The sequence below is a fragment of the Schistocerca piceifrons genome, chromosome 2 (assembly GCF_021461385.2).
Source record: "Schistocerca piceifrons isolate TAMUIC-IGC-003096 chromosome 2, iqSchPice1.1, whole genome shotgun sequence".
In the NCBI taxonomy this organism is placed as follows: Eukaryota; Metazoa; Arthropoda; class Insecta; order Orthoptera; family Acrididae; genus Schistocerca; species Schistocerca piceifrons.
The window spans coordinates 948,372,208-948,516,386 of record NC_060139.1 but is presented as its reverse complement, the minus strand read 5'-3'; positions in this window follow the sequence as shown (position 1 = coordinate 948,516,386).

Sequence of the window (144,179 nt, the reverse complement as noted above, 5' to 3'; positions counted from 1 at the left end):
CGGACTGTACTTTGTTTACCAGCGTCACTTCCCCCGACTCCTCTTGCAGCCACGAATGGTTCACGGAAAGAACAATACTTCCATGTGAATTCTAATCTCTCTAATTTTGCCTTCATAACCTTTTCGTGAGATATGTACTGGAGGAAGTAAGATATAGATTGACTCTTCGAGGAATCTGAGCTCTAGGACATTTAATAGTGAACGATTACTTGATGCATAACGCCAATCTAGCACCGTGTGGCACTGGACTTCGATGAGCATCTCCTTGATGCTTTCGCGGTTGCCAAAGGAAGCGGTGAGGAAACGCACAACTTCTCTTTGGATCTTCTCGTTTTTCTCTCTGACCCCCGCCTGGCAAGGATCCCATATTGACGACCAACACTGACGTACCAGTGGGCCAGGATTTTTATGAGCTACCCTATCGTGGGTGGACTACAATTCCTGAAGATTGTTCTAATGAATCTCATTCTGACGTCTGCCTTCTCTGCGATTACTTTTTGTGTGATCATTTCACTTTAAATCGCTCCGCACACATACTTAAAGTTATTCAATGGATGGACTGTTCGGCACTCATGTAATAATAGAATAGCGGGTCTTTCCCCCGATAGAACTAGCACTAAAGCAGTTTCAGACAACTTCTTGGTCGGTCCATTATTTCTTCTTCTCATCTGTTGCTCTATAAGTCGTTATCCGACATTTTTCAAAAGCCGATAGTAATTTTACAACCCATATATACTGCGCAACAAAATTAATGGTTGACTTTTTTCATAATCCAGTAATTGACTACCTTTCCGACGCGTAAGTTTGAAATTTGTCACAAATGTGCATAAAACCTTCCTCTGTAACAGTGCAAAATCGTGTCGCCCTGCTACTTCGTCCTCGGGCTGTACGACGCTTCAAACAGCAAGGCGTCCAAATATGCGAAAAAAAGGCCTCAACTCCGATGTTCATGTGACGTGCATCCGATTGATGGCACCTTGGTTGAGCTGGGGGGGGGGGGGGGAGGGGGGGTCTTAGAGGGAGCCTTTGCCGTTTTAGTCACACATGTTTCAATGTCGCATCCCACGGTGATCACGCCACAGGAGGAAACGGAATAGGAGTGGTGAAAAAACTATTTCGCATCGCATTCAGATTTCGTCGAATGGTTTTGAACTGACCCTGGTGGTTCCAGCCTGTACACGAGAGCAGAAATTGCGGATGTGCAGCACTCCAAAAGGGTGCGATCACGTTTAGTGCAGATGCAGGCCGACAATGGCCTTAGAGAAGGGTTGAATCTTACGAGCGTGTGAACCGTATATAAGGTTGTCAACAACGTCTTCCTATTGCCCATCACACTGCGAACTGTCGTTTTCGACCGCGAAATGTGGTTTCATTGACCTCCTTCATGCGTCACTGGTGATTCCTTTTCCTGCCGATTTTTACCAGGGGTTTGTACGAAATGCTGTTCTCAGCCACTCATAAGAAAACTGCATGATTTCAACGCTGTGGGTCCCGGTTCTGACTTCCGTCGTAGAGACGTCAAGAGAAGGGGTGACGAGTGTATAGGAGAGGTTGTGACAACCTTCCCATCGTGTGAGACTCCACGGTGGCGTTGGGCAGAATTTTGGTGCCAATGTGATGCCATTAACCTACCTTATACGCCACATGATCTTTTGAGTTGCGGCCTTTTTTTTCGCATGTATCGATAACTTGCTGTTTGAAGCATTGTCGAGCCAAAAGTAGAGATGGACAAAGCCGTTCATCATTGGGAACTAGTTCACTGGTGATCGCTCTTTTTTGGGAACAGTCCATTTTTACTCGTTCACCGTTCATTGTGCTTGGTATATGGTTCTTATGAAAAATTGAAAATTAGTAGCATAGGTGACTGATGATGAAAGGCACTTCCCACCTTGGAGTAATGAGTTTTTATTCATAACAGAATTCTCACGCACTTGTAAAAAAAATGTGCGAATGTGTGTGAAATCTTATGGGACTTAACTGCTAAGGTCATCAGTCCCTAAGCTTACACACTACTTAACCTAAATTATACTAAGGACAAACACACACACATCCATGCCCGAGGGAGGACTCGAACCTCCGCCGGGTCCAGCGGCACAGTCCATGACTGCAGCGTCTTAGACCGCACAGCTAATCCCACGCGGCACACACTTGTAATTTTCGTGATTCTGCAAAACACGTCGTTTAGCCAACTGTAGCGTTATGTGGCTGATAGCAGTGAAATAATATAAGGTGGCGCACGAAAAACCGGCCCCGAGTACAGACTGCTCGCCAATTACGCACGATTTGTCGACCGCTACGCCGGCTGGAGTGACCGAACGGTTCTAGGCGCTTCAGTCTGGAACCGCACGACAGCTACGGTCGCAGGTTCGAATCCTGCCTTGGGCATGGATGTGTGTGATGTCCTTAGGTTAGTTGGGTTTAAGTAGTTCTAAGTTCTAGGGGACTGATGACCTCAGATGTTAAGTTCCATAGTGCTCACAGCCACTTTTTCTTGGCCGCTACGAGCAGATTAGATAAACATGTAATAATAAGGCCGTGAAGAAATAACAAATAAACAAATGAAAACAACTTCGAAACAATAGATGACAATTGGTAAGCGACAATGAGCAGTCTAGTACTCGAGGACGATTTTTCGTGCACCACCCTGTACCACTGAAATAATATTGTAGATGTTATCATATTCTCTTTACAATATGTGACACCATACACTCGATTACGAAGCGCGGGCTTTTATTCGGTTGTAAGTCGGTCTGCCTTCCATAACAATGAACGTGCTGTTTCACCTTGGATAAAAAAAGACGGAAAATGGCCACTCATGTGTGCCGTGCTGACGTCCGCTGCAAGTTTCATAACAAAAAATCTTGCATTTTTACAAGTATTTCTTTAGGTGTTTATCGAAATAGTGAAGTAAGCTATTACGCCATTTTGTTACCTGAAATGAAAATTACATACCACGTAATTTTTATGTAGTTTACGTAATTATAAAATACGTTATAATTACCGGTCGTGGACGCTGAATAGAACACGAAAAGAACCAGAAGTTCAGAGTTCAAAAAAGGTTTGAAACAGATCTAGAATGGGCGTGCGAAGCGAGCGAAACGAACAACAATTCGATACTGAACTAAATAGTAGCAGTCGGCAGTGGAACTGAGACGAGTGGCCACGCGAAGAAGGACGAGTCCGGCCGATCGAGACCGAGACCGAGACAGAGGGGAACGGGACCGAGGCTGGAACGAGACCGGCCGACGTGCCGTTCGGGAACGAGACCGACCGTTTCCCGTGCCTGGGAACTATAAGTAGAAGACCGCGACCAAAGTAAGACCGTTCCTTAGAATTCGTTCTTTGCTCGTTCCGTTCATCTTGGTGAACCGTTCCTTTGGACCCGTTAGTTCGCGAACTGCCCATCTCTAGCCAGAATGTGATGTCGCAGGGTGCCACGCTTTCTCATCATTGAAGAGGATTGTCTAGGCACCTGTCGGCCAAATTTAAACTTATGCGTCGCAGTGGGAGACAGTCAGTGGGTTTCGAAAAAGGGATCCTTTAATTGTATTGCACAGTGTATATTTCAGAAGCGGTATAGCGCTTACGTGGCACCGAATATTGTTGTGGAAGATAAAATCCCGCAGCTGGAATCATACGAGGTGTGGCTAGAAAAAAACCGGACTAGTACTGGCGAAACAATAAAACGAATGCAATAAGGCTGAAAGTCGCGTGGCCTGTCACGTGACTCTCGCTCCGCCTACTGCTCGAGTTTCATCTGCCTCCTGCACTCAGTCTGCCCGTGGCGTCTGTTTTAAGTAGTTGACGTTTTGTCTGTGCGTCGGAAAATGTTGAGTGTACAGAAAGAACAGCGTGTTAACATCAAATTTTGTTTCAAACTAGGAAAATCTGCAAGTGAAACGTTTGTAATGTTACAACAAGTGTACGGCGATGATTGTTTATCGCGAACACAAGTGTTTGAGTGGTTTAAACGATTTAAAGATGGCCGCGAAGACACCAGTGATGACACTCGCACTGGCAGACCATTGTCAGCAAAAACTTATGCAAACATTGAAAAAATCGGTAAACTTGTTCGACAAGATCGCCGTTTAACAATCAGAGCAGTGTCTGAGTTAACATGAGTTGACAAGGAAAGTGTTAGGCAGATTCTTCATGAAAGTTTCAACATGAACAAAGTGTGTTCAAAAATGGTTCCAAAGTGTCTCACAATTGAACAGAAGGAACGCCGAAGAATGATTTGTTCTGACATCCTGGAAAACATTGAAAGTGATCCCACCTTCTTACAAAATGTTATTACTTGCGATGAATCGTGGTTTTTTACTTACGATCCCGAAACTAAACGCCAATCGATGCATTGGAAAACTCCTGGTTCTCCACGACAAAAAAAGCACGAATGTCAAAATCGAAATTCAAGGCAATGATGATTGTTTTTTTTTTTTTTTGACATCAAAGGGATTGTGCACATTGATTGGGTACCACAGGGACAAACAGTGAATCAGCATTACTACATTAGCGTCCTGGCTACCCTACGTGAGCGAGTACGGAGAAAACGGAACGATTTGTGGAGAAAAAAGTCATGGATCCTTCACCAAGACAATGCCCCAGCTCACAGTGCGTTGTCAGTGAAGACGTTTTTGGCAAAACACAACATTCCCATCTTAGATCATCCACCCTACTCACCTGATTTGGCCCCCTGTGACTTTTTTCTTTTCCCTACAGTCAAGTCAGCTTTGAAAGGAACTAGATTTGAGACTGTTGAAGCAGTAAAAGAAAAAGCGACGGAAGTAATGTATGGACTTACCGAAAATGATCTGCAGCATTGCTATGAACAGTGGAAAATTCGTATGGAGCGGTGTAGAGACCGAGGAGGAGAGTACATTGAAGGAGATAACATGAAATTGTAAATAATTGTAAATAAATGTTTTTTCCAGCATCAGTCCGGTTTTTTTCTAGCCGCACCTCGTATGGTGTGTTTACTAGACCGACCATAAGTGATATTCGGAAATCGGTTTAGGAAATCCAGAATAGGCAATCCCACGTAAACGTGATGCCAGTCGCCGCAAACGAATTACAGCTGTAAGCGAGAGGAATATTTTCTCCGTCGTTCTGCCCGCCAACACGCTCAGTTGTGACGTCAGCAGGTACATGCAGGGGTGGGCCGCGAGCAGTCAGTGAAGGGCAGAGAGGGTACGGCGGCACGCAAGTCGTGTCTCCCCTGGTGCAGCACGCGACGGGTTGGGATCACTGCGGGGTGCTCTCTGAAAGGGGACAGTCAGCACGCAATGCGATGGGCGGCACGTTGGTTAAGACACTGCTTCCACATTCGGAAAGGTGTAGTATTCACATTCCGGCCCCGGCTGATTGCTCCGTCCGAGTGTACTAACTTGAGCTTTTCCTTTCGAGAAGTAGTGTATGGAACCGAACGCTATATAAACTGCGAGAGTAGATCTGAACTGTCTGCTCTTGGTGGTTCGCTGAGCACTAGAAGAGAGTTTTGCTGACCACAGATCCTCTAATGTTGTCACCCAGAAAGAATTCCTAACGAATTCCCTTGAAAGTTCCAGGCTTTCCGAGCGCAGCAGGTTAAATAATGCATCCATTATGATCGGTGCAGCTTTCTATTAAGTTATTTGTGCAACAGTTAATATTTAAATTTATCTATATTACCTTAACAAAAACAGTAACAATGCAAGATCAAGAACGAGCCGGCCAGTGTGGCCGAGTGTTTTTAGGCGCTTTAGCCTGGAACCGCGCAACCGCTACGGTCGCAGGTTCGAACCCTGCCTCGGGCATGGATGTGTGTTAGGTTAGTCAGGTTTAAGTAGTTCTAAGTTCTAGGGGACTGATGACCTCAGATGTTAAGACCCATAGTGCTAAGAGCCATTTTTTTAAGCAAGAACGATGCTTCCGTGTCAAAAATGTTTTGAGCGGGGATGTAGACTTTCGATCCTGCTGCTGACTTTGTACATTTAACAAGGAACAATCCAAATGAAAGGAACATTCAAGTGTGGGTTTAAAATTGAGGGTGAAATGATATAAATGATAAGATTCGTTGATGAATACCAAAGTAACATGTAGCGGACGATGCAACTAAGCGAAGAAGGTATTCCTGACCAAAAGAAGCCTGATATTATCAATAATCGGTCTTAATCTTATACCGCTAGGATTCGCTTGCGGACTCGTCCCGCCTGGCACTGTCCCATTCCAACTCTTTTGCTGGAGGGAACACTAGCTTCCAGACGTCGCGGACTTGCGGTCTCTAAAAAAATGGTTAGATCTCTTAAACAATCGAAATTTTTTTTTTAAAATTGTAGTGCAACTTGACCGGTAACGGGATATATCCTAAGACTTCAAGGAATCTTCAGTTTCGTATTGGAGGTAAATTGGGGCGGGGATACGGGGAGGCGGAATATTTTGGGGTTGTAGACCATATTTTGAATACAGCAAGCTGGTTCATATGGCTGAATGCATGTAGGTTGCAGTAGTTTTGCAAAAATGAAGAGAACTACACAGGATAGACCAGCCTGGAGAGCTGCACCAGACAAATCTTCAGACACAAGACCACCACCATAGCAACAACAGCAGGATAAATATGAATCTACAGAAACACAATAAAAATATTACATATAATATATACATACAAGCACATAAATATTATTATTATGTAAATTCACTGCTCAAAATAATTGAAAGGTACCTCTTTTTTAAACGCCACGATTTTATTGCAACGCAGAAGTTTGCAATTTGGCTCAAAATGGCCTGGAACGTTCATCTGCCACCGTGGTGCTTGTGATTTCAGCATCTGCGGCTCTTCAAACTGCAGTCTGTCGACACATGGCGAAGAAAAGGCCAGAACTCAGACGTTCGTGCGAGATGGGTTAATGATGTCACATTGGGAGCGAATATCAGCCACCATAGACGTGACACGCGATGGGAATGACCTCTCCCTCCCCTTTGTCCCCCCCCCCCCCCAAATCTCACCCAAAGCTCGGAACGTCATGTGAGGTGTAAGGTGCGTTGATGATAATCCAATGGCACCAAATTTCGGCACAATTCCGCACACCACCTCCGTGCTCGTGTCATATATTGGGAAAGTCATCACACCCTCCTTACCCACATCTCATCCGTTTTCTTGAGGCCACTGCAATGAAGGTCAGAATCGCGAACCCAAGCGTTGGTTCAAATGGCTCTGAGCACTATGGGACTTAACATCTGTGGTCATCAGTCCCCCAGAACTTAGAACTACTTAAACCTAACTAACCTAAGGACATCACATACATCCATGCCCGAGGCAGGATTCGAGCCTGCGACCGTAGCGGTCGCGCGGTTCCAGACTGTAGCGCCTAGAACCGCTCGGCCACTACGGCCGGCCCCCAGCGTTGGAATCAGGCGATTCTGTTATGGGTGGCAGAGGAAAATGTTTGACACACCGGCGCTCAGAATCGACAAGAAATGGCCTCAGGAGGTGGCATAAAGTCTGTCATGAAACCACTCCTCTTGTGGCGCTCATTTCCGCAGTCGAAAACGATAATTTACGCTGCGATGTGCAACAGAACGACGTTTCCTAACATCAATCGACACTGCCGATACCCAACGATCGATTCACGCCTTCTCCAAGGACACGATGGGCGGTAGCCCCATTGAACTTGATGTGACGCCTTCGGAGATCAAAACCTTCTGGCGAAACATGAACATGATCCGCAGCAGCAAAAGGTCTTAATGTTTTTCAGCTCTTCAGACTCACATCCTCGTGTGGTGTACTCATAAGGTGTGGGGTATCTTAGTTAAGTAGTTTAAAATCGGTTTGTACACCGCCAACCCTCGGGTGATCTCTGGGAACCTGCGAGCAAACAACCCTTTCGACACCCTTAGCTAAGTGGCGCCTGCTTATGGGTATGCTGAAGCTTAGGGATATCGATGGGGTTGCCTGCCTGCAAGCGCCTATAATCGGTTACGTTTTCTCTCTATACAGGTACATTTATAAAGTGCTCAACAAAGTTTCCCGGTTTATATCGACGGTGTTGTCGAACTGCGGGTTCTTAGAGGGACCCTTTTCCGTTTTATTAATGCAAGTGTCAATGTCGCACCCTGTACGATCACGGCACATGGGGGTGTGAAACAGGAGGGCTAAAAAGCATAGACAGGCTTTGCTTCTCCAGACCTCGTTCAGATTTCGTCGAATGGTTTTGAATGGTCCCTTGTCGTCCCACCCTCTGTACCGGAGGAAACTTTACAGTTGCGCTATAGTCCGAAGTAATCACATCACGTTCAGCGGGGCTACACCCCCACAGTGTCCTTAGAGAAGCGTTGAACTGTCCGGAGGATGTCAGCAGTGTCAGATATTGTCAAGAACGTCTTTCAGTTGTTGCTCATCTCACTGCAAATGTTCGTTTTCAACCACTAATTTCGTGTAAATGATGCCCGACGGGAAAGGATGGTTTCATTGACGTCCTTTATTGCCTTCTTGTCGATTCTGAGCGACGGTGTGTCTGAAACGTTTTCCTCAGTATCCGATAGGAGAATCGCGTCATTTCAGCGCTGGGGTTTGTGGTTCTGACCTCCATCGTAGAGGCGTCAAATGAAGGGAGGAGATGTGGGTAAGGGGGAGGAGGGGATGACGACTTTTTCACCAAGTGACACATCCACGGTGGCGTTAGGCAGAAATTTGGAGCCAGTTTAAAATCATTAACGCACCTTACACCTCCCATGAATTACCGAGATCTAGCCTTTCATTTCGCATGTTTCTACATCTTGCTGCCTGAAGCGACGCGCCACACATTTGCACCATCGCAGAAGGTTCCGGGCATCTTTGACCCAAATTTCAAACTTCTTCGTCCCAGTGGAACAGAACGACGTGGTTCAAAAAAATGGCTCTGAGCACTATGGGACTTAACACCTGAGGTCATTAGTCCCCTAGAACTTAGAACTACTTAAACCTAACTAACCTAAGGACATCACACCCATCCATGCCCGAGGCAGGATTCGAACCTGCGATCGTAGTGGTCGAGCGGTTCCAGACTGTAGCGCCTAGAACCGCTCGGCCACCCCGGCCAGCAGAACGACGGGGTTTCAAAAAAGTAATTCTTTAATTCTTTTGCGGAGTGTATATCATATGACAGAACAAAAATTACCCTTTGTCATTCACTTGGTAGTGATTTGCAAAGTGCACACATGGTTTGTGGATAACGGGACACACATGGATTGTGCATGACGGGACCTCACCGCACCAGTATGGGGACGCTAGTCTGTTGTACGTACCTGTGCTCACTCGCGGCGCATTCGACTCGGCTTTCCTTTCGCGAGCTGCGCTGCTGACGTCACAGCGCCCCAGGCCTTGCACTGTGCTTTCCGGAAGACCCAGCAGCCGGCGCTAATGAAGATGGAGAGCGGGGAGATAGCAGCGCCACGTGCTGTTTAATCTGCAGGTGTCGTCTCATCGGAACAAACTACAGGGGAGGAGCCCCCTTTTCAGTGTCAATTTGCTACCCTGTCTGAAAAGAAAACGGCAAGCGCACCTTTACTATTCACACACATTGCTGGAAGCCATTCGTTGCAACTCGTCTGACGAATCATTTACTAGTAACCGTCGAAACTAAGCTATGTTGTTCATTATAATTTGAGATGGTGTTGTGTGGGAAGTTGGGAAGGGGAGGAGGAGGGGGAGAGCGGTGAGTTTCGCGTGATGGAATGACTCCGTAGTACTTCAGTCTTCATTCCGAACACTCTTTTGATGCTGCTCTTTACGCAATTAAATCCTGTCAAGTCTCTGCCTAATTACTGCTACGTAAATTCATTGAAATATGATTTCTTTAGTCATGAATTAGTCTCTTCATAACCAAATGAAATATTCTTAAAATTTCAACAGAAATTCTGCATCAGTTGCTTTATTCTAACGTGTTCCTGCACTTGCTGTCCGATGTTCAGTTCTTTCTGAAAACTGTTGTAATATATAACATCTTGTGGAGGTTATATATTTATACAGGGTGTTACAAAAAGGTAAGGCCAAACTTTCAGGAAACATTCCTCACACACAAAGAAAGAAAATATGTTATGTGGACATGTGTCCGGAAACGCTTACTTAGCATGTTAGAGCTCTTTTTATGACTTCTCTTCAAATCACATTAATCATGGAATGGAAATACACAGCAACAGAACATTTGCACTGAAATGAGGATTGACACATTGTTGGATGAACCATTCGCAGAAGTGTACCCGTAGAGGTCAATCAGCTGCTGATAGTGCCTGCACACGCTGTACATGGTACGGAAACAACTGGTTCTCCCTGAGCACTCTCCATACAGTGACGTGATCAACGTTACCTTGTACAGCAGCAACTTCTCTGACGCTGACATTAGGGTTATCGTCAACTGCACGAAGAATTGCCTCGTCCATTGCAGGTGTCCTCGTCGTTCTAGGTCTTCCCCAGTCGCGAGTCATAGGCTGGAATGTTCCGAGCTCCCTAACACGCCCATCAATTGCTTCGAACGTCTTCCTGTCGGGACACCTTCGTTCTGGAGATCTGTCTCGACACAAACGTACCGCGCCACGGCTATAGCCCCGTGCTAATCCATACATCAAATGGGCATCTGCCAACTCCGCATTTGTAAACATTGCACTGACTGCAAAACCACGTTCGTGATGAACACTAACCTGTTGATGCTACGTACTGATGTGCTTTATGCTAGTACTGTAGAGCAAGAAGTCGCATGTCAACACAAGCACCGAAGTCAACATTACCTTCCTTCAATTGGGCCAACTGGCGGTGAATCGAGGAAGTACAGTACATACTGACGAAACTAAAATGAGCTCTAACATGGAAATTAAGCGTTTCCGGACACATGACCACATAACATCTTTTCTTTATTTGTGTGTGAGGAATGTTTCCTGAAAGTTTGGCCGTACCTTTTTGTAACACCCTGTATGTACAAAGGAGTGATAGTTACGCATTCAATTTTTTATGTCAGTTTACGTGTAGAGCTAAAGATACATGTCACATTGTTAAGGCTTTAAATGTTGTGCACTTATTATATGCTGAAAATAAAGCTTAGGATACTAATTTAGAAATAAGCTTGTTATACAGTTCTTGATATACCTCTCGTGGCGCTATTACACTCCTGGAAATGGAAAAAAGAACACATTGACACCGGTGTGTCAGACCCACCATACTTGCTCCGGACACTGCGAGAGGGCTGTACAAGCAATGATCACACGCACGGCACAGCGGACACACCAGGAACCGCGGTGTTGGCCGTCGAATGGCGCTGGCTGCGCAGCATTTGTGCACCGCCGCCGTCAGTGTCAGCCAGTTTGCCGTGGCATACGGAGCTCCATCGCAGTCTTTAACACTGGTAGCATGCCGCGACAGCGTGGACGTGAACCGTATGTGCAGTTGACGGACTTTGAGCGAGGGCGTATAGTGGGCATGCGGGAGGCCGGGTGGACGTACCGCCGAATTGCTCAACACGTGGGGCGTGAGGTCTCCACAGTACATCGATGTTGTCGCCAGTGGTCGGCGGAAGGTGCACGTGCCCGTCGACCTGGGACCGGACCGCAGCGACGCACGGATGCACGCCAAGACCGTAGGATCCCACGCAGTGCCGTAGGGGACCGCACCGCCACTTCCCAGCAAATTAGGGACACTGTTGCTCCTGGGGTATCGGCGAGGACCATTCGCAACCGTCTCCATGAAGCTGGGCTACGGTCCCGCACACCGTTAGGCCGTCTTCCGCTCACGCCCCAACATCGTGCAGCCCGCCTCCAGTGGTGTCGCGACAGGCGTGAATGGAGGGACGAATGGAGACGTGTTGTCTTCAGCGATGAGAGTCGCTTCTGCCTTGGTGCCAATGATGGTCGTATGCATGTTTGGCGCCGTGCAGGTGAGCGCCACAATCAGGACTGCATACGACCGAGGCACACAGGGCCAACACCCGGCATCATGGTGTGGGGAGCGATCTCCTACACTGGCCGTACACCGCTGGTGATCGTCGAGGGGACACTGAATAGTGCCCGGTACATCCAAACCGTCATCGAACCCATCGTTCTACCATTCCTAGACCGGCAAGGGAACTTGCTGTTCCAACAGGACAATGCACGTCCGCATGTATCCCGTGCCACCCAACGTGCTCTAGAAGGTGTAAGTCAACTACCCTGGCCAGCAAGATCTCCGGATCTGTCCCCCATTGAGCATGTTTGGGACTGGATGAAGCGTCGTCTCACGCGGTCTGTACGTCCAGCACGAACGCTGGTCCAACTGAGGCGCCAGGTGGAAATGGCATGGCAAGCCGTTCCACAGGACTACATCCAGCATCTCTACGATCGTCTCCATGGGAGAATAGCAGCCTGCATTGCTGCGAAAGGTGGATATACACTGTACTAGTGCCGACATTGTGCATGCTCTGTTGCCTGTGTCTGTGTGCCTGTGGTTCTGTCATTGTGATCATGTGATGTATCTGACCCCAGGAATGTGTCAATAAAGTTTCCCCTTCCTGGGACAATGAATTCACGGTGTTCTTATTTCAATTTCCAGGAGTGTAGTTATTTATCTTGGTACCTTCATATCTACCATATATTCTACAGCCACCAGAAAACACAATGTTTTCTATGGCTCTGAGCACTATGGGACTTAACATCTGAGGTCATCAGTCCCCTAGAACTTAGAACTACTTAAAACTAACTAACCTAAGGACATCACACACATCCATGCCCGAGGCAGGATTCGAACCTGCGACCGTAGCGGTCGCGCGGTTCCAGACTGAAGCGCCTTTAACCGCGTGGCCACACTGGCCGGCAATGTTTTCTATTTTTCCGTTTTTCGTCTCTTTCTGAATGTAGTTCATAATAACATATGTTGTTATTTAGCTTCTTTTACTATTACCTTTTTAAGCCATTACTCATTATACCAGAAAACACTAGGTATCTGTCGTCATTTCACGTGTTGTTACTGCTCTACGATATACCTGGCGATCTACCATGTTTATTATGAAACTTTCCATTCCTTTAGTGCAGTTGTGTAGGGTTCAGTCTGGCACCAGAACTCCATCAGAGATCAGACATGAGATAATTTGAGTTAAATGTAACACACGATGTTCGGCTCGCGCGTGAAGAGGTAAGTGGTTGACAGCTGAACGTGCATTTCGAGAAACAGATCGTCCGATTTACGATTGATATATTACTACCTTTCCTGGCCAGATTCACCTTTGGATCTCCACCAACAGCTTACCGCCACAGAAATGTGCACGTGAAAGCTCAGAGTTGTGCCGCTGCGAATAATGTGGCGAGTGTCGGATGTTCCTTTCTGTGATAATAATCGTAAGTATGACAATGGAATCCGTTTGTATGTAGAGCGTTAATCTCTCAGAGCTTCCAGCACCAAGAAGTTTTCAGCTTCCTCCCCTTTCTCGAACATATCCTTGCCAGTCTTCGGAAAAACCTTTTTGTTTGCATAGAAAGTTGCAGAATTTCTTTCGAGCATCTTTTCAACCGAGAGAAACGGGCTCCCGCTATATTTTTCTTTCTCGAAGTAGACACGTAACTCGCAAAACACTTCTCTCGGCTGACCTCGCATGGAGGTCCCCTGTCCGAGAGAGCTAAGTCGAGCTTTTACATTCGTAAATTTTGAAGAACGTGTTTCGTGACATTGTTCAGCTTCACACAACAGAAATCAAAGAAAAGTAACCACAAATCAAAAAGTTACTCCAATCAGAAGCAGTCACACATGAGCACAAGCTGCCTGAATTTTAACCCTTTTTTTTTTTTTTTTTTAATTGGTTGGCAATTGATAGCAAGCGGGCTTCGCTGCTCCCGGGCCAGATACAGGAATCGGAACTACATCATTGGCAACATCAGCTCTCACAGTGTCACTTATCAAGTACTAAACTATTCCAGAGGCGAAAATTACGGACAGATTTTTGATTTGCTTACAGACACTATAAAAATCCATACCATACCTAAGTTTCAGCTTTTTATGTAATGGGTAGAATGTCTACAGTATACTCATAATGAGCTATATACTGAAAAAACTGCACAAAACTCCGGTTACAAAATCTTGTACACGACTAACGCAATGCGATACGAAACTTTAGAAAGATCCGTTGCCCGAGTGAGTTATATTGGTAACAGAAGAAATAAAACAACATTCATTGCGTTTCGTAGTTTTCAAAATACACTCCTCGAAATGGAAAAAAGAACACATTGACACCGGTGTGTCAGACCCACCATACTTGCTCCGGACACTGCGAGAGGGCTGTACAAGCAATGATCACACGCACGGCACAGCGGACACACCAGGAACCGCGGTGTTGGCCGTCGAATGGCGCTAGCTGCGCAGCATTTGTGCACCGCCGCCGTCAGTGTCAGCCAGTTTGCCGTGGCATACGGAGCTCCATCGCAGTCTTTAACATTGGTAGCATGCCGCGATAGCGTGGACGTGAACCGTATGTGCAGTTGACGGACTTTGAGAGAGGGCGTATAGTGGGCATGCGGGAGGCCGGGTGGACGTACCGCCGAATTGCTCAACACGTGGGGCGTGAGGTCTCCACAGTACATCGATGTTGTCGCCAGTGGTCGGCGGAAGGTGCACGTGCCCGTCGACCTGGGACCGGACCGCAGCGACGCACGGATGCACGCCAAGACCGTAGGATCCTACGCAGTGCCGTAGGGGACCGCACCGCCACTTCCCAGCAAATTAGGGACACTGTTGCTCCTGGGGTATCGGTGAAGACCATTCGCAACCGTCTCCATGAAGCTGGGCTACGGTCCCGCACACCGTTAGGCCGTCTTCCGCTCACGCCCCAACATCGTGCAGCCCGCCTCCAGTGGTGTCGCGACAGGCGTGAATGGAGGGACGAATGGAGACGTGTCGTCTTCAGCGATGAGAGTCGCTTCTGCCTTGGTGCCAATGATGGTCGTATGCGTGTTTGGCGCCGTGCAGGTGAGCGCCACAATCAGGACTGCATACGACCGAGGCACACAGGGCCAACACCCGGCATCATGGTGTGGGGAGCGATCTCCTACACTGGCCGTACACCACTGGTGATCGTCGAGGGGACACTGAATAGTGCACGGTACATCCAAACCGTCATCGAACCCATCGTTCTACCATTCCTAGACCGGCAAGGGAACTTGCTGTTCCAACAGGACAATGCACGTCCGCATGTATCCCGTGCCACCCAACCTGCTGTAGAAGGTGTAAGTCAACTACCCTGGCCAGCAAGATCTCCGGATCTGTCCCCCATTGAGCATGTTTGGGACTGGATGAAGCGTCGTCTCACGCGGTCTGCACGTCCAGCACGAACGCTGGTCCAACTGAGGCGCCAGGTGGAAATGGCATGGCAAGCCGTTCCACAGGACTACATCCAGCATCTCTACGATCGTCTCCATGGGAGAATAGCAGCCTGCATTGCTGCGAAAGGTGGATATACACTGTACTAGTGCCGACATTGTGCATGCTCTGTTGCCTGTGTCTATGTGCCTGTGGTTCTGTCAGTGTGATCATGTGATGTATCTGACCCCAGGAATGTGTCAATAAAGTTTCCCCTTCCTGGGACAATGAATTCACGGTGTTCTTATTTCAATTTCCAGGAGTGTATGAAATAATAAGTTTGGAACTGGGAGAAAAATTTCCCCCGCAGCGAATTAATTAACCTGATTCTATCTCTCATTAAAACTGACAAGGAGACCACACAGCAATCCGAATTTTGTAATTTTTTTTTTATATTTATGGTTAGAAATCCTATTATCAATCACCCTAAGCATTCGATGCAACTTTCAAAAAATTCTCAATCAGATCGACTTCGAAGTTTTTGTCGGTGTGTCGCGTGGCTTTTTGGTAGAATGCTTGTCTCCCATATGGTCGGCCTGGCTTCGATTCCTGGGCTATGTCTATTTTTAAACTAAGTTGCATGTTTACGAGCATTTTTGTCAAACGTAAAATGCAAAAATGTGGAAGAAGGTGGTAGCGCTCACACCTGATAATTATTAGATCACTGGTTCGAGTTCCGTTTCTGTCAATACTTTTCTGTTGAGTGGGAATACTTACGTCGTTCGGTTATAATATTTCTCATACGTGCTAATTAACACACACCCAGTTACTATTTTCATGAATAACGCATATCGTCTTATTTCTAATTACACTTTGAAAGAAAGCTCCAGTTTTTATGGCAAATATGAACTCTTAATTACAAATCTTCTTAAAAAATATTGTTAATAAAGATTGGTTAAATTTAAAAAATTATTAGAAATTAAATTTTTTTCATTTTTGTATTTCACACTTCATGGAAATGTTCGTCGGAGATGCACCTTTGTTTAGAAAATATCCGTTGGCAGGGATTCGAACCAGTGCCAAGCATGTGGCAGGCGAGCGTTGTATTACGTAGCCACACTATCCGACTGAAAACTGAGCTTACTTTGCGGTGTTAAAAATACTCTGCAAACCTCATATTCGATCTTTGATACGAGCCGAAGATTCACAAAGTACTTCGTCTGACTATCGTTTTCTAATCTTGTGAGCGTGTGGGTGCTGTCATTCTGCACAACGGATTAATCTGAGATGTACTCTTTACCCTGTGGCTCCTGCAAGATGCAATTTCCACCCCCACACTACTACAGAAGTCAGACATACGCTGCTAACGTTCTAAAGAGAAATGCCTGAAAAACTTTCAGCAATAAATATCTTCTGGAGTCGTCCACTGTAAGGAAATGACACAAAAATCCACAAAAATTTTACGTAACTAGTGGGATACTTGGGTATTGGAGTAGTGCTAGTTAGTGTAAGAAAAACATGAAACTAACGAAAACTATTATTTATTTTGCAAAAATTCTGAGAAATCACAATGGCACTTTTAGTTATGAACTGAACAAGTTATTTCCAGGTTCTTTTCGGAATGTGAAGTTACCTCTTAAGGATAGGATTCGCTAATGAAATTTCTATACAAAGTTTAATATTGTTATTGACTTGGCAGAACGGCTGAGAGCCGCATCTACTCAACTTGAATAATTATCCGTTAGAATGTTGCTAGGTACGTTCGAGGCTGTCGCTTGTAAAATGCAGTGAAGTGTACTGTTGTGGAGGAAATATGGGGCTCGCAACAGTTGTAGCGCACAATACCGTAAGCTGCGATGACTGCTGCCTGCGCCGCTCGCTGCTGACAAATAAGATAACTCTCGTTCTATCTGGATTGACCTTTGCCAATCAAACTCTCCCTACGCCTTCATGAAGTCAAGGACACCTATTCGCCCCTAGTCTAACTATTGGCGTGGTACACAGGTCAGACACTAAGTTCACCGTGATGCCACTCAAAAATTCGCTCGCAGGCGTTTAACTATAACTCTGTCCGTTCACACCGCACAATAAGTGTGGGGGCCAACACAGTGAACAACGCTTAATCGCGAGGACTCTATAGAGTCGCACTCCGATTCGCTCTCGACAGAGGTGCTCTCCCAGTGAAGTACTGAGAAGAGACTTGTTCCTCACTCTTTGAGTACACGTACGACCACACACGCTCTCGTTTCGTGTTCTCGTTCCAAGAGCAACAACGGAACGGCCCTTCTCCACGCCAGACGTGAAGGGGTATATCTTTCGGTCTCTTCCATTACTCCTTCATCACAAGGCGCCAGGAATATCGTCTGCCAATCAGCATTGCTCTTCTAAAACGAGAGAATGACGTTTCGTTTAAGATGACCAATCCGGAAATCTGTAGCATCAGCATTTGGCGTGTCCCTGTGAAAACCTCTGAAACTGCATGCCATGTTTGTAAAAAATGCGTAGGCTGGGCACTCCCACACAATGTAGCGGAATTTGCTTTTAAGCCAAACACGAGGTCATTCTCCTCTTTCACTCGGGCAAACGCTGTCCGCTCCACGGGTGGTTGCCGTCCGACGTAGATAGGCTGAATCGTCCTCTGAAGGGATCGGCCTCCCGGCGTGCAGTCCACCTCTCCCGAACTAAAAGCTCTTATGGCCTTCGTGTCTTGAATGTGTGTGTGTATGAGAGCCTCGAGTAGCTCAACCCTGGTGCGCACTTGTTATTTGTGTATCGTTTACATGAATTCGTACAACATTGACTTTATCTTATCGAGTTTTGGTTCGAATGAAGCGTCTTGATGTGCGGAATATGATTGTGAGTACGAAATATGTAAGCAATGAAGGTCAGGAGACCACGATGTCTTACAATCTTACTAAAAAATTTATAAAAATGCGCTCTGAAATAACTGAATGATATCTTGCTCTTGAGAGTGTATTCAGCATCATAGTTAAATCAGAACTATACTTCATCAAATATTAATAAAGGAGTCTCATAGATATAGCGCACTGGCTCTTATGGTAGCAGTCGGTCAGGTTATCCTCCTACTAAACTGATGCAATTTCTCACGGAATTGATACTTAACCTACCATCTGTTGCATCCGGCTCACGCATCAGCTGTTGCAGTCCCAACCAAACTATGGAATATATCTTGGGATGTGCCCTTATGTCTCCAGAGCTGGTAATGTCACACTGGTCACAGAAGTATTTGACGGGTTTGCCACGAGATCTCGATGCGACTTTTCAGTGCTCCCCCCACACTAGCAAATGATTTAGCAATATGCTACAGTTTGTACTGAACCGGATTTCATGGCTACAGATCGCAGCATGTCATTCTCAGTGGAGAGAAGTCTTCCGAAGTAAGAGTGATTTCAGGTGTGCCGCAGTGGAGTGTCGTAGGTCCGTTGCTTCAGATGGTTCAAATGGCTCTGAGCACTATGGGACTTAACTTCTAAAGTCATCAGTTCCCTAGATCTTAGAACTAATTAAATCTAACTAACCTAAGGGCATCACACACACACACCCATGCCCGAGGCAGGATTCGAACCTGTGACCGTAGCGGTCGCGCGGTTCCAGACTGTAGCGCCTAGAATCGCTCGGCCACCACGGCCGGCGGACCATTGCTATTCACAATATATATATATATATAATGACCTTGTGGATAACATCGGAAGTTCACTGAGGCTTGTTGCGGATGATGGTGTTGTATATCGAGAGGTTGTAACAATGGAAAATTGTACTGAAATGCAAGAGGATCTGCACCGAATTGACGCATGGCGCAGGGAATGGCAATTGAATCTCAATGTAGACAAGTGTAATGTGCTGCGAATACACAGAAAGAAAGATCCTTTATAATTTAGTTACAATATAGCAGGTGAGCAACTGGATGCAGTTAATTCCATAAATTATCTGGGAGTACGCATTAGGAGTGATTTAAAATGGAATGACCATATAAAATTAATCATCGGTAAAGCAGATGCCAGACTGAGAGTCACTGGAAGAATCCTAAGGAAATGCAGTCCGAAAACAAAGGAAGGAGGTTGCAGTACACTTGTTCACCCACTGCTTGAATACTGCTCAGCAGTGTGGGATCCGTACCAGATAGGGTTGATAGAAGAGATAGAGAAGATCCAACGGAGAGCAGCGCGCTTCGTTACAGGATCATTTAGTAATCGCGAAAGCGTTACGGAGATGATAGATAGACTCCAGTGGAAGACTCTGCAAAAGAGACGCTCAGTAGCTTGGTACGAGCTTTTGTTGAAGTTTCGAGAACATACCTTCACCGAGGAGTCAAGCTGCATATTGCTCCCTCTTACGTATATCTCGCGAAGAGACCATGAGGATAAAATCAGAGAGATTAGAGCCCACACAGAGGCATACCGACAACCTTTCTTTCCACGAACAACACGAGACTGGAATAGAAGGGAGAATCGATAGAGGTACTCAAGGTACCCTCCGCCACACACCGTCAGGTGGCTTGCGGATTATGGACGTAGATGTAGATGTAGAATCCCGGCCAGTCATGCACCGCACATGAAATAAGATGACAGTATTCCAAGAGATATGCGTTTAATGCGTTGAACATTTTGATGGAAATTTCTTACAAGGCCAAAAAGTCGTAATACACAAAATAAAAGTGGAATTAATAGAAAAAAAAACAGCCAAAATCTGTGGACGCTATTGCATCTTAAACATCTGAAATGCGTGTTGAGGTGAATTCTACTCAGTAATGCCCGTAACAAAGAGATAGTGCATGAAAGATAGTATAAAAGTGAGGCATGCCTTCGTACTGACGTCCCATGAGAGCGTGCCTTTATGAGAGGCGTTCGGTAAGTAATGCACAATTATTTTTCTGAAGTCAGGTTGGTCTTCTTCAGGATTACAATACACCACATTATTCCTAATCCTTTTGGTTACAAATCCTATTTTTCAACATTATCTTTGTTCAACGTGATAGCCTTACGCCATTATACTGGGTGAGCTTGTGTGCCCGTATGGTACCGCTCTACTGATCGACTACAGAGTCAGTGTCTTGCTGCATCAGTTATCTCCCCAATGTCAACGTACTGCTTCCCGCAAATTGCATCTTTCATTGGGCGAATGTCCGCTCCTGGTAGCTAAGTGGTCAGCGCGACGGAATGTCATACCTAACAGCCCGGGTTCGATTCCTGGCTGGGTCGGAGATTTTCTCCGCTGAGGGACTGGGTGTTGTGTTGTCCGTATCATCATCATTTCATCGCCATCGACACACAAGTCGCCGAAGTGGCGTCAACTCGAAAATCTTGTACCAGGCAAACGGTCTACCGGACGGAAGGCCCTAGCCACACGGCGTTTCCATTAGGCGAATCATATGTAAGTCGGAAGCTGGCAGATGCGAGCATCTGGGTGTATGTGGAAGAAGAGTCGAATTAAGTTTTGTGAGCTGCAGTCAGTTGCGCAGACTTGTGTGAGGTCTTGCATCGTCGTGGGAAGGAGAAGTTCGTTTTCATTTATGTAGCTACGAACACGCCGAAGTCGTTTCTTCAGTTTACTGGGGATAGCACGATACACTTTGGAGTTGATCGTTGCACCATGAGGGAAGACATCGAACAGAATAAAAACTTCACAGTCCCAGAAGACCGTCGCCATGACGTTACTGGCTGAGGAAGCAGCTCTGAACTTTTTCTTCGGATTAATGGTGGTGTGGCGTCACTCCTTGGACTGCCGTTTTGTTTCCGGTTCGAAGGAATGAACACGTGTTTCATTGCCTGTGACGACGTTAGACAAACAACTATCACGGTCCTCTGTTGCTCTTTATGGCCCCTGTTAAGTGGCCAGGAGCACAACTGGAACACACCTTTGTGAACCCCAAATGATGGATAAGTATGTCAGCAGTACAGACGACCAGATGAACAAAGAGAAAGTCGAATGAGAGTGTCCGCACGTTCCAACACTGCATGATTGACGGCTGTGTGCGGCCGACCGGCACGCAGGAGATCGGACAAGTTTGTGCGACCTTATTGCGAATGATGACAGGTAACTTGCCCAATGACTCGCCGTGCTTTTGTTCACTGCCAGTTGTCCACAGATATTCTGCAAGCGCCTATGAATATCTACCAAGCTCTGGTTGTCCGTCGAAAGAAACTCAGTGTCAGCGCTGTATTTGGAACACACCTCCGTTAAAGACGTCATTTTGAAGGCTACGTATGGCTCCGCCACCCACCGAAATTTCATAAAAATATAGGCGCTGAAACGGGAATTGTCCACGATCTACCACAACAAGTTTCGCATTATATGAAGACAGTAACTGTTATCGGAAGAACAGATATCACTAATGACCGTGCAGCTTCTCTAGAATCGAGTCCCGGTAGGGGTACACATTTTCTGCTGTCCCCATCGAGGTATATCAACAACACCTGTCGGCAGCTGAGGGTTTCAATTAATTATCAAGTTTCACATTTTTTCAACAGAAACTGGCCGAGACTGAACGCCCCTCATTGGTGTGAGGATAAAGGCTGGCAACATCAGGTGGTTGCTGTTGCTGCAAGTCCCGTGATATTGGCCGAACGCTTTCCTTGCCTCCTGCGTGAGATTCACCTCTCGTCTTTCTTGAAGACTGTCAATTCCATAGCAGTCTGCGATATAATACAGTTTCGACTGGTCATCATTACTGAATGAGATTTTCACTCTGCAGCCCAGTCCTGGGAGCTCTTCTGTTCATGATCTATATAAATGACCTGGGTGACAATCTGAGCAGTTCTCTTAGGTTGTTCGCAGCTGATGCTGTAATTTACTGTCTAGTAAGGTCATCCGAAGACCAGTATGAGTTGCAAAGCGATTTAGAAAAGATTGCTGTATGGTGTGGCAGGTGGCAGTTGACGCTAAATAACGAAAAGTGTGAGGTGATCCACATGAGTTCCAAAAGAAATCCGTTGGAATTCGATTACTCGATAAATGGTACAATTCTCAAGGCTGTCAATTCAACTAAGTACCTGAGTGTTAAAATTACGAACAACTTCAGTTGGAAAGACCACATAGATAATATTGTGGGGAAGGCGAGCCAAAGGCTGCGTTTCATTGGCAGGACACTTAGAAGACGCAACAAGTCCACTAAAGAGACAGCTTACACTACACTCGTTCGTCCTCTGTTAGAATATTGCTGCGCGGTGTGGGATCCTTACCAGGTGGATTGACGAAGGACATCGAAAGGGTGCGAAAAGGGCAGCTCGTTTTGTATTATCACGTAATAGGGGAGAGAGTGTGGCAGATATGATACGCGAGTTGGGATGGAAGTCATTAAAGCAAAGATGTTTTTCGTCGCGGCGAGATCTATTTACGAAATTCCAGTCACCAACTTTCTCTTCCGAATGAGAAAATATTTTGTTGAGCCCAACCTACATAGGTAGGAATGATTATCAAAATAAAATAAGAGAAGTCAGAGCTCGAGCAAAAAGGTTTAGGTGTTCGTTTTTCCCGCGCGCTGTTCGGGAGTGGAATGGTAGAGAGATAGTATGATTGTGGTTCGATGAACCCTCTGCCAAGCACTTAAATGTGAATTGCAGAGTAATCATGTAGATGTAGATGTAGGCATGACTTAGCCACAGCCTGGGGAATGTTTCCAGAATGAGTTTTACACTCTGCAGCGGAGTGTGCGCTGATGTGAAATTTCCTGGCAGATTAAAACTGTGTGCCGGACCGAGACTCGAACTCGGGACCTTCACCTTCCGACGAGTGTGACTCATGCTTGGGTAGCTCAGATGTTAGAGCACTTGCCCGCGAAAGGCAAAGGTCCCGAATTCGAGTCTCGGTCCGGCACACAGTTTTAATCTGCCAGGAAGTTTCGGTCATCATTACTACTACGTAATCCGTGCACCGCAACAAGAAATCTGGTGCGGGTGTCCCAGCGGGCCAGCAGAGCTAAACAGCAGAGGCGGGCGCACGGCGTCGGAGCGGTTCCACCGTTGGCGGCGGCGCCGGTCGATAGCGGTGACGTCACGCGGTGACCGGAGATTGCAGACTGCGACCTGCTCCGCTCGCTCCGGCCAATTTAACGCGGTCGCCGCGATAGCTCGCCCCCGCCACCGCGCATAATACATACCCGGTGTTATCAGGGGGCGGAAAGTAGCGTCGGAGACCTCGTTCCGCGCCCCGTAATCTCCAGCGCGTTCGGAACACTTCCGCGTATCTCTGGTTGCAACAGATACGAGTGTTCATTTTTTTTCCGCTGGCACCACAGTTCACGATAGAGGACGTGTATCGCTCTTCCTTTTAGCTCCGATCGCTCAAACACTAGACTGTTCTGACTGCGCTCCCGAATTCATCGGAAACAAGACATCGGTTGCGAAATTAGCCGGCCATCTCTATGTGCGAGGGTAATCCCAAAAGTAAGGTCTCCTAATTTTTTAAGTACATAGAACTGTTTATTTCTGCAATGGTTTACATCAGTTTACAGCTTGAACATTTAGCTATTTTTCGACATAATCACCATTTCTGTCGATGCATTTTTGTAGACGCTGTGGCTCTGGGCACTGTGGGACTTAACTGCTGAGGTCATCAGTCCCCTAGGACTTAGAACTACTTAAACCTAACTGACCTAAGGACATCACACACATCCACGCCCGAGGTAGGATTCGAACCTGCGACCGTAGCGGTCGCGCAGTTCCAGACTGTAGCGCCTAGAACCGCTCGGCCACCTCGGCCGGCTGTAGACGCTGTGGCAGTTTTTGTATGCCCATGTCATACCAGCTCGCCACCATGCTGCTCAGAAAGTTATGAACCTCTTCCTTCACCTCGTCGTCAAAGCTGAATCGCTGGGACCACATTTAACGCTGACAGGTACTGTGAGACTCTGAAAAAACTCAAACGGGCAATTCAAAACAGGAGAAGAGGAATGTTAAGCAAGGGCGTACACAATCTCCATGACAATGCTCGCCCACACATCTCTCGGTAAACCGTTGCTCTCCTGCAACAGTTTCAGTGGAACATAATCACCCACCCACCCTATAGTCCTGACTTGGCGCCTAGTGACTATCACCTGTTCTCCAGGTTACATCTGGCCGGAAAGCGATTCATCTCCGACGACGAGGTGAAAGAAGAGGTTCATAACTTTCTGAACAGCATGGCGGCAAGCTGGTATGACATGAGCATACAATAACTGCCACAGAGTCTACAAAAATGTATCTACAGGAATGGTGATTATGTCAAAAAATAACTAAATGTTCAGGCTGTAAACTGATGTAAACCATTGTAGAAATATACAGATGTACTTATAAACAATAGGAGACCTTACTTTGGGATTACCCTCGCAGGTTTTCAGTGATCGCTTGTGTCGCAGTTTGGAATGGTTCCTTTGAAAGTACGCGGCATTTTCACAATCGGAATTGTGGTCCGTCTCTAATGAACTTGTCGTCGACGAGACGTTTGTGACTTGTCGTTGTTCTTCACGTATTATATTTTTTCCCAATTCGAAGTTGGTTCAACACCACAAAACAATTCGGAAACTCAGTGAAACATCTGTGTTCTCTGTTGAGTAACAAATTTCTTCACTGGCTGACAATATTAATTTCAATTCGTTTACAAATGCGGCTTTCTACAGCTTATGATGGAAACGGTAATAAATGCGCAGAGCAGAGATGGCGTCTGTGAGAAACTTCAACTCTATGTATCGTCTATATCAATTACTAGATAACGAAGCAATGCTTCGCAATTGTTAAATTTGTGTAGAAATTTAATAAACGTCGTAATCACTTCCCCCTCCACCCTTTCTGCCCATCTCTCCCACGTTCCTCTCTTTGACCTCATACGCCTCCCTCCCCCCCCCCCCCTCTGTCCATGTACTACCTATCCCCCTCTCTCTGTACATGTCTTCCTCCCCACTCTTTGTGTCTACTTCTTCCCCTTTCTGACCTTGAGCGAGGTGGTGTTATTGGGAACTAAATCTTGATTGGAAGTTGAACTTTATTAAAAGGTATGGGTAAATAGGTTGGGATCATTGGTATACGGGATATGAGAGATCCCTCCAGCCGCTGGGTCTGTGAGGATTGTAGCTATAATGACAGTATTTCACATAGTTTTAATATGCGAGTGGGTGGGATTACAAAGTTTCGACATCATGTTTCAACGTTCTGGTAAAATTTCGGAACAAGTGTGTATCCAGCATCATTTCACTGGTTACATTTTGTAAAGAATTCCGCTTACTTAAAACAGATCGCATCCGCACAGCCCGATACATCTGTACTTTCTAACGTGATTCCTCGTGTGTCAGCTAAAGCAGTAAAGCCGCACTCATTCCACCAGCTCGCATTGGTTCCTTTTGTGTCAGCGTTGTGGGTTCTTTTGAAAACTGGTGGCCCGGAAATGGTTTGCCGCAAAAGTTGCTGGTAATAGTGGCCGATAAAGATAAAGTACACATGTTTTTGCAATTCATGTGGCAGCAATGTTGCCGGACAACGCTGACGGAATATTTTGGCAGGAGTATGGCCCATAAAACGTCACTTCACGATGCCACCTCTCTGTGTTCAGCTGCCCCGCCTGCGAATCGCCTATTAGAGCTACATCATTCACTTAGTAGCAGAGATATTTCTGCTCATGGACCATCATATTCGGCAAATAGGCATATGCTCTCGTTTGATCCCTCCGTAATACGGGTACCCGGTTGTGAAATACGTGCGCCGTCGAACCTCGAATGCTGCCTGGCCACTGGAATAGATCCAGCAAATTCGCGTCCTCTTTCCGCGTGGGCGAGGGCGAATCAGACGCGGAGTAAACCGACTGAAGTCGTACGTCACCGCCAGCAACGGGCAGCGATCCAGATAACTCGGGTTCGGTCCACCGCAAGAGGGGGGTGGTGGGTGGGGCTATCAACTTGGATGCGGCGCTCCAGAGGGATTTATTGCTGCGACAGACCTATAAGGGTCGCAACGTGTGTAGATCAGGGGACTGAGCGGAGACTCACTCACTGTGTGACAGCCTTTGAACGCGCAACATTTCCTCCATGTGGGTCACTTGTGACGGGGGTAGGAGGGGGGAGAGCGTCAGTCTTCTGACAGGTTTGATGTGCTTCGCTACGACTTACTCTCCTGTACCACTCTCTTCATCACTCTACAGTTTTCGCCCTTCACGGCTCCATCTAGCACCGTGGAAGGTATTCGTTGATGTTTTAACCATGCTCTATTATCCTGTTACTTCCGGAGGTTGTTACACTCCAGAGTCAACCCAGAATGCGCAAATGACGGCAGGTTTAAGTTAACAGAGATTTGTACGTCTGTAAAAAGACTTATACGCGGAGAATGTCCGCAGCTCGTGGTCGTGCGGTAGCGTTCTCGCTTCCCGCGCCCGGGTTCCCGGGTTCGATTCCCGGCGGGGTCAGGGATTATCTCTGCCTCGTGATGACTGGGTGTTGTGTTATGTCCTTAGGTTTAAGTAGTTCTAAGTTCTAGGGGACTGATGACCATAGATGTTAAGTCCCATAGTGCTCAGAGCCATTTGAACCATTTTTTTGAACGCGGAGAATGCAACTACTACCACCGTCATATCTCGGCAAAACATCTGGTCAAGCACCCGAGAAATTCTGGTCCTACGTAAAATCGCAACGCGAGTCTAAGGGTTCTACCCAGTCACTCGTTAACTAGTCAAGTGTGGCGATGGAAGATCGCAGAAAGAAAATCGAAGTTTTAAATTTCGCGTTTAATAAATCGTTCATGCGGGAGAATCGTACAAATTTACAGTCGCTTGACCATCGCACAGGCTACCGTATGGGGGACATAGTAATAGGCATCCCTGGTGTAGTGAAACAAGTGAAAGAGTTGGAAACAAAGAAAAAGATAGGTTCAGATGGAATTCCAATTAGGTTTCACAGCATTCCTGAACATATTCTTCGTTCGAATATTATAAATTTCCTTGAGACGGAGAAGCCTATGTCTACGAATCAACACAATTTTTATAGAACATCGCTCGTGCAAAGCTCTCTGCTTGCCCTCTTTTCACACGATGTACTGCGAACTATAAATGAAGCGAAACAGGCAAATTCACGTTTCAAGATTTCCGAAAAGGATTTGACACGGTACCCAACTGCAAACTGTTAATAAAGGGAGCATATTAAATAGGTTCTCAGATATTTGAGTGGCTCGAAGACTTATTAAGTGTTGTCCTCGAGGGCGAGTGTTCATTAGACATTAAGAAATAGTTAGGAGGGCGCCAGGCAAGTGCAATACGACGATACGACCGCTGTTATTTTCTGTACACTCATAAATGATCAGGCGGACAGGGTGAGCAGCAATCTACGGCTGTTTGCTGATGTTGCTGTGGTTTACGGGAAGATGTCCTCGTTGAGTGACTGTGGGACGATACAGGGTAACTTAGACAAACATTCTAATTGCTGTGATGATTAACACCTGACTCTAAATATCGAAAAATGTTATTTAATGCGGCTGAGCAGGAGAAACAAACCTATAATGTTTGAATACATCATTAGCAGTGTGCTGCTTGCCAATGTCACATCGATTAAATACCTAGTCATAACGTTGCAAAACGATGTGAAATATAATAAACATGTAACAGGTATAGTACGGAAGGCGAATGGTCGACTTCGATCTATTTGGAGAATTTTAGGGAAATGTGGTTCGTCTGCAAAAGAGACTAGCTTATAGAACCCTAGTGCTACCTGTTCTTAAATGCTGCTCGAGTGTTTTGGATTCTTACCGGGTCGGATGAAAGAAAGACAATGAAGCAATGCAGAGGGGGGCTGCTAGGTTCATTATAGATATGTTCTAACAACACGTAAGTGTTACGGAGATGCTTATGGAACTCAAATGGGAATGCCTCGAGGGAAGGCGACTTTCTTTTCAAGGAATATCACTGATAATACACTACTAGCCATTAAAACTGCTACACCAAGAAGAAATGCAGATGATAAACGGGTATTCATTGGACAAATATATTATACTAGAACTGACATGTGATTACATTTTCACGCAATTTGGGTGCATACATCCTGAGAAAAACAGTACCCAAAACAACCACCTCTGGCCGTAAAAACGGCCTTGATACGCCTGGGCATTGAGTCAAACAGAGACTGGATGGCGTGTACAGGTACAGTTGCCCATGCAGCTTCAACACAATACCGCAGTTAATCAAGAGTAGTGACTGGAGTATTATGACGGACCTGTTGCTCGGCCACCTTTCACCAGACGTTTTCAGTTGGTGAGGGATCTGGAGAATGTGCTGGCCAGGGTAGCAGTCGACCATTTTCTGTATCCAGAAAGGCCCGTACAGCGCCTGCGACATGCGGTCGTGCATTATCCTGCTGAAATAGGTTTCGCAGGGATCGAATGAAGGGTAGAGCCACGGGTCGTAACATACCTGAAATGTAACGTCCACTTTTCAAAGTGCCGTTAATGCGAACAAGAGGTGACCGAGACGTGTAACCAATGGCCTCCCATACCATCACGCCTTGTGATACGCCAGTATGGCGATGACGAATGCACGCTTCCAACGTGCGTTCACCGCCATGTCGCCAAACACGGATGCGACCATCATGATGCTGTACACAGAACCTGGATTCATCCGAGCAAACGACGTTTTACCATTCGTGCACCCTGGTTCGTCGTTGAGTACACCACCGCAGGCGCTCCTGTCTGTGATGCAGCGTCAAGGGTAACCGCAGCCATGGTCTCCGAGCTGTAAACGTCGTCGAACTGTTCGTGCAGATGGTTGTTGTCTTGCAAACGTCCCCATCTGTTGACTCAGGGATCGACACGTGGCTGCACGATCCGTTACAGCCATGCGGATAAGATGCCTGTCATCTCGACTGCTAGTGATACGAGGCTGTTGGGATCCAGCACGGCGATCCGTATTACCCTCCTGAACCCACCGATTCCATATTCTGCTATCAGTCATTGGATCTCGACCAACGCGAGCAGCAATGTCGAGATACGATATACCGCAATCGCGATAGGCTACAATCCGACCTTTATCAAAGTCGGAAACGTGTTGGTACGCATTTCTCCTCCTTACACGAGGCATCGCGCCAACGTTTCACCAGGCAACGCCGGTCAACTGCTGTTCGTGTATGAGAAATCGGTTGGAAACTTTCCTCATATCAGCACGTTGTAGCTGTCGCGACCGGCGCCAACCTTGTGTGAATGCTCTGAAAAGCTAATCATTTGCACATCACAGCATCTTCTTCCTGTCGTTTAAATTTCGCGTCTGTAGCACGTCATCTTCGTGGTGTAGCAATATTAATGTCCAGTAATGTATTTGGAGAATTTTAGGGAAGTGTGGTTCGTCTGTAAAAGAGATCAGCGTATAGAACAGTAGTGCTACCTGTTCTTAAGTACTGCTCGAGTGTTTTGGATCCAGGTCGTATTAAAGAAATACAATGAAGCAATTCAGAGGCGAGCTGCTAGGTTTGTTATCTGTAGGTTCTGACAGCACGTAAGTGTTACGGCGATGCTTAGGGAACTGAAATGGGAATGTCTCGAAGGAAGGCGACGTTCTTTTCAAGGATCATCACTGATAATACTTTGAGAACCGACATTCGAAGCTGACTGCAGAATTATCCGATTGCTTCCGACCTACAATGCGCATAAGGATTACGAAGATACGATACGAAAAAACAGGGCTCGTACGGATAGACAGTCGTTTTCCTCTCGACCTTTTTGCGGGTGGAACAGGAAAGGAAATCCCTATTACTGGTACAGGGTTCCCCCCCCCCCTCCCCACGGCCACGCACTCTACGCTTGAGGTTGTTGATGTGAACGTAGACAGTGTTTTGTACGTATTGCTACCCTCACCCATTTCAATGAGGAACCTCTTCATTTCTAACTTTATCGGTAACTTAATTGTCAGCCTCCTAGTGCACAACCACATCTAAGGCGCTTCGATTCTCTTCTTTTTGGTCTTCCCACAGTCCATGTTCCAGTTGCATACAATGGTGTGTTCTAGACGTTGTTGTTGTTGTTGTGGTCTTCAGTCCAGAGATTGATTTGATGCAGCTCTCCATGCTACTCTATCCTGTGCAAGCTTCTTCATCTCCCAGTACCTACTGCAACCTAAATCCTTCTGAATCTCTTTAGTGTATTCATCTCTTAGTCTCCCTTTACGATTTTTACCCTCAACACTGCCCTCCAATACTAAATTGCTTGTCCCTTGATGCCTCAGAATATTCCAGACGTACAAAACTATAAATTTCTTCCTCATGTTAAACTGTATGTATCGTGCTAGCAGGCTTTCTTCTAGCGAGGAATGACCTCTTTACCTGTGTTAGTCTGCTAGTTATATCCTTCTTACTTTGCCCGTCAAACGTTTATTTGCTTCCAAGATAGCAGAACTCCTTCATTTTGTCTGGTATTAGTTCCCCTGTTTTATGTTAATTTTGTTGCTGATCTCATTTCTGTTACTCTTCGCTACTTCCGTCTTTCTTCAATTTACTCTCATACGTTGTTCTACACCCGCTAGACTGTCCACTACATTCCACAGGTCCTGTAATTATTCCTCACTTTCACGAAGTATATCAGTGTTGTCAACGAATCCTATCGTTGCTCTTTAAGTGTGAATTTTAATCCCACTCCTGAAACATTCTTTTACTTCCGACAAGGACTTCTTCGGTACAGAAGTTAAAACAGTAGGGTAGAAAAAACGCATCCCTTCTTTAAGTCCTTTTTAATGCAAGCACTTCTCTCTTGGTTTCCCGTTCTGTATGTTCCCTCTGGGTTCTTCTGCGTATTGTTCTGTCTTTACCAGTCTTTCCCAACAGTTCATACTCATTTCGCCGAAAATTTCAGACATATTACACTATTTTAGCATGCTCGACAGATGCTATGAAGGTGTCACGAATTTTCTTACGTCATGTCTCCACTATCAAGCACAATGTCAGTAGTGTCTGTCTTGTGCTTTTCGTTTGCTAAAGCGAAACTGTTCGTTATATAACAGTTCCTCAATTTCTTCAATTTTCGCCTGAAACGTTATGTTTATTATTCTTATACAGTAATCATGGTGACAGGTAATTTGTCACCCAAAAGCTGCCTTGAGCTCTCATGTTGAGTCAGTGCTTCGGTGGGATGAAGGTCTGTTGTCATTTAAAATAACAACCTTGGCTCGCGGTTGCAGCAGGTGGTGGACCTTGTCCGTGTTGCTAGCGAATTTTTCTTCCCTCCAAGGAGTTTTTTCATCGCCTTTCCCCGACTCTCTGGACGTCATTGAACTCTTCATTAATTTTGTTCATCCTTTTTCAGCACCACTTCTCAAACGCTTCCGTTACTTTGTTGTCCGTCTTTTTTTTACCATCAATGATTCACTTTCATACTGTACTGCCCATTCTAAGAAATCTGTTTTTCAGTAATTTTGGTACTTCTCTTGGCGGGGATTGCCCTCTTTACCTGCACTTGTCTGCATCTCATATCCTTCCCATTCGTTACTTTCTTTTCCATTTTTCTATTTATTAGCGTTGTCAGAGACTCAGATGCATGATCTGTTAAGCCAGGGTTTCCCAACCTTTTCAGCAGGTGGACCCCTTCTTCAGTCGAAAATCCATGGCCGACCCCTAGTCAGTCAAGAGCACAGTAACTTTAAATTTCAGAGCGAAACCCATGGGAACTGAAAGCTTCTTAATGCAAGTTCCATGTTCCCAATTATCCCCCCCCCCCCTTTGGTTTAGAGATGAATGAAAACAACATGAAGGTAAAAAATCGACTTATGAAATAGGTAGTGCACTGACGAAGCACGTTTAACATTTAATGACGCCTGGGGCCGCATACGACCCAGCGAGGGCTGTGATTGGTCGACAAAGCTCGCTCCGTGCATGAGTAAAAGGTTTCAGCGCCGGCGTGAACCGGCGCACAAACGACCCCCGTACTGTTGCGAAACAATCAGAGAAACCGCATTCTCCGGCACTAAACTGAGTATGCGTTCTCACTTAGGAACCGCAAAGGCTGCCCGGAATACGACCTGAAGTAAATGTACACATGTTTTTCACACGAAAAAAATGTAATAAATTTGATTTCACATTTTTATTCAATAGTTTTACTCATTATTTTACACGATTTGGTGAAAGGTGGCCGCGGACCCCCTAGATAGTGCCGGCGGACCCCTAAAGGGTCCGCGGACCACACGTTGGGAAGCCCTGGGTTAAGCTGATTATGCGATATTTCTCACATCCGTTTGTCTGTGCTATCTTCGAGATTGTGTGAATTTTATAAACACCCGAAAGTTCTATGGTGTTTCATCAGTCTCATAGATTTTTCACATTAACTTCAGTGTTTGTTTGCACTGCCCCCTCTTCCCCCTACGATTTTAGAAATTCTGAACGTATGTTGCCTATGCCTTCTGCCTTGCTTGGTGGCAAATATTTCAAAGCTTTTTCAAACTTGAGTTGCCGATCTGTGATCTAAGCCAATACTTATTTCTTCTTCTGTCGAATCAGCGGACGGCTTCTCCTATTCGTTCAGGCCTAGGAGTTCTCTCCTCTGCACTGAGCACTTGCACTCTTAGCACTCTTAGCATTTGCACTCTTAATTTGATTGTAGCTACTGCCATAGCCACCAAATGCATTTGGCGACAACCACATGAATGTGACAGGAAGAGAATCCCGACCAACTGATTAGTTGATATTATGAAGTGGCTTGCTTGCACGCAGCAATTATACAGATTCGTCACAGGGTCCAATAGGGCATGGCAAAAATACATAAAAATACAATTATTAACAATCTGCAATGATTTTCTTCTAGAAGTTGTACGGTATTTAACTGGAGTATGAAGATTGTGTGTTGCAGTGTAGTTCAATGTTCACTTGCACTGATTGGTCTTTAACCATTGGCATAGTCCTAAATCCAGTGAATGGCGACTAATATCGCTTGCGAAATGTCCAATTTGGATCTTCTTGGCAGTTACTGTGGACGACTGCTGAGACACTCGCAGAAACGCGATCCTCATATTATCTATCCTACGACTGTCTTGAGGTATTTCCCTGCTAAGTGGTGAAATGGATCTGATCGTATTCTCGCCCAGCAGATGGATGTTCATTTGGGAATCATTTATGTGACATCGGGCGGATGCGTAATGTAGTCCTCCTTGCGTGAGCGCTCTCTGGAGCGTAACTTCAAGCATATTGCGCCTGCGTGAGTAGGCAGCACGGCTATGTTCTGTGTAGGCTGAGTCCCGTACCTTGTAGGGGAAACAACTGACACCGCTGTGCGTACTTCAACAAGTATAAGGGCTTATGAAATGAATACCCCCTAGCTGCATACAGGCGTTGATATACGTCAACGGAGACAGTTGAAAATGTGTGCCCCAACCGGGACCCGAACCCGGGATCTCCTGCTTACATGGCAGACGCTATATCCATCTGAGCCACCGAGGACACAGAGTATAGTGCGACTGCAAGGACTTATCTCTGACACGCCTCCCGTAAGACCCACATTCCCAACTTAACGTCCTGCACTATATTCATCGAGCTTCTGCTCATCATACTCATTACTCGCGGCCGTACTGCCGATTCCCGTAAGAGTTCGGGCACTGTTTGTGCATCCGCACAGAAGAAGATGGTCAAATGGCAGGTGTTCCATATATATGATGGTGGTATCTGTTTTTGAACCGTAAGTGAGAGTAATGCCATCAGACAGAGCACTGTAAGAAAATGGTTTTTTCGTTTTAAGGAGGACGGTTTTGACGTTAGTGACTCACCAAGTTCAGGAACATTTGGGGAATTTATGAAGATCGTTTAAACCCATTGATCCAAATTAATCCATGTCAGTGTACTCGAAAACTGACAAATGCGATGAACTGTGATCGTGTGACAGATGCATGCAGTGGGGAAGGTTCAAAAATCGAGTCTGTGATTATCGCATGCTCTTAGTCAAAATCACAAAAATCAGTGAGTGGCGATTTGTGCGTCGCTGCTTGCTCATCATCAGTGGCCCATGAAGAATAGGAACCATTCCTGTCTTCTAAATTTCCTGGTGACGAGAAATAGTATTTTTATACTAATTCAAGGGAAAGAGAGGAATGGTTGAGCCCAAAAAGAGCAGGAACTCCACGTACAAAAACCTGCTCGCATCCACAAAAAGATAATGTTGTAACAGCGACGGTGTGATGTACCACAAATTGCTTTCCCGAGGTGTAACCGTCACTGCTGAAACTCATTGTCAACAACTGAGACGTGATCCAGACGCAGTCCAAGAACAACGATCAGGACGACTGCTTGAAGTGATGCTACTCAACGATTACGTCCACCCTCATTCTACTAGACTTACAAAAAAGAATATATAGAAATGTGGACGACCTTCCGCCCTCAGATTTTCACCTTTCCGCTATCTAACGAGCAGTTTTCAAGGAAGTTCCTTTCCGGATGGAAATGCGCTCCGAACGTGACTCGACGAGTTTTTCGCCTCAAATCCACGTGAATTCTACTGCCGCAGAGTCGAAAAGTTACAACAAAGTTGGCACACTGTAGTAAATAGTGAAGGAGAATATACACTATGTGATCAAAAGTATCCGGACACCTGGCTGAAAATAACTTACAAGTTCGTGGCACCCTCCATCGGTAATGCTGGAATTCAATATGGTGTTGGCCCACCCTTAGCCTTGATGACAGCTTCCACTCTCGCAGGTTCAAATAGTTCAAATGGCTCTGAGCACTATGGGACTCAACATCTTAGGTCATAAGTCCCCTAGAACTTAGAACTACTTAAACCTAACTAACCTAAGGACATCACACACATCCATGCCCGAGGCAGGATTCGAACCTGCGACCGTAGCAGTCCCGCGGTTCCGGACTGCAGCGCCAGAACCGCTAGACCACCGCGGCCGGCCCACTCTCGCAGGCATACGTTCAATCACTTGCTGGAAGGTTTCTTGGGTAATGGCACCCCATTCTTCACGGAGTGCTGCACTGAGGAGAGGTATCGATGTCGGTCGGTGAGGACTGGCACGACGTCGGCGCTCCAAAACATCCCAAAGGTGTTCTGTAGTGTTCAGGTCAGAACTCTGCGCAGGTCAGTTCATTAGAGGGATGTTATTGTCGTGTAATCACTCTGCCACAAGCCGTGCATTATGAACAGGTGCTCGATTGTATTGAAAGATGCAATCAAAATGGTTCAAATGGCTCTGAGCACTATGGGACTTAACATCGGAGGTCATCAGTCACCTAGAACTTAGAACTACTTAAACCTAACTAAACTAAGGACATCACACACATCCATGCCAGAGGCAGGATTCGAACCTGTGACCGTAGCAGCAGCGCGGTTCCAGAGTGAAGCGCCTAGAACCGCTCGGCCAAATCGGCCGGCGAAAGATGTAATCGCCATCCCCGAAATGCTCTTCAAAAGTGGGAAGCAAGAAGGTGCTTAAAACAACAATGTAGGCCTGTGCTGTAATAATGCCACGCTAAACAACAAGGGTGTACAAGCCCTCTCCATGAAAAACACGACCACACCGTAACACCACTGCCTCCGAGTTTTACTGTTGGCACTACAAGCGCTGGCAGACGACGTTCACCGGGCATTCGCCATATCCACACCCTGCCATCGGATCGCCACATTGTGAACCGTGATTCGTCACTCCACACAACGTTTTTCCACTCTTCAATCGTCCAATGTTTATCCTCCTTACACCAAGCGACGCGTCGTTTGACATTTACCGGCGTGATGTGTGGCTTATGAGCAGCCGCTCGACCATGAAATCCAAGTTTTCTCACCTCCCACCTAACTGTCATAGTACTTGCAGTGGATGCTGATGCAGTTTGGAATTCCTGTAAGATGGTCTGGACAGATGTCTGCCTATTGCACATTACGATCGTCTTCAACTGTCGGCGTTCTCCTGGCCGAGCGGTTCTAGGCGCTTCAGTCTGGAACCGCGCGACGGCTACGGTCGCAGTTTCGAATCCTGCCTCGGGCATGAAGTTAGTTAGTTAGCAAGTTAGTTGTTTGCGTGTTCCATTGATCAATCCCACGGTACGGTAGCCGTTATGGATGTGTGTGATGTCTTTAGGTTTAAGTAGTTCTAAGTTCTAGGAGACTGATGGCCTCAGATGTTAAGTCCCATAGTGGTCAGAGCCATTTGAACCATTTTTGGCGGTCTCCATCAGTCATCAGACAAGGTCGGCCCGTATGCTTTTGTGCTGTACGTGTGCCTTCGCGTTTCCACTTCACTATGACATCTGAAACAGTGGACCAAGGGATGTTTAGGAGTGTGGAAATCTCGCGTACACTTATGACTCAAGTGACACCCAATCAGCTGACCACATTCTACGTCCGTGAGTACCGCGGAACGCCCCATTCTGTTCTCTGACGATGTCTAACGACTACTGAGGTCGATGATGTTGAGTACCTGGCAGTAGATGGCAGCACAATGCACCTAATATGGAAAACGTATGTTTTTCGGGGTGCCCGGATACTTTTGATTACATAGTGTATTTCTGCATTTTGTTACAATTTTGAAGAGTTTCGGCTTCTCTGACTAAAACACTATGCATTATTTTGTATTGCAACAACATGAATTATCATAGTTGATCATATCAGCTCTGAAGTGTTTAAAATAATATTTCAGTTTCTTGCTAACGGTCTCCAATAGCGCCTATCGTCCAAGAAATGGGCCGGGCAAGCACTAACGCTTGTAAGAAACTGTGTTGTGTTGACAAGAGTCCCAGAGGGGCTGTGAAGATAAACGGCGCCTGTTAAAGGTCGGCCGGCCGGCGCACTCTCTGACATTTACGGTGTCGTCAAAGCAGGTGAATGTTCTCTCACCATTTACAGCTCCAACCAGCAAGCAGGCAGCGCCCTACCGACGTCGGCTTCATAAAGGGGGCTACAAGCCACGAAAACTCTGAACCTGTAGGACAAATCCGTCGGCTGTTTTCCACAACAACATTCTCGTGTAGTTCCTTACGAGATTTCATAAATTGACATGCACATTAGTCAAGTGCTTAAGGGAACGAAGCTAATATTGAAGTTGCGTTTGATATTCGTGGATCTAGACAAGTTATTGAGCTCATAAATATGGTAACGTTTGCTGTGAGTTATTATGGGTGGTGTTATACTTGAAAACCAGAATAAATTAAGGGGGGTAGAACGCGAAACGGGCCGACTTGGAGCGGGAGAGGCACCACAGGACATTTTAATTTACACTGTCTATACTTTTACAGATAAATTCATAAAACTTTGTCAGCATGACCAGGAAGGATTCAGGATTCACACTCATAGCAGTGGAGTGCAAAAACACAACAAAACAAATTTTTTTTACATGTTAAATTTTATCATTTTTTCGCTTGGTATTTGCTGCATTTGTTACTCTAGGTACGCTTTTCTTCCTAAGTAAGAGAGATTCTTCGATGAATTTTGCACAGCATACAAACCATATTTACAGGTGTATGAAACTCTAGAATTTCCCAAATCTGTTAAAAACTGTGGTAAAAATTGAGATAATTAACTGTAAAATTCGAGTTTTCTCTAAACACGAAGTTTAAAACGTAACAGTCCATTCATTTTTCCATAGATTAAATAAATTCTAGAGTTTCATACACCTGTAAGTATGATTTGTAAGCTGTGCAAAATTCATCGAAGAATCTCTCTTACTTATGAAGAAAAGTGTACCTATAGCAACTAATGCAGACAACAGTAAGTGAAAAAATCATGAAATTTCACATTTAACAAATATTATTTTTTCCTGTTTTTGAACTTCCACTGCTATGAGAGTGGATCATGAATCCTTCCTGGTCATGCTGACAGAGTTTTATGAATTTATTTGTAAAAGTATAGACAGTGGAAATTAGAATGTCCTGTGGTGCCTCTCCTCCTCGAAGTCGGCCCGTTTGACGTCCTACCCCCCTTAATAATTGACTCCATTTGCTGGCCTTCCGACTCGGATCATTCGGTTGCTAACAGTTCAAAGACGACTTGAGACTCATTCAATTAGGTACCCCATTAGTGCAATGATACATGGTGGTGATTTGAATCCATCCTCGATACATTGGCGGAAATACATGTTTAATGTCGGTAGTAGGCATGAAACATCACCAGAAATCGAACTAAATGCTTCCTCTGAAAATTATTTTGTAAAATTAGTACAGTATGTTAGTTGGTCACCCGTGTCCATTGATGTGTGCTCTTTTAAACTGTAAGGGGAAAAATATTGTGGTTTACCGGCAAAAGGGTCACTAAGAGTGCTTTACTTTTTTTAACTGTCCTAGGCAGTGGTTCCCCATCTGAGGATAATTATCCTCTGAAGGGTAAAACGAAATTAACTGAGGTTTAAAAAACTGTACAGCCTGACCTCGTCTGTTGACTGACAACGACCGCTGACAGTTGAAGAGGGTCGTAATGTCTAATAGGCAGACATCTATTCAGACCACCACACAGGAATTCCAAACTGCGTCAGGATCCACTGCAAGTACTATGACAGTTAGGCGGGAGGTGAGAAAACTTGGATTTCATTGTCGAGCGGCCGCTCACAAGCCATATATCATGCCCGTAAATGCCAAACGACGCGTCGCTTCGTGCAAGAAGCGTAAACATTGGAGGATTGAACAGTGGAAAAACGTTGTATCGAGTGACGAATCACGGTACACAATGTGGCGATCCGATGGCAGGGTGTGGGTGTGGCGAATACCCGGTGAACGTTATCTGCCTGCATGTGCAGTGCCAACAGAACGAATTCAGAAATATGCTGCTAACATTGTAACAAGTTGGTAGGGCGCATATGAAAGTGTAACACAGATACTTAGGCAACCAATGTGGATCTCTTTGGAAGAGACTTGGAGGTTCTCTCACGAAACACTGTGTGTGTAAATCTAGAGAACTTGTACTCGATGAAGATGTACGAGGGTGAGTCAAATGAAAACCTTAAATTTGTAATAACAAATTGAAATTTCGCGCCGTTATCCTGTAAGTGCAGATACACACATACCGTCGCAGTATCAGTATAAAGATGGCGGCTTCACTTGCGACTTGCACCAGGGAAGAAAAGCGTTCCGTTATTCGGTTTTTGCGTAGTAAGGGGGGGGGGGGGGACCTATTGAAATTCATCGACGAATGAAGGTTCAGTACGGTGATGCACGGACGTCACAGCAGCAAGTCTACGAATGGAGAAGGAAGTTCGGAAATGGTGTGACTTCAGTGGAAGATGCTCTTCGTCCAGGTCAGGCTCAACGAGTTGTGACCACAAAACATTGCAGCAGTTGAAGCCATAGTGAAGGAAAACCGACGAGTGACACTGAATGACATTGTAGCATGTTTACAGATTAGTCATGGGTCAGCACACCACATTGTGCATGATGTGCTCCAGTTTCACAAAGTGTCTGCAAGATGGGTGCCACGGCAGCTGACTCTTGAAATGAGAGGACGACGTGTTGCTTGTGAAGAACTTCTTCGGCGCTTTGAACGAGAAGATGATGGCTTCCTTGCAAGAATCGTCACTGTGGACGAAATCTGGGTTCACTTCCACCAACCGGAAACGAAGAGAGCGAGTAAGGAATGGCGCCATTCGTCATCACCAAAACCAAAGAAGTTTGGAACAGAACCATCAGCAGGGAAGGCTGTGCTGACTCTCTTTTGGGACGAAAAAGGCGTCATTTTAGAGCATTACATGCCTAGAGGGACCACTGTCACCAATGCATCATACACAGATCTCCTAAAAAATCATCTGCATCCTGCAGTCAAATCAAACCGACTGCTTGACTTATAGATAAGGGAGCTTACAGGCAGCTACCTTCCTCTCGTGTCACAAAGACTGACCGAACGCAGAAATTAACAAACGTGACAACACAAGGCCCCACACTTCCCGTACAACAGTTGCAACAATCACAGACCTGCATTTTGAGTGTCTTCCTCATCCAAACCGAGCGAGGTGGCGCAGTGGTTAGCACACTGGACTCGCATTCGGGGGACGACGGTTCAATCCCGTCTCCGGCCATCCTGATTTAGGTTTTCCGTGATTTCCCTAAATCGCTTCAGGCAAATGCCGGGATGGTTCCTTTGAAAGGGCACGGCCGATTTCCTTCCCCATCATTCCCTCACCCGAGCTTGCGCTCCGTCCCTAATGACCTCGTTGTCGACGGGACGTTAAACACTAATCTCCTCCTCCTCCTCCTTCCTCATCCACCATACTCACCAGACCTTGCCCCCCCCCCCCCCCCCATTTCCATGTGTTTGGGCTACTCAAAGACGCAATGGGAGGAAAGAAGTTCCGTTCTGATGAAGAGGTACGCCACGCGGTGCATGAGTGGTTGCGCGGACTACCAAAAGAATTTTTTTCTAAAGAAAGCGCTGGAGGACTTGCATTGAGCGTGGGGGAGATTATGTTGAAAAGTGATAAGCTTTGTACCACTTCTGCACAATAAATAATACTTAAAAAATATTTAAGGTTTTCATTTGACTCACCCTCGTAGGACTGCTCGACTTATAGACAAGAGAGCTTACAGCAGCTACCTTCCTCTCGTGTCACAACGACTGACCCAACGCAGAAATTAAAAAATATTGGCATTCCTATGAAATACTCCACTGTGCTTGCGGAATATATTTGTAGTTGTGGATGCCACCCTGTCTCGTATTCCCGTCTTCACGGAATAAACAAACAATCCCAGATCGTTCAGAGCGTTAATAATCTGCCTGAGTACACAAATTCCATTAGATTTTACTCGTTATTTCTGAGCAGCGACAAGTGTTTGTTTTGATTGGGAGAGAGGCGCATTTCTTCTCAAGTTAAACAGACGCGACGATTTCGATCGTCTTTGGGGCGAACTGCTAGCCGATGGCACTGCGAGGTTTATCCTGAATCATCGCGAAATGTTAATCTCCGCTGCCTCCCTACTCCACCCTTTTTATTACTTAAAACCCTCGCAGCTGAAGAAGCCAGCGCAGAGGCAGAGAGCCGCGCTTCCGAAGCTGCGAGAATATTCATGAGGCACTTGTTACGGAAACACGCCGCCGGACAAATTAATGGCCTCGCTGATGCCGGCTGCCCTGGAAGGGCCTCGAGGGGCGCCCATAGCGCTCTCCGGGCGCTTCCCGAGCCGCCTTAAGGGCTTATCGGCTACCATTTTCATTTCGGGCTGGGCTATATCCGTCTCCGCTTATCCGCAGTCCCTTTGTGTCGTCAGCGTGCTTCGCCAATAAAGACGGCTTTCGCACGCATGCGTCTGTCTGCTGACGGCTTAAGATAAAGCACATCCATAAGACAACAAACTGGAGAGAACTGTAGTGTCTGATCTTGGGGTAGCGTCGCTGCCAATTAGGCCGGTGACGGGTGTCGATTTTCATTGTGCCGTTATGAGAATATCGTTCAGAATTACATAATACCCTAATCCCCTGGCAGCAAGGATACTTTACTGAAAACAACTGCTGGCCGGTGTGGCCGTGCGACTCTAGGCGCCTCAGTCTGGAAACGCGTGACCGCTACGGTCGCAGGTTCGAATCCTGCCTCGGGCATGGATGTGTCTGATGTCCTTAGGCTAGTTAGGTTTAAGTAGTTCTGAGTTCTGGGGAACTGATGACCACAGACGTTAAGTCCCATAGTGCTCAGAGCCATTTGAACCATTTTTTTGAAAACAACACTATAGTCAGCGAACAATTTGGTATTGATGACATCTATGTCATACTCAGGAAGTCACCTAAGGATATGTGGCAGACGACACTTCTGTTACCACCAACTGATACCTCCTTTCCTGTTCAAGTCGCGAATGGCGCGTGGGAATAATTATTGTCGGTAAGCATCTGTATTGGCTCTAATTTCTTGAATTTTGTCGTCGTCGTCATTTCGCGAGGTGTTCGTGGGAGGAAGTAATATGCTTGTCCGACACTTCCCGTAAATACATAATAGTAAAAATCTCGGTGATGCACAACGCTTCTCTTGTCACGTTTGTCATTGGATTTGTTGAGCATCTCCGTAACTCTCTCGCAACGACTAAACAATCCCGTGACGAAACTCGCCACTCTTGATTGGATCATCTCTCTGTCCTCTATCAGTTCTACCTTGTAGGATCACATAATCGACATCTACATCCATACTCCGCAAGCCACCTGACGGTGTGTGGCGGAGGGTACCTTGAGTACCTCTAGCGGTTTTCCCTTCTATTCCAATCTCGTATAAATCGTGGAAAGAAAGATAGTCGGTATGCCTCTGTGTGGGCTCTAATCTCTCTCTGATTTTATCCTCATGGTCTCTTCGCGAGATATGCGTAGGAGGGAACAATATACTGCTTGACTACTCGGTGAAGGTATGGTCTCGAAACTTCAACAAAAGCCCGTACCGTGCTACTGAGCGTCTCTCTTGCAGAGTCTTCCGCTGGAGTTTATCTGTCATCTCCGTAACGCTTTCGCGATTACTAAAGGATCCTGTAACGAAGGGTGCTGCTCTCCGTTGGAATTTCTCTATCTCTTCTATCAACCCTATCTGGTACGGATCCCACACCGGTGAGCAGTATTCAAGCAGTGGGCGAAGAAGTGGACTGTAACCTACTTCCTTTGTTTTCAGATTGCATTTCCTTAAGATTCTTCCAATGGATCTCAGTCTGGCATCTGCTTTACCGACGATTAATTTTATTCGGTCATTCAATTTTACATCACTCCTAATGCGTACTCCCAGATAATTTATGGAATTAACAGCTTCCAGTTGTTGACCTGCTGTATTGTAGCTAAATGATAAAGGATCTTTCTTTCTATGTATTCGCAGCACATTACACTTGTCTACATTGAGATTCAATTACCATTCCCTGCACCATTCGTCAATTCGTTGCAGATCCGCCTGCATTTCAGTACAATTTTCCATTGTTACAACCTCTCGATATACCTCAGCATCATCCGCAAAAAGCCTCAGTGAACTTCCGATGTTATCCACAAGGTCTTTTATCTATATTGTGAATAGCAATGGTCCTACGACACTCCCCTGCGGCACACCTGAAATCACTCTTACTTCGGAAGACTTCTCTCCATTGAGAATGACATGCTGCGTTCTGTTATCTAGAAATTCTTCAATCCAATCACACAATTGGTCTGATAATCCATATGCTCTTACTTTGTTCATTAAACGACTGTGGGGAACTGTATCGAAGGCATTGCGAAAGTCAAGAAACACCGCATCTACCTGGGAACCCGTGTCTATGACCCTCTGAGTCTTGTGGACGAATAGCTAAAGCTGGATTACACACGATCGTCTTTTTCGAAACCGATGCTAATTCCTACTGAGTAGATTTCTAGTCTCGAGAAAAGTCATTATACTCGAAGATAATACGTGTTCCAAAATTCTACAACCGATCGACGTTAGAGATATAGGTCTACAGTTCTGCACATCTGTTCGACGTCCCTTCTTGAAAACGGGGATGACCTGTGCCCTTTTCCAATCCTTTGGAACGCTACGCTCTTCTAGAGACCTACGGCACACCGCTGCAATGATGAACAATCTGTGTAACAAGAGCCTTATGAGCCACTTCCTTCTTTAAGATTCTTTCTATGAATCTCAGTCTGGCACCTGCTTTTCTCATTTGTCTTATGTGGCCATTGCACTTTAAAGGTCTCTGTGCCTGGTTACCGCTAGATATTTTACGGTGGATGCTGTTTCCAGCAATTTGTCATCAGTAATGTAGCTATACAGTAGTGGATTTCTTTTCGTGTGTATGCGCAATATGTTCATTCATTAACGTGCAGGGTCAGCAGCCTGAGCCTGCACCATTAATCAATCCATCCCCTGTAGGTCATCCTCGAACCTCCGTCGGGACCAGCCGCACACTCGATGACTGTAGCGCCTTACACCGCTCGGCTAATCCTGCGCGGCGCCGAGGAGTCAAGCAGTACATTGCTCCCTCCTACGTATATCTCGCGAAGAGACCATGAGGATAAAATCAGAGAGATAATAGTCCACACACAGGCATACCGACAATCTTTCTTTCCACGAACAATGCGAGAATGGAAGGGAGACCCGATAGAGGTACTGAAAGTACCCTCCGCCACACACCGTCAGTTGGCTTGCGGAGTATGGATGTAGATGTAGATGTAGATGCAGATGTAGATGTCACTTTTTAGAGGTACTGAAAGTACCCTCCACCGCACGCCTTCAGGTGGCTTGCGGAGTATGGATGTAGATGTAGATATCACTTTTATGCATAGTAAACACTAACGGTCCTGTCATACTTCCTCGGGATACTCTGCAAATGACCTTTACACCTGTCGATTTTATTCCGTTAAGAGCGGCGTGTTGAGTTCCGTCTGCAAGGAAGTCTTCAATCCAGTCGCAAACTTGATCTGATACTCCTAAGACCGAATCTTTTTTCATTAACCAGCAGTGCGAGACGAGTCAGATGCCTTCCTAAAAGCAATGAATACGGCAACAACCTGAGCGCCTTTGTTAACAGCGCTTTGAATCCCATGGAAGGTCAATACGAGCTGAGTTTCGCACTATATCCGTTTGCGAAATCCGTATTGATTTTTGTAGAGGAGATTTTCGTTCTCCAAAAAAGGTCATAATTCTTGGGCATAAAACGTGTTCTATAATTCTACAACAGACTGACGTGAACGATACGGGCTTATAATTATGTGCATATTTCCTGCAGTCCGTCTTAAAAATAGGTATTCATGCGATATCTTCCAATTGCTAGGTACTCTGTGTTGCTAAAGCGATTTACAATAAACTTCTGCTAGAAGGGAAGCAAGGTCTTTCGCATAACCTTCGCAGACTCTTATTAGTATTTCATCTGGTCCTGATGCCTTTCCACTACTAAGCGATTTCCCCTATAAAGACGGTGCTGTATGATACATTGCTTATGTATGCAGGTTGAACCCTTCCGACAAAATTTCAGAGATTGGTTATGGGGTATTTTCTGAATACTTAGGGTAAAGATGCTTCCACAACTGTGTAAAATTCCGTGAAGCATGCGGTCTTTGCAGGAGGATGCAACTGGACGCTTACATCTGTGCAGAGCCACGCATGCATCTGATTTACGCGCATGGTCCACCGTGCGCTGGTGCGGTAGTCTCCCTATCCTTGTCAGGCCCACACGCGCAACAGTCGCGCATCTGTCTGCTGTTCTGATCATGTGATGCTTTATTATACTATTTGTCAGTTGTAAGACATTTTTACTTCGCATGAACTCAAATTCTTTTTTCTGTTAGCACTTTGGCCTAGTGGTCCAACGAGAAACACAAGAAATTTCAAAAGTATTATCGTGCATTCCCTTGTTTATGGTTATTAATTCTGTGTATTATAACGGCAGGCTGAAAGAAAATGACTGTCTAGCATTGCTTACAAATTTTGTGTTGCCAGAAGAAAGGCTAATCTCAAGAAAATAAGAAGTCTTCGTTCGTCCATCTGATGAATATACACTACTGCCCATTAAAATTGCTACACCACAAAGATGACGTGCTACAGACGCGAAATTTAACCGACAGGAAGAAGATGCTGTGATATGCAAATGATTAGCTTTTCAGAGCATTCACACAAGGGTGGCGCCGGTGGCGACACCTACAACGTGCTGATATGAGGAAAGTTTCCAACCGATTTCTCATACACAAACAGCAGTTGACCGGCGTTGCCTGGTGAAACGTTGTTGTGATGCCTCGTGTAAGAAGGAGAAATGCGTACCATCACGTTTCCGACTTTGATAAAGGTCGGATTGTAGACTATCGCGATTTCGGTTTATCGTATCGCGACATTGCTGCTCGCGTTGGTCGAGATACAATGACTGTTATCAGAATATGGAATCGGTGGGTGCAGGAGGGTAATATGGAACGCCATGCTGGAACCCAACGGCTTCGCATCAGTAGCAGTCGAGATGACAGGCATCTTATCTGCACGGCTGTAACTGATCGTGCAGCCACGTCTCGATCCCTGAGACAACAGATGGGGACTTTTGCAAGACAACAACCATCTGCACGAACAGTTCGACGACGTTTGCAGCAGCATGGGCCATCAGTTCGGAGACCACAGCTGCGGTTACCCTTGACGCTGCATCACAGACAGGAGCACCTCCGAAGGTGTACTCGGCGACGAACCTGGGTTCTTAAATGGCAAAACGTCATTTTTTTCGGATGAATCCAGCATCATGATGGTCGCATCCGTGTTTAGCGACATTGTGGTGAACGCACAATGGGAGTGTGTATTCGTCATCGCCATACTGGTGTATCACCCAGCGTGATGGTATGGTTACACGTCTCGGTCACCTCTTGTTCGCATTGACGGCACTTTGAACGGTGGACGTAACATTTCAGAAGTGTTACCACCCAGGCTCTTCCCTTCATTCGATCTCTGCGAAACCCTACATTTCAGCAGGATAGTGCACGACCGTATGTTGCAGGCCCTGTACAGGCCTTTCTGGATACAGAAAACGTTCGACTGCTGCCCTAGCCAGCACATTTTCCAGATCTTTCACCAATTGAAAACGTGTGGTCAATGGTGGCCGAGCAACTGGCTCGTCACAATACGCCAGTCACTACTCTTGATGAACTGTGGTATCGTTTTGAAGCTGCATGGGCAGCTGTACCTGTACGCGCCATCCAAGCTCTGTTTGACTCAATGCCCAGGCGTATCAAGGCCGTTATTACGGCCAGAAGTGGTTGTTCTGGGTACTGATTTCTCAGGATCTATGCACCCAAATGGACAGTATACCTCCAGACCAGGAACTATCGGTCATTTTTATGGTGATTTTTTAATTCAGTAGGTGGCAGTACATGACAATAATCTATTTTTCTCCGAATCATTTTCATTGTGGGGCTGTGTAATCAATTAGTGGTTTCCGCTGACACGGCAGACCTGGCTATACTCGTGGAATGTCCTGCTCGCCAGACCGAGGCCATCATGAAAGCTATACGTTAAGAGCGTGATGTCTCAGTTGGGTGATTAATTTCTTTCTGCGGCGTGCTCATCACGTCAGATGGTCCCACATGAGCGGTGGTAGGCGCCGAGGCCGGAAGGGTTGGGGCAGGCCCTGTGGCTGTGGCGGGCAGCGGAGAGGCGCCCGCCAGCGGTCCAGTCCCGGGTGCGGCTCGTATCGACCGCGGGCGGCCGCTGCTTCTGCATTGAGTCAGCTGTTGGCGTGGCGGGAACACAACCAGGCGGGCAGTTGGAGAGGAAGGAAGGAAATTCAGGGTTTAATGTCCAGTCGTCAGCGAGGCCATTAGATACAGAGCACAAGCTCGGTTTGTTTCGAGGACTAGGTAGGAAATCGCCCGTCCCTTTTCTAAGGAAACATCCCGGCATTTGCGTGGAGTAATTTAGGGAAAATCTAGATCCGGCCGGACGCGGATTTTAACCGTCTTCGTTCCGAATGCGAGGACACTGTGTTAACGACTGCTCCAACTGCATCAACTGGACACTGCCCACCACAACACTCTTACCTCCGCACGCTCATCTCACGCACGGTTTGACGTTGGACGCAAATAACAGACCCATCAGAAAGCCCACCGGGTTTGCTAAAATATCAAATTATGAACATGTAACACGTCAGTCTCAGTTGCAAATAGACACCAATCTTTACCCACGTTTCAGCCAAAATAATTTGGCCTTCTTCAGAAGCCAGTGACACTAAACTATTGCATGCCAAAATTTGGCCATGTCAAGTATAACACTGTAGCACCGCAGAAACCAGTCGTAAATCTATATTTCTTGGGCTGGAGAGAAACAGCAGGCCCCACTGCGCGGACGAGGTTGGTAGGCCGCGAGAGTTCTTGCGGATCTCTAACGACCTACCGATGGAGATGGTCGAGAGTCAGCAAGGCTGTACCAAAACAAATACCCTCACAGGCACCAACCACATCAAATAACATTTCAAACCATTTTTGAGTGTTTGTTTGATCATGGGTAGTTTCAGGCCGCACACAAACACCATCTCGGCCTATTCCCGACATGAATACTGGACCATTCTGCTAATTACAAAAAAAAAAAAAAAAAAAAAAAAAAAATGGCTCTGAGCACTAGGGGACTTAACTGCTGTGGTCATCAGCCACCTAGAACTTAGAACTACTTAAACCTAACTAACCTAAGGACATCACACACATCCATGCCCGAGGCAGGATTCGAACCTGCGAGCGTAGCGGTCGCGCGTTTCCAGACTGTAGCGCGTAGAACCGCTCCGCCACTCCGGCCGGCTGCTAATTACAGTACGCTCCGTCAGTCACATAGCCCGCAGTCCACAAGGAACACGCTGCACGTGGTCAGAGGAACTTTCATTCGTAAGTGCCACCTACGGTGCCAACGATGCATTTCCGGGCACCTATTCATAGGACACGTTTTCTTCCATTTACAGTCCGGAATCAGTCCCTGCTGTTGGGTTTTATTAATATTCACCCTGTATTATCTTAAGTATAAACAGAAAAATCTTTCGACAAAATGAAAATTTATACTACAGCGTGTCAAAAAACAGACAGGACAAAATCACTCAAAATACCGATAGTAAAAATGAAAAAATTAGTAGTTCCGAAACACATTTTCTAAACAACTTAAAAAATTAATTTTTGCATTTTCGGCTTTTAATCTACTCCTTTGAGCGGGAACCACGTCACCAGCTTTTGAAAATAGTCTTCCTACCGGAACTGAAATCCCAGCAACAGATAAATAATCCCTAGCAGTCTGATACGGACTAGATTTAGATATCCCCCTCCAGGTTTCGCACAAGTTAGCTCCTAACCATGCAGGTAGTGATAATTTGAAGAAGTGTCTTTAGTGTCTAAAGTTATTCTCTTATTGTTACCGTCCACATTTCAAATATTTCTGCCAACCTTACTTTCGAGTGAGAACTGGTTACGGAAATACGCAACTGACGACAGTCACAATTTCCCTAAGAACTTCAAGGAAAGCTGGCCGATGTAGTCGAGCGGTTCCAGGCGCTTCAGTCTGGAACCGCGCGACCGCTACGGTCGCAGGTTCGAATCCTGCCTCGGGCATGGATGTGTGTCATGTCATTAGGTTAGTTAGGTTTAAGTAGTTCTAAGTTCTAGGGGTCTGGTGACCTCAGATGTTAAGTCCCGTAGTGTTCAGAGCCATTTGAACCATTTGAACTTCATTGAAGTAAAGCTGTAGTTAGCGTACTTATGTTATAAGTATTTGAATACCAAAAAGAAAACAGTGTTTTCTGTATTATGAGTTCGACGATAATGATAATAAAACTGGTGATCATGATAATAATAATTATTTTTTTAAAATCTTATGGGACTTAGCTGCTAAGGTCATCAGTCCCTAAGCTTACACACTACTTAACCTAAATTATCCTAAGGACAAACACACACACTCATGCCCGAGGGAGGACTCGAACCTCTGCCGGGATCAGCCGCATAGTCCATCACTGCAGCGCCTTAGACCGCTCGGCTAATTCCACGCGGCAATAATAATAATAATAACAATAATAATAATATGCTATTTCATCGAAAACAGTGTTACCGATATATCGGTTGGAGAAATATCGATGTATCGCTGTCAATTATCCAAACCCTAGCTTGCCCTTGGTTGGGCGGTGTGCAACGCTCCAACAGATACCCATCTCGATCTATCGACAGTTGACGAAACGGCCGTAAAAACATTCCATAACGCATTCCAAATGGCGGCATTCCCTCAGGCCGTCAGCGGAATGTAACAAGGGATGACGAAATGGAACGTCAGTGTCAAGGTTTCTCGCGAAGGAAATTTTGATGTCGTTGTTCATTGGGAGGGAACGGTGTAGTCGTCCCACGCTGTGGCGATCCTGGCCTACTGTGCTGGACCGGGGTTTAAATGCATCTTCTCCATGCTGAATTAGTGGAAAGGACGGCGATTTTGATGTGACTAGGAACCATCTGGACCAGGGAAACGGCCGAAGTTTGAAGTTATCGGCAGTAGGTCGGCTGTAGTAACTTTCTGGATGCTGACCATCGTCCTAGGTCATAGTCATACGCAAGTGTAACGAAACCGAAACGGGCACTCGGTGAATGGTGCTTGTGTTAATGAGGATGATTAGTGGTTTGGGGCACTAAACGGCAAGGTCATCACTGCCTTCTGCTTCTGTCAACAGCACGTTGACCACGTGTGCTGGCATTCCAGATGCCCTGACACCAAGTCCCTTTATAACTTCACCCTACACACTATTTCCTGTACTTAATCATGTTCGGAAAATTTAGCTCATCTCTAAGGGAGATCATCAGTGAAACCCATCTTGAGTACTGCTGGCGTGTTTGGGATCCCCGCGAGTTGGAATTAAAGGAAGAAATTGAAGCTATTCTCAGGCGAGCCCCTAGAGTTGTTACTAGTAGCTTCTACCGATATGCCGGATGCTTCGTGATCTCAGGTGGGAATCCGAAGAGGGAGGGCGACTTCTTTTTTACGAAAGTGTATTGAGAAAATTTAGAGAGCTCTCATTTGAAGCTGACTGCAGAATGATTCTACTACTGCCAACGTACGTTTCACGTAAGGACCGCGGAAACAAGATAATAGAACTTAGATCTCGTACAGAATCACATAGGCAGTCGCTTTCCCTTGTTCTATTGGCGAGTGGAACAGGAAAGGAAATAACTGCTAGTCGTACGAGGTACCCTCCACAAGCACTATACGATGACTTTCGGACTAGGTGTGTAGATTTAGATGGGACAGTATTGATTTTTGTGCTTTTGCATCTTATTGGTATATATTTCATTATTTTTCTTTGCTCTCGTGACACGTCGCAAATCTTACATAACGACTCAGACATTTTTTCCATTCAGTGTTATTCCACAAGGTGCTAGGTATCTGAAAACGAAAAAGATTTACATTTTGCAATAATTAGGCACGTAAATACACCACACTGAGTGTAAGTAAGAACATAAAATAGAAGTAATTTTCCACTAAATAACTTTTGTTTTAGAATGAAAATTTCGGGTATATGCCGGCCGAAGTGGCCTTGCGGTTCTAGGCGCTACAGTCTGGAACCGGGCGACCGCTACGGTTGCAGGTTCGAATCCTGCCTCGGGCATGGATGTGTGTGGTGTCCTTAGGTTAGTTAGGTTTAATTAGTTCTAAGTTCTAGGCGACTGATGACCTCAGAAGTTAAGTCGCATAGTGCTCAGAGCCATTTGAACCATTTTCGGTTATATTAAAGAAGAAAAATTCGATTTTGGCGTTATGTGGTACTTAGGAAACAAACCACATGTAAATAGAATTTAATCGTTGCAGTATTTACTTACACTAGAGAGTAAATGCCGATATTTTGAAATCTTTGGATGACACTTTTCCTGTTGTTTCCTTTGTCAGCAGTTAACTATAATATATTTTACCTAGAATATCCCTTATTGGACAGCGTTATGAAAAAAGTGATCGGGCTAAAATTTTCTGTAAACGCACTCAGTAAGGACATGTGAAGCTAAGCACAACTTACGACCCGACCACCGGAAGGATGAAGCGAGTGCGGTAGGTTCGCAACCAGCACATTGTCACACATAGCGCTGTAATGAGCACCAGTGACGTCACAGTAGGCAGCGCGGCTATGAAAGGATGGCAGCATCGACTACACGACAGCCACACTTGACAGTGGCCGAGGGGAACCCGGCCACAACCCTGTGTACATTTAACAACTAGACACGGCTGGAAGGCCGAGATAATTTTATTAGTATATATCGCCATGAAACTGTGCATTCTTACCTCTGTAATGAACCTTTCTTTGGCTATTAGAAACATTAAAATGCTAAAAAAACCTGCAATAGGCTAGACCGCATAAAATATTTCTTCATCTAAGACAGCCTGTTTCGACGGACTTTCCTGTCATCTTCAGGTCTTAAATCTTTTTGTTGTAAATGAACACGTTTTACAACAAAAGGTTTCTTAAGACCTGAAGATAACAGCAAAGCCTGTCGAAACCGGTTGTCTTAAGTACAGAAATATTTTATGCGGTTTAGGCTGCTGAATGTTTATAACAGGTAAATCAGATTGCGCGGTCAGTTCTCTCAAAATTAGGAAATGCAATCAGACGTTAAAATTGTTAGTTTCTTAATTCTTACAGCATATTCCTACTTTTTGTATCACGGGTGGTACCTAATAACCTTACGCTCGCCGTTCGATACTGGACTAAGCAAAGTGATCTTGTAATGGCGTTCCGTCTACATGAAAACACCATAATAGACGGTGACGATGCTTGCCGTTCCGTTCCGTTGCGATCTACAGTGAATCGGCCTTGAAGGTCGATTGATGCTGGACATCGAAGGAACGCAAGCAATATCACCGTCCATTGGAGGTGTGCTTACGCTAGACGGAGCATCAGGACAAGGTGACCTCGCTTAGCTCAGTACCGAACGGTAAAAGAGAAGATTAATAGCTCCACTTTAGTGGCTGTCATGTTTTACATTACCACCGGTACCTTATTTTTTAATTCCTTATCTTAAACAAAACGATTTTGTGCAGCAATATTGCATATACACTGAAGAGCCAAATAAACTGGCAGACCTGCCTAATGCCGCAACACGACGTGGTGTGGACACGACTGATGTCTGAGTATTGCTGGAGGGAATTGACACCTAGAATCCTGCAGTGCTGTCTATAAATCCATAAGAGTACGAGGGGGTGGAGATCTCTCCTGAACAGCACGTTCCAAAGAATCACAGATATGCTCAATAATGTTCGTGCCTTGGGACTTCGGTGGCCAGCGGAAGTGTTTAAAGTCAGTAGAGTGTTCCTGCAGCCACTCTGTAGCAATATTGGACGTGTGGGGTGCCGCATTGTCCTGCTGGAAGAGCCCAAGCTCGTCGGAAGGCACAGTCGGCATGAACGGATGCAGATCATCAGACAAGATTCTTACGTACGTGTCACCTGTCAGAGTCGTATCTAGACGTGTCAGGGGTCCCATATCACTCCAATTGCACACACCCCACACCGTTATAGAGCCTTCACCAACTTGAACAGTCTCCGGCTGACATGCAGAGTCCATGAATTCCTGAGGTTGTCTCCATACCCGTACACGTTCATCCACTCCATGCAATTTGAAACGAGACTGGCCCGATCACGTAACATGTTGCCAGTCATCAACAGTCCAATGTCAGTGTTGACGGGCCCAGGCGAGGCGTAAAGATTTGTGTCATGCAATCATCAAGTTTACACGAGTGGGCCTTCGGCTCCAAAACCCATATTGATGATGTTACGTTGAATGGTTCGCACGCTGGCACTTGTTGAATGTCCGTCATTGAAATCAGCAGCAATGTGCGGAACGGTCGCACTTCTGTCACGCTGAACGATTCTGTTCAGTAGTGTTGGTCCCGTTCTTGCAGGATCTCTTTCCGGCCGCAGCGATGTCGGAGATTTGTTGTTTTACCGGATTCCTGGTATTCAAGGTACACTCGTGAAATGGTTGTACGGTAAAATCCCCACTTCATCCTACCTCTGAGATGCTGTGTCCCATCGCTTGTGCACCGACTATAACATCACATTCATATTCACTTAAATCTTGATAACCTCCCGTTGTAACAGCAGTACCCGATCTAAAAACTGCGCCATACTCTTGTTGTCTTATATACCTAGGCGATGGTGAACGCAGCGCCGTATTCTGCCCGTTTATATATATCTGTATTTGAGTACGCATGCATATACCAGTTTCTTTGGCGCTACAGTGTAGTTTAACGAAGAAATCTTTCTCATAATAGGTGAAACACTTCTGGGAAATTAAATAGCAGTCTTGCAGCATTAGAAAGGCGTTTTATTTACAAGTGAATATTCTCCTAGTTTCTTCAGATCTGAGAAGCTCTGTGTAGTGTCCTGCGACCAAATCAGGATGGGAGCTGACTCTGTTTCCAGTTGTGATGTGGCTCGTCCAACTTGTTGACCAAGCGTCGGAGAACACAAATTGAAATATTTGCAGATAAGGAAATTCCATGTTAAAAGAACGAACAACTCTGTTAAGTGACTGGGACTTAACAACAAAATAGGACAGGAAAATACTATCGAACCTACGAGGCACTAACACATTGATTCCGTTGTGCAATCCTGCATGAACTCTGTGCAGCTAAGTGCCACGAGAAACTGAATCCCGTCCCGGGACAGAACAATGCAGGTCCAGCTTACAAAGGCTCGTATGACGCGCCTCCCACGCGATTACTCTCCGTCCTCTTGACCGCTGTTCCTTCGAGAAATTTCGTCTACAGCAGTCACATAGGCTCCTGTTTCCTAGTGCCCCTGTTGAAGTTAGGTTACCCTTTTAGAAGCACATATTGTGCAACATTACCACTTTTTGTAATCGCTGTTAACATCTCGTCATCTGGTCGATATTCAAAATTATCCTTCTATGTTTCGTTCCCATCAGTGGGTGACGTCTTCAGAAATTAGTTGGCAGCAACAATTTCTGAAGATGTCTCCCTCAGACCTGGACGAAACGTCAGTGAATAGTGTAAAACATGGACCAGGGCCTCTCAGCCCAGATATTTTAGCTTTAGTAAACATCGGCTGTGAAAGGTTACATTCTTCTGGTTCTTCACTTTGCAGTATCTTTTTTTTTTTTTTTAAGCTTTCTTCTTTCGGTGTCCTGTATTTCGTTGCCGTCCTCCGCAAAGGGCGAGACCCGCTCGTGACCTCTGAGACCTGAGAAGGCGGCCGCTCGCACCTCGGTCTCCGCCCCCGCTCTGCCGCACAATGGCGGCGGTGGTGTGAGGAGTGGACTGCGAAGTTCCGCTGCCGCCTCCGCCCCCGCCTCCCTCTGCGGCCAGATACTCGTCGATCACGGCCCCGCCGCCCTGGCCGCCTGCCAGCGATAAATACGCCACAGACTCCGAACCACTGTGCCCTCCGCTTTTATTCCCCGCGTAACAAACAGCGGCGTGCCCGTATACTGTGCGAACCCGGACAGTCACTCGGAACTAACTTGCCTCGCAGCAAGTCCGATCGGAAGACACGGAACTTTCGTCAAATAAGAAATGTTTTATTCGACTTGCCCAAGTACGTACTAACTCCGTGTTCCGACCCCGTAGCGGTTCTAGGAATTGTAAGAAGAATTGGAATGTACATGCCGCGATACGTTTGTGGATCTGAGTATAGGAACTGCGTTGTTCCTTGCATGAAGTGGCATATGGAGGGATAAACTGCGAGAGTAAATCCTGGAATCGGCACTAAATGGTTCGCTTATTCATTGAGGAGAGGCCTGTTTACCTCATGCCTTCGAAAGGTACGAAATATCAGCGTCTGTGTTATTCAGAATAACAATACCAGGCCCTCAGCTCACACGAAATATGTCCTTTTTGAGTTAGAATATGCGTTACGTACGAGTGCAGGTTGTGACAGATGGACGACATTTGGAAGTTTGAGTCTAGCCGTTATTCGTGCACTGATAGCCGAAGGGTTTAAGGTGACCCGTTCGCATAAAGGGGGAAATCCGGTCTAGAGTACCAGTCCAGCACAAATTTTCGCTGTCGTTATTCCAATATACAGCCGATGGTGGTTCATATTCGCAATTTCGAATAAATTTCCTGTATCATCTAAAGATGTATCGTTGCTCCACTGGAACGCCCTCCGTAGGTCGCGGCGTCTAAGATAGCTGCTTTCAACAGCGAAAGTGAAAGTCTTTGTGATCGCTACTACGTCAGTACAATAATATTCACTGCTTTTTAGTTAAGAGATACGGATACAGCTTATAATTGTGCAGTTGTGAGTAGTATTTAGACACTTATATCTGGCGATATAGTAGACTAAATATCGTGTCAGATCCATTAAAAAACCATACATTGCGAGCTAACATCCCAGACATGTTCTGGCTCACATGCGGTTCCTCTTCGTCGAAATGTCTTGGCTCAAACTCGTCTAGGGTCTGAACCCCGTGTGTCAAAACAATTCTTATGGCTCTAAGCACTTAGAACTATTTAAACCTAACTAGCCTGAGGGCATTACACCCATCCATGCGCGAGGCAGGATTCGAACCTGCAACCGTAGCAGCAGCGTGGTTCCGGACTGAAGCGCCTTAGAACCGCTCGGTCACAGCAGCCAGCCCGCATGTGTCTCATTAGACTCCCTAAATTAGACACTTGTGACCCTTTGGTTAAATTGTCTGGCATGTAAAGTTTGCGAAATTGTATGAAACATACAACGGTAATATAACGTGTAACAACAGTAGTTAGAATATCTGGAGCTAAGTTAAATGGTTCAAATGGCTCTGACAAGGGAACCTCTCCATCGCTCCCCCTCAGATTTAGTTATAAGTTGGCATAGTGGATAGGCCTTGAAAAACTGAACACAGATCAATCGAGAAAACAGGAAGAAGTTGTGTGGAAGTATGAAAAAAATAAGCAAAATATACAAACTGGGTAGTCCATGCGCAAGACAGGCAACATCAAGGATAATGCGAGCTCAGGAGAACTGTGGTCCCATGGTTAGCGTGAGCAGCTGCGGAACCAGAGGTCCTTGGTTCAAGTCTTTCCTCGAGTGAAAAGTTTACTTTTTTATTTTCGGAAAGTTACGATCTGTCCTTTCGTTCATTGACGTCTCTGTTCACTGTAATAAGTTTAGTGTCTGTGTTTTGCGACCGCACCGCAAAACAGTGCGATTAGTAGACGAAAGGGTGTACCTGTCCAATGGGAACGGAAAACATTTGATCACAAGGTCATAGGTCCACCGACTCCTCCACAGGAAAACACGTCTGATATATTCTATACGTCACTTGTGACGGCATGTGCGTCACATGACAGGAATATGTTGTCGACCCACCTAACTTGTACACTTGGCGAAAGGGTAAAAAGATTCTTCTACCTTGCCCGATTTAGGTTTTCTTGTGGATGTAATGATCACTCCCAAAAAAGTGATGAAAACATGAGAGTTTGTCACATAATCTGCAACAAATGAATGCAACAGTTTCACAGTCGCACAGTTTTCCCTGTGTTCTGTCAAAACATATGTTTTTAACGTTTTCAAATTTTTCCGTGTGTAGACCGTCAAATCCTGCATATGTCCAAGCAAATCTGAACATGTCCTGGAATTTTGGAGAGCGAAGTTGATTATGTGTGAGTGCCTGAACTTTGATAATTGTCTGAAAATAAAAAATTAAACTCGAGAGAAGACTTGAACCAAGGACCTCTCGTTCCGCAGCTGCTCACGCTAACCACGGGACCACGGCGCTCCTGATCTCAAATTATCCTTGATGTTGCCGATCTTGCGCATGGACTATTCAGTTAGTACATTTTGTTTATTTTTTTGATAGTTCCACGCAACTTCTTCCTCTTTTTTCGATTGACCTGCGAGCAGTTTCTCAAGGCCTATCCACTGTGCGCTCTTATAACTAAATCTGAGGGGGGTGCGATGGGGAAGTTCCCTTGTGAGCACTATGGGACTTAACATCTATGGTCATCAGTCCCCTAGAACTTAGAACTACTTAAACCTAACTAACCTAAGGACATCACACAACATCCAGTCATCACGAGGCGGAGAAAATCCCTGACCCCGCCGGGAATCGAACCCGGGAACCCGGGCGCGGGAAGCTACCGCACGACCACGAGTTGCGGACAGCTAAGTTAACGACCCACAAATGATGTAAGTTGCTATTTGGTTAGAATAATGTTTATTCAAAAAACAAACTAATAGCGAAAGTGGTAGTTTTTTGAATTACTATTACACTCAAAGGCATATCCATTTGGCACAGTTCGATTATACACAGTCTCATCGTGAATTACGAGTCCAATACTCCACATCGTTAACTACGCATTACTAAACCAGGCGCGCCGCTGCTCACCGCTCAGAGACTAAGTCCCGCCATACCACACAATGCGAAATTTTCTAAGTCGTTTCACTTCCTAGCTACCTAAAGACCGACCGTCCGCTTTCGCGTCTCCACCAGCACTGTCCCTCTGCCCGTCCCCGGCCGCGTTTCCCGCGCGACGAACATCCTCGCTCAACTGGCTAGTGCAGTTTCCTTTCCTGAAGCCGTCCATCTGATTGCCTAGAGCTTATTCTACATTGTTTTACATTTTAACATATTTAAATAATCAAAGATTGACCACTTTCACTTTCGAAATAAAGCAATAATAATATCCATTACATAATAAACGTTAAATTCTTTTACATAAAACCAATTCAATTTCCTTTTTAGTGCCGGCCGCTGTGGCCGAGCGGTTCTAGGCGCTTCAGTCCGGAACCGTTCTGAGTTCTAGGGGACTGATGACCTCCGAAGTTAAGTCCCATAGTGCTCAGAGCCATTTGAACCATTTTGTAAATAGCCTTTCGCTCCCTGCATTTTACCCCTTCCACCCTCAGAATTTGAAAGAGAGTATTCCAGTCAATATTGTCAAAAGCTTTCTCTGCGTCTACAAATGCTAGAAACGTGTGTTTGCCTTTCCTTAATCTATTTTCTAAGATAAGTCGTAGGGTCAGTATTGCCTCACGTGTTCCAATATTTATACGGAATCCAAACTGATCTTCGCCGAGGTCGGCTTCTACCAGTTTTTCCATTCGTCTGTAAAGAATTCGTGTTTGTATTTTGCAGCCGTGGCTTATTTAACTGATGGTTCGGCAATTTTCACATCTGTTAACACCTGCTTTCTTATTGAACGCCCCTAGTACATTCCTCAACCTCTGTAGTGCCACTCCTCTGCAGCCTGTGTTGTCGGTATTAAACTGTAAAGCTCCGATGCTAAGGGTTTTAACAGCTGAACAGTGGTGTTTGCGTCGTCGTTCCCAGCCTTTTGACCATTCCTATATACAGTACTCTGTGAGAGAACCGGGAGCAAGTATTCCCAGGAGAGGCTAGTAGGAGCGGGTGGTGCGGCAGTTTGCGAGGCACGCAGTTTTGATTATGCGCGCTGAGGCCCTCTGAGCGTCGATTGGCAGCGACCGGCGTACCTCGGCGCGCTCGCACTGGCAGTTGCTAATGAGGCTCTCAGCCGCGGCAGTTAACTCTGTTCCAATCCCAGCCGGCCGCAATCCTCTGCAGTCCTTGCAAGGGAACCTCCCCATCGCACACCCCTCAGATTCAGTTATAAGTTGGCACAGTGGATAGGCCTTGAAAAACTGAACACAGGTCAATCGAGAAAACAGGAAGAAGTTGTGTGGAACTATGAAAAAAATAAGCAAAATATACAAACTGAGTAGTCCATGCGAAAGATAGGTAACATCAAAGACATTGTGAGCTCAGGAGCGCCGTGGTCCCGTGGTTAGCGTAAGCAGCTGCGGAACGAGAGGTCCTTGGTTCAAGTCTTCGCTGGTGTGAAAAGTTGAATTTTTTTTATTTTCATTCAATTATTATCTGTCCGTCCGTCCATCCGATGCGATCACTCTTTTGGGAGTGATTATCACATCCACAAGAAAACCTAAATCGGGTAAGGTAGAAGAATCTTTTTAACCATTCGCCAAGTGTACAAGTTAGGTGGGTCGACAACATATTCCTGTCATGTGACGCACATTCCGTCACCAGTGTCGTATAGAATATATCATACGTGTTTTCCTGTGGAGCAATCGGTTGGCCTATGACCTTGGGATCAAATGTTTTCGGTTCCCATTGGAGAGGCACGTCCTTTCGTCTACTAATCGCACGGTTTTGCGGTGCGGTCACAAAACACAGACACTAAACTTATTACAGTGAACAGAGACGCCAGTATACGAACGGACAGATAATAACTGCCTGAAAATAAAAAATAAAACTTTTCAGTCGACGGAATACTTGAACCAAGGACCTCTCGTTCCGCAGCTACTCACGCTGACCACGGGACCACGGTGCTCCCGTGCTCACATTATCCTTGATGTTGCCTATCTTGCGCATGGACTACTCAGTTTGTATATTTTGCTTATTTTGTCATACTTCCACACAACTTCTTCCTGTTTTCTCGACTGATCTGTGTTCAGTTTTTCAAGGCCTATCCACTGTGCCCACTTATAACTAAATCTGAGGGGGGTGAGATGGGGCGGTTCCCTTGTAAGTAGACTAGATAACGCGCTGCAGATCAACATTGCGGTGAACATTGCGCAGTTTAACTGGGACCATGACTGTCAAAGATAAAAGACCAACGCAGATATATCTTAAAACAAATAACTTATACAAACATTGAAAATCTTAAACATAAAGCCTCTGCACCAGGTTATGACTAAAATGTAACAACCTATGCATGGATTTATATAAGTTCAAACACACTACCCCGACTTACACTACCGATAGTAGAATATATCGGCCTTTCACAACGATTCTAATAGTGTAAGTCGGGGTAGTGTGTTTTATCTTATCTTTGACAGTCATGGTCTCAGCTAGACATGCGCAATGTTCCCCGCCATGTTGCCTTGCAGCGCGTCATCTAGGCCTACTTAGTTTCACGTGAGCTCCCGAGGTCCACCGCACGGCGTCCATGGAGACGAGGCGCACGCCAGAGCGCTACAAATATGTCGACATGAAGCACAAAGATGTAGAATGTTAATAATGGTTGATTTACTTAAAAAGCTTTAAGAGTTTACACAAAAAAAATTCGGAGGAATTACATTTTAGCATGCCATCTTAGCACGCGATAGGATTGTACACCATACCCGTTAGAGTCTCTTCAGTTATTGTCTCACTGGTTTCTTAGTGATGCTTTCAACGCCACACCATAGTCTAAGATCGGGACAGTATACTCATGACTGCCTTTAATGATCGTGTGTCCATTACTAGTTTGTCAGCCAGTTTGTTGTCTCGAAAGTCGCAGTGTCCATTTAATTTCAGTGCTGTTGTGTTGAAGAATATCCACCTGCTGCCTTATCTCGAATATTAGTTGGTTATTCTGACGTTGTCTACGGTGGTACTGCAGTATCTGCAGTGCTGTCTGAGAATTAGGTGGTGTAAATGTAGCTGTTTACGTTTCATATTTCAAAGTCCTTGTGTCCCAGTAAACTAACAGTTCCTGTGCTTCATTCCGAGTCCGCTTTTCGGATGATAAAAGTCTACTGTGGAGTGCAGGTTTCCTCCCTCTCGCTGCAACGTTAGCTTCGGGTTGCTTTGCGTGACCAAAGCCATCTCGTCGCTCTGTAACTGCGACCAACGGGCCCCCACCAATGCTATAGCCGCTCGCGTTCCCTTATATTTCTAGCAGGTGTTTCTGGCCGACATTGCCTAATCTCGTTCTATACGGCTAAACCTATTTTCCTCGGTAAAGCGCAGAAGTAATCAATGTTATCGAGTAGGATGACGGATTCTGTCATTCTCATTACTTTTGATTGTTTATATTCCTTAAAAAGGGCTGCGGAACTAACGTGTAATTTCAACCTTCAGGCTATTCCCACAAATTTCCTGCGTGGTACCGAATTCCACCTGAGCTGCCATATCATATTTATGATGTAACAAAATTATCGAGGGAACCGCATGTGCCGGCCGCGGTGGCCGTGCGGTTCTGGGCGCTTCAGTCCGTACCTTAAGATAATGAGACATTTTCAGTAGAAGAGATGCTTTTCACAGTAGCGAAGAAGAAGAAAAGAAGAAGAAGAAAAAGAAGAAGTTAAGGTAAACATTTTAAAGCCCATGTTTACTAGACATTTTTCTTGTTTTGTTCCGTACTACCACCTCTGAACGTTGCCTACTCTACAGTCTTATCAGCAACAGTACCGGTATATGTATTCCACTTTTAACTTGACGTTCCCAGATCAGGATCCCTTACCTCAAATTGATACATCTACTCTTATCCGTCATCCCTGAAAGTGTGGAACCACTTCACGAAATAACCGTTTTTATAGATAAGAGGAGCGATCCTGTCATGCTTCGCTGGGGCACTCCTGATATACCGTTGTCCCCTGGAGATGAAGCCATAGTTGCTTCGAAGTCGGTAGCAAATAAATTAAAACAATGAACACTGCTGAGTGGAAGAACGGTGGAAAGAGAATAATCTGTTTTACAGCTAATGTTGAGGCAACAAGACTAGCATGCATAAGATATGCAGAAGTGTTTCTGTGTAGTTACGGAAATAAGAGAAATATACCAGCAAGAATTGTGAGATTGGGTCTTGCTTAATGCCTGGATAGCTGAGATGGTAAGCATATTTCCTGCGAAAAGTAAAGTTCCGGGTCCGTCGCACAGATTTAACCTGCAACGAAATTTCACAACAGAACAAGCTTCTTTGCTGTCTGAAATATTCTAACTGGAAATAGCTCGTCGTGTTCTTATGTGACCCAAGAGCCCCCATAGCGTTTTGTCTCTCGACAGTACTGTGTCCATTTATATTTGTACACTTTAACCGTCACAAATGCATGCTTATGTCTCCGGCATGTCGTAACTGACACGCAAAAGTGGCTAAACCTCGCGAGACGGCTTTCGGTTTACATTTCAACTTCTTCAAAGCCTGATTATATAAAATAGTATGGCGAGAATCTTTCTCTCCCTTGGAGTCAATAGATGCGACATCCTTACTTAACTGTTTTCATGCGCGTAATTTGATTCGGTATATTATAGATCGTTTTATTTTAGTTATCTCCCTAACATAAACAGATATCTAGACGCCGTTTCGCCCTGCCACCCAGTCCAGAAGGAAGCTGCTATGACAATCAGAGCTGGCTTTCCTTAGGAAAACACTGATGGCTAACGGCTGTGCTGATAACTAGGGTCATCAAACGAAACGCTAATAATAATAATAATAATAATAATAATAATAATAATACAAACGATAAGAACGAAGGACATCCTGCACTTTCTGTAAAGTAACCGCTTGTGTCAGGAGAACCCGACCTCATAGGCAGAATCTTTCTTACGATGGTCTGAGGACTACGTTTTTTTCAGTGAACAAAGAGAGAATACTTCATCCGATCTACAGTGGACATACCTGACGCCAGCACACAGCGGGTGCATATAAAGTGACGTGTGCTTTTGGCAAAGTATACACACTGTCCCAGGAGAAATGTTCAGTATTCAGTGATATGACAGGAATGATCATTCGAAGCAAAAAGGTGGACTATACAAGGGCTCTAAAATGCATACCTTAAGAACTGTGATCTCTTTTTCAGTAGAAGACATGTGTTTCACAGTAGCGAAGATGAAAATGTGCTCGTAGCACTTAAGGTATTAATTTTAGAAGCCTTATTTACTGGACATTATTTTCTTATTTTGGATCATGCTGCTACCGTTAAAAATACGGAAATCGAAGATATTGCAGTATCGAAGGTGAAGAAGTACTCAGTTCTTGAGATACGCGTTTTACAGTCCATGTTTACTAGAGGTTTTTGCTTCGAATTATCGTTCCTGTCATATTTCTGAATACTGATCATTCCTCCTGGGACACTGTATCTCGGCGGAAAACATAGGACAGCAAAAAACAAAAAAAAAGTGCGTTAAAGAGCCCGAACACCACACACATTTAAAAGATAAATCAGAGATAGCGAACTAGATAGAAGAATTTGACCGGGTTATGTATTTCAATAATACACGCGTGCTATCGAGAGAAAGTAATATTTATGAAAGGAAAGTCGTTGAAGCAGTACAAATGTCGATGAATGAGTACAATTTCAATAGAGATGACGGCTTCTTTTTTACCCGCTATTATAGGAGTAAATCCCTAGCGACTGAGAGCGAAAATCATAAACAGGTACAAGCAAATAACCAAGGCGGCGCAGTAACAACTAAACCTGTGAATTCCTCCTTTTTGTCAGTATCTGTTAGCAGAATTTACCCACTGACAACGTTTCACCAATAGCAAACTCAAGATTTTTATACACTAACTCCACTTCTCTGAAAATGAGCGGGCAAATGTCCTTTCATAACTGGACGTCTCACGGTCTTTCGGCAGAAGTACCCAGCAGTGGAATCGAAACGACGAATAGTGCAGAAGTTTGAAGAGGAGTATGACGCGACTTCACTTCATTGAACCAAACTGTTCGAAGAATAACGAGGTAGAACAGAGGAGCTGCTTAGAAATAACTGCCACTGTTTCATGGAAATTTAAACGTTTGTGAATCCACTAAGGTAGATGCGCCCGACGATACGTTGTTGTTACGCAGACAACATGCAGAGCCAGCATCCGCCTTATGTCGCGAGATTCCCGGCCGACTGCGCTCTGTCAGAGTTGTAGGATTCTTGAAGTTATATTAAGAATATTTCTGCTGTTCCGCTAAGAAATACTGCTTGGGACTGTGCGAGCGCTTTTTTTTTCCTGCCGACTTTCGAGAGGAAATATTTTCCATCGTTTCTCATCTAAAGTACGAACAGCTTCCTTCTGACAAGTTGCAGCGTTTCCAATATACTTGCCGTTTGTCACTTTTTCACTCGCGTTGTTGGAAGCAAAAAAGCAAAAAGAGTAAATAAAAATAAAATAAAATCCTAACAGTCAAATTCGGTTCACTGATCCTTTTACGTAGCTAAAAACTTTCGTTCCAAGCTGTTGAGGATGTAGAGATTTATACATGATTCTTGCTCTCATTTTATCCACTAATATACATCGACGTACATATTCCGAAAGCGATCATACGTTGCAAGATGGTGGGGACCTTATACCATGACTAGTCATTCCCTCCCCTGTTCCACTTGCAAATGGAGCAAAGCTAAAACGAGTCTATACGCTCCCGTCGAGCCCTCACTTCCGTTACGTTGTCTTCGCGGTCCTTAAGCAAAATGTGCGTTGGTTGCAGCACAGTCTTTCTGCAATTAGCTGCACGTCCACGTTTTCCGCATTTTCTCAATAGTGTTTCGCGAAAAATACGCCGTCTTTTCTCCAGGGATTCCCATTTGAGATCACGAAGCATTTCCGTAGTACTCTCGTGTTACTGAACCAAATGGTAATATATCTCCCAACGCGCCTGAGAATTGCTTCGATGTCTTCATTTAATCCGACGTGTTGGGGATCCTAAGCCGTCGAGCAGTATTCACAGATTTGTAGTACCAGTGTTCTACAAGCAGTCTCGTTAGCAGGTGAGCTACAGTTCGTATAATTCTCCTACTAAACTGAAATCGACCATTCAAATTTCCTGCAATCGACTTTACGTACTCGTATCATTAATATCGCATTGCCTTCGTCATGTACTTCTAAGCTGCTTGCAAAGTATCGTTGTAGATGTAGACATGGATGCGTCGAGGACAAAATGCTCACATATTCAAATGTATAGATCCGGACGACATGCGTCGTAAGTGAGTCAGAATCAATTGTGCAAATGAAACCACAACAAAATTGTTAACTTCAGCCTTTGATTAAAATGACTTTGCCGACAATACCTGCAGAAGAACTTAGGTGTTACGAAGAGATGTTACTCACCCACTATAAGTTTGTATTGTCACCGTCTAGGAGCTAGTTTGCACTCGAAATATTGAGGTGGAGCCCAACTTCTTTGTCATTTGTGTAGCCCACCTGTGACGTGTGCAAGCGTGCGGCGAACTCTTGAGCAATACACTTACATAATACACATTCTTAGGTGAATTTAGCGTTCTTGTGACCCAGAATATACTTCTATATGCTGGTGGTGAAATCTTTGATAATTTGTACAGTTATATGAAGTTTCTGACAGGTAGCAGAACAAGTCAGAAGTCTAAGCGGAAATCATTTCTAATGGGCTACTGCCTATACTGCACAAACACTGGTGGAATGTGTAGCGTACTAGAAAAATATACTTCCTTTGTTGTAAGTTTCTGTTTAAGTCCCAACATAAGTCCTGACAAATTGTTCATTTAAATCACAGTGTTACTGAGGTATTCTGAAAAATATAAACATGCAGCCACATACTTTTACACCTAGCTCTATACTCCGCAAACCATCTTAGAGTGTGTAGCGGAGGGTACCTTGTAGACCACAATCACTTCCCCTCTTTAATGGTCCAGTCGCGAATGGTTCGCTATTATTGGTAAGACTTCGTGTAAGCTCGAGTCTGTCTAATTGTACTTCCATGGCCTTTTCCGCAGATATACGTAGGAGGAAGCAATACAGGGTGTTTATAAATTACTTACACAAAAGTAACCTTTAGTTGTGAAAAAGGTAAATAACTTGCGGAAATGTTTGATACAACACTGAACACGGTATATCTTCAAGTTTAGTTTACAATTGTTCAATGTGGCTACCTTTTGTGACATGATAGATTCCCATCTGTAATTAGTTTTCTGCCAAATCCTACGCAGCAAGCCTTGATGTATGATGGCAACTGCTTGTGTTATCCGTTGTCGCAGCTCGTCGACGTGTCCCGAAAGCGGAGGAACAAACACTTTGCCTTTAATGTAACCCCATACACAGAAGTCCATCGCGGTTAAATCAGGTGATCGTGGTGGTCAGGATATCGTTCCAACACGTCTAGTCCAGTTCGGCACATTCCTACGGAGGTACGCGACGACTTCACGACGCTAATGTGGTGTCCCACCATCTCGCTGGGAAATAAATTTGTGCCTGTATCCTGTTGTAACTGAGGCATTACATAATGTTCAGGCATGTCCAGGTACGATATACCAGTCATAGCTGACTCGAAAAAAAAAAAAAAACAAAGGACCGTAAATCTTGTTCGATTACATGACGTGATTTCTGATAACCCCATATGCGAACATTATGCCTATTCACTTTACCGCAGGGGTGGAAGGTGGCTTCGTCACTGAACACAATTTTATTCAGAAAATAGTTTCAGATTGCATTTTGTTAAGCGGTTCTACACAAAACTAAGCTCGTTTGTTGCGTCGCCTTCTCTTAAAGCTTGCAACAGTTCCAATTTGTAGCGCTTGAATGACAGACGTTTCCGTAACAGCTTCTGCATTGTACCACCAGCCACATTCAGTTCTAAGCTGGGATTTCTCGTTGATTTATCCGGACGAGGAATGTAAGGCTGCCGAACTTGTTCCACTGCTGTGTCAGAGACTGCCCTCATTATTAAGTACTGTATGCGTATAGCCTCAATAATTAGCAGTCTATTTTCATAAAAGCTAGTTTTTCACGCAGATGAATGTTTATGATGTCATATTTCCTTAAGTGTGCGTCACACAATGATATAATTCTGCAAGAACATTAAGTGATAAGTGTGCATACTGTCTGCAAAAGCATTGCAAATAAACTTTAAGCAAAGAATTAATAAATTAAAGCGTGAGGTATGATGCAGCAGTCTTAGTTCACGAACAACGAAAGTGTAGTAAGCGATAAAATTTTTCTCATTTATTTTTTTTGTGTGTGGCGGGAGGGGGGGAGGGTCGTCCGTGAGTAAAAGTTTAGAAAAGGTTTTAAGTAATACATTAAACATATTTGCAGCTGTGAAGTATGGATAACCACCAACTGCGTAGTGGAATGACGACCATGAAAATTTGTGCCGGACTGATACTCGAACCAGAATTTCCCGCTGATCGCGAGCGATCGCCTTACCATTCTTTTTTTTAATTTTTTAAATTTTTTTTTATTACTGGTGGGTAGAATGTGAAATGAATTATCTTCGATGTTCAATCAGACTCACAACTTTAGACGAGGGCCGAAGTGTGGAAAAAAAGAAATAAATAGATACACTTGGACGCGAACTCGTGACTATAAGTTCAGAATGCACGCCGATTACCACTTTTTTTGTGGGCAAGTACTCTACTTTTATATATATATATATATATATATATATATATATATATATATATATATATATATATATATATATATATATATATAAGAGTAGAGTAGTCAGTTCTGGGCTGGTGGGGTCAGGGTGGGAAGGTATCGAAAACCCGACGTCTGGCCACTATATCTCCCCCTTCCAATCCCTGAATCACTCTTCTTTATTTGTACAAGCATAAATATAACAGTGCGGTAGCGTTCTCGCTTCCCACGCCCGGGTTCCCGGGTTCGATTCCCGGCGGGGTCAGGGATTTTCTCTGCCTCGTGATGGCTGGGTGTTGTGTGATGTCCTTAGGTTAGTTAGGTATAAGTAGTTCTAAGTTCTAGGGGACTGATGACCATAGATGTTAAGTCCCATAGTGCTCAGAGCCATAAATATAACAGAAATCACATTCTTCCGGCGGAATCAGCAAGAGATATTACACTATAAGAAGGCGAGCAAAAGTCTTTATTAACATGGTGCCGGCAAAAAAGGATAACAATAATACCGAAGTAAGCTTACAGGTATGAGGCAATACACTAAAGGAGAAGAAGGTGCGTGGGTATGATAAGACTTGCAGGCAACTGCCCGGCAGATGGAGCGTGGAGGCAGATTGGGCGGGGGTCAACATGCGAGGCCTGACCATTGTGTCCCCGGCACCACTACCGGGAAGAAGCGCCCGGAAGGTGGGTGGGTAGAAGCCAAAGAAGAAGGGTCGGTAGAGTTGGTGGAATGACCAGCGTGCGCTGGTACAGAGCATAAAAGAAAGGAGGCGCGTGTCCATGCACTATTCCATTGTGGATTACTATATAGAAAGTTGCACGTAGAGTCTTGGATGTCAGAAGGGGGGCGGGGGCGTACGGCACCATCCAACTGAGCGGGGATGACGTACGGATCGCGTGTAGGTAATTGTCGAAGAAGGCGCGATAGCGAGGTCAGTGCTCGACTTCACTGTGGTCGGTTTGTAAGTGCTGCCAGAAGTCAAGGCGTGATTTGTCGCCGTCATTGTACATGTAGGTTCAAATGATTCAAACCACTATGGGACCTAACATCTGAGGTCATCAGTCCCCTAGAACTTAGAACTGCTTAAACCTAACTTACCTAAGGACATCACACACATCCATGCCCGAGGCAGGATTCGAACCTGCGACCGTAGCAGCAGCGCGGTTCCGGACTGAAGCGCCTAGAACCACGTGGCCACAGCGGCCGGCTATACATGTAGGTAATCGTTCACACCCTGACCCATACAAACGACTGATTTTTGGTGGCGAGGAAATAACTATCTTCAGGATGCATGAAAGTCCACGGGTCATTCTAATCTGGCAGAACGCAGAGATAACAGGCAACGAACTGTCAACCAAGATTCCAGGCGTCGCTGGTGGCAGCTCAAGTCAAATTGAACAAAGCGGGGAGTCGGACGGAGTGGCCGAGCGGTTCTAGGCGCTACAGTCTGGAACCGCGCGACCGCTACGGTCACAGGTTCGAATCCTGCCTCGGGCATGGATGTGTGTGATGTCCTTAGGTTAGTTAGGTTTAAGTACTTCTAAGTTCTAGGGGACTGATAACCTCAGCAGTTAAGTCCAATAGTGCTCGCTGTCATTTGAACCATTTTTGAACTAAAGCGGAGAGTCCGCTAGTCCGATGGCGTGAAGACGTAGATTTGTAGCAAAGCCGGCCGCGGTGGCCGTGCGGTTCTGGCGCTGCAGTCTGGAACCGCGGGACTGCTACGGTCGCAGGTTCGAATCCTGCCTCGGGCATGGATGTGTGTGATGTCCTTAGGTTAGTTAGGTTTAAGTAGTTCTAAGTTCTAGGGGACTGATGACCTAAGATGTTAAGTCCCATAGTGCTCAGAGCCATTTGAACCATTTGTAGCAAATTTTCCACATGCGACGTGGTGCCGTGTTGCCCGGACTTTGGATGGAAGGCAAAGCCAAACCGTGGACCACCGCGTCGATGGGACGATTAGGCTATCAGAATACGCTCCGGCACCAGACCGAAAACTTCCATATGTCGTCAGCCACGTGTCTACAACCTGCACTTATCCATCTATTATGTATCTTCCCGTATAGGGTAGACACTATAGTTGAAAGTCGCTTAACCGGTATCGACACATAAATACGGTAGTGCAGCGGCTATGTTGTTCAGAATTACGGTGCAATGTTCTTTCAGACATGCATACATATTCGTTGGAAGACGCTAAGCGTTCAGTCTCAGATAATAGGTGAATAAAGACCGGATAATTTGCGAACAGATGATTATTATGCCTCTTGTCATATACGTAGTTTAGTACTTCATTACTTCGCTTATTGTGTCATAACTTTAATCTAGTATTGTACCTTTTGAGGAAGAGTATACGGTAGCATTTTAAATTTTTAAATTTGGCTTATAATTAGACGACATATTGAAAATCAGGAAAATTTGGTGCATTCCATTGCATGTTACCGATCGTAGAAACATTCGAAATACAGAAATTCCGAACATCATGAGCATCGCGCGAAAGCAGTCTTGCCACAGTAACAGTTCTTCGTATGAATCTCACTCGGGAAAGATACATCTTTAACACCGATGAAGATTTCACTCGTTGGAAAAAATTTCACTCCAAAACACATATAACGGATTACTTTTCCGAAGAGCTGACGCTCGCATCTAATTATAAATCAAAACACACTACAGGAATTTCGCCGAAAAGAATTTCAAATATTTTTCTCAATCTCTCACTGTTTTTCTTTTTTTTAATTAATTTTTTTCTTTCAGAAGGCTACAACTTGTAGACGAATAAGGACAACGTTGTTTCAATATACATTGGAAAACATTCGTGTAGTAATCTTCTACGGACATTGCTAGATAAATGAAAAAATAAAAAATAAATAAAAACAATAATCGGGATCCGACCACAAGTCGCAAAAGTGTGAAGCCGCGGCGCTAGCGACTGTGCCATCACTTCGGATGAACTGTTTATTCGCTAAAACGCACATAAAGTACCTTGAAAACCTTTCTCAGAAGCGGTCGAGTATCTAAGAATAAACCGAGACATGTGCGTCCTCCTCGTAAGTCACTTCCAGAGAACGGACATGAATTCAAATAGTGAATATAGCGCGGTCCAATGTTACAGATGGTGCAACCTGACGTGCCATCTCCATACTTGCTCGATGGTAAGGAACATCTCTTCAGGAGCCGGGCCACCGCAGCCGTAAAAAGGGAAACAAGAGAGCTAATCTCGCTTCCGCTGCGCAGCGTACTTCTCGGCAATCCTATTAAGCTGCGCGACTTGCCAAACTGAGGCTTAACGCTGCTCAGGCTCAGTAGGCGCTGTTGCTACCAGAAGCAGCACCAGTGTTGGTACAGTGGGCTGTGAGTCTTCTGCCTCGGTTCGCGGTGGATTTTCAGTGAGAGTGTAAGGGGTGTCCCAAACCATTAGAGTCGAAATTGCACAGATGGTACAATATCCCCAGCTGAGTACTTTGATGTTGGTGCTAAATGGCTCTGAACACTATGGGACTCAACTGCTGAGGTCATTAGTCCCCTAGAACTTAGAACTAGTTAAACCTAACTAACCTAAGGACATCACAAACATCCATGCCCGAGGCAGGATTCGAACCTGCGACCGTAGCGGTCTTGCGGTTCCAGACTGAAGCGCCTAGAACCGCACGGCCACTTCGGCCGGCGATGTTGGTGCTACTGAGGTCTTCAGTCCGAAGACTGGTTTCATGCAGCTCTCCACGCTACTGTATCCTGCGCAAGACTCTTCATCCTCGTATAATTACTGTAACCTGTAGCTACACTCTTGCTCATAAATTAAGGATAATTGCGGAATGTGGTGCCACACAACGTGGCACTACACAAAACTGGCGCTAATATCATAGGAACATAGGTAACACACACGACGCAGATCTGTAAATCCACGGTATTGGTGATAAGTTTAGAAAACCGTCCCGAAACACATGTGTTACAAAACGCCACTGTTTCCTGCGCATGTACACCGACATCAATATGGGATATGATCACCATGCAGACGTACACAGGCTGCACAACGGATTGGCATACTCTGGATCAGGTAGTCAAGCAGCTTCTGGGGTATAGCCTCCCATTCTTGCACCAGTGTCTTGTCGGAGCTCCTGAAATGTCGTAGGGGTTTGAAGATGTGCAGCGATACGTCGACCGAGAGCATCCCAGACGTGTTCGATGGGGTTTAGGTCTCGAGAACAGGCAGGCCACTCAATTCGCCTGATATGTTCTGTTTGGGGTACTCCTCCACGACGGCAGCTCGGTGGGGCCGTGCCTTATCATCCATCAGGAGGAAGGTGGGACCCACTGCACCCCTGACAAGGCGGACGAACTGGTGCAAAATGACGTCCCTATATACCTGACCTGTTACAGTTCCTCTGTCAAAGACATGCAGGGGTGTACGTGCACCCACTGCACACGAGCAAACCACGACGTCCATACAGGTCCCTTTCAACGACATTAAGGGATTGATATCTGGTTCACGCCAGATGAAAAGCCGGCGAGAATCACTGTTGAGACTATACCTGGACTCCTCCGTGAAGATAACCTGGGACCACTGTTCCGATGACCATGTACTGTGTTCTTGACAGCAGGCTTTACGGGCTCTCCTGTGACCAGGGATCAGTGTAATTCACCTTGCAAATCTTCGGGCGAATAAACCATGTCTGTTCAGTCGTCTGTAGACTGTGTGTCTGGAGACAACTGTTCCAGTGGCTGCGGTAAGGTCCCGAGCAAGGCTACCTGCAGTTCTCCGTAGCCGTCTGCGGGCACTGATGGTGAGATACCGGTCTTCTTGTGGTGTTGTACACTGTGGACGTCCCGTACTGTAGCGCCTGGACACGTTTCCTGTCTGCTGGAATCGCTGCCATAGTCTTGAGATCACACTTTGTGGGACACGGAGGGCCCATGCTACGACTTGCTGTATTTGACCAGCCTCCAGTCGCCCTAGTATTCTACCCCTCATAACGTCATGAATATGTGTTCTTTGAGTCATTTGCAACACACAGTCAACATTAGCACGTCTGAATTCGTATGCACACTTACTCGCTGCACCGTACTCTGACATGCACCAATACACCACTGCGTATGTGGACTGCTGCCAGCGCCACCGTCCGACGCCCGCAGGTAAAATGCACCGCATGGTCATACCCCGAGGTGATTTAAACCCGCTAACCGTCCACCAGAGCGTTGTTTCACCACGTATCAGCATTATCCTTAATCCAGGCTTGTACACTCGGTCAACGAATTAGTACTCGAATACCTGTCTACAACACTACTGATACAGCTACGCATCCCATGTTCAAGTATCCCTTACCTTCAGTAAATACAGTTCACCGAAAAGTTCAAAGTGGTTTTTTCCGTAGACTTCAGGAAAACATTAAGAACAACCTGTCTTTCGCCACTTTCTGACAGTGTTCCACGTGCTTGTTTCACTACGGAGCAGGTAGCATCGTCAGCCATTGTCACACTTCGTATTTAACGGCGCGACAATTGGAGTACATCAGTACAGATACTGCGACTGTACACTATTTTTGAAATAAAAACTACATAGTTAAAGTACGACTAAGGAAAACGTTAATGGGCGTTAATACATTAGAATACCTTTAAGTTTCATTTACCATAACTCAGTAATAAAATACATAATACATAATTACATAATTAGGACTACTTGCAAGAGCGTAACAAGACCAGCATACGTGTGCTACGGATTCTGACCAATCATCACGTTTGTGTTTGTTTACATCATGTTTATTCTAATGATGAACAAAGCATAGCATCACGCACCTAATTTCCTTCTATGTCTTCCATAAACCTGACCTTGTGGGCATCATAAACATTCAAGCAGTACTCAAGAACAGATCGCACAAGTGCTCTATACGCGATCTCCTTTGTAGGTGTTAGCCGATCTGGTGCGGGTCCCACATACTTCAGGAGTATTCTGCGATGGATGACACGACTGTTTTGTAAGCAGTTTACTGTGCAGACTGACTAATTTCTCTAGTACTATCCCAGTGAGGCGAATTCCGCGACGTGCTTTACTTATGACCGACCCTGTGTTATCGTTCCATTCCATAGCCCTACAAAATGTTACAACCAGATATTTGTGTGAGCTTTCCATTTCCTTACGTGGCGCACTGCTACTGTTGTCATAGGCTACTACGTCTTTTCGTTTTGCAAAGGGCACAGTTTTACGTTTATGAACATTTAAAGCAAGTAGTCCGCCTTTGCACAACTTCGAAATCTTATCAACATCCTACGGCAAGAAAGGGAGAATGAATTGATTGTTGGTGTTAGTAACGATCATCCTCCTTTAGCTCCTCTGCATTACTGCAGATGATGTGTCACTGAGCACATTCGTTCTGTGCATTCAGTACACGTGAGGCGCCTAGTTGTTTCCACTGCACTGTGTGGAATACGAAGCTTCTGTTATAGTTCACTAACCTGCCGTCTTCAAGTTGATGTCCCCAGCGCAGAAAACAGCACGCAGTTCGAAGGTTCTGTATCTTGAGGCTGAAACTGACTTTTAGCGAGGTTCTGTTCTGAAATAATGTATCACTTCTTTGGGATGCCACTCGCGTATTTTAATATAGCCACACGAGAAGACTACATGATCTTAATACAACACCTTCTGATACAGCAAAGTACATGATTAAACACAATGTTTACGAAAATGTATCTTTACACTATTTTAATACTGAATACTGGCCAACACATCCTGCCGCAGACAACATGACTGTACATCTCGACTGCCTAATCCAGAGTGACGAACAGGAACTTAAACAAAAATTGGAAACACATCCCACGACAGACAACATGTCTGTTCTTCTCGATTGCCGAATCCAGAGTGACGAACAGCCCCAAACACTTCGCGCGCCATACCAGAAAAGGCGTGACCCGAACGCTTCCGAAGTGCTTCGTCTGCAGTTTCGTCAGTCTTTTGTTTTTGATTTAAAAATGTTTTTAATAATTCTAAAATGACTGATTGTCAGCTGTTGAGAGATATTTATACTAAAAAGTGAAGTCATTCCAATGAGTAGTTTAACTAATAATAATAACTATACTTTAACGTTTTGGCGCCCTTGCTCCGAACACAGCAGCCAATCACAGAGCAGTAGCATTATGCAGGCGGTCTTTCTTACGGGAATGGTACCTAATCTAACATCTGTCACAGGTACCTCACACCACATTCCGTCATCTATATACTTCTTACATCTCCATTGCTCTGGGAACAGCTTCTTGGAGCCTAATATGATGGCTGACTAAGCCAGATATATTACAATCCGACTGAATATTTGTGCAACGTTTTTCAGAGAGTACTTCATTACATATAAGTGCATCATCTGCGAGTGGTCTGAGATTACTATTAATGTTGTCTGGAAGATCATTGGTACAGAATACAAACAGCAACTGTCGCAAAACACTTGCGTTGCGAGGTGACAACGGCGTTGACCGTAACCAAGCCCTTTGACCTTCCACAGCTACTCTCTGGCCGGATGCTGACAAGGTGTGCTTCTAGTGCGCATGCGCCAACTACTACGCAACGCCCACCAGCGCGTCTCGCTTTTAATGTCGTCCGGTAACTGTGTAACACCACCATTACACGAGGAGTCGCATTAATCTCGTTTCGTGCACATGGACGGCATCCGGGCTCCGTTAACAATGCAGTAATTTAGTCAGCTCCACTCAACATTTCAGGACGGTGTGTTCACTTGCAAAGCTTCCTTGCTGGTAAATACTTGCAAACGAACCACAAACAGAACTTGTGAGAAAAAGTCAGAATTAACAGATTTATAGCGCAGGCGGAGAGTAGCTAACTTATTTCTTACATAGTTAAGATATCTGTGGTCGTTCAGTGGTTAAATAGCTAATAAGGGTAACGCTTAATGAGTCGCTCTATTCGATTTTCTTCGTAGTTGGCTTGTCAGTCTCCTAAAGCAGTACAACACACTTCTCAAAAACTCCAGAAAAATTCGACTTTGAAGATTTCTGGGCATAGTTAAGTACAAAATTTGTGAATGATCCTGATACGTATAAAAGAAAATATTGTTTTTATTTCTAGAGATTACGAATTAATACAGATGTGTTATTAAAAACAGAGTCCTTTATATGCGTATATTTTTTCGTATACGAGATGTGATAAAAAAAATACCATGGATTATTTTATGAGAAAAAAGTAATAAGGTTCTAAGTATTGCCCATGGCTAGCAATGCACTTATCCCAACGTTGAATCCGTGACTGGAAACATTTCTGAAAGGATTTTTTGTTTTTTGTTTTGACAGGGCGTTCAGCTGCTCTGTCGTGACCCTCTCAATGCCAGGAACTGTTTCAAAACGTGTTCCTTCAAGCACGGTTTTAATTTTTGGGAACAGCCAGAAGACCCGGGGTTATAAATCGGGTGCGGCGGATTTGGACTGACACAAACATTTTTTTCGGCGAAAAATTTGCGAATCGAAAGTGAGGTGTGGCATGCCGCGTTGCCGTGATGAAGAAGAAAGCCATTGGACCATTTTTTCTGGGTTCTTTTTTCGTACATCGTTTCGCAAACGTTGCAGCACATCCAAGTAAAATTTGGCGTTTACAGTTGTTCCCCTTGGAACAAACTCTGATCGCACTGTTCTCTCAGTATCGAAAAAACAATGAGCATGACTTTGATATCCTACTTTGACTGACGTGCTTTTTTTAGGGCGAGAAAATTCAATGGTTTTCCATTGGGAAATCGAATTTTCGTCTCACAAGGGGAGGCCGCCAATTGTGAAATTCAGATTCGATTCATACTGCGCGTAATAAAAGCTCATGGCCAGAGGTGTAATGTGGCAAAGCACCAAGATGCACTTCTCAGCTGTTGTCGAGAAAATCGACAGTTAAAAGAAACCGTTGCGGTGCAATACTCTCTACGATTAGTAATTTTCTACAGCGTGGTGGTGCAGCGGTAAGCGCTCGGGTTCGTAATCCGAAGGTCGCCGGATCGAATCTCGCGCCATGTAACTTTTTTTTAGTATTTGTTTTTTGTAATTTTCCCACTATCTGTTTTATATGGTAATTCCACTTAAGGTCGCCCTCGATAGTTACGCCTAGATACACTACTGGCCATTAAAATTGCTACACCACGAAGATGACGTGCTACAGACCCAAAATTTAACCGACAGGAAGAAGATGCTGTGATATGCAAATGATTAGCTTTTCAGAGCATTCACACAAGGTTGGCGCCGCTGGCGCCACCTACAACGTGCTGACAAGAGGAAAGTTTCCAACAGATTTCTCATACACAAACAGCAGTTGCCCGGCGTTGCCTGGTGAAACGTTGTTGTGATGCCTCGTGTAAGGAGGAGAAATGCGTACCATCACGTTTCCGACTTTGATAAAGGTCGGATTATAGCCTATCGCGATTGCAGTTCATCGTATCGCGACATTGCTACTCGCGTTGGTCGAAATCCAAGCAGAATATGGAATCGGTGGGTTCAGGAGGGTAATACGGAACGCCGTGCTGGAACCCAACGGCCTCGTATCGCTAGAAGTCGAGATGACAGGCATCTTATCCGCATGGCTGTAACGGATCGTGTAGCCGCGTCTCGTTCCCTGAGTCAACAGATGGAGACGTTCGCAAGGCAACAACCATCTGCACGAACAGTTCGACGACGTTTGCAGCAGCATGGACTATCAGCTCGGAGACCATGGCTGCGGTTTAGCCTTGACGCTGCATCACAGACAGTAGCGCCTGCGATGGTGTACTCAACGACGACCCTGGGTGCACGAATGGCAAAACGTCATGTTTTCGGATGAATCCAGGTTCTGTTTACAGCATCATGATGGTCGCATCCGTGTTTGGCGACATCGCGGTGACGCACATTGGAAGCGTGTATTCGTCATCGCCGTACTGGCGTGATGGTATGGGGTGCCAATAGTTACACGTCTCTGTCACCTCTTGTTCGCATTGACGGCACTTTGAACAGTGGACGTTACATTTCAGATGTGTTACGACCCGTGGCTTTACCCTTCATTCGATCCCTGCGAAATCCTACATTTCAGCAGGATAATGCATGACCGCATATTGCAGGTCCTGTACTGGCCTTTCTGGATACAGAAAATGTTCGACTGCTGCTCTGGCCAGCACATTCTCCAGATCTCTTACTAATTGAAAACGTCTGGTCAATGGTGGCCGAGCAACTGGCTCATCACAATACGCCAGTCACTACTCTTGAAGAACTGTGGTATCGTGATGAAGCTGCATGGGCAGCTGTACCTGTACCCGCCACCCAAGCTCTGTTTGACTCAATGCCCAGGCGTATCAAGGCCGTTATTACGGCCAGAGGTGGTTGCTCTGGGTACTGATTTCTCAGGATCTATGCACCCAAATTGCTTGAAAATGTAATCACATGCCAGTTCTAGTATAATATATTTGTCCAATGAATACCCGTTTATTTCTTCTTGGTGTAGCAATTTTAATGACCAGTAGTGTATTTTATGGCAGACACTGTCTCCAGCTGTTTGCCATCAATACTGTAGCTGTACAGTAGTCAATTTCTTTTCCTATGTATGCACAATATGTTACATTTATTTACGTTCATGGTCAACTGCCAGACCCTGCAACAATCATCAATTCTCTGGAGGTCGTCCTGCAAATTCTTACTACTTTCTGGCCTTGCTGCTTTGGTATAGACAACTGTATCATCTGCGAATAGCGTTAAAAAGCATCCGGCACTTACAACTAGATCGTTAATGTATATTGTAAACAACAACAGACCTATCATACTTCCTTGTGGTACTTCGGATATAAACTTTACATCTGTCAATTTTGTTCCGTTAAGAGCGACGTGTTGAGTTCTATCTTCTAGAAAGTCTTGAATCCAATCGCAAGTCTGTTCCGATTGTCAGTGAGCTCGTATTTTTTTCATTAAACGACAATGTGGGACGGTATCAAATGCGTTACTGAAATCAAGGAACGCGGCATCGACCTGAACGCCGTTGTCCACTGCGCTGTGGACCTCAGGGAGGAACAGAGCGAGCTGAGTTTCGCAGGATCTCTGTTTGCGCAATCCATGTTGATATTTATAGAGGAGATGTTCAGTTTCCAGAAACGTCATAATTCTTGAGCATAAAACATGTACCATAATTCTACAACAGATTGATGTCAACGATATAGGTCTAGAACTGTGTGGATCTGTCTTACGGCCTTTCTTGAAAACGGGAATGATCTGCGCTTTTTTCCAGTTCTTAGATACCTGGCGTCGCTCAAGCGATCTACGATAAATTACTGCTAGAAATGAAGCAAGTTCTTTCGCATAATCTTTATAGAATCTCATAGGTACCTCATCTGATCCTGTCGCCTTCCCACTACTAAGCGATTGTAGCTGCTTTTCAAGCCAGCGATCGGTTATATCAGTATCTGCCATTTCGACGTTCGTAAGACGATTGAAAGGAGGGAAACAACTTCGGAAGACCGAATTCAGTATTTCGGCCCTCTCTCTGTTATCTTCCGTTTAGGTGATGGTGTGGTCACTGAGAGAATGAGTAGATGATTTTGACCCACTTACTGATTTCACATACGACAAAATTCTCTTAGGGTTTTTATTCTGGTCGGCTGACAACGTCTTACTTTCAAAATCATTGAGCGCTTCTCTCATTTCTCTCCTTACGCTGGTTTTCGCTTCGTTCGGCTTTTGTTTGTCAGCTAGGTTTTTACTTCTCTTAAATCTGAGATGAAGTGCTCTTCATTTACATGGCGCTTTTTTAACATGGCTATTAAACCATGGTGGATCTTCCCCATCTCTTAAAACATAATTGTCTAGGGCATATTAAACGATGCTTTCGATTTTTTTTCCATTTGTTCTCCACATCTTCGTCCTCATCACCGAATATTTGATGCTGACTGCTGAGGTATTCTGAAATTTGTATCCTGTCACCCTTGCTGAGCTAATACACTGCTGGCCACCGTAAATGCAACACCCTGAAGGAAGCATCCGAATCAAGTGAAATTTACACCATGGGTTTGCAGCGATGAGATATGCAACTGATCAGAATTTCAGCGCAGACGCACATCACGCGCGCCTGTGGCGCCACCTCATAGCGCCATTTAAGGCTTGGCGATTTCGACGAGTGTACGTTCGGCACGTGTGTTTACCTTGTGGTTGTTTCACAAGACGATCAGTCATCTCTCGTAGACAACAGCGAACATCGTTTGATCAAGTATCCGAGTTCGACAGAGAAAGGATAGTGGCTTACCGAGATTGTGGATTATCATACAGAGAAATCGCTAGTCGTGTTGGACGAAACCAAACAACTGTAATGCGGATATGTGACCGTTGGATGCAGGAGGGTACGACGGACCGACGTGGTCGATCGCATTCACCTCGGTGCACCACTGCACGTGCTGATAGGCAAATGGTGCGTATGGCAGTGACGGATCGCTCAGTGACATCCCGAACCATAGCACAGCACATGGCGTCTGTAACGCATCATCCAGTGTCTGCGCGTACCATTCGACGCCGTTTACAGCAGAGTGGTCTGTCCGCAAGACGTCCATTGCTTCGTCTACCATTTACGCAGAACCACAGACGTCTCCGTCGCCAATGGTGTGATTACAGACGGATGTGGACGGCAGAATGGAATGACGTTGTCTTTACTGGCGAGGCACGCTTCTGTCTGCAGCACCACGATGGTCGGATTCGAGTGTGGAGACACCGTGGAGAGAGGATGCTGGACAGCTGCATTGTGCGCCACCACACTGGTCTTGCACCGGGTATTATGGTATGGGGCGGTATTGGATATTACTCTCGCACGCCTCTAGTACGCATTGCCGGTACTTTAAATAGCCGGCGCTACATATTCGAGGTGCTGGAGCCAGTTGTCCTTCCTTACCTTCAGGGCTCGGCCACAGCCATATTTCAACAGGATAATGCGCGACCACACGTGGCACGCATTGTCCAAAGGTTCTTCGTCAATAACCAGATTGAATTGCTTCCCTGGCCGGCTCGCTCTCCGGATATTTCGCCGATAGAAAACATGTGGTCCATGGTTGCTCAACGAGTGACCCAGATTACATCCCCAGCTGCCACACCAGATGATCTTTGGTGTGGAAGCTGCTTGGGCTGCTGTACCCCAGGAACACATCCAACGTCTCTTTGACTCAATGCCGAGACGTGTGGCAGCGGTGGTCTCCAACAATGCTGGCTACTCTGGCTACTGATTCTGGCAGCAACCACATGTCACAGACGTCTGTAAACGTAATCATTTGATACTTGGTCAACATGTTATCTACAAAATAAATTTTGTTGTGCTACCTCTTGTCTTTCTTGGTGTTGCATTTACGGTGGCCAGCAGTGTATGTCTTCCGACCTTTCTTAACATCCTTGTAGGACCTGTCGTCATAGATGCTGTCACAGCCTTATGATCACTGATACCTTCCTCTGCGTTAACTGATTCGATAAGTTCAGGTCTGTTTGTTGCCAGGAGGTCTAAGACGTTACCCTCAAGAGTTGGTTCTCTAACTACCCACTCGAGGTAATTTTCGGACAAGACATCCAGAACAGTGCCACACGATTCCCTGTCTCTGATACTAGTTCTGATGGCGTAACACTCTCAATCTATACCTGGCAAGTTCAAGTCACCCCCTATTACAACGGCATGATCAGGAGAATTACTAATGATATTCTGAAAGTTCTGCCTGAAGCGCTCTACAACTACAGATCGTGACCCAGATGGTCTACAGAAACATCCAATCACCATTTTTGACCGTTCTTTGAAACTCAGTTTCACCCAGATTAATTCACATTCGGAATCCGCGATAACCTCGCTAGATTTTATCGAATTTTTACTGCAATCGATCGAATACTCCAGCGATTGCCAGATCGAATCAGATTACCTACTTTTTCGAGATTTTCGTCCGTTTTTTATGTTGAAGGGGGTCCCGTGCGTAATTCACAACAACGTCTTCTTGGTCGTCTTGGAAACACTTGAACCACTCAAAAACTAGCGGACGCGATAAACAGTCTTCGTTATATTCTTTGTTTTTAGTAAAAGATAGGTTTCAGTAGGAGTTTTTCCGAGTTTCATGTGAAACTCCACAACAATCTGTCGGTCTGTTATTACACTTATCATTCTTCCGGCAAAACAAAGTAGCAGCTTTTAGACAAACGAAGGCCGAGACCACACTGATATATCTACAGACACCAATGATGCCTCATTCGACTGAGAAGACTTCACGTTTCACAACTAATGGTCGTTCATCTTGGCGCATGCATACTTACTCTGCGACAGCATTAGTCCCGTTTTTTTTTCTTACCTTCTTTTTTTAGCCGCGCCACATACTATCATTAATTCGTCGCTCACCATAAATAAAAAGGTTTCAAAAAACTAATTCAGTGAAACAAAATATTTATTGAAAAACGCAAATAAAAATCAAGGAGTGATTAAAAATATAGTTAACACATAGAGTGCTCGCGCTACGTATTTTTTCTTCCATGCTCATCAAGCACCTAACAACCTGATCCATTCTCACCCTCTGCAGCTCCCATGATCTCTCAGTCAGCCCTACAGCAAGTGACAAATCCATGTGCAATGTACAAGGTTATGAATAGTGCATTGTTTTGGTGATCAACTAACAATTATTGCAAACCTGCTCTGCGTGCATTTAGTGCCTACAGAAGACGCAGTGGATACATGAAAAGAATAAAAAAATGAAAGTAAATGATAAATCGCAACCAAGTATAAGTATATGGTCAGAAAATTTTAAATGTGCTTCCAAGGGTCAGTTCAGACCTCCTAACAAAATATGTATTGGGGAGTTACAATTAAACTGACGATGTTCCGAATGGTGCAGTGCAACGAGTATACATCGCAGGACGCTGAAACATCGTAGGTATTTTCATTAATCAGTACGTTTGAGGAGTATGGTGAAAAAAATAGTATTTCCACTTTTTGCTACCAGGTGAAAATGTGGCGCTGTAAGCAGTCAGAATGTGGTGTGGCTGCAGGAAAAGCGGACTAACGATAAAACGCGCGGTGAGTGTGGTTCTGACACGTTTATTATGATATGGTCACGTGCAGCAACATATGTTCAGTAGTTTCCTGACTCAGCAACATACTGCATCCGTAACCACGGCAAGGTTGACAGTTTCTCGCAGCTTATCCGGTGTAATCAGACCGATATATCGTCGTATCCTACCCTTCGGATCAGGAAGAGTCCGGATACATCACTGATAGACACTGAACCTTCAGGTACCCCCACGAATGGAACGTAGGTGGGTATAGATATGAGGAACTGGAAGGCCACACATCTTGAAATTGCCTAGGGATGATGCGGTTGTTAGCGAAGTTTCATCGAAGCAAATCTTTCACCTTGCAAGAGACAAATGGTGTGTCACCTCATCCTGCCTTAAAATAATGGTGCGGGCACAGTTGTCTTCTTGCAATGCTGGAATCACGTGTTGCACAAGGAGGTCCTTTTAACGTGCAGATGTCATTGTATACCTAACAGACCCGAGAAGTGCCATCTCTTCGAAGAAAAACGGACCGATAACGAACGAGTTCATGAAACCACACCTCACGGTTACTTAAGCTGAGTGCAGTGGATCATCGAGCCCAAAATGTGTCGGAGTAGTGCGCCACATGCGACAGTTCTGTGTACTTACGGCAGTGTGCAGAGTAAAATGTGCCTCGACCTTCCAAAAACTATTCCTCGTCCACATGTCATCAGTTTCCGTGACTGCCAAAAACTGAAGGGCAAAGTCACGGCATTTTAGCCTACCTTGCAGCTTCATCTGGTGCACGTTCTGAATCTTCTAGGAATACCAGTGTAAAATACGCGCTTATAAGCTGTTGACCAGGGAAGAGAGAATTCCCATGACACAGCTCCAGCACTGGCTTTAGAATTTGAGAATGTGTCGCCAGCTTCATCAACTGCTGTTGAATAGGCTGCCTCCTTCTCCCGGTTGTACCACCTAATTAACCTGTTTCTCCAAATTTCTTAATCATATTTTTTAGCTCACTTATTGAAAGGTCGCCTCTTCGTAGTTGTGTCTGTCGGCGATATTCCCGCATTGCAGCGCTGCCATTGTGTTTCATTCGGAAAACTTCAGCCATCTTAATCCTTTACACCTACTGTCACTTCACAAAAGACATCAACATGCTTCGCCAAACGATGTACAGCATGCTGACGCCACAACAGGAAACATTTCACATTCTCACTGCTTACAGCGCCATATTTTCAACTGGTAGCAGAAAGTCAAACTATTCTTTTTTCAGCATACTCCGCGAGCGTACCAATTAAGGAACATACACGATGTTTCAGCGCCCTGCGATGTATGCAGCACTGCAGCACTCAGAACACCGTCAGTTTCATTGTAAACACCCATGATTTCATTTAAATTATAGAGTACTGATCGCGCCCAAGATGAATAGGTGAACATATTGGGAAAGAAAGATTTAAATTTTATCTACATGATAAACACAAAATTCCGATAAAGACAAATAACTGATTTTAGTGGTAAATTGGATTGAATGACATGATTTCTTAAGCTTTCATATCACATGAATAAATAATGTAAATATCCCGTGTTGAAATCCGTAGCTCAGAGGTGCTTGCGAAACAATAATTAGGTATTTAAGTTCGTTACCCACAGTCGTTTGTAGATGACCTATTGCTCGAGAGCTCCGGCGTAAGTAGTTCCGACATTGTCCGGTAGGTGGCGGACGGGGCGCAGCCAGTGACATCTGTGGGCGGACGGCCGCACTGCCACGTCGCCGCCTCCGCGGCCGCGTGCGCTATTATTTTACCGTACGTACTGCGGCACAGCGGGCGGTGCAACACAAGTGCGGCGCGTGTGCCGTGGTCCACCGCCGCTGCTAGTGCTATAGTGTGTGCGCGCAGACGACGAGTGCCGTGAGCCGTGTTGTGAGTCATGCCACCGACCATCAGTGCTGCTACCACCGGCGCGAACATGTGCTCGCTCTGTCCCCGCAAGAAACCCATCCCCAAGAAGCTGGTGCGCTTCGACTCCGTGGTCGACACTTTCTCGATATCGGAGTGCCCGTCTGGATCCGGCACCGGCGGACGGGTAAGTCGCATCGATTAGTTACTGGCGTAGCGAAGCGGCAACAGGTGTACTGGCGCTGAGGCGGTGACGGCCTGTCACGACCTGTTACTGTTTCGCTTTTGTTCCATTTTTCCCTTATCCACTTGTAGAATTATACTGTCAACAGCAATTTAAACTGGTAGTCTGGAAGCTTTTGCATTTTTTTCGCATAAACTGATAATTCATATAATTGTGTATACATTTTTCTTCTACAAAAAAAGAATTCCTCAGTTCTCGTGTTTAATGCATCACATTGCCTTTGTCGAGTAACGTATGTAAAATGAAATAAGTGGTTTCTTTCACTAACTGATGGAACGAATAGAAGGCTGTCCGTTGAATATCATCTTTCCTGTCGAGGACATCATATGGGTATATAAAGGGCAGCTGTCCCTACCGCTATTGTTTTATGCAACCTGCAATGTTATACTGACCCCTCCCCCTACCCACTGGTCAGGATGTCCAGTATTTTGTTCACGGCACTCCCGCCAACTACTGTACAAAAATCTGCGACTGCTCGAATTTATTTCCCACATTCGACCTTTTTGGTCTTCATGACAAGCCACTGGTTTGGCCGAGCACTTAAAAATTGTAAAATTGACGTTTGTGTAAATTTTACGTAACAATTCTGTGAACTTTAACAGCATAAAATAAACAATTACATCGTTGTATTCGTGTGGCCTTCTGACTACGAAACTGTTGTGCTCGCTTGTTCGAATTGTCAATGTAATTGATTTTAGCGTAGAATTTACAAAAATCGTTTTTCTTTCAGTACTCTATGAGCACGTTTAACTTAATTATGTTGACCAAATAGCAGACTATGCTGGTGGTGTAATAGCTCAATTAATAGAGATAAAAAAACGTCGAATATGAGGAATAGCCCGTGTAGTGGAAATTTTCTGTACAGTGATATAAGAGAGAGCCACGAACAACTTACTAGTGCAAAATTTAACTACATGAAATGTCCTACAAAAAGATCCTGTACACCTTTCTCCTGTAGGACTAATAGTTTGCACGTGGCGAGCGCGAGCATATGAAAATGTCGCGCGTGGTTTTTAAAGGAGAGATATAACGTTGTAGGTTGCACACAACGCCGTCTATAGCGGCAACTGGGGATTACAGAAGCGTCCGATTCCACACGTCTGCTCTGACCCATGACGTCATGAAAATGGCAGAAATGACCATTCTCAGCATCCCTAATATGTTGCCTTTGACATCAGTACATAAACGTAACAACAAACGCGAAAATATATATAAATACGATAACATCTCCTCCAAGAATATAATCAAACTAACGGGACAATCGCGGGAAATTGGGGGTTGTAGGGTTGCGACAAGCTAAATATAAACATTAAAAAACGCACACCACTATACCAAACCACACAAAACGACGGCAAAAAACGAAAAAAACAAAATTATCACATTACGGTACACCCACAAAATCTACAGCGATCGGTCACTTTCCTTGACCTATGTAGCTCAACAGCAACTGTCGACACCACATAAAAACACCTACTACCACAAAAATAGGAATCAGACACATCCCTTGGCCTATATAGCTCAACCGCAACTATTAATACCCCAAAATCAACATCTAAGACATCAAAAATTGGAATCGGATACTTCCCTTAACCACAGCTGACGATACCAAAACACACACAGCTACATCGACAAAAATTGGAATCGAACATTTCCCTTGACCTGGCAACTGACTCCCCCCCAATAGCAATGGTATTCGACAACTAAATATTTCATAAAACTTATATTGCTATTTCTAAACTGAAATTCATTCACAAATGCTACAAAAAATTTTGTTTCAAATAACACTGTTTACTCTTTTCTGTTTACTTCTTTTATGTGGGCAGCAATCCGTACGATTAGTTTATCTCTTCCGTATATTTTTCCTTGTACACTTCGTCTTTTCGCCATCTCCACAGGAAAAAATCTAAAGGTATAAGATCTGGAGACTTCGCTGGCCAAAAAACGTGACCATTTCTGCTGAACCATCTTCTTGGAAACGTTTACGTTTAGATGATGTGTCGCCTGGCGACTCCAGCGTAGGGACACCGTCATGCTCGAAATCTATTAGCGGAACCCCGTAAGAAAATGTAGCAACACAGTGGGCCCACCCATTCGATCAGAACACATCGCAAATTGACATGCAGTTTAAGTTGAAAGTGTTGAAAGTGTTTCGAGTGAAGGTGGCTTCGTCAGTAAGCAGTATTAAGGGGATCACTAGGCGATTGACTAGTAGCAAGTGAGAGAATTCCTACTGAATATTTTCATTTCCGTCTCGAATGTGTTGAATGCATTGGACATTGCAAAAGGCAACACATGATTCTCAATAGCATGTGTGATCACCACAGACGCAAAGCATGCTCTGTAAGGTGCTCACATTCTAGCCACAAGGTTGTTAAGGAGCTCTGGTGTTACGGCGTTTCATACCTATACCAGCGCGGTTGATAATTACTGGATGGTTGCTGGTAATTAGATGCGGGGGCTGGGGGGGGGGGGGGGGGGTTTGAGGGGTGGTGGTAGGGGGGTGGTGGTGATGGACTGGCAGGTCAGTCCATGCGCCGAATATTCTCTCGTTCCAAGAACTCCTTCACCTGCGATGTTCGAAGCGGTCGCGAATATTCACCCATAAAAATGAAGTCAGGGTGGAATGCCACCAGGAAGGGGAAGGGGTACAGCGTCGCGATTAATTTGACGGTCGAGTGTACTGTGTTCAAACTTCTGGAGATCATTTCGCCCATGCAACATTATACCTCCCCCACCATAACACCTGGACCACCAAAATGATCATGTTCGGCAATGTTCCTGGGTGCATTACGTGTTCTCACTTCCCGCCGGATGACAGGAAGTCCAGAAGCACTACATAGACTCAACATGCTCTCATCCCTGAAGAACAAGCGACCCCACATCTTGTTGGCCGATTGCCTACGCTCTTGGCACCACCGCAAAAGCTGCCGCCGACGTGCGGGTGTCAACGAAACACAAAGTGCTGGTCGTCCAGGCAAGAAACCATCCCCACGCAGTCGCCGTGCCACTGTGGAGAGTGAAATTGCGTGCGTTGCAGTTCCGTTAAATGCGGTTGCAATTGCAGCCGTGGATCCCTTCTTCTTTGTTGCGCAATGTAGCTGCCATCTGCTGGAGCAGTTAATTGTAACCGATCACCAGCTCCTTTCCATGCACCTGGAGCAATGCTGTTAAGGATACAAAATTGAATGGTTATACTCATCACACTTCGTCCTTCCCCCAGTTTCCCAACGATTCTTCCCCGTGTGAAGTCATCCTTATTCCACTTGTGGGCCATGTTCTGACGAACACCACCGCCGCGGTGCACCATAACTGGTCGCTGATTGGCATACACTGCCTTTTCCCGTTCCTTCAGCTGACTTGTGTGCGGAGCCAGCCCCATTTGGCGCTAGTCAGCCTCATGCCAAGTGACGTTCCACTTTGTGTGCACGACTGGGAGACCTCTGGCATCACGCTCACGACTCTCACACACTCTCATCCATTTTACGTTGATAACAACCTCGATGTGGACCATACGTTAAACCATTATTTTCAGTACTCTTTCATTCATTTGCACCGCTTTTTTAACATGTTATGTTACTTGATCTGCCACATCCGTAAGTTTTTCAGGTATTACGTATGTGTGTGTGTATATTCAGGGTGGTCCATTGATAGTGACCGGGCCAAATATCTCACGAAATAAGCATCAAACGAAAAAATTACAGAGAACGTAACTCGCCTAGCTTAAAGGGGGAAACCAGATGGCGCTATGGTTGGCCCGCTAGATGGCACTGCCATAGGTCAAACGGATATCAACTGCGTTTTTTTAAAAATAGGAACCCACATTTTTATTACATATTCGTGTAGTACGTAAAGAAATATGAATGTTTTAGTTGGACCACTTTTTTCGCTTTGTGATAGATGGCGCTGTAATAGTCACAAACATATGTGGTATCACGTAACATTCCGCCAGTGCAGACGGTATTTCCTTCGTGATACATGACCCGTGTTATAATGGACCGTTTACCAATTGCGGAAGAGGTCGATATCGTGTTGATGTGTGGCTATTGTGATCAAAATGCCCAATGGGCGTGTGCTATGTATGCTGCTCGGTATCCTGGACGACATCTCCCAAGTGTCCGGACGGTTCCCCAGATAGTTACGTTATTTAAGGAAACAGGAAGTGTTCAGCCACATGTGAAACGTCAACCACGACCTGCAACAAGTGGTGATGCCCAAGTAGGTGTTTTAGCTGCTGTCGCGGCTAATCTGCACATCATTAACAGACAAATTACGCGAGAATCGGGAATCTCAAAAACGTCGGTGTTGAGAATGCTACATCAACATCGATTGTACCCGTACCATATTTCTATGAACCAAGAATTGTATGGCGACGACTTTGAACGTCGTGTACAGTTCTGCCACTGGGCACATGAGAAATTGCGGGACGATGACAGATTTTTTGCACACGTTCTATTTAGCGACGAAGCGCCATTCACCAACAGCGGTAACGTAAACCGGCATAATATGCACTATTGGGCAACGGAAAATCCACAATGGCTGCGACAAGTGGAACATCAGCGACCTTGGCGGGTTAATGTACGGTGCGGCATTATGGGAGGAAGGAGAATTCGTCCCCATTTTATCGATGGCAATCAAAATGTGCAATGTATGCTGATTTCCTACGTAATGTTCTATCGATGTTACTACAAGATGTTTCACTGCATGACAGAATGGCGATGTACTTCCAACATGATTAATGTCCGGCACATAGCTCGCGTGCGGTTGAAGCGGTATTGAATAACGTATTTCATGACAGGTGGATTGGTCGTCGAAGCACCATACCTTGGCCGGCACGTTCACCGCATCTGACGTCCCCGGATTTCTTTCTGTGGGGAAAGTTGAAGGATATTTGCTATCGTGATCCTCCGACAACGCCTGACAACATGCGTCAGCGCATTGTCAATGCATGTGCGAACATTACGGAAGGCGAACTACTCGCTTTTGAGAGGAATGTCGTTACACGTATTGCCAAATGCATTGAGGTTGATGGACATCATTTTGAGCATTTATTGCGTTAATGTGGTATTTAGAGGTAATCACGCTGTAACAGCATGCGTTCTCAGAAATGATAAGTTCACAAAGGTACATGTATCACATTGGAACAACCGAAATAAAAGTTCAAACGTACCTACGTTCTGTTTTTTAATTTTAAAAACCTACCTGTTACCAACATCTGTCTAAAATTGTGAGCCATATGTTTGTGACTATTACAGCGCCATCTATCACATAGCGAAAAAAGTGGTTCAACTAAACCATTCGTACTTCTTTACGTACTATACGAATATGTAATAAAATATGGGGGTTCCTATTTTAAAAAGCACAGTTCATATCCGTTTGACGTACGGCAGCGCCATCTAGCGGGTCAACCATAGCGGCATCTGGTTTCCCCCTTCAACCTAGACAAGTTTCGTTTTTTGTAGTTTTTTCGTTTGACGCTTATTTCGTGAGATATTTGGCCCGGTCGCTATCAATGGGCCACCCTGTATATATACGGGTATATATATTGGAGGAGATAGATCAAGAAATATAACATATTAAAAGATCGCTGCAAATGAATGAAAAAAAGACGGAAGGCTTATCTTTTACTTCTATTGGACAACTGAAAGGGGGATAAATACATACAGGATGTTCATAAAATGTGTCGAATACTGTTGGAGGTTATAGTACACATTAAAACAAGAAAAATAAGTCTAATAAACATGGGTCCGGAAATGATTACGTTCTGCGATAAACAGGGGTTTATAGGAGGTGTTCAACGTGGTGTCCATTCATGGTAATGCACCCCTCTGTCCACCGGCGTAAAGAATGACGCACCCATTGAAGAATACCTCGTTTTTGTTGTACCTGGTGGCACGCATTGAAGAGACGATTCTATAGTCCCCGCACGCCACTGATTGGGGTGAGGTAGTCAAGTGTCCTCATAACCAAAAGTCTAGGGCAATGAGGTCTGGGAACGAGCAGCCAAGGTGCCCCCCCCCCCCCCCCCCCTGCTAATCCAGCGGTCCTGAAATATCTGTGTCAAGAGTTCGTGCACGTTGTGACTAAAGTGTGCTAATGCTCCATCATGCATGAACTACATCAGTATTCGTTGCTGCAATGGCACAGACTCCAGAAACATAGGAAATACATTAATGAGAAAGTCCAGATAATGCTCTGCAATTGATCTTTGTGGTAGCACGTATAGCCCTATTAATGTATCGCCAAGTACGCCTGCCCATACGCTGATTGAGAATCGGTGTTGATGCTCTTTTTCCTGAATTTCTTGGGGATTTACAGCTGCGCATTCTGTCGGCATTTGTTGGTTGTTGTATGAAGAGCACGTGTAGGATGTGACGACACTCCATCTTTGAGGATGCCCGACTGTCAGTTGTTACTACATGCCTTCCCTTTCTCGGGTGTAGCCACAGCCGTGCTGTCATCCTGGTTAGGTCTTCAGTTCACGTTTCAGGGTAATAAACTGGTGTTTCTCCGGAAACGTGTCGTGGAAAAATAGAAAAGCGACTGAGACAGATAATGGTGTTAATTTGTCTTTTGTAGTACTGGAATACATTCAGGGCAAACGTAATATAGCAAGGTGCTTTACACATGGGTTGTTTGCGACAGAATCGTTTCGTTTAAATTGGGATTTACACTTCATGGAGACCTTGCTGTGTTATGAACGAAAGTACGTTATACATTTTCAGAACCAGATGCTCCATAGCTCGTGATATTTGAAGAACGCTATGACTGCCATCAGTAGCTTCTGATAAAATTTTCTTTATTTAACAAACGGTTTCGGTCCATGAGTCACCATCTCGTCCAGAAAGATATTGCACATACCTCGATCCCAGCGTTAATGCTGACTGTTTATATAGAATTAATAAATGCACTGCCCTCGCACAGTTCATGTTTGACGAAGTAATTTGTATTACTTTGTGAAAACAGTGGCTAATTCATAGATTTTTATTGTCTGATGCCAATGATTTTATATCAACTAAGATGATGTTTTAATGCTTTTCTGAACGTGACTGAGGTCCATGGGCCGTTGGATCGAAACCGATAGTTACATTAGGAAAATTTTATCAGCAGCTCTTGGTGACATTCGTGGCGTTCTTGAGGAGCTACTTAATGTGACTGACTCCTAAAGTAATATTATGTAGAAACTAATATACAGCACAGATGAAAATTGGCAGTTACAAAGCATACAGGTAACGAACTGGATTCATGGTTGTTGGCTGACTTACACCGAGGAAAGGAGCAACGGAAAATGGAAGGAGGTAATGATTTAACGGGTCAGTAGACAACTGAAACCACTCATGTATTTTGTAGTGTAAACGCACATTCTACATTGTAAATACCACAAAAATCTCTGAATAACACGAAAGTCTCTAATAGGAAATATTTTATTATCGAATTACCTGTTTCAGTCATTAGGTAATCTTCAGATTGATTTAAAAAGAGAAAATGTACATACACTACTGGCCATTAAAATTGCTACACCAAGCAGAAATGCAAATGATAAACAGGTATTCATTTGACAAATATATTATACTAGAACTGACATGTGATTACATTTTAACCCAATTTCGGTGCATAGATCCTGAGAAAACAGTACCCAGAACAGCCACCTCTAACCGTAATAACGGCCTTGATACGCCTGGGCATTGAGTCAAACACAGCTTGGATGGCGTGTACAGGTACAGCTACCCATGCAGCTTCAACACGATACCACGGTTCATCAAGAGTAGTGACTGGCGTATTGTGACGAGCCAGTTGCTCGGCCCCCATTGACCAGACGTCTCCAATTGGTGAAAGATCTGGAGAATGTGCTGGCCAGGCCAGCAGTCGAACATTTTCTGTATCCAGAAAGGCCCGTACAGGACCTGCAATATGCGGTCGTGCATTATCCTGCTGAAATGTAGGGTTTCGGAGGGATCGAATGAAGGGTAAAGCCACGGATCGTAACACATCTGAAATGTAACGTCCACTGTTCAAAGTGCCGTCAATGCGAACAAGAGGTGACCGAGACGTGTAACCAATGGCATTCCCCCCCCTGCGGGTCCGGGGATTAGAATAGGCCCGAGGTATTCCTGCCTGTCGTAAGAGGCGACTAAAAGGAGTCCATCCCCCTCACGGGGGTAGTTAGCGCCTGCGTCCGGAGACGGACGGTTTCACGACCTATAATCGTGGTCTTTTTGGTTTTTCACTTCTCGTTTCTTCCTTCCTTTTGTTGGATCCTTTCTTTGCTCTTCTCCACTTCACTGTCTTCCTTACTCTTTCCCTTGACTTCTCCTTGCCTTCTCATTGCCTTTTTCTCCTTGCCTTCTCACTGCCTTCTTCTCCTTGCCTTCTCACTGCCTTCTTCTCCTTGCCTTCTCACTGCCTTCTTCTCCTTGCCTTCTCACTGCCTTCTTCTCCTTGCCTTCTCATTGCCTTCTTCTCCTTGCTTTCTCATTGCCTTCTTCTCCTTGCCTTCTCTGGTCTCCGCCTCGGCGTTTGAGACAGTCTGTCCTCTTTCTCCCTCTCTCTTCTTTTTCCTCTTCTTCCTTCCTCCCTGTGCGTGTCTGAAGGCCGACCCACGCGTTCGCACGCGTAGCCGGTGACGGGGTAACGCGTAAGTCCCCGCCCTGGGTAGACATGTAAGGCACGCGCGTACCCCCTGGTAAAGGCCAGGCCCGGGGAGGGGTGATTGCCTGAGCTGATACCTTCTGACCATGCCGATTGGTCCCTCCGTCTGTTTCTCGGGAGGTGTGACCTGAGGTGTAAACATTCACCTAAGGCGGGAGTGCCCTCTGAGAGGGTCCCCACAAGGAAGGAGCGCGCCATCGGAGACGCTGGCAATCATGGGGGATTCCTCCGCAATGGATTCTACTCCATCTCTTTCGACTTCGACCCACAAACGGAAACGTGACCAGCCTACCGTGACAAAAGTACTACCGCCTGCCCCACAGTTCCTCGTAGTTTCTCGATCTGAGGACGGAAAGGATTTTTCCTCTGTCAACCCTTTCGTTATTCAGAAGGGCGTAGATGCCATAGCCGGATCTGTCAAATCTTGTACCAGGTTGCGTAACGGCACCTTATTACTAGAAACTGAGAGTGCCTTTCAGGCACAAAAACTGCTTCGGGCCACCCTCCTGTACACGTTCCCTGTCCGGGTGGAGGCCCACCGAACTTTGAATTCGTCTCGAGGTGTAGTCTATAGTAGCTCTCTCGACGGATTGACTGACGAGGAGCTTCAATCTTTCCTCGCTGAGCAGGGCGTGACGGCTGTCCATCGGGTCATGAAAAAGGTCAACAATGACCTTATACCGACCCGGACACTTTTCTTAACCTTCGATAGTGTTAAGCTGCCATCGCGCATCAAGGCGGGCTACGAGGTTATTTCTGTTCGCCCCTATGTCCCGACACCTACGCGCTGCTACCAGTGTCAGCGTTTCAATCACACTCGACAGTCTTGCTCCAATGCGGCTAAATGTGTCACTTGTGGCAGGGATGCCCATGAGGGTGACTGTCCACCTCCGTCTCCTCGTTGTGTGAACTGTCAGGGTGACCATGCCGCATCCTCCCGCGACTGTCCTGTCTATAAGGAAGAACGCTGTATTCAGGAAATTCGAGTCAAAGAGAAAGTGTCCACCTCGGCTGCTCGCAAGCTATTGGCTAGTAGGAAGCCCACGCTGCTCCCAGCGGGGAAATATAGCACTGTCCTTGCCTCTCCTCGGACTACCCGGGAGGTAGCAACCCAGACATGCGATCTGACCTTCAGCACCACGGTCGTCCGTTCGGCCAGTGCTAAGATCGCGCGGTCGACGTCTCCTCTTCCTCCCATTACCCCACAGACACTAGCCACTTCTTCAGCTTCTGCTCAGTCGAAGACCCCGAAGTCAGATGCACGGGCCTTCAAGAAGGAACCATCCCGTGCAGACTTCCTCCGTCCCTCGACCTCCCAGCCTTCGACCGGTACTTCCACCAAACGTCCTTCTAAAAAGGCGCATAGAAAGCACAGTTCTCCTTCTCCGCCGCGGCGCCTTTCTTCTCCTGCGCCACCCAGCGGTTGCCGCCCCAGGCCGTCATCCGTTTCGCCTGGCCGCACCGCTGGTAGCCGAACATCTGGCCGTTCACCGGCGGAGGAAGCTCCCCCTCCCGGCCATCCTCCCGAGATGGCCGATGACCCTATAGACCCCATGGACGATGACTGTCCGCCTCCTGCTAGCGGCGGCAGTGCTCGCTCGAAGCCAGGCCCTAAGCGGCCTTCGAGGTGACCCCTTCTCTCATCTTCCTTTTCTTACGATGGCACTTATTAACTGGAATATTCGCAGCATTCGTTCCAACCGAGAGGACTTGAAGTTGCTGCTCCGCTTGCATCGTCCGCTCGTCGTAGCCCTCCAGGAAACGAAGCTACGCCCATGCGATCAAATTGCCTTGGCACACTACACCTCTGTGCGTTTTGACCTACCCCCTGTGGTAGGTATCCCAGCTCATGGAGGGGTTATGTTGCTGGTCCGGGATGATATTTACTACGATCCCATCACGTTGCACACCGGCCTGCAGGCAGTTGCCATCCGCATTACTCTCCCCACTTTTACGTTTTCCTTTTGTACCGTTTACGCTCCATCGTCATCTGCCGTTACCAGGGCAGACATGACGCAACTTATTGCTCAGCTACCTGCACCATTTTTGTTAACAGGAGACTTCAATGCCCACCATCCTCTTTGGGGCTCTCCCGCATCCTGCCCGAGGGGCTCCTTGTTAGCAGATCTTTTCAACCAGCTCAATCTTGTCTGCCTCAATACTGGCGCCCCTACTTTTCTTTCAGACACATCTCATACCTATTCCCATTTAGATCTCTCTATATGTACTCCCCAACTTGCACGCCGGTTTGAGTGGTATGCACTTGCTGATACATATTCGAGCGACCACTTCCCGTGTGTTATCCATCTCCTGCAGCATACTCCCTCTCCGTGCTCCTCTCGTTGGACCATCTCCAAGGCAGACTGGGGGCTCTTCTCTTCCAGGGCGACCTTTCTGGATCAAACCTTCACAAGCTGCGATCGTCAGGTCGCACACCTCACGGAAGTCATTCTCGCTGCTGCTGAATATTCCATTCCTCACCCTACTTCTTCTCCTCGTCGCGTACCGGTCCCCTGGTGGACCGCAGCATGTAGAGACGCTTTACGTGCTCGTCGACGTGCTTTACGCACCTTTAAACGCCACCCTACAGTGGCGAATTGTATTAATTATAAACGATTACGTGCTCAGTGTCGTCGTATTATTAAAGAAAGCAAGAAAGCCAGCTGGGCTGCTTTCACAAGCACCTTCAACAGTTCTACTCCTTCTTCTGTTGTCTGGGGTAGCCTGCGCCGGCTATCTGGCACTAAGGTCCACTCCCCAGTTTCTGGCTTGAAGGTCGCGAATGTAGTCCTTGTGGCCCCAGAGGCTGTCTCCAATGCCTTCGGCCGCTTTTTCGCCGAGGTTTCGAGCTCCGCTCATTACCACCCTGCCTTCCTCCCCCGCAAACAGGCAGAGGAGGCTAGGCCACCTGACTTCCGCTCCTCGAATTGTGAAAGTTATAATGCCCCATTCACCATGCGGGAACTCGAAACCGCACTTGGCCGATCACGGTCCTCCGCTCCAGGGCCTGATTCTATTCATATTCAGATGCTGAAGAACCTTTCTCCTGCGGGTAAAGGTTTTCTTCTTCGTACATACAATCGCATCTGGATTGAGGGACATGTTCCCGCATGCTGGCGCGAGTCTATTGTTGTCCCGATTCCTAAGCCGGGGAAGGAAAAGCACTTGCCCTCCAGTTACCGACCTATCTCGCTTACCAGCTGTGTCTGTAAAGTGATGGAGCGAATGGTTAACTCTCGATTGGTTTGGCTGCTCGAGTCTCGACGCCTACTTACCAATGTACAATGTGGATTTCGTAGGCGCCGCTCTGCTGTTGACCATCTGGTTACCTTGTCGACCTTCATTATGAATAGCTTCTTGCGGAAGCGCCCGACCGCGGCTGTGTTCTTTGATTTGGAGAAGGCTTACGACACCTGTTGGAGGGCGGGCATTCTCCGCACCATGCACACATGGGGCCTTCGCGGTCGTCTCCCTCTTTTTATTCGTTCCTTTTTAATGGATCGACAGTTCAGGGTACGTGTGGGTTCTGTCCTGTCCGACACCTTTCGCCAGGAGAATGGGGTGCCACAGGGCTCAGTTTTAAGCGTCGCTCTCTTCGCCATCGCGATCAATCCAATAATGGATTGCCTCCCAGCTGATGTATCAGGCTCCCTTTTCGTGGACGATTTTACCATCTATTGCAGCGCGCAGTGTACACGTGTCCTGGAGCGCTGTCTTCAGCGTTCTCTTGACCGTCTTTACTCCTGGAGTGTCGCCAATGGCTTCCGTTTTTCTGCCGAGAAGACGGTCTGTATTAACTTCTGGCGCTACAAAGAGTTTCTCCCACCGTCCTTACGACTCGGTCCCGTTGCTCTCCCAATCGTGGAGACAACCAAATTTTTAGGCCTTACATTTGACAGGAAACTTAGCTGGTCTCCACATGTGTCATATTTGGCCGCCCGTTGTACCCGTTCTTTAAATGTCCTCCGTGTTCTCAGTGGTCTGTCGTGGGGAGCGGATCGAACCGTCCTGCTTCGTCTATATCGGTCGATCGTCCGCTCCAAGCTGAATTATGGGAGCTTCGTATACTCCTCTGCACGGCCATCCATCTTACGCCGCCTCAACTCCATACAACATCGAGGTTTACGACTTGCGATCGGAGCATTTTATACCAGTCCCATAGAGAGTCTTCATGCTGACGCTGGCGAATTGCCACTCACCTACCGGCGCGATATACTGCTTTGTCGGTATGCCTGTCGGCTACTGTCAATGCCCGACCATCCGTCTTATCGTTCCTTTTTTGACGACTCTCTTGACCGTCAATACGGGTTGTATGTCTCTGCCCTGCTACCCCCTGGAGTTCGCTTTCGTCGCCTCCTTCAACACCTTAATTTTTCACTCCCTGCAACCTTTCGAGTGGGCGAGAGCCGCACGCCACCTTGGCTCCAGGCTCAGGTCCGCATTCACCTCGACCTCAGCTCGCTCCCAAAAGAGGTCACCCCCGGTTCGGTCTACCACTCCCGTTTTTTGGAACTTCGTTCGAAGTTCATCGACATGACTTTCATTTATACAGATGGCTCTAAGACCAATGACGGGGTCGGGTGTTCCTTTATTGTCGGGGCACAAAGTTTCAAATACCGGCTCCATGGCCATTGTTCGGTCTTCACAGCTGAGCTCTTTGCCCTCTACCAGGCTGTTCTTTACATCTGCCGCCACCGACATTCTGCTTATGTCATCTGCTCAGATTCCCTGAGCGCCATCCAGAGCCTCAGTGATCCGTACCCGGTTCACCCTTTCGTACACCGGATCCAACGCTCTCTTCAGCAGCTGGTGGACGTCGGTACGCCGGTTAGCTTTATGTGGGTTCCTGGCCATGTCGGTATCCCTGGGAACGAAGCTGCAGATGCCGCGGCCAAGGCTGCGGTCCTCCAGCCTCGGACAGCTTCTTGTTGTGTCCCTTCGTCCGATTTTAGCAGGGTCATTTGTCGGCGCGTTGTGTCGCTGTGGCATGCCGATTGGGCTGCACTTACCGACAACAAGCTTCGGGCCTTCAAACCTCTTCCCGTGGCTTGGACGTCCTCCTCACGCCCTTCTCGGCGGGAGGAGGTCGTTTTAGCAAGGTTAAGAATTGGACACTGCCGGTTCAGCCATCGCCATCTGCTGACGGCTGCGCCGGCGCCGTTCTGCCCATGTGGGCACTTGCTGACGGTTAGACACATTTTAATGTCCTGTCCAGATCTTACCACACTGCGCCTCGATCTTAACCTGCCTAATACTTTAGATGCCATTTTAGCGGATGACCCACGAGCAGCTGCTCGTGTTCTTTGTTTTATCAATTTGACAAACCTCGCTAAGGACATTTGATGATGTTTTTTAATCCTATGCCTGTCTGTCTTTCATTGTGTTTTCCCTTTTAGTTGTTGTTGTCAACTTGTGCCTCGCGGTGCATTCTTAGCGTAGTCAGGGCGCTAATGACCATTGAAGTTGTGCGCCCGAAAACCACAAAAAAAAAAAAAAAAAAAAAAACCAATGGCACTCCATACCTTCACGCCGGGTGATACGCCAGTATGGCGATGACGAATACACGCTTACAATGTGCGTTCACTGCGATGTCACCAAACACGGATGCGACCATCACGATGCTGTAAACAGAACCTGGATTCATCCGAAAAAATGAAATTTGGCCATTCGTGCACCAAGGTTCGTCGTTAAGTACACCATCGCAGGCGCTCCTGTCTGTGATGCAGCGTCAAGGGTAACGGCAGCCATGGTCTCCGAGCTGATAGTCCATGCTGCTGCAAACGTCGTCGAACTGTTCGTGCAGATGGTTGTTGCCTTGCAAACGTCCCCATCTGTTGACTCAGGGATCGAGACGTGGCTGCACGATCCGTTACAGACGTGCGTATAAGATGCCTGTCATCTCGACTGCTAGTGATACGTGGTCGTTGGGATCCAGCGCGGCTTTACGTATTACCCTCCTGCGCCCACCTATTCCATTTCTGCTAACAGTCATTGGATCTCGACCAACGCGAGCAGCAATGTCGCGATACGATAAACTACAATCGCGATAGGCTACAATGCGACCTTTATCAAAGTCGGAAACCTGATGGTACGCATCATGTGAGCACGTTGTAGGTGTCGCCACCGGCGCCAACCTTGTGTGAATGCTCTGAAAAGCTAATCATTTGCATATCACAGCATCTTCTTCCTGTCGGTTAAATTTCGCGTCTGTAGCACGTCATATTCGTGCTGTAGCAATTTTAATGGCCAGTAGTGTATTTGGAAAGATGCACGTAATGGTAGGCTATCAACTATTACAAGCAGTATTATAATATACGTAATCTCGAAGCTTAGTGAACGTACCTGTCATCATGAAATTAACAAAGTAAACAAATAAAGTATATTGCTGTAAATTGCATGAAATGTATTCGGGTTTGTGAATGCGAACAACCGTCAGCTGTGTAAGACAATGACGACAGTGAAAATTTGTGCCAGACCGAGAGTCCAACCGGGTTTCCCACTTTATGAAAGCTGTCCCCTTACGGGGAATAGCCGGCCGCTGTGGCCGAGCGGTTCTAGGCCCTTCAGTCCGGAACCGCGCTGCTGCTATGATCGCAGGTTCGAATCCTGCCTCGGGCATGGATGTGTGTAATGTCCTTAGGTTAGTTAGGTTTAAGTAGTTCTAAGTTCTAGGGGACTGATGACCTCAGATGTTAAGTACCATAGTGCTTAGAGCCATTTGAACCATTTTTGAACGGGGAATGTATGAGGAAATACACGTGTACATACATGCTAATGTAGATATTTGAACCAAATTTTGCACATTTATCAGTATGTTGTTGATCAGAAGCTGAATTTTTCCAGTCTTTTGTCAAAATATTTGATCAAGACGTTGCTGAATACTTTCAGAAAACTTACTATCACACGAAGAACATTTTGTCAAGGGTTCTTCAACTTAGCAGTTTCAAAAATGGTAGATTATTCGTATTACTTAAATAAATAAATCTGTTTACTAGCTTTTTAACATCAGTTCTTTTTAAAATGATGTGTTTGATACAAGTAATTTTGATTTCACATAAAGTTTAATTGTATTGCACTTTCAAAAATTTTGTGCCACGGGAAGTTGTGTTACAGTATTTACAAATTCTGTACGAAATATCATCTTTTTGTCTGCAATAGTTCAGCGGCAAATGTTCTTTATACACTGAAGGATGAAAGTTGCTGGAAATGCAGAAAAAAGATGTTATTCCCATTTACGGTACTCCAAAGTGGTATGTTAATGTCGGCCATAACCATACGTTTGTCTTTATGGTTTTGATGTAGCTGTTTTGTTCTAGTGTAATCCTTCTGGCGTGCCCTTTGGCAATATCATTCACTGACACTTCATAACTGGCAATACCCGCATCATCAATCTTATTCAGCAGGCTCAGTGCAGCAACTGCATAAAATCCTAGTGGCATAAGAGTCCTGATTCTCCCAACGTTACCGTCACTGAACACCAGACAAGCATCATACGACGAAATTTTAAGAATAGTAGATGAGTAAAATGTTGGCTTCTGGTGTCGTTATTAAAGTTTTCATTTGGGTTCTTTGTTCCACCATTTGTGCATTTCTTTAATAAATCGTAATTACTCGCATCGTAAATGGGCTCACAGCCTCATACACTCTGCAGATGTCTTCTCTTATAGCAGGAAATAATAAAATATCGCAAACAAGTACAGAGTCATGTTGAAAAGGGGGCGTGTCACTGCACATTGGTTGAAATAAGGTGACTTTTACATCATTTGCAGCACGAATTAAACTCTGAAAATTGGAGACAATATTTGAAATATGCTGCAGAGCTATCTAGTGGGAAAAACTATTAACATTTTTGACTTATTTTACATACATCCCTGCCCCCTTAACTGCTTTGACTATCCGTGCATGACTCACGACCAGACCCAAATTCCACATGTTGTCGTTCCTTCGTCCCAGCCTGTACTCATACACGCGTTATGAAATTCCCAAACATGGGAGAACATTTTAATTGAAATTCGTTGCCTGGTATAGGCGGACCAATGCTTGTATGCCCGAAGGAACGTTGCCTCGTCGTTCTTAATAACAAAGGCACTGCAATATCATGTAAACGGCATCGTCACATACAGTGAAATCATGGTAAAACAGTAAACATTCATGAGCGGTAATGCTGGATCGTCGCTGGCGTAATGTTCTTACAACTACGGTGCGAATAGCTGCCGGGGCGTGGCCATTAGTTGTTGCAGGAGGAAGGCTGCTTGTAACGGCGTCATACAACGTCAGACATATGATCTTATTGCCATTTGCGGCTCATAGTTGCTAGAATGACTCCTCATTCGTCTCTGCTTCGCTTATAAACTTTCCTTATCACGTCACGTAAACACAATGCCAGTAGTCGGCATTCACTCCCGCGTTGGACAGCGATTTGGTTCATCCATGTACAGAGAGGCAACACAAGTCGTGGATTATCGATATACAGGGTTATTACAAATGATTGAAGCGATTTCACAGCTCTACAATAACTTTATTATTTGAGACATTTTCACAAAGCTTTGCACACACATACAAAAACTCAAAAAGTTTTTTTAGGCATTCACAAATGTTCGATATGTGCCCCTTTAGTGATTCGGCAGACATCAAGCCGATAATCAAGTTCCTCCCACACTCGGCGCAGCATGTCCCCATCAATGAGTTCGAAAGCATCGTTGATGCGAGCTCGCAGTCCTGGCACGTTTCTTGGTAGAGGAGGTTTAAACACTGAATCTCTGAATCTTTCACATAACCCCACAGAAAGAAATCGCATGGGGTTAAGTCGGGAGAGCGTGGAGGCCATGACATGAGTTGTTGATCATGACCTCCACCACGACCGATCCATCGGTTTTCCAATCTCGTTGTTTAAGAAATGCTTCTGCTTTAGCCTTTTCCGTAAGATTTTCCAAACCGTCGGCTGTGGTACGTTTAGCTCCCTGCTTGCTTTATTCGTCGACTTCCGCGGCTACGCGTGAAACTTGCCCGCACGCGTTCAACCGTTTCTTCGCTCACTGCAGGCCGACCCGTTGATTTCCCCTTACAGAGGCATCCAGAAGCTTTAAACTGCGCATACTATAGCCGAATGGAGTTAGCAGTTAGTGGATCTTTGTTGAACTTCGTCCTGAAGTGTCGTTGCACTGTTGTGACTGACTGATGTGAGTGCATTTCAAGCACGGCATACGCTTTCTCGGCTCCTGTCGCCATTTTGTCTCACTGCGCTCTCGAGCGCTCTGGCGGCAGAAACCTTAAGTGCGGCTTCAGCCGAAGAAAACTTTATAAGTTTTCTACGTATCTGTAGTGTGTCGTGACCATATGTCAATGAATGGAGCTACAGTGAATTTATGAAATCCGTTCAATCATTTGTAATAGCCCTGTACATACGTATGTAGATCGTAGTATTATCGCGTGCAAAGGTATAAAACGGCAGTGCATTGGTTGAGCTCTCATCTGTACTCAGGTCATTCATGTGAAAAGCTGTCCAACGTGATTATGGCCCCACGACGGCAATTTGAACACGGAATGGTGGCTGGAGCTATACGCACGGGACATTCCATTTCGGAAATCGTTAGGAAATTCAATACACCGAATCCGCAGTGTCAAGACAGACAAGCAATACTCCGTGAAATTAACCACATGAATCAATGTGGAACGTACGACCAACACATCCGTTAGGGCAGCGCGGCGAAATGTGACGTATATGGGCTGTGGCAGCAGAAGACCTACGCTAGTGCCTTTGTTAGCAGCACGACGTCGCCTGCAGCGCCTCTCCTGGGGTCGTGACCATAAAGGTTGGACTCTAGAAGACTAGAAGATGGTGACCTGTTCAAATTAGTCTCATTTTAAGTTGGTGAGAGCTGATGGTAGGGTCAGAGCGTGGCGCAGACCCCACAAAGCCATGGACCTAGGTTGTTACACGACTGGTCATTAAAATTGCTACACCACGAAGGTGACGTCCTACAGACGCGACATTTAACCGACAGGAAGAAGATGCTGTGATACGCAAATGATTAGCTTTTCAGACCATTCACACAAGGTTGGCGCCGTTTACGACACCTACAACGTGCTGACATGAGGAAAGTTTCCAACCGATTTCTCATACACAAACAGCAGTTGACCGGAGTTGCCTGGTGAAGCGTTCATGTGATGCCTCGTGTAAGGAGGAGAAATGCGTACCATCACGTTTCCGACTTTGATAAAGGTCGGATTGTAGACTATCGCGATTGTAGTTTATCGTATCGCGACATTGCTGCTCGCGTTGGTCGAGATTCAATGACTGTTAGCAGAATATGGAATCGATGGGTTCAGGAGGGTAATACGGAACGCCGTGCTGGATCCCAACGTCCCCGTATCACTAGCAGTCGAGATGACAGGCATCTTATCCGCATCGCTGTAACGGATCGTGCAGCCACGTCTCGATCCCTGAGTCAACGGATGGGGGCGTTTGCAAGACAATGACCATCTGCACGAACAGTTCGACGACGTTTGCAGCAGGATGGACTATCAACTCGGAGACCATGGTTGCGGTTACCTTTGACGCTGCATCACAGACAGGAGCGCCTGCGACGGTGTACTCAACGACGAACCTGGGTGCACCAATGGCTAAACGTCATAGTTCGGATGAATCCAGGTTCTGTTTACAGCATCATGATGGTCGCATCCGTGTTTGGCGACATGTCGGTGAACACACATTGTAAGCGTGTATTCGTCATCGCCATACTGGCGTATCACCCGGTATGATGGTTTGGGGTGCCATTGGTTACACGTCTCGGTCACCTCTTGTTCGCATTGACAGCACTTTGAACAGTGGACGCTATATTTCAGATGTGCTACGACCCGTGGCTCTACCCTTCATTCGATCCCTCCGAAACCCTACATTTCAGCAGGATAATGCACGACCGCATGTTGCAGGTCCTGTACGGGCCTTTCTGGATACAGAAAATGTCCGACTGCTGCCCTGGCCAGCACATTCTCCAGATCTCACACCAATTGAAAACGCCTGGTCAATGGTGGCCGAGCAACTGGCTCGTCACAATACGCCATTCACTACTCTTGACGAACTGTGGTATCGTGTTGAAGCTGCATGGGCGTATCAATGCGTATCAAGGCCGTTATTACGGCCTGAGGTGGTTGTTCTGATTACTGATTTCTCAGGATCTATGCACCCAAATTGCTTGAAAATGTAATCACATGTCAGTACTTATGTAATTGTCCAATGAATACCCGGTTATCATCTGAATTTCTTCTTGGTGTAGCAATATTAAAGGCACAGTGCAAGCTGGCAGTGGCTCCATATTGGCGTTGGCTGTGTTTACATGGAGTGGCCTGGCTCCTCCGATCATTGACTGGGAATGTTTATTTTCGGTTACTTAGAGACAATTTGCAGCCATTTATGGACTTCATATTTCCAAACAATCATGTATCGTTTATGGTTGACAATGCGGAATGCCGTCGGGTCACAATAGTTCACGATTGTTTTGAAGAATATTCTGGACAATTCGAGCGAATGATTGGATCACCCAGATCGAGTTGCTGGACTGTGCCGGGCAAAAAGAGGTATACGCGATATTTGGAACTAACGTATGAGTTTTGCACCTCAGTGTATACAGGGTGATCCATTGATCGTGAGCGGGCCCAATTTCTCACGAAATAAGCGACAAACGAAAAAACTACAAAGAACGAAACTCGTCTAGCTTGAAGTGGGAAACCAGATGGCGCTATGGTTGGCCCGCTAGATGGCGGTGCCATAGGTCAAACGGATATCAACTGCGTGTTCTCAAATAGGAACCCCCATTTTTTATTACATATTCGTGTAGTACGTAAAGAAATATGAATGTTTTAGCTGGACCACTTTTTTCGCTTCGTGATAGATGGCGCTGTAATAGTCACAAACATGTGGCCTACAATTTTAGACGAACAGTTGGTAACACGTGTGTTTTTTAAATTAAAATACAGAACGTAGGTACCTTTGAACATTTTATTTCGGTTGTTCCAATGTGATAGATGTACCTTCGTGAACTTATCATTTCTGAGAAAGCATGCTGTTACAGCGTGATTAACTGTAAATACCACATTAATGCAATACATGATGTCCGTCAACCTCAGTGCATTTGGCATTACGTGTAACGACATTCCCCTCAACAGCGAGTAGTTCGCCTTGCGTAATATTCGCACATGCATTGACAATGCGCTGACGCAGGCGTTGTCGGTGGATCACGGTAGCAAATATCCTTCAACTTTCCCCACAGAAGGAAATCCGGGGCCGTCAGATCTGCTGAACGTGCGGGCCATGATATGGTGTTTCGACGACCAATCCACCTGTGATGAAATATGATATTCAATACCGCTTCAACCGCACGCGAGCTATGTGCCGGACATCCATCATGTTGGAAGTACATCGCCATTCTGTCATGCAGTGAAACATCTTGTAGTAACATCGGTAGAAGATAACGTAGGAAATCAGGATACATTGCACCATTTAGATTGCCATCGATAAATAGCGGGCCAATTATCCTTCCTCCCATAATGCCGCACGATACATTGACCCGCCAAGGTCGCTGATGTTCCACTTGCTGCAGCCGTCCTGGATTTTTCGTTGCCCAATAGCGCATATTATGACGGTTTACGTTACCGCTGTTGGTGAATGGCGCTTCGTCGCTAAATAGAACGCCTGCAAAAAATCTGTCAACGTCCCGTAATTTCTCATGTGCCCAGTGGCAGAACGGTACACGACGTTCTAAGTCGTCGTCATGCAATTCCTGGTTCATACAAATATGGTACGGGTGCAATCGATGTTGATGTAGCATTCTCAACACCGACGTTTTTGAGATTCCCGATTCTCGCGCAATTTGTCTGCTACTGGTGTGCGGATTAGCCGCGACAGCCGCGACAGCATCATTTGTTGCAGGTCATGGTTGACGTTTCACATGTGGCTGAACATTTCCTGTTTCCTTAAATAACGTAACTATCCGGCGAACGGTCCGGACACTTTGATGATGTCGTCCAGGATACGGAGCACCATACATAGCACACGCCCGTTGGGCATTTTGATCACAATAGCCATACATCAACACGATATCGACTTTTTCCGCAATTGGTAAACGGTCCATTTTAACACGAGCAATGTATCACGTAGAAAATACCGTCCGCACTGCCGGAATGTTACGTGATACCACGTACTTATACGTTTGTGACTATTATAGCGCCATCTATCACAAAGCGAAAAAAGCAGTCGAACGAAAACATTCATATTTCTTTACGTACTACACGAATATGTAGTAAAAAATGGGGGTTCCTATTTAAGAATACGCAGTTGATATCCGTTTGACCTATGGCAGCGCCATCTAGCGGGCCAACCATAGCGCTATCTGCTTTCCCCCATCAAGCTAGACGAGTTTCGTACTTTGTAGTTTTTTCGTTTGACGATTATTTCGTGAGATATTTGGCCCGGTCACGACCAATGGACCACTCTGTATACACTCGATGCCTCTTCACTCGCCGCAACCCCACCATGGAGCATTCTGTCTCGATTTGTACCGGGCAGCGGTCATAATGTTTCTTCCCATCAGCGTATGGGAAAAACGGGTAATCTGCGCTTCCCGGAACAGCGCAGTTTGCGGTTTTACCCTTCACGCCTCTTCCTGCCTCGCGGACTCGTCTCGACTCGGCCAGACTGCTTAATTTCGGAAGGGAGCGCAGAGTTCGTGAGAAAAGTTTACGGGCGCCGTACCAAAGTTGGCACAAGCCGATCCCCCGCTCAACGCGCAGCGCCGTGCTGGAGCGCTTAAAACGTTGGGCCGGCGACGTGCTATTCTGGGAGCTTCGGCCTCCGTTATAGTTTCGCGCACAAGACTCACCGTTTCCTGCGGGAAGGCCAGGGGCGCTGGGCTATCTGCAGCCGATCCGACACAGGCACGCAGTGTCGCCCAACTGCCCATGTTTCTGACGGTTCTCCACTGTTCAATACCATTCGCTTGAAACTGTGAACAAGCGCTTACACTAGAGCAGTGGATTCCAAACTAACTGGGACCTTTTTAGGTTTAGTGCCTGAATCGGTAAAACGGAACCCATATAGAATGGCTTTGTTGTCTATTTGTGTCTGACGGCATTTAAAAACACTTTCTTCTCAAGAACAAATACACTTATCAAGTTGAAATTTTTCACACACTGAAGACTATTGTCTGTTGGTGGTGTAATAAATGTAAGCTTCTAAATCAATGGAATCAAAAGATACTGCCATTTTTGTCACGTGGGTGAGTCAAATGAAAACGTTAAATTTGTAATAACAAATCGAAATTTCACGCCGTTATCCTGTAAGTTGGTAAGCGTGCTAGAAACAGCGTGCAGAATGGCCTGTAGGTGGCAGCATAGTGCAGATGCACACATATCGTAGCAGTATCAGTATGAAGATGGCGGCCCCACTTGCGACTTGCACCAGGGAAGAGCAGCGTTCTGTTATTCGGTTTTTGCTTAGTGAAGGTGTGAAAACTATTGAAATTCATCGACGAACGAAGGTTCAGTACGGTGATGCATGTTTGTCACAGCAGCAAGTCTACGAATGTAGTAGGAAGTTCGGAAATGGTGTGACTTCAGTGGAAGATGCTCCTCGTCCAGGTCACGAACAACGAGTTGTGACTCCACAGAACATTGCAGCAGTTGAAGCCATAGTGAAGGAAAACCACCGAGAGACACTGAATGACATTGCAGCATGTTTACAGATTAGTCATGGGTCAGCACACCACATTGTGCATGATGTGCTCCAGTTTCACAAAGTGTCTGCAAGATGGGTGCCACGGCAGCTGACTCCTGGAATGAGAGAACGACGTGTTGATGATTGTGAAGAACTTCTTCGGCGCTTTGAACGAGAAGGTGATGGCTTCCTTGCAAGAATCGTTACTGGGGACGAAACCTGGGATCATTTCCACCAACCGGAAACGAAGAGAGCGAGCAAGGAATGGCGCCATTTCTCATCACCAAAGCCAAAGAAGTTTCGAACAGAACCATCAGCAGGGAATGTTATGCTGACACTCTTTTCGGACGAAAAAGGCGTCATTTTAGAGCATTACAATCCTAGAGGGACCACTGTCACCAGTTCATCATACACAGATCTCCTAAAAAATCATCTGTGGCCTGCAATCAAATCAAAGCGAGTGGACTGCTGTCAGCAGGTGTCCTTTTGCAACATGTCAATGCAAAGCCCCACACTGCCCGTACAACAGTTGCAACAACCACAGACCTGCATTTTGAGTGTCTTCCTCATCCACCATGCTCACCAGACCTTGCTCCAAGTGATTTCCGTATGTTTGGAACGCTCAAAGACGCAATGAGAAGAAAGTAGTTCCGTTCTGATGAAGAGGTACGCCACGCGGTGCATGAGTGGTTGCGCAGACTCCCAAAAGAATTTTTTTCTAAAGGAATTTATGCACTTCGTAAGCGCTGGAGGACTTACATTGAGTGTGGGGGAGATTATGTTGAAAAGTGATACAGCTTTGTACCACTTCTTCAGAATAAATAATATTTAAAAAAATATTTAAGGTTTTCATTTGACACACCCTCGTACTTTAATACTTGCATACTCACTCGTCAGAAGCTGTAGGCCACTTCCCGTTGATGTACAGTGATAAAATTTGGCAAGAGGAGGAGGAGATTAGCGTTTAACGTCCCGTCGACTACGAGGTCATTAGAGACGGAGCGCAAGCTCGGGTGAGGGAAGGATGGGGAAGGAAATCGGCAGTGCCCTTTCAAAGGAACCATCCCGGCATCTGCCTGAAGCGATTTAGGGAAATCACGGAAAACCTAAATCGGGATGGCCGGAGACGGGATTGAACCGTCGTCCCCCCAAATTTGGCAAGAAGTATGGTTTCACAGTACAAATAAAGGAAAAAATCCGAAAATTGTTAGTTTGTAATTACACTCCCGGAAACTGAAATAAGAACACCGTGAATTCATTGTCCCAGGATGGGGAAACTTTATTGACACATTCCTGGGGTCAGATACATCACATGATCACACTGACAGAACCACAGGCACATAGACACAGGCAACAGAGCATGCACAATGTCGGCACTAGTACAGTGTATATCCACCTTTCGCAGCAATGCAGGCAGCTATTCTCCCATGGAGACGATCGTAGAGATGCTGGATGTAGTCCTGTGGAACGGCTTGCCATGCCATTTCCACCTGGCGCCTCAGTTGGACCAGCGTTCGTGCTGGACGTGCAGACCGCGTGAGACGACGCTTCATCCAGTCCCAAACATGCTCAATGGGGGACAGATCCGGAGATCTTGCTGGCCAGGGTACTTGACTTACACCTTCTAGAGCACGTTGGGTGGCACGGGATACATGCGGACGTGCATTGTCCCGTTGGAACAGCAAGTTCCCTTGCCGGTCTAGGAATGGTAGAACGATGGGTTCGATGACGGTTTGGATGTACCGTGCACTATTCAGTGTCCCCTCGACGATCACCAGTGGTGTACGGCCAGTGTAGGAGATCGCTCCCCACACCACGATGCCGGGTGTTGGCGCTGTGTGCCTCGGTCGTATGCAGTCCTGATTGTGGCGCTCACCTGCACGGCGCCAAACACGCATACGACCATCATTGGCACCAAGGCAGAAGCGACTCTCATCGCTGAAGACGACACGTCTCCATTCGTCCCTCCATTCACGCCTGTCGCGACACCACTGGAGGCGGGCTGCACGATGTTGGGGCGTGAGCGGAAGACGGCCTAACGGTGTGCGGGACCGTAGCCCAGCTTCATGGAGACGGTTGCGAATGGTCCTCGCCGATACCCCAGGAGCAACAGTGTCCCTAATTTGCTGGGAAGTGGCGGTGTGGTCCCCTACGGCACTGCGTAGGATCCTACGGTCTTGGCGTGCATCCGTGCGTCGCTGCGGTCCGGTCCCAGGTCGACGGGCACGTGCACCTTCCGCCGACCACTGGCGACAACATCGATGTACTGTGGAGACCTCACGCCCCACGTGTTGAGCAATTCGGCGGTACGTCCACCCGGCCTCCCGCATGCCCACTATACGCCCTCGCTCAAAGTCCGTCAACTGCACATACGGTTCACATCCACGCTGTCGCGGCATGCTACCAGTGTTAAAGACTGTGATGGAGCTCCGTATGCCACGGCAAACTGGCTGACACTGACGGCGGCGGTACACAAATGCTGCGCAGCTAGCGCCATTCGACGGCCAACACCGCGGTTCCTGGTGTGTCCGCTGTGCCGTGCGTGTGATCATTGCTTGTACAGCCCTCTCGCAGTGTCCGGAGCAAGTATGGTGGATCTGACACACCGGTGTCAATGTGTTCTTTTTTCCATTTCCAGGAGTGTATATCACACGAAAAAGTGGTTCTTTTGTCGTTTCTTATCCGACGTCAAACTTGAAATTAAAACATTCAGTAGCTTTCCATTCAGGCTGACTGGGTCGCAATGGTAAAAATCAGACACCAGTCTAGGAATGACTTCAGTGCCTGTATGAAGCGCCTGGTCTGCGAATCTTTGTTCCACATACAACTTGAAATGCCACATCTACAACGTGCAGTAACGCTCCCGGGTATCTGACAATGGATAAATTCCAAAACGCATCATGTCAGCAATAAATCATTCCTTGCCTGATGACTGAGTGATAGTATTCGAAAAAATTAATTATTGATAACTTACGTAATCAATATTACTTTTACAGAATTATGATTGTAATAATAATGATCTTTTACGAGGGTCATTTTTAAAGTAGAGACGGCAAGTGCATCGTGTCCTCGCATGCTGTCACGTAGCGTCCGTTCACGGTCGGCCACTCTTGGCCATTCCCTCACTAAGCCGCCATTACGTTTCACGTCTCTGTCGGTGTTGGTCGTACGGCTATACTGCTTCGTTTGTCGCCATGTCAGTCATGAATCCTGCCGATTGTCAAGTGCACTCGGCTATGCGGTTTTAAAATGCAAAACGAGCTCGTCCTGCTGAAATTCACCGGCAGTTCTTTGAAGTTTATGGTGCAGGTGTAATTAATGATGGAAATGTGCGTAAATGGTGTAGACAGTTTAATGAAGCAATGAGAAATGTTCGTGATGAAGAACGATCTGGGCGGCCTACACTCATGAATGGGGACTTGACGCAAAACGTTGATGAGGCAGTTCGCCAAAACAGGCGCTTCACTATTGACGAGCTGCATCAGAAATTTCCAGAAGTTTCAGGATCAGTAGTTTTTCTTGTTGTTACTGACAAACTTCACTACAAAAAAAAAAAAGTTTGCGAGGTGGATGCCGAAAATTTACAGAAGAACACAAAACAAAGCGAATGGCACATTCCTTGTCGGTTTCGGAGCGCTATTACAGGGATGGTGAAGAGTTCTTGAGACACATGGTGACCGGTGATGAAACGTGGATTGCTCACTACGTTACAGTGAATAAACGCCATTCCAGTGAGTGGCATCTTTCAAACTCCCCGACGAAATCACGAAAATTCAAACAAGAACCTTCAACAGGGAAAATCGTGGCCACGATTTTTTGCGACTAAAAATGCATTCTTCTGTTTGACTTTCTGCCAAGAGAAATGACAATAAATGCTCAGGTACTGTGAAACATCATTAAAGCTTAGGCACGCTATTCAAAGTCGCGGCCAGGGACTGCTCTCTAGCGGTGAAGTTCTGCTTAACGAGAATGGTCGGCTTCACGTTGCAGCAAGAACAAAGACGCAACTGGACAAGTTTCATTGGGAATTACTGGATCATCCACCATACAGCCCTGACTTAGCGTCATCAGCCTTTCATCTGTTCCTAAAACTGAATGAATTTTTTGGCGGAAAGAGCTTCGAAAATGATGACATGTTGAAAGAACTGTTATTAATTGGTTTAACGATCAGACGGCAGAGCTCTTTGAAGCTGTGATGCAAAAGCTGTTGCCACGACTTGACAAATGTTTAAATGTTCATGGTGTCTATGTTGAAAAGTGAGAATGTGCACATTGTAGTTCGTGATAAGATTTACGTTCAGAAATAAAGTTTCCTTTACTCCGTTACAGATCTGTTCTTACTTTAAAAACGACCCCGTAAAAATAATTTAGTTTCGTGTCATACACAAACTCCTTCAATTTTTACCGCTCATAAAATTTTATTTTACCACTCATGCTGTAATTACCCCAAATAACGAGCATAGCCCGTGAACGCTTCGTTGTTATTTTTTTGGCGCTAATAAGCGGCACACAGGACACAGCACTACATAGTTAGAGACACGATGCGAAACTTCGATATTAAAAGAGTAATATTTTAAATGGCGTAGGAAATGAAGAATTTAGGGGCCTGGGATCTGTACGTAAATCGTGAAGTTTGTGGAAGTAGTCCACTTTACTGCGGCTCGAGCTTTCCGTACGATTATTCCAATACTTGAATATATGTCGGTCGACGATTTTCTATGGCTTCTCATTACAAGTGGGCAGAAAATTTGAAACCAGAACACTAGCTACAGTTGAACAACATAACCTGAAGAAATGTTTGCGTTTACACACTTATTATTAGCAGTTGGAGGCATTTTCGAAAGGGATTCTTTTGCATTTCACTGGCCGCTGTATGTCAGACAGTTCTGATGTCTGCAGTTAACATATATGAAGAACTTCAATCTGCAGTTAACATATATGAAGAACTTCAAGGATTTCACTGAAGTATGTATTAAGAAGATAATATCAATAAAATACGATTAATTGAATCTGACACACAGGGTATCCCGGGAGCAACGGTCAGCATTCAGGTATTTGACAGAAACGATCACTCGAAGCACAAAAGTCTAATAAACATGGGCTCTAAAACGAATGCCTTAAGAGCGATGAGCACTTGTACAGTAGAGATGTAATTCGCAGTAGCGAAGATAAGTACTCGTCGCTCTTAAGGTACTCACATTAGAGCGCATGTTTACTGGACATTTTTCCTTCGAATGATGGTATCTGTCATATCTCTGAATACTGACCATTCGTCCTGGAACATACACATAGGTTGCTGGATGAAATGTGCAATATAGCTGTCCGCGAGCTCGTGGTCGTGCGGTAGCGTTCTCGCTTCCCACGCCCGGGTTCCCGGGTTCGATTCCCGGCGGGGTCAGGGATTTTCTCTGCCTCGTGGTGACTGGGTGTTGTGTGCTGTCCTTGTGTTAGTTAAGTTTAAGTAGTTCTGAGTTCTAGGGGACTGATGACCATAGATGTTAAGTCCCATAGTGCTCAGAGCCATTTGAACCATTTTGCAATATAGCTTCCGCGGTCTGGGGCAAACCAATTTTGTCATCAAAAATCTGTAATGTAACAGTGCTACATCACCAATTTACTTACAACTACTATACAGGTCTATGGCAAAGATAAGGTCTTTCGTATATTTTTTATTTCAATCAGCATAACTGATACACATTCGCTCCTGTTTACTTTCAAGGAAATTTGTTGCGCTTTTCATGTTCAATAACAAGTATTTCAAAGCTTGTGCTTATTCACTCCGTTCCCTCTTGGTGCGAGGATCTAACGAATTTGTCGTCTTTCTCAAGTCCCAGTTGGACCTTTTGTTTGCATCGGCGATTTTCTACCTCTCATGTGCGGCTGGTCGGGCGGAGATTCGAGTCCTCCCTCAGGCATGGGTGTGTGTGTGTGTGTGTGTGTGTGTGTGTGTGTGTGTGTGTGTGTGTGTGTGTGTTTCTCCTTAGGATACTTTACGTTAAATAGTGTGTAAGATTAGGGACTGTTGACCGTAGCAGTGAAGTCCCATAAGATTTCACACACATTCGAACACATTTTTTTCTACCTCTCATTTTTTTTTCCCTTCGGTATTTTGCTCTGGCTCTATTGGATCCCTGAAGCATGTGTATTGGTTGGGTGGTTATAATTAAACTTTCGTTACTTGAGATGGTTCCCACGACAAGCGAGTGATCCATGAATAATGAAAGTTTGTGGAAACAACTGTAAGGACATGCGGAAGAGAAACAATGAGCAAACCGATTTCCTTCCACATGACAGACTAACATTTGTCAATGGAGTACCACGTTTACATTCCGGGTCACAAATGTGGGTCAGTGTGACGACCATCTGCTTCCACGGCAGCCTGGAACATCACTATACATGCGATTTCACAACTGTTTTCCAGCACTTTACGAACGTTTGGATACGAAATGTTCAGTCGTCGTGACACAGCTCTTACGCTGCTTGAAGATTGGTTCAAATGGCTCTGAGCACTATGGGACTTAACTTCTGAGGTCATCAGTCCCCTAGAACTTAGAACTACTTAAACCTAACTAACCTAAGGACATCACAAACATCCATGCCCGAGGCAGGATTCGAACCTGCGACCGGGAAATGGACAGAGAGAGGGGAGGACGACAGACGGGAGGAAGAGGTGGACACAGAGACGGGGGTAGGTGTGTTCAAAATACATATCCAGTGCAATTGAGACCAAATTTGTAGGGAAAAGGCAAGTTTTAATTATTAAGAAGATCTAAGGTCGTGTAATTGATACTTATATTTCAGCATGAGGGGGACGTGTAATGTCATTGATGTCCATTAGGAACCTGTTAGTGCCGGACCTTGAGACATTAGACATTGACCAAAGCCAATATACACTACTGGCCATTAAAATTGCTGCACCAAGAAGAACAGCAGATGATAAACGGGTATTCATTGGACGAATATATTATACGAGAACTGACATTTGATTACATTTTCATGCAATTTGGGTGCATAGATCCTGAGAAATCGGTACCCAGAACAACCACCTCTGGCCGTAATAACGGCCTTGATACGCCTGGGCATTGAGTCAAACAGAGCTTGGATGGCTTGTACAGGTACAGCTGCCCATGCAGCTTCAACAGTTCATCAACAGTTCATCAAGAGTAGTGACTGGCGTATTGTGACGAGCCAGTTGCTCGGCCACCATTGACCAGACGTTTTCACTTGGTGAGAGATCTGGAGAATGTGCTGGCCAAGGCAGCAGTCGAACATTTTCTGTATCCAGAAAGGCCTGTACAGGACCTGCAACATGCGGACGTGCATTATCCTGCTGAAATGTAGGGTTTCGCAGTAATCGAATGAAGGGTAGAGCTATGGGTCGTAACGCATCTCAAACGTAATGTCCACTGTTCAAAGTGCCGTCAATGCGAACAAGAGGTGACCGAGACGTGTAACCAGTGGCACCCTTTACCATCACGTCGGGTGATGCGCCAGTATGACGATGACGAATACACGCTTCCAATCTGCGTTCACCGCGATGTCGCCAAACACGGATGCGACCATCACGATACTGTAAACAGAACCTGGATTCATCCGAAAAAATGATGTTTTGCCATTCGTGCACCCAGGTTCGTCGTCGAGTTCACCATCGCAGGCGCTCCTGTTTGTGATGCAGCGTCAGGGGTAACCCCAGCCATGGTCCCCGTGCTGATAGTCCATGCTGCCGCAAATGTCGTCGAACAGTTCGTGCAGATGGTTGTTGTCTTACAAACGTCCCCCTCTGTTGACTCAGGGATCGAGACCTGGCTGCACGATCCGTTACAGCCATGCGGATAAGATGCCTGTCATCTCGACTGCTAGTGATACGAGGCCGTTGGGATCCAGCTCGGCGTTCCGTATTACTCTCCTGAACCCACCGATTCCATATTCTGCTAACAGTCATTGGATCTCGACCAACGCGAGCAGCAATGTCGCGATACGATGAACCGCAATCGCGATAGGCTACAATCCGACCTTTATCAATGTCGGAAACGTGATGGTACGCATTTCTCCTCCTTACACGAGGCAACAACGTTTCACCAGGCGACGCCAGTCAACTGCTGTTTGTGTATGAGGAATTGGTTGGAAACTTTGGTCATGTCAGCACGTTGTAGGTGTCGCCAACCTTGTGTGAATGCTCTGCAAAGCTAATCATTTGCGTATCACAGCATCTTCTTCCTGTCGGTTAAATTTCGCGTCTGTAGTACGTCATCTTCGTGGGGTAGCAACTTTAATGGCTAGTAGTGTACATGTCCAATGCAAGTGAGATCAAATTTGTAGGGAAAGGGCAAGTTTTGATTATTAACAAGTTCTAAGATCGTGTAATTGATATTTATATTTCAGCATCAGGGGGACGGGTAATGTGACCGATGTGCATTAGGAAACTGTGTTAGCGTCGCACCTTCATACATGGTATGAAGTCGTTGATCAAAGTCAGTATATGATATCAAAGGCTTTTTTGTGTCTCCGTGTTGATATTGTTTGCTGATTTCCGTTTGGAGAGCAGATGGATAAGGGTAGATGAGAAATCTACTGATGTAACACTGCGTGTTATGTCAACTGATGGAAAGCAAGGAAGTGGACGCAATACGTTTCCCGCTTCCAAGAATGGTAACACCCGGCGTCCACCGCCGGGGAGGCGGTGGTCTTAAGCGGCTTCCGACAGCGGGGCCGTTACACTTGACCTTCCAATATCCGTGACTGTATTGGCTGGCGGGTAGCGAGACGTCGATAGCGCACACGCAACAGCTAGGCCGGCGCTGCGGCTGACTCCGCTGCCGTGTTTGTGGGTCGGGCAACGCTCCGTGCGGGCGAGTTGCGTGTCTGCGGCTCGCCGGGCCAGCCGGCCGTAGCGTGTAGCGTGCAGCGTGGCGGCAGTCGGCGTACCGTGTGGACGGCGAGCGACGGCGCCATGGCGCGCTCCCAGCGAGCGTCCTGCTACGCCGGCCGGCCGCCGGCGGGTCTGCTGCTGCTCTTCCCTTCGCGCCTTTCACGCGGCTGTCCCATGCCGGGCTACGCGAGGCGTGTCGTCTTCTCGCCCTCTCCGCTGTTCGGCGACGCTGCGCTCTTCATCACTGGCGCAAAGCAGGTAGCCGCTCATCTACTGCATTATTAAACGGCTGGAACCACTACACGGTCACCGCAGGCCTGTCGCAGGTTGCCTATGTAACGCCTTGCAGGGGCAACAGGAACTTGATTCCCGGTATCTATATACAGTGTGGTCCACTGACCGTGACCGGGCTGTGGTATCGTGTTGAAGCTGCATGGGCGTATCAAGGCCGTTATTACGGCCTGAGGTGGTTGTTCTGATTACTGATTTCTCAGGATCTATGCACCCAAATTGCTTGAAAATGTAATCACATGTCAGTACTTGTGTAATTGTCCAATAAATACCCGTTTATAATCTGAATTTCGTCTTGGTGTAGCAATTTTAAAGGCCAGTAGTGTAAAAATGCACAGTGCAAGCTGGCAGTGGCTCCATATTGGCGTTGGCTGTGTTTACATTGAGTGGCCTGGCTCCTCCGATCATTGACTGGGAATGATTATTTTCGGGTACTTAGAGACAATTTGCAGCCATTTATGGACTTCATATTTCCAAACAAACATGTATCGTTTATGGTTGACAATGCGGCATGCCGTCGGGTCACCACAGTTCACGATTGGTTTGAAGAACATTCTGGACAATTCGAGCGAATGATTAGACCACCCAGATCGAGTTGCTGGACTGTGCCGGGCAAAAAGAGGTAAACGCGAAATTTGAACCAACCTATGAGTTTTGCACCTCAGTGTATACAGGGTGATCCATTGATCGTGAGCGGGCCAAATATCTCATGAAATAAGCGTCAAACGAAAAAACTACAAAGAACGAAACTTGTGTAATTTGAAGGGGGAAACCAGATGGCGCTACGGTTGGCCCGCTAGATGGCGTTGCCATAGGTCAAACGGATATCAACTGCGTTTTTTAAAATAGGAACCCACATTTTTTATTACATATTCGTGTATTACGTACAGAAATATCAATGTTTTACTTGGACCACTTTTTTCGTTTTGTGATAGATAGTGCAAGCTATGCACCAAAAAACATAGAGAATAGAGAATCATTAAAATACTTAATTTTTTATTTGTATTTCCTAATAAAAAATTGAAATTAACATCCAAAGTCTGATTATTTATTGGCTTCAACGCTGAACAGAGTTCGCCGGGTCAGATATTTTCTTCTAATTATCAATCGAATTTAAAAATATAAAATGCTACCATAATCTACTCATTAAGATCTGTAGTCTTACACTAAAGACGTAACACAATAAGTCAAGCATTAAAGTTAATAACTGCGTATGAGGGCCGTTCAAGAAGTATCCGACCTTATTTCTTATAGTTGAAACCAACAACGGTATCGCGGCGCCCGTGCTCTCTGTTATTGTAGGCATACGTAGTGCGCATAGCTGACTTTCTTTCACGACCGCGAAATCAACCAGTCGCTGGCTTTGACAAGCGAATACCTTTAAGGGGTAGTCACGGATTTTATGGTTCAATTGCCTCTGAGCACTATGGGACGGCCGGCCGCGGTGGTCTCGCCGTTCTAGGCGCGCAGCCCGGAACCGTGCGACTGCTACGGTCGCAGGTTCGAATCCTGCTTCGGGCATGGATGTGTGTGATGTCCTTAGGTTAGTTAGGTTTAAGTAGTTCTAAGTTCTAGGGGACTTATAACCACAGCTGTTAAGTCCCATAGTGCTCAGAGCCATTTGAACCATTTTTTTGAACCACTATGGGACGTAATATCTGAGGTCATCAGTCCCCTAGAACTCAGCACTACATTACTGGCCATTACAATTGCAACACCACGAAGATGACGTGCTACAGACGCGAAATTGAAGCGACAGGAAGAAGATGCTATGATATGCAAATGATTAGCTTTTCAGAGCATTCACACAAGATTGGCGCCGGTGGCGACACCTACAACGTGCTGACATGAGGAAAGTTTCCAACCCATTTCTCATACACAAACAGCAGTTGACCGGCGTTGCCTGGTGAAACGTTGTTGTGATACCTCGTGTAAGGGGGAGAAATGCATACCATCACGTTTCCGACTTTGATAAAGATCGGATTGTAGCCTATCGCGATTGCGGTTTATCGTATCGCGACATTGCTGCTCGCGTTGGTCGACATCCAATGACTGTTAACAGAATATGGAATCGGTGGGTTCAGGAGAGTAATACGGAACGCCGTGCTGGATCCCAACGGCCTCGTATCACTAGCAGTCGAGATGACAGGCATCTTATCCGCATGGCTGTAACGGATCGTGCAGCCACGTCTCGATTCCTGAGTCAACAGATGGGGACGTTTGCAAGACAACAACCATCTGCACGAACAGTTCGACGACGTTTCCGGCAGCATGGACTATCAGCACGGAGACGTTATGAGGAATTCGACGTAGCAGATGCGTGCCATACCAAAAGAGGTTTCCAGCAATGCTATCAGAAGCGGCAGCAGCGTTGGGAATGGTGTACAAATACTGAGTGGGACTTCTTTAAAGGTTACGAGTGTCACACAATTGTATGTGAATCAAGACTGATTTTATAAATAAATAAAAGTCGATAAATCCTGAATATCCCTCAAATATGTCCTGAGGCACCGTAACTCAGGGCGCGCGAATTATCCAGATTATTTTCATCCAGTAGTTCAGAATGACAGGTGTTAACGAGTTCTAACAAACTTTACACATAATTTAGAACTCTCCGAAACTTTCTCCCGCGGGTACTCTAGAAAAAAATTATAAGCTCTTTGCATTATCTTGGTGGAAAGTAAGATTATTATCTATGTTCAGAACTTCGCAGAGCTTGTAATGTTTCTCACGTTGCCCTATTTAAATAATTGTTCCATTCGCTTATTAGTTCGTAAGATACAGAGAAACAGACTTCATCTAAAAAAAAACGCCGTGTATACGGGGGTATCAGTACAGGTGTTTTTATTGGTGACCGAGGACAGTGTACTGAATAACATTACATCAGTAGCTGCTTCATTTGTAGACTAATAACTATAGCTGTTTGGTGTTGTATGTTCTTAGGTTGATTACTACCTCCAAGTACATGTGGCAAGAGCAAGACAGTTCTTCTTATTTTCGGTTAGTCTATACTGAAAGGCGTGGAGCAGTTACCACCGAGCAAAACACACCAGGTAGTAAATTATGTGACATGTTAGCGGGAAAACTTTTAGACACAGAGAAACAAACAACTGATACACTACTGGCCATTAAAATTCCTACACCAAGAAGAAATGCAGATGATAAACGGGTATTCATTGGACAAATATATTATACTAGAACTGACATGTGATTACATTTTCACGCAATTTGGGTGCATAGATCCTCAGAAATCGGTACCCAGTACAACCACCTCTGGCCGTAGTAACGGCCTTGATACGCCTGGGCATTGAGTCAAACAGAGCTTGGATGGCGTGTACAGGTACAGCTGCCCATCCAGCATCAACACGATACCACAGTTCATCAAGAGTAGTGACTGGCGTATTGTGACGAGCCAGTTGCTCGGCCACCATTGACCAGGCGTTTTCAATTGGTGAGAGATCCGGAGAATGTGCTGTCCAGGGCAGCAGTCGAACATTTTCTGTATCCAGAAAGGCCCGTACAGGACCTGCAACATGCGGTCGTGCATTATTCTGCTGAAATGTAGGGTTTCGCAGGGATAGAATGAAGGGTAGAGCCACGGGTCGTGACTCATCTGAAATATAACTTCCACTGTTCAAAATGCCGTCAATGCGAACAAGAGGTGACCGAGACGTGTAACCAATGGCATCCCATACCATCACGCCAGGTGATACGCCAGTATGGCGAGGACGAATACGTGCTTCCAATGTGCATTCACCGCGATGACGCCAAACACGGATGCGACCATCATGATGCTGTAAACAGAACCTGCATTCATCCGAAAATTGACGTTCTGCCATTCGTGCACCCAGGTTCGTCGTTGAGTACACCATCGCAGGCGCTCCTGTCTGTGATGCAGCGTCAAGGGTAACCGCAGCCATGGTCTCCGAGCTGATAGTCCATGGTGCTGCAAACGTCGTCGAACTATTCGTGCAGATGGTTGTTGTCTTGCAAACGTCCACATCTGTTGACTCAGGGATCGACACGTGGCTGCACGATCCGTTACAGCCATGCGGATAAGATGCCTGTCATCTCGACTGCTAGTGATATGAGGCCGTTGGGATCCAGCACGGCGTTTCGTATTACCCTCCTGAACCCAACGATTCCATATTCTGCTAACAGTCATTGGATCTCGAGCAACGCGAGCAGCAATGTCGCGATACGATAAACCGCAATCGCGATAGGCTACAATCCGACCTTTATAGAAGTCGGAAACGTGATGGTAGGCATTTCTCCTCCTTAACCGAGGCATCACAACAACGTTTCAGCAGGCAACGCCGGTCAACTGCTGTTTGTGTATGAGAAATGGGTTGGAAACTTTCCTCATGTCAGAACTTTGTAGGTGTCGCCACCGGCGCCAACCTTGTGTGAATGCTCTGAAAAGCTAATCATTTGCATATCACAGCATCATCTTCCTGTTGGTTAAATTTCGCGTCTGTAGCACGTCATCTTCGTGGTGTAGCAATTTTAATGGCCAGAATTGTATTAAGGTACCAAGGAGCACAATATCTGCACTTATTCACTTAACATAATGCGTGTACATGATGAATCACCTAAAACGTGTACCGCAAATGTTGAGGAAATGGCAGGAGCTGTTGACGTGCCGTTATCGCAGAATGGATTGGTAGTCAGGGGCTTGTATTGTTGGCCGATCAACAGATTGTGTATAGTGCAAACCTACAGTTTTTTAAATAGAACAGCGCGTATGGACATTAATAAACCAAAGGTAGGGTAAATTAGGATTCAGTGTTGTTTGTTGCAGGATTCTGGTATGAGTCGCTTACGAGATATGGTATTTTGAAAAGTACCTGCGGCAGCACACGTTAAAGTACAGCATCAGCGCATACACTAGTTGTATGGACTCTAACCAGTAAAGAGACAAGTGACCATCACAGGTTGTGTTCAAAATGACCACCGGCAGCGGCAATACACGCTTCCAGCGTAGTACGTAACGACGGCCGAGATGTCCGAGCAGGCTGCAGTAATATGTCGTTGCATATCGTCGCGTGCAGTTCATATGTCCACGTGAACAGAGTCTTTCAGCTTTCGCCACAAGAGAAAGTCTACAGGCGTCAAATGCGTGGAACGGGCCGGTCAAGGCACAGGTCCTCTGCATCCAGTCCGACTATTTGGTAACAGTTCATGAAGACACGCTGTAGTACTTCGTGCTCTGCGAGCTGGATAGCCGTCGTGTTGGTACCGCAGATTCCTCCTCGTCTGGAAAGGAACGTCTTCTAGTATCCGTGGAAGATGGAAATTTGGAAATATGTGGTAAGGCCTTATGGGACCAAAGTGCTGATCATCGGTCCCTAAGCTTACACACAACTTAATCTAATTTAAACACACACACACACACACACACACACACACACACACACACACACACACACACACACACATGCCCGTGGGAGGACTCGAACCTCCGACGGGGAAAGCCGCGTGGACCGTGACAAGACGCCTAGACCACTCGGCTACCCCGCGCGGCCGGTGGACGATAGTTTGTTAGTTAGGAGGCTGCGATACTTGTCCACGTTCAGTGTTCCGTGTATGAAAAACGGACCTATGAGTAGATGGTTCACAATTTCACACCAAACGCCTGCACTCCAAGGACGATGACGCTCGACCTGCCGAAGCCAAAGGGGATTGTCAACAGAGCAGTGCATATGGCGGCTGTTAACCTGTCCACAATTGGTAAATGCGACTCCATCAATAAACAAGATGAATGAAGCATCTAGGGTATCCTGTCTTAATGCCCATGTACAGAAGTTAACACGGTTCTCAAAATCGTTTCCGTGCAGCTCTTGATGGACAGAGATGTGTCAGGGATGGAACTCTGCCGATGGAGATTGCGTAGGACACTTGCCTGACTCGTGGCGCTCCCTCGTGTGATTGTATGGAAACTAACGTGCAGATCTTCTGTTGTCACTTGTTTCCTTTTGTTATGTTGTCTAGATGTCTCAGTACCGCTTTCACGTAACTGGCTGTAGAGGTTGATAAATAACTGCCGAGATGGTTGACGTCTATTGTGACTTCTCATCGCAAATTCCACACAATAACGACCCGCCTTCTTCCTACACTGGCCATACATCATGAGCGTGTCAATTTTTTCTGCATTGGTAAACCTCATCGTGCACTCGCATCCACTCAAGGAACACACAGGCACACTGTAAGCCAACATACCGACATCGTACCTAGCAACTACGCAGGCTGAATATCACAAACAAACGTCGATGTGGAAACATCGCACAGTACGATATCTCGTAAACGACTGGCATTGAACACCACTGCCATTCCAGGTTCCCCTGCTTTTAGTATTTTTAAAATCAATAAACACTGTTCCATTTAAAAATTGTTTATTTGCACAAAAAACATTTTCTAACAAGTATTACAGTTTGTTGACTGGGTAACAAGACGAGCCCCTGCCTATCAATCCAATCTGTGAAAACCGCACATAAATAGCACATTCCATTACCGCAATATTTGCGGAGCAAGTTTTAGGTAATTCACCCAGCATACCGTTCAAAGAGTTTCGAGGCCGGTTTTATTCCAGGCGTATAAGCGGTGGCAACTTGAACTAACAATTGTGAACAGCCAGTGCTAAGTAGCAGATGAGCGGGAAGTGGGTGTAACCATTGCTGTGTCACAAATCGGAAGTATCAACATTTCTAAATCAAGTGTTCAAAACATTCTTCAGAGTAGACACGAGAAAAATTGGTGCAAAATTCGTGCTGTACGCCTTGACTCGCGGACAAAAACGACGACGTGTGGACATCTGCAGCGACTTAACTGAAATGCAAGACACCTTCCATTCTTTTCTGGAAAAAATCATCAGTGGTAATGAAGCATGGTGTTACCGGTGTGACCCAATGTCAGAAGGATGTAGTGGTTAATAAAAAAGAAAAAGAGAAGAAAAGAAAAGGCTGAAAATGTGGGAAGAGAAGGTGAATAAAAAGAGGTTTTAAAATCGTTAATGACCGTGAAAAAGGGAAAGAATGAAATGCAAATCGGACTTCGTACTACATAAAACCTATCGGACTTCGTGATTCGGAAAAGCTATTGTTGGAATGGTCCTTGTGGCGTTTCTGAGCAAAAGTCAAACCAATTTCCACTACAAAAATTATTTGAAAGAGAACAGAGAATAACAAAATGTGACTTACAGGGGAAATGACGTAGATGAGAGTACATTCATTATCATGTTAATATGCCTTCTCTGGTGCGGCGTTCAGATCTTGTTCTCCAACAATCTCCTACTTCATTTCTGCATGAAAAAGTCGTAGCTGCTCCAAAATCTTGCAGTAAATTTCATCGTCCAGGAATTACTAATGTCTACGAATGAATACCATCTTGATATTGAATGCAATGTATTTTACGGCTGCTTCCATCCACCAAATTTCATACAAGCTTCCACAATACTATATGTCTCCACATCAATAAATTTTTACGTCTTAATCAGACCAAGACTAACGAATAAGTTTTTACGTCTGAATCATACCAAGACTAGCGAATAAATGAAGTTAAGCTTCCGCTCTCAAGAGACAAGAGCAGGTAGAAAACAAAAAGAGTATTATTTTTGTACCTTCATTTTCTTATGAATATTTTCTCTGCCGTCGAGCGCTCATACAGCTGCGACGGTATAATTTATATCTGAGGGAACTAGTGTAGCGCTGCGAAATTCAAAGTCTCGCTACAAGGACGAAGCGCAGAAATATATGTGTAGGGTCTACGATTGGACGACATAACCTATCTGACGCGTGGGTTGAGCAGCATCCCAACCAATGAGTTTTCTGTCAGTTTTACATGGCTGCATGAACGTTTTGTGCGTTGTACTCAGGCGGAGGGTGACTATATAAAACACATGAAGCGTTATACCCACCATTTTAACTTCTATCGCATTAATCCAGTCTTGACAGGTACACAGCTCGTGGTCTACTGATGCCAGCACGGTAGGTCAGCGTGTTCGGTCAGAGAGCTGGTTGGCCTCTGTAATAAAAAAAATGAGTAGAAGGATCAACAAGCGAACTTGAACGGATGTCATATGACGTCCGCAACGACCAAACACAACGATCAAGAACGAACATACTGCAAAAAAAAAAAATTATATATATACAGGGTGTCCCAGCTATCTTGTCCACCCAAAATATCTCTGGAACAATAACAGCTATTGGAAAACGACTTTCACCGGTATAAATGTAGGGCTGGGGCCCATGAATGTACATATTTAGAAACATTCTAAAACGAAAGCATGTGTGTTTTTTAACACAAACTTATGTTTTTTTTAAATGGACCTCCTATATTTTTTCTTCAGCAATCCATAGCGTGACAAACCACATACACAATGGCGTTGATTGCATCGCAATATTCCCATTACACCCCGAGATATTGAGACGCGAAGTTGACGCTTGAAACACCCGACATGCGCTGCTAGCGCACGTCCTGAGGCTCAGGCGTGAACCCCACGCTGCCCGTAATCGCGATGTGATTGACATGTGTAATCACACCTCCATACTTATCAAGAGGAACACTTACTTGTCAATCACATCGCGATTACGGACAGCATGGGGTTCACGCCTGAGCCTCAGAACGTGCGCTAGCAGCGCATGTCGGGTGTTTCAAGCGTCAACTTCGCGTCTCAATATCTCGGGATGTAATGGGAATATTGCGATGCAATCAACGCCATTGTGTATGTGCTTTGTCATGCTATGGATTGCTGAAGAAAAAATATAGGAGGTCCATTTAAAAAAACACAAGTTTGTGTTAAAAAACACACATGCTTTCGTTTTAGAATGTTTCCAAATATGTACATTCATGGGCCCCAGCCCTACATTGATACCGGTGAAAGTCGTTTTCCAATAGCTGTTATTGTTCCAGAGATATTTTGGGTGGACAAGATAGCTGGGACACCCTGTATATATATATATATATATATATATATATAAATTGGCTTGCGTTGCTGCCTCTAGATCACGGAGACCCGGGTTCGATTCCCGGCCGGGTTGGAGATTTTCTCTACCTGGGGACTGAGTATTTGTGTATTTCATCATCATCATTTGTAACAGTGGCTCGGTTGGAGTGTGAAAAAAAATGGACTGTGTAAAAATTGGGACTTCGTACGGGCGCTAATGACCGCGCAGTTGAGTGCCCTACAAACCAAACATCATCATCATCATCGTCATCATCATCAGTCTTGACAGTTTCGAATAGGGCGAACCAGAATTCCACCGACAAACTCTCAGAGGTTGTTTGCGGATACCTTCTGAGTATTTTAGAAAAAAGTCTGCGCAGTCTCCGGCGGCTTGTTACAGAGTAATAGTGTGATTACGTTTTATTTGCTTTGTTCCGCTGTCCCCTTGTTTCTGTTAAAATACTTCCACAACAGTGAAGAAGCCTGTAATATGCAATAACCCAAACGTACAACACACAACACAGAGTAAGACAACAACCCACGTCCGCAAGATTTTGTGATATGACTGCCGTTGCCGCAGGAGCAGTTGAGCGTAGCTTCGTTGCCTATCCACAATACTCCATTGTATCACTGTTAACACACAAGTAACACCGGCGGAAAACTGAACCCCAGGTAGAACCGAACAGTACTGACTGCGGAATTAAGGCCACTGTCGTCAATAGCAAGTACCGTGAGCAAAAGGGAACAAGACACACGGCGCATACCGTCGACATCTGCACTGTTTTCAATGCAATACAGATACAAAGGTAACTTTGGCAACAAACCAAAAGAAGTGCAGTAACTCCGCTAAAATCCTCTAGTGCCCATGGGACGCTTGTATCAAAAACTCGGAAGGTACTCCCGAACAACCTCTGAAGGCTCGCCCGTGGAATTCTGGTTCACTCTTACCCTTACAAGGTATCAGAGATATAAGTACAGATATTTTTGTTGGTGACTGAGGAAAGTGTGCTAAACAACATTACATCAGTATTTACTTCGTTTAGATAAATAATTATAGAGATTTGGAGTAGTTGAAAGGTGGCTACACTGAGTCACAGCGCCAGAGATTGCGCCAAAGAGTATTATTCAGCCGCCTCCACTGGCAATGCTTGTTGAGATGTGGTAGTGGGGAGTTCTTGTCGAGAAGTCGTCGTGGAGAGTGCATATTGAGAAGTGGACAGTAGGAGTTCCGATGTAGCCGTGACTAGTTGTGAGCATGTTGTATGCGATTGTTCTGATGGGCTAGACAGCCGATGCTGTTCGATTGCGGATGTTGTAATGATCAGAGTGTATGTTTCGTCAATATATATGAAGGTAATAATTTTTTTTTTTATTTTTATTTCAAATGTCTTAAACAATAATGCCTATTGGTCACAGGTTCAGTCAACAAAGCATCTGGCTTGTGTTCATGTATTAGAGTGTAATTCTGGTTTCTATGTGCAAGTATAGTATTTCAGTTTTATTTAATTAATTCAGTGTAAATGGTATTTAAAATATCTTGTCTTTTTGAGGAAGAACAGTGCCAGATGTGTACGTTGAATCACACTTCCACACACAGAACAGTTACACTTGTGTTTTGTTGTTTCGTAGGTTTTGTAGCTGCTGGGGACTTAATTAATTAATTGTGTTAACGGAAGTTTTCTTTCATTCTTTGTTATTATTCTATGCAGTCAGATTGCGTACTATACCAGTCAGGGCCAACCGGTTACGAGACTGCGTAACCGGACAGTCAGCTACTAAAATTAAAAATATTTGCATTATATTTAATTAAGACCCCATGCATAGTATGTTTTTCGGTTGGTTACTAGCTCCAAGTACACGTGGCAAGAGCAAGACATTAATGCTTGTTTTCGCCTGGGCAGCACGTCCCGCGTTGAAGTGTCGACGCGTGGACGTAATACGGTTAGTCTTTACTGATAGGAGTAATCAACTAAGTCGTGCAGTTACGACTCTGCGGGAAACATCAGGCACTAAATTACGTGACATGTTTGCTGGAAAACAGTTAGACGCAGAGAAAAAACCAAGTAACACGCTCAAGCCTGTGCATATTGCGGTACCAATATTCACAATATATACACGTATACTCTTAACATATACAGGGTGATTCACGAAGATACGAAAATATTTTAATATGATACTCTACAAGTAAAGCTAAAGAAAAATGTTCTTGTAAACATAGGTCCGCAAATGTTTTGTTATGGGGTTTCGGCTAATGAAATATTTTCCTGATATTTTTCAATTTCGCTAATATGAAGCCATCGCAAAACTGTAGGAGGTTAAAGCAAAGCACAATTTCCATTTATTTTATTGTTATTGGTCTCGTTAATCTAATAAAACATGTCCCAGACGTGTATCTGCGGTAGTTTTCCAGAACATCCAGAGAAGTAAATATTATTATACAAGTAAATTTGTTTACTTTCCATTAAGAATGTAGAAACGCTTATGTCATTGTTGGCAACCGTTATAAAGTTGTTTCAGTCTTTTCCTAACTTTGAAAAGAATTAATTTTCTTTATTGTTCAGTGAAAGGTCATAATAGCAACAATGTATTTAATGAAATCACATCGTAACTGTTGTAGTTTGTAGATTATTTGCGAAATAGAGATGCCTTTCAAACTTACGAGAGAGGAATACGCTGATATGGTGTTTGTGTATAGCAAATGTGATGCTAATGCTACGGCTGCAGTTAATACACTGCTGGCCATTAAAATTGCTACACAAAGAAGAAATGCAGATGATAAACGGGTATTCATTGGACAAATATATTATACTAGAACTGACATGTGATTACATTTTCACGCACTTTGGGTGCATAGGTCCTGAGAAATCAGTACCCAGAACAACCACCTCTGGCCGTAATAACGGTCTTGATACGCCTGCGGATTGACTCAAACAGAGCTTGGATGGCGTGTACGGGTGCAGCTGCCCATGCAGCTTCAACACGATACCACGCTTCATCAAGAGTAGTGACTGGCGAATTGTGGCGAGGCAGTTGCTCGGCCGCCATTGACCTGGCGTTTTCATTTGGTGAGAGATCTGGAGAATGTGCTGGCCAGGGCAGCAATAGAGCATTTTCTGTATCCAGAAAGGCCCATACAGGACCTGCAAAACACCAGGTCGTGCATTATTCGGCTGACATGTAGGGTTTCGCAGGAATAGAATGAGGGATAGAGCCACGGGTCGTAACACATCTGAAATGTAACGTCCACTGTTCAAAGTGCCGTCAATGCGAACAAGAGGTGACCAAAACGTGTAACCAATGGCACCCCATACCATCACGCCGGGTGATACGCCAGTATGGCGAGGACGAATACGTGCTTCCAATGTGCATTCACAGCGATGACGCCAAACACGGATGCGACCAACATGATTCTGTAAACAGAACCTGCATTCATCCGAAAAAATGACGTTCTGCCATTCGTGCAGCCAGGTTCGTCGCTGAGTACACCATCGCAGGCGCTCCTGTCTGTGATGCAGCGTCAGGGGTAACCGCAGCCATGGTCTCTTAGCTGATAGTCCATGCTGCTGCAAACGTCGTCGAACTGTTCGTGCAGATGGTTGTTGTCTTGCAAACGTCCCTATCCGTTGACTCAGGAATCGAGACGTGGCTGCACGATCCGTTACAGCCATGCGGATAAGATGCCTGTCATCTCCACTGCTAGTGATACGAGGCCGTTGGGATCCAGCACGGCGTTCCGTATTACCCTCCCGAACCCAATGATTCCATATTCTGCTAACAGTCATTGGATCTCGACCAACGCGAGCAGCAATGTCACGATACGATAAACCGCAATCGCGATAGGCTACAATCCGACCTTTATAGAAGTCGGAAACGTGATGGTACGCATTTCTCCTCCTTACCCGAGGCATCACAACAACGATTCACCAGGCAACGCCGGTCAACTGCTGTTTGTGTATGAGAAATGGGTTGGAAACTTTCCTCATGTCAGAACTTTGTAGGTGTCGCCACCGGCGCTAACCTTGTGTGAATGCTCTGAAAAGCTAATCATTTGCATATCACAGCATCATCTTCCTGCTGGTTAAATTTCGCGTCTGTAGCACGTCATCTTCGTGGTGTTGCAATTTTAATGGCCAGTAGTGTACATTGCTTATTTAGTGCTCTGTAATACCACTTTCTGTAATGGATATAGTAAAGAAACGCCATGAAAGCTGAAGGGATATTTCTCAACTCAAGACAAAGCCTAGAGCTGAAGAAAAACCTTGCAACAAAAACCAGAAGGTGATAGTTCTTTAAGAAATCCTCCACCTGTGGAGGTAGGTTTAAATACCCCTATAGCTTCATATGCCTACGTTGTTCTCTATTTATAGGATAAAATAGTATTCCTTCGGTTTTTGATGTCACGGTTGTTTGTTTATCCTTAGTACAAAGTCGCAAAAAGCAGATTATTAGTCAACCACAACGCCTTTCAAATTATGTGGGTGGCAGGGGTAAAATACAGGGAGCGAAAGGCTATTTACAATTTGTACAGTAACCAGATGGCGGTTATAAGAGTCGAGGAGCATGAAAGGGAAGCAGTGGTTTGGAAGAGAGTGAGACAGGGTCCTAGCCTAACACCGATGTTATTCAATCTGTATATTGAACAAGCAGGAAAGGAAACAAAAGAAAAATTCGGAGTAAGAATTAAAATCCATGGAGAAGAAATATAAACTTTGAGGTTCGCCGATGACGTTGTAATTATCTCAGAGACAGCAAAGGACTTGGAAGAGCAGCTAAACGGAATGGACAGTGTCTTGAAAGGAGGATATAAGATGAACATCAACAAAAGCAAAACGATGATAATGGAATGTGGTCAAATTAAGTCGGGTGATGCTGAGGGAATTAGATTAGGAAATGAGACACTTAAAGTAGTAAAGGAGTTTTGCTATTTGGGGAGCAAAATAACTGATGATGGTCGAAGTAGAGAGGATATAAAATGTAGACTGGCAATGGCAAGGAAAGCGTTTCTGAAGAAGAGGACTTTAACATCGAGTATAGATTTAAGTGTCAAGAAGTCGTTTCTGAAAGTATTTGTATGGAGTGTAGCCGTGTATGGAAGTGAAACATGGACAATAAATAGTTTAGACAAGAAGAGAATAGAAGCTTTCGAAATGTGGTGCTGCAGAAGAATGCTGAAGATGAGATGGGTTGATCACATAACTAATGAGGAGGTATTGAATAGAATTGGAGAGAAGAGAAATTTGTGGCACAACTTGACCAGAAGAAGGGATCGGTTGGTAGGGCATATTCTGAGGCATCAAGGGATCACCAATTTGGTGTTGGCGGGCAGCGTGGAGGGTAAAAATCGTAGAGGGAGACCAAGAGATGAATACACTAAACAGATTCAGAAGGATGTAGGTTACAGTTGGTACTGGGAGATGAAGAAGCTTGCACAGGATAGGAGTAGCATGGAGAGCTGCATCAAACCAGTCTCTGGGCTGAAGACCACAACAACAACAACGCCAATCACTCTTTTTGTTGAGTGCGGATATCAATGCAAAAGCATTGCCTTCGATCAAAAGCTGAATATCTTTAATTAGTCTTATGAACTAGAAGATAATGTGAAACAAATTTCGTATCTAATGGGGAACAGGCGACGTGGGTTGTACACCGTTCAGGAGGAGGACCGCTATTCTTACGTTTACAGAGAAAATAATGTCTTCGTAATGGTAAAAACCGAATGGTCAATCAAACTTTGATAAGTCTTCACAGAATAATATTAGACCACAATTAACGCAACAACATTGGAAATAAATGCAAATTTTTGCTTTTGGGAAGTTATTTTTGCATCTTACTCAACACTTCCATTTTGGCCCTTAGCAAGGATTTTACAGCCATTCTACACTGATCTCTGTAAGGCCTTAATTATCTGTGGTCTTGTATATGTAATTTCTTATAAGATTCGAAATTCGCGTTTTACATAAGTAACCTTCTGTTTTTTCTTTCATGTTTCAGGTAAGTCGGCGCTCTTCGCCATAGCGTAGTGGTGTGTTTTGGTGAGTAGAAATATTAGTGTGTGCGCTGTTTTACGCTATTTTACTGCTATGAACGGATATGAGATGAAGCGACGTGACCGTCTTTCCGAGCATGTTAGTCAATATCAAGAAATGACTACACTGAAGAGTTTTCTCACGCTTATAAATTTGAGATCTTTACAAATTTTAGCACACAACCTCATTAGGCCAATAATCGCTACTGGTGTAGATCAAATCTCACACAAAAATTTTGACAACAGCAGGAACAGCGTCTATCTCAACAACTAACTGTAAAATACGTCTAATATAACGTGTAACACTGTCTGAAGATGAAACTGTTTCGTTTGAAACCATATATGGCCCCATTTTGAATAAAAGACTAAATATAAGTGACACATTTGTTTTTCGGTTTCAGTAGAAAATAATTTCGCAATGAGTTTGATAGATATTGTAGCAATTTAGAGCAGAAAATTTCCTGAGTGAATGAGTGCACTTGTATGTTAACAGTTTTGAGTTCCAGTACTATTACTGTCGTAAAACGCAAAAGGATGGAAAGAAACTTTAAATTCATATCCCAAAAATAATTAAAGACACTGAGTTTAAGTATTAATCTGAGATGAACAGCATCATAGAGGAGAAGAATTCGTGAAAGCCGCATCAAACCAGTCAGAGGGTTGCTCCTCCCTTCCCAAAAAAAAGCTTTCGATTCTTGTTATGCGACCCTCTGCACAGAATAGGAGGCAAATGCGCCCAGATGCATTCGCAGGGATAAATACTATAAAATCGATCTGGGACCATAAGCATTGTAGGTATTCTACAGGATTGCGAAGAGCATTATCTGCTTACAAAGCAGACCACACAGATACTTTTTCAGCTGTTTTATGTAAATTTACAAAGGGATCTCTTGTAGAAGAACAGTTAAAATTTTCTCTTAAAAAAGTTGCACAACAATAAACATTTTTCAAGATAAAAAATCCGTTGAAAAAGAAGGAAATATTGGGGAAGAGGAGAACTTTGCATGCAAATGGAAACGAGATGCAGCTAAATTTATTCTCGCTTGGGCACTCCATGAAATGTCGCGCACGCAACAGCCACGGATGAGGAATGGTTCGTGTCATACTGCAGGAAAATCGATGGCAGCGTTTATGAAGCGGAGCTTAAGCGGTGTATCGTCAGTCGTCACATATGGCGATATCGAAAGTACACCTTGCAGTAAGTACTAATAGTTCCTAAATATATGTTGCTGTTGAAACCTTACTACGGAAGAAAAGACTGAAAATTTGAGATTATTGCCCATTTGAGCCATGGTAGCATGCAGTTTTGTGTGTGTGATTCAAATGGCTCTGAGCACTATGGGACTCAACTGCTGAGGTCATTAGTCCCTTAGAACTTAGAACTAGTTAAACCTAACTAACCTAAGGACATCACAAACATCCATGCCCGAGGCAGGATTCGAACCTGCGACCGTAGCGGTCTTGCGGTTCCAGGCTGCAGCGCCTTTAACCGCACGGCCACTTCGGCCGGCTTGTGTGTGTGTGTGTGTGTGTGTGTGTGTGTGTGTGTGTGTGTTTTCAAATGTATGAGAATGTGGTGCCTAATGAAATAATTTTGTTTCAAACCCCCTGAGGAACCTATTTACAGACATTAATAACTGAGGTGTAAACCAACAGCTGTTGCATTTATAAACATATTGTGGCGCGGGAACCAATACTAAGCACGTGAGCGGCTTTTGTACTGTGTGCTAAGCTGATTAATGGAATCTTTCGCCCTAGTGGACACGCTGAATATGTGAGACTATTTTGACAACCAGAAATGTGGTAAAATTGTGAGCGCTCGTTACATGTTACGTAATTAACATCGTATTTACGTCATTATAAGTTTCTGCCAATCACGCTCATTATCATTTCGTAAATTGGGTTCGTGAGGTGATTAATACATCTCCTATGGCTACTCGGTGAAGAATTAATCTGTTCAAAATATAATACGGTATTAACTAGTTGACGACGACATTCGTATCCCAAATTTCATTGGTGGAGACTAATACTGATACGCAGTGTATGACAACCTACAATAAGGAAAACAGAGTTAAACGTCCATCGGTAACGAAAGCAATGGAAATGAGCGTACGGCATTGTGGGCCGGGAGTCCCCCGTTCGACGCCACATTAGGCGACTTGCGCGTCAGAGATGAGGATGAAATGATGATGAGGGCAACACAACAGCCAGTCCCTGAGCGGAGAAAACCTCCTGCGCCAGCCGAGAATCGAACCCGGGCCCCTTGGCGTGACATTCCGCCGATTTGACCACTCAGCTAACGGGGGCGGACAAGAGTCGGAGAAAAAGACTGGGTTGGTGGAGGATGAGGGAAGGAAATCAACAGGGACGGTCTCAAGATTAACCAGCGCCGCCTCAGATTTAAGCGATACTGAGAAACCGCAGAAAATGTAGATCAGGAATTCGAACCGCACTCCTCCTGAATTCCACTTCAGAGCCTTAATCACCATGATCTTTCTCATGGCATTCAGCTAAGAACCATTATGAGTTAACCAAGTAAGTCATAATTCGTAAACTGGCTATTGCTTGGGACAGGAAAAAGAGTCTGTTTTATGATCGATTTTGGTTCTGTTTTTTCCCAATTTCGATGTTATTTTTCGCCAACTTCGGTGTTAATTTTTGCCATTTTTGTGTTTTTTTCATATTTAGTGTTGATTTTTGTCAGCTTTGGTGTTATATTTGTGTCTGTGCTGTTCAAGTTACTAGCGTAAAGTCCCACAGCACTTGAAAATGGAAATAAATTCCTGAAACGAGTCGTGCTACACACAAAGCAGCGTAACTAATGCAGTACTGTATTACCTAAATCAGTATTGACACAGGTGCAGACTTTCGGAAAACATTAGTTGTGAAGGACGAAATTAATACGAAAACTACTGACCCGATTCAGTTCAGCCACGAACTGCGTTCGGGAAATGCTTTAGGGAGTGCCGAAACAGTATTCCGAATGTCGTAGAATACTCGTTAGTCAGTAATGAAAACATGCGATGTATATGCAGCATCCCTAGCTTAAATAACTCTGAGGGGACTTGTACTGGCATGGTATGTGTGTCACGCGTTTGTATGTTGTACTACCGCACGTTAATCCGATCAGTGTCCTACTGGCACCTTTTTTTCTTTTTTAAAGTCGATATTCCTTAACTTAAGGACATGAGTGTGCTTCAGATAAGCAGTTCCTTAGCCAGCGCCGGCCGCGGTGGTCGTGCGGTTCTAGGCGCTTCAGTCCGGAGCCGCAGAACTGCTACGGTCACAGGTTCGAATTCTGCCTCGGGCATGGACGTGTGTGATGTCCTTAGGTTAGTTAGGTTTAAGTATTTCTAAGTTCTAGGGGACTGATGACCTAAGATGTTAAGTCCCATAGTGCTCAGAGCCATTTGAACCATTTTTGAACCTTAGCCAGCGGTTCAGCAAGACTAATTAATCGCTTTGGCAACCGGTGGCGCCATATACAGTATCTAATCAAAAATATATAAACAATATGGGTTGTGTGCACCATTCGCCCGTATGGTGCCTCGAACACTGCTGGGAACACATTCAGTGAGATGTCTGGATACCTGTGGAGGAATGGCAGGCCATTCCTCTTCAAGAACCAGAACAAGAGAAGGTAGTTACTTTGCACGCTGAGGCCTGAAGCGGAGTCGAAGTTCTAAATCATCTCAAAGGCATTCCATTCGGTTCAGATCAGGACTATGAGCAGGTCGTACCATTTAAGGAATGTTTTTGTTGACAAACCACTGCGTCAAAGATGCTGCTAAGTGAGAGAGTGCATTGTAAACCTGGTACAAACAGTCAATGTCTCCCAACTGTTCTTTCACTGTTGACACTTGTGGTGTGCGTACTGTAAGACCTTCAGTACACACACCATCAGATTATTTGACTTGTCGCTCTAACGAAGTAGGCAAGTGTCAGCAATATGTCTCGTGGTCTTATCGTGGCGTGTTTATCTTCCGCCGTTTGGTCAGACGATAGAAATGCCACTTGCACGCTTAGAGTAGCAGATTGACGGTGACCAACTTCAAACAGAACTTGATTAATTTTCACATACATTAATTAAAATAATAACAAGCATAAAAATTTCTTAACTTGGTTCCGGTGGCTATTTACAAGTGACAATCTGAAGTTCCTTTGAGTATTGGTACGTTAATCTTATTCTCACATATATCTCTGATACTTGACAAAAGTGTCTATACACTTACCTTCATGGCTATGTACAGGAATGTGGTACTCTTATTAGGCGCAGACTGAAACTTGACTATAGACTGGTACAGACAAATGTAGAACTCGTACAGACTGGTACAGACTAATGCAGACTGGTACAGACAAATGCAGACTGCTAATCGGAGGTCTGTACACTCGTTATAATACCTCGCGCGTTCATGTATCACTGCGCGAGTGTGATCCACAAGGAGGAAGGTTCTACGTTAGCAGCAATCTTATTGGCTGCGTTACATATTAATACGCCGATCGGCGGAAGCAGAATTTGGTCCGTCTCTATGGCAGCGCCATGTCGTAGTGCCGAGACGAACGAGCGCTGCGCCTGCGCTGTTGTGCTTAGCGGGGCGCGCTCTAGTGGGCATGTTGTGTACGCGCTGACTACGCGGAACAACACTACACGTGATGCCAGGTAATATTCTCCTAGCACTCACCAAACCCAAACCCTTCTCTCGACCATTGTTCCCTATCCTTTTTAATTCCCTACACACATTCATTGTGCTAGCCGGATTGCTGGGTCTCACGAGTCATGTGGTTCTTTACATCTACCGCCCACAGTGTCCATCAGCACATGAGGTCTTCCAGTCTTGATTGCTTGTTCCTTCGCGTCTCCACTTCACAGTCGCATCAACAACAGTTCACTTGGAACGTTTAGAACGTTTGAAATGCCCCTCTTATTGAGATAACATCCTACGTTTAATCCACATTCAAAGTCACTCAGTTCCCCTGACCGCTCAGTTGTGCTGTTATTCTTCCCTACTCACAACACAGTACTCCCTGCCTACTTTTATACTGACATGTCCGTCTGTCGTGACATGTGGTAGTCAATTCCGCGTTACATAGGGGTATTCGGACATTTTTGATCAGGTACTGTATGTGCAACAGGCAACAAGGGCACTGTAACAAGCCGGACACACGCCCTCCATCGCTGCGTCACATCTTTGGGCGCAGGTGGCATGGAAAGTAGAGAGCCTCCCCAACGAACTTGTAACGATCACACTAATTACCTTGTCCGACATACACCGTGTACGCTCGGCTACGTCCGGGGCCAGGCGGGGAGGCAGTATGTCAGTGAACAGTTATCACTGAAGTCTTTAACACTGTTATGTGTTATCGAGAGCGAGAGTGTATTTAATTGCGCAGCTACGAAGTATTAAGCTGGTGCAAAACACTAACTCGCTCTCCTCTGAAGATGCTCGCTGTAACTCGTAAAAAATTCAGTGTCACGTGCTATGATGCATGCTAGAGGGCACTATCTATCTCATTAGCAACGTTACTGCGTGATCCCATGGTCTTTGCAGCGGGACAGAGGTGCCAGTTCAGTGACCAACAAATGTGTGTGAATTCCTAAGGGACCAAACTGCTGAAGTGTGGCAGATTGCTCTATGGTGTGGCAGGTGGCAGTTGGCGCTAAATAACGAAAGTGTGAGGAGATCCACATGAGTTCCAAAAGAAACCCGTTGGAATTCGATTACTTGATAAATAGTACAATTCTCAAGGCTGTCAATTCAACTAAGTACCTGGGCGTTAAAATTGCGAAAAACTTCAGTTGGAAAGACCACATGGATAATATTGTGGGGAAGGGGAGCCAAAGGTTGCGTTTCATTGGCAGGACACTTACAAGGGAACGTCCCCATCGCACCCCCCTCAGATTTAGTTATAAGTTGGGACAGTGGATAGGCCTTGAGAAACTGAACACAGATCAATCGAGAAAACAGAAGTTGTATGGAACTATGAAAAAATAAGCAAAATATACAAACTGAGTAGTCCATGCGCAGGATAGGCAACATCAAGGATGTTGTGAGCTTAGGAGTACCGTGGTCACGTGGTTAGCGTGAGCGCCTGCGGAACGAGAGGTCCTTGGTTCAAGTCTTTCCTCAAGTGAAAATTTTATTTCTTTATTTTCGCAAAGTTATGATCTGTCCGTTCATTTATAGTCGTCTCTGCTCACTGTAATGAGTTTAGTGTCTGTGTTTTGCGACCGCACCGCAAAACCGTGCGATTAGTAGACGAAAGGACGTGCCTCTCCAATGGGAACCGAAAACATTTGATCGCAAGGTCATAGGTCAACCGATTCCTCCACAGGAAAACACGTCTGATATATTCTATACGACACTGGTGACGGCATGTGCTCCACATGACAGGAATATGTTGTCGACCCACCTAACTTGTACACTAGGCGAATGGGTAAAAAGATTCTTCTACCTTTCCCGATTTAGGTTTTCTTGTGGATGTGATAATCACTCCCAAAAAAGTGATGAAACCATAAGTGTTTGTCACATAAACTGCAACAAATGAATGCAACAGCTTCACAGTCGCACAGTTTTCCCTGTGCTCTGTCAAAACAAATGTTTTTAACGTTTTCAAATTTTTCCGTGTGTAGACCGTCAAATCCTGCATATGTCCAAGCAAATCTGAACATGTCCTGGAATTTCGGAGAGCGAAGTTGATTATGTGTGAGTGCCTGAACTTTGATAATTGAGTGAAAATAAAAAATCAAACTTTTCACTCGAGGGTAGACTTGAACCAAGGACCTCTCGTTCGCAAGTGCTCATGTTAACCACGAGACCACGGCGCTCCTGAGCTGACAAATTACTTGATGTTGCATATCTTGCACATGGACTACTCAGTTTTTATATTTTCCTGTTTTTTCATAGTTCCACACAACTTCTTCCTGTTTTCTCGATTGATCTGTGTTCAGTTTTTCAAGGCCTATCCACTGTGCCAACGTATAACTAAATCTGAGGTGGGTGCGATGGGGAGGTTCCCTTGTTAGAAGATGCAACAAGTCCTCTAAAGAGACAGCTTGCACTACACTCGTTCGTCCTCCGTTAGAATATTGCTGCGCGGTGTGGGATCCTTACCAGGTGGAATTGACGAAGGACATCGAAAGGGTGCAAAAAAGGGCAGCTCGTTTTGTATTATGACGTAATATGGGAGAGAGTGTGGCAGATATGATACGCGAGTTGGGATGGAAGTCATTAAAGCAAAGACGTTTTTCGTCGCGGCGAGATCTATTTACGAAATTTCAGTCACCAACTTTCTCTTCAGAATGCGAAAATATTTTGTTGCGCCCAACCTACATAGGTAGGAACGATCATCAAAATAAAATAAGAGAAATCAGAGCTCGAACAGAAAGGTTTGGGTGTTCGTTTTTCCCGCGCGCTGTTCGGGAGTGGAATGGTAGAGGGATAGTATGATTGTGGTTCGATGAACCCTCTGCCAAGCACTTAAATGTGAATTGCAGAGTAATCACGTAGATGTAGGTCATCGGTCCCTAGACTTACATACTACTTAAACTAACTTACTCCAACGACAACACACACACACACACACACACACACGCACACACACACACACACACACAAGGGAGGACTCGAACCTCCAGCGAGAGGGGCTGTGCAATCCGTGACATGGCGCCTCAAACCGCGCGGCCACTCCGGGCGAGAGTTCAGTGATGATAAGCCAGTGTCGTACTCAGACTATATGCCTACAACATATGCACTGACTACACTCTGCGTGGATTATGTTTCGTGTTTGAATCAGGATTTACTTAACAACAGGGCGACCTTTGGATTTATTCACAGACTATTTCACAATAGAAATGGCGGTAATCGCTGAGACAACCGGTTATTGATTATATCGGCTCTTCTCGACCCCAGTCTAACCCAATTGTTAAAACCGCTTAAAATATCCGGGTTCTGAAATAACCGATTTTCGGTTTTATGCCCTATTGTTTCTAGTAATAAACGTAATTATCGCACGGAGTTCGAAAATTCTAAGACTCCTTAGAGGAGTCAAAAATATCAAATAGAATAGGCAAATAAAAGACAACTTAGACCATATTCCACTCGCTGCTGTTCTCCAAAAATAATGGGGGGCTAAATACTTCAAAAAATCACCAGTATTCTCTATTGATTCAAATTTTTTGAAACTTCGTTAAAAAAAAAAACATGTAATCCAGGATAATACATCTGTTCGACTATTATCAATAGCCAGTGCTTAAGGGTAAAATCTGAGGTAGGAGACTCCTTTTCGTGTTTTGTTGCTCGCTTCAAGGGCTACAAACAGATAAAATCATACTGTATAGACACAGTTTCAAATGGTTCAAATGGCTCTGAGCACCATGGGACTTAACATCTTAGGTCATCAGTCCCCTAGAACTTAGCACTACTTAAACCTAACTAACGTAATGACATCACACACATCCACGCCCTGGCGGGATTCGAACCTGCGACCGTAGCGGTCGCGTGGTTCCAGATTGTAGCGCCTAGAACCGCTCGGCCCCCCCGGCCGGCTGTAGCATCACTGCTATGACATTTTGATATACCGATTTTTTACCCGGGTAATAGTAAAAAATTAAAAAAAAACTGTTATAAGTGGGACGAAACAAATGCCGAAAAAACAGCGGTAACTCGGAACTGAAATAACGGTATAATTTTTCTCATACGTGTTTCACAGAGTTTACTCTCTGCATAAGCACAACCACCCAGAATTTCGCGTTCTGCGATAAACTACAGATGCGTACCAAACATGTAAGTAATGCTTCTACATCAAATAAACGGAACGGAAGCACTGTTCCTACAAGACATACGATATTGCAGTGCCTGTATTATTCTTATTATGATGCAGAGTTCCTTTGGAGATGCATGCTTGTCCAAAGGCAAAGGTACTGCAGCGACTACAACCTTTATGAAATACATTCACAATTGCGAATAAGGACAATCATCACCTGTAGAATGGAAGGACGACAGTGAAAATTTTTGCCGGACCGGGACTCGAACCCGGATTTCCAGCTTATCGCGAGCGGGCTCCGTAATTCTTTTTTTTTTTTCTTTTTTCAATTTTGTTCGTTATTCTTCGTTGTGTTTGGTCGTAGCGGACGTCACATGTCATATGTGGAAGTTCGGTGTTGATCCTTTCACTCAGTTTTTTTTTATTACAGAGAGCAGCTAGCTCTGTCACCGAACACGCTGAGCTTCCGTGCCGGCACCCCCATTTGGCTTCCGTGCACGACTCACGGCCAGACCCAAACTTCCAACCGTCGTCAACTACACGTCTACGACCAATACTCGTACATCCATTATGTATATTCCCGCACAGGTGGGACGTTCTACATGAAACTCACTTGCCCGGTATCAGCAGATGAATACGATATTGCAGCGCCTGTGTTATTCTGATTACGAAGCAAAGTTCATTTCTACAGCTGATGGTTGTCCATATTCGCAATTGCGATTACATTTTATGTAGTTCCTACAAGAAGTTTGGGCCGTGGCGCTCGTTACTGGCGCACCAGTCTGTTGGATGTCCATTATCGATCCTCCGATGTTTCTTATCTTTGCTTGCCTTGTTGTCTTCCGCATTTGCGGGGCAAGTGGCAGTTGACGTTTGCTTGGGCTACCTGCTGAGACGCCGCGAGGTACGAGGTGGAAGCAACCACGTATATGTGAAGTTGGTTGTACGCGGTCTGCCGGTTCAGCATGGAGGATATGTGTTGGCTGCCTGCCTGTCTGCTCTCCTGATTTTGCTCGCCGTTCCTTGCGACCGCCTAGCTTGGGTTGCTGCCTGGTGTGTCCTACACGAGTCATACCGGACGTCCAGCAGAAGCCAACAGAAGTTACACAGCCTTGTGTTCCTTTAAAGAAAAGGAGCAAATGTATAAGACCCTTTGTAACCAATTTTGGTGGCCTCTTAAGTGTGGCCTTCGCGTTCACGCTGCCTTTGGGGAGAGCTAATTCTTTTAAATTTAAATAGTTGGGGTTCCCTGTCCTTTATAATCTTTAGCGGGTTTTTTTTTAATTTTCTTTTTGGAGTTTTTTCCTTGTGCTTGGTTAAATGTTTACTTGTACAGCGGGAAGTGACTCCTTGTTAAAACTCGGAGAAGGTGTTTGATGTTACTGCTGCTTCCGGCATTTGTATTTTCAATTAAGTGTTGTCATCTCTTCGAGCGACCTTGTGTCACTCCTCGTTAATTAATGCTGGTTTATGTGTACTTAATTTTGAATTGGCCATTTGAATTAATATTTTGGAGCGCAGTATAGCACTAAGGCAACGCCCCGGTCTAGTACCTTAATTTTCAGTGGCACGAGTTAGCTCCACGACCGGTTTTACTGATGTGCTCCCTTCAAAATCTTGTCTTGTATAAGTTTGCCCCATGTGTGTCTGGGAACACAGAGATGAGCTTTAGTGTGACTTCAGTGCTAATCTGTTAATGGAATCTTCATTTTGGCTCGGCTTCCACTGAAGCTTTATGTCGTCTATCACCTTGTATCTCCTTCTTCCTCTCAGTCTTCTCCCACAAACCAATCCTTCCAAGGCGTCTACTAGCAAGCAGTCCCTTCTCAATGAATGTCCCAACCATTTCTTTTTCCTTTCTCTTACAACCATCAGCAGACATTTTCTCTCACTATCTCACCAACCCTTTCCAATACTCTTTCATTACTCACTCTTTCCATCCAGCTTATTCTCTCCATTCTCCTCCACATCCACATCTCAAATGCTTCTAACCTTTTTTCATCCGCTCGTCTCAGTGTCCCTGTTTCTGCCCCATATAGTGCCACACTCCAGACAAAACATTTGCCAAGGCTTTTCCTTAGTCCTTTATCTAATTTGCCACATAAGAGTCTCCTATTTCTGTTGAATGCCTCCTTCGCTATGGCAATTCGAGTTTTCACCTCCTGTTAACATCTAAAGTCTTCAATTATTGTGCTTCCAAGATATTTAAATGCACTTACTTGGCTAATGGTAGATTGTCCTATTTTAATATTGGACAGTCTGCGTCTTGTACTGATGACCATACTCTGTTTTTGCTGTGTTTATTTGCATCCCATATTCCACATAAGCTTCGTTCAGATCTTTCAGCATGTTATTCACTGTCCGCTCACTTTCTGCCACTAATATTATGTCATATGCAAATCTTATACATTCTATTCTCTTTCCACCAATACATATTCCTCTTTTCCCATCTAAACTTTTCGCAATAATCTCTTCAAGGTATACGTTAAACAGCAGTGGGGAAAAGTAACAACCTTGTCTAACACCTCGTCAAATGATGCTTCCTTCTGACATTTCATTTCCAATCCTTATTCTTACTCTCTGGTGTAAATACAGATTCTGTATCAGTCGTCTCTTTTTCCAATCTATTCCTTTCCTCTTCAAGATATCCATCAGCTTGTTCCACTGAACTCTGTCAAAAGCCTTTTCTAAATCTATAAAAACAGCAAAGATTTCTCTACCCTTTTCCATATATCTTTCCCCTTTAGTTCTTAGCAGGCCAATATCATCTCTTGTTCCTTTTCCTCTTCTAAATCCGAACTGCTCCTCTGCAATCCCTCTATCTAGCTTGCCATATAACCTCCAGTTCTATACTCTCAGCAAGACTTTAGCTGCATGAGAAATTAGACTGATGGTCCGGTGCTCTTCACATTTTTTAGTGTTTCTCTTTTTCTATATTGGTATCATAACTGTTGCAGCGAAGTCCTCAGGCCATTCCCCTATGTCATAGATCTCGTTACAGAGGTAGACTATTTCTTAGTGTGTTTGATTTGTTATTCATTTAATTACTGTAAGTTTGTTTATTTAATGGGGAGCAAGACAGTTGCGGGGTGTTGGTAATTCGTTCCAAATGGCCTACTACTTATTCAATGGCAAGGCTGTTGATTAGTTGGTTACTGTGAGTACAAATTCACGCTATTTATTTGTTACCGAAATTGTTGAAGTGTC